The following is a 144,179-nucleotide window of genomic DNA, read 5'->3' as shown; positions in this document are numbered from 1 at the left end:
AGAGGGGAGAATTTCAATGAATTAGACTAGCTGTTTAATTAACAGAGATAATTTGAATAAATTAATTCTTCAGGTTTAATATTCTATTTAACTAATTCAGTAGAGTAGGCATGATTGTATTTCAATATTAATTGAGTGGTTCATTAGTGGTTACATTGATTGAATAAATTAATTAATTGCTAATATATTGTAGGGGTGAGGGTATTTGAATATCAGTTGAGTAACTCAGTAGTGGTTTACAATTGATTGAAAACCTTAATTGTTAATACATGGTAGGGGTGATTGTGCTTGAATATTAATTGAGTAATACATTAGTGGTTTACATTTGATTGAATAGATTAATTAATTGTTCATACATAGGGAGTAATTAATTAGTTAACTGTACCAGAGTAATCAAGAAATCGATTGCACATACAAGTGGTGGGATAATTGATTCATTAATTATACCTGATTGCTTATAGTTTTAAATAATTAATAATACTGAGACATTTGTATCAATAATTGAAGAGGCATGAATCCTGTTGCTGTACTTTGGTAATTCAGCTTGAATAGTGGGGCACAATGGCATTGAGGAAGGGGCAGGGTAATAGAAATGGAAGCAGTTGGCCAAGAAGTGACCAGCGCCTCAGGTGTCACCATCCCAGTCCTCTTTGGATGAGGAGTCATGGCCAATATGGCAGCAGCTCCAGGATAAAATGGCAGCTTTTGAAGCTGTGAGAACAGCAAAAAGAACCCCTCAGCCCAGTGAGGCGCAGCCGCGCCAGTCAGCTAAGGCCTCTAAAAGTCATCCCAGGACTAAGCTTAAGGCTCTGTCGGAGAACCTAATGCATAGGTTTACTGTTTTTGAAGCTGAGCAACAAGCAGGGGGAACAGCCAGGAAGGAAATGAATGAGCCAATGGTAACTGCACTGCAAGTGGGTTCAGATGAAGTGAGGGCAACCCCATTCGTGGCAGCATCCAACACGTTGGCTCTAGGTATCCAGGATGCATTGGAGGAGGCTGGACTGGATACCATGCATGGCAGGGAGGAGACTGTTGCCACTTCTTTGCCTGGGAGTCACCCGTCGCACTGGACATCTCTTCAAAGTTTCCTGCCTGGACCTGGCCAGGCAGTGGATGGACCACGAATTCTGATACCACTCAACCATTCCCAGCCTGGCCTTGGCCAGGCAGTGGACAAACCACTGCACCTGGCACCTCCTCATGGTCTTCTGCGTGGCCTTGGCCAGGCAGTGGGCAATTTAATATTCAGTCCTATGTGGCCTTGTACGAGCACCCAGTTTAGCAGCTGGGCCATGCCATGCCCACAACCTACATTTCCAGCCCCAGTAACTCCAGCTGCTGGTGTAGGTGTCTGGCCATACCCTTCAGTTATAATATTGTCCCATTACAAGCATTGCCATTTGGGGATCATGCAATGCCCCTGGGTGACCACCTCACCTCTGCAAAGAAAGAAAAAATCTGATAAGGTATTTATGTAGATTTATTTGATTTAATGAATAGAAATGTAGAAAAGAAGAACCTGAATAAGGAGGATGAGAAGGATAAAGAGAGACGTAGGAGGAAGAGACCTACAGGAACTGGGCAAATTGGTTATCTGGATTCCTAATATATGCAGGGGTGGCAGTAAGGGCACATCCTTGGCAGGCTCAATCCTTATTTCACTGCTTGGATCTCATCTATAGGGCCTATGTGGACTTTGCAGGGCAGGTCCTATGACAAATCATTCCATATGAGGAGTGCGATTCACCCAAATTTACGCTGGAATGAGCCATTACCGGGTCTCTGGCTGCAGATTATGACTCTGGCCAGGCCCAGTCTAGGTGACAGGACTGAAAGTGGGCACCTGATTAGGAAGACTGCTCTGAATTTGTCTCCCCATGTAAGTGTGGGGCAGGTGGTTCAATCCTGCCTGCTCTGCTGGGAGTACAATTCCAGGGGAGTACAACTCCAAGGAACCCTGCAGATTCAGGCACAAGAGTACAGTGTGCGGGGGGCAGCATCCCAGTACCACATGCTTCCGAGCTGGTGCCAGAAGGCAAAATAAGGGCCCAGGAGTTGGGAGGAAACCCAATGGGGGCGGAGGTAACCCTGGAAAAAGGACCCAGCCCAATTAAGGTTATAGTTTTAGAATCATGGTTGTGCGGTTTTCCCTTTCGGGATGACGCCAATTATTTGCTTGAAGGTTTTAAGGAAAGTTTTAGGATTCCAGCGTTAGGGGAGTGCACAGCATTCTTTGCCCAAAACCTCAGATCGGTACATGGCATGGAGGCAGTGGTTAAAGACAAGATGGCCAAGGAGGTACGGGAAGGGAGAGTGCTGGGTCCATTTGCAATGGCTCCTTTGGAGACCTTACGGGTCTCACCTTTACGAATAGTACCAAAGAAGGCACAAGGGAGCTCGGTTAACGATGCTATCCCTCAGGAACTTTGCACTGTGTGTTATACCTTGTTTGATGAGGTAGTTAACATGGTACGTAGGTGTGCTGTGGAGCACAATTGGCAAAATGTGACATAAAATAAGCATTTCGGATTTTGGCAGTTCACCCGAGCGATTTTGACCTGTTAGGATTATGCTTTCAAGGTTATTTTCATATAGATAGAGCGTTACCTATGGGCTGTTCAGTTTCATGTGCACCATTTGAACGGTTCAGTTCCTAAGTGGAAGCTTAGGAGTAGAGTGGGATGCAAGAGTACGGCCCATTACCTTGATGACTTTCTTTTTTGTGGGGAAAGGAACACTGTGTGGCGTACATTTATAATAGACACCTTCTGTTCCACGGCAGAAAAATTCGGTCTGCCTTTGGTTGAGGAAAAAACGGAAGGGCAGACTACAGCCTTGACGTTTTTGGATATTGAATTAGATACAGTTCAGCAAACGTCTAAGTTGCCAGATGAAAATTTAGCTGACCTAAAGGTCAGGTTAGCTTTGATGCTACAAAAGAAGGTGACCCTGAGGGAGCTACAGGAAATGGTTGGACACCTAAATTTTGCCTGCAGAATGGTGGTACCTGGTTGCACTTTTCTACGTAGGCCTTGTACCACAATGCAGGGGCACAATCATCCTTTTCATAGGACCAGGGTTACCCAAGGCATGAGAGAGAATTTGAAAGTTGGGGGGCAGTTTCTAGCTGAATTCAATGGCATTTCATTTTGGAGAGGAGAGAGGATGCTTAGAGTGGAATTTCAGGTCCAGTCAGACACTGCAGTCTCTTTGGGATTTGGAATATATTTTACAGGCAAATGGTGCACTGGCAAGTGGCCGGAGGAATAGCACCATGCTAGGGTCACCGGATACCTGACATTTTTGGAGTTTTTCCCATAGTTGGTACATTGTGGCTTTAGGCAAGCAAATGGGCCAACTCTGTGGTACATTTCTGGTGCGACAACCAGGCAGTGGTTTATATTGTAAACAACCTGACTTCACACTTGGAAAGGGTCATGACTCTGGTCAGGGCTTTCACACTGTGCACCCTGACATTCAATATTCTGGTGCAGGCCAGGCATGTCCCGGGTGTAGACAATAACTTAGTGGATGCATTATCACACAACAGATCGAGCGGTTCAGAGAGTTAGCTCCAGGAGCCAAGAAGTTCCCGGAGACTCTTCCCCCAGAGGTCTGGCAAATTGGCGTGATGATGCGGAAAGGGCAATAGGCCTGGCCCTGGCACCGAGGAAGCAAAATGGTACTCTGCTGTGAGTACAGTGGGGTCTCGACTTACAAACTTAATCCGTATTGGAAGGCAGTTTGTAAGTCGAAAAGTTTGTAAGTCGAATCAGCATTTCCCATAGGAATGCACTGAAAACCAATTAATCTGTTCCGGCTGTTTTTGGTTCTTAGGTTGAGGGGCATTTCCCATAGGAACTAAGGCAAAGCCGGTTAATCCGTTCCTACCACTAGGGGCAGAATTTCTTTCTTTTTTTCCTTTTAATCTAAGATGACTTAGGTTTAAAAAAAAGGAAAGAAATGAGGGAGAGAAGGAGGGAACAGACACCTTTTCAACAGAACACCCTGAAAAGCACATTTTCAGCAAAGACGAGTACCTTCTGGAAAAAACCAAGCACCTTTCAGACAACAGATCACCTTGAAAAGCACCTTTTAAATCAAGACAAGCCAATACAAGCACCTTTTGGGGAAAGGGGGGGCAGCAAAGGAAGGAGGGAACACCTTTTAAAAATCCAAAAATCAAAAATTAAAAAAGCGCCAAAAAATAAAAATACAGTCCGTACCGCACTGTACCAGGCAATACCAGCAGTACCAGGTAGTACCAGGCAGTCTGAAGACTGTCTCCAAATCCACTCTCAAAACGCTGGGAAGAGCGAGGAAGTAGATAAGCACCCTCTTCACTGGCCAACGGTTAACTGAAAGTTCAAACTTCATGCTTTCCCCACCTCAAACACGGTTTTTTGGTTTGTAACTCGAATCTAAGTGTGCAAGTCGAGTCAATATTTTTCTATCAGAGTGGTTTGTAAGTCGAAATGTTTGTAACTCGAGCCGTTTGTAAGTCGAGGGTTGACTGTATGGAGTTTCAGGAATTTAGAAGCCTGGTGGGCTTGGACCCAACGTGGCCTGCCCCAGTTGAACATCTGGAGCAGTTTATAGTGTATCTAAACAGGAAAGGTTTGGCACCAGGAACTATACAGGGTAGTTTATTGGCCATAGCCTTCTATGCGAAAATCAATGCGTACCAGGACTATTCATCAGACTACCGCCTTAGAAAAATGATCGAAGGCTGGTCTAAGGAAAGGGGCAAAGTAAAGGACACTAGAGCTCCCATATCACCTGAAGTGTTAGAAGGCATTTGTGAGCAGTGGGAGGTTCTCTGTAGGGATGATTACGAAGCTGCTTTATTCAGGGCAGTGTCCTCCTTAACATTCTTTGGAGCCCTCAGAATTAGCAAGGCAGTCACCTCAGAGAAGGGGGACAAAACTAGGGTAGCTTTACAATGGCTGGATGTCAAGGTAATGGATGAGACAGTGCAGATTTGTGTCCGACGATCCAAGGCCGATCAGTGGGGCAAAGGAGCAGGTATCACCCTGTCACGTTGTCACACTGAACCAATTTGGCCAGTGAAGGATATTGAAGGGTACTTGATCTTTAGACGACCAAGCCCAGGATATTTCTTTATACATGAGGATGGTTCCCCTCTGACGAGGTACCAGTTTAGGAAGTTGACCAATTTAGCTCTACATAAGTTAGGAGTTCAAGGACTGAGATTTGGGATGCACTCCTTTAGAATAGGTGTGACGTCTACAGTGGCAGCCCTTGGTTACCGCCCAGAGAATATCAAACAAATAGAATGGTGGGCTTCATCCTCTTATCACAGGTATGTTAGGGGACTTCCTAATGTCTAGGCAGGGGGCTGGTTTTTGTTTATGTCTTACAGGTACCACAGTGATGGCCAGGAAAAGCCACATCATGATCGTGGGCCACAATTATGTTTTTTTGGATAGCGCAGTATGCTGCCATGTCCCCATGGGGGAGTTGTCTTGGACTCGAAGCAAGGGCCCTTATTGAGTGGAGAGGGCAGCAAGATTTGCTGCAGAACCAGATTTGCCGTGTGGCCACCTTCAGTCATCATCCCCCAGAGGTGTTGGTAATACACCGGGGTGGTAATGATTTGACAAGGCACAGTGGAAAGACCCTGATCATTGATGTGATTTGTGATCTCACCTGGTTGAGGGTCATATACCCAGCTATGTGTATTGTTTGGTCAACCATCATCCCTCAGCTGGTACGGAGGGATGCGAGAATTTTTTTGCCCGTAAACAGTGTGCGAAGGACTGTTAACAGGGAAAGCTGCACAGGTGGTTGCAGAGGCCTAGGATCGGTGATTGGTCACCTTAGGATCTGTATGGATAGGCCAGAGTGTTTTTTTTTGGTCAGATGGCGTACATCTATCTGAACGAGGTTTGGATGTTTTCCTGGAAGACATCAAGGGGGGTCTGCTGCTGGAGCTGGGTGGGATCGATGGTGGGCATGAGACTTAGCTTGGCTAGTCCCTATGCAGAGGCGGGTAGTGCAGACTAAACGGGTATTTTGGTGAGTCCAGTAAGAATATCAGGTAATTATAGCTCAGTTGAACTCCCAGCACTACGGATTGTGCGATTACAGTGCTGGGGGGGGGAAGATGCACTGGGGGAGCACCTGGACCAACAGTCAACAGGCAGAGGGTGGCTTGAGGTCCGGGGGTTGGTCCAATTTTGGCTGGCAGGATTTTATCACCATCTTCACGGCTGCGAAAACTTGGGCCAGGGGCTCGCTCAGTTGTTTGTTTGTTAAAGGGTCAGTTTAGACCCTTGTGATCAAACCTGAGTCCACACTTTGGCAGGACTACCCTTTGCCAAAGGATTGGCAACATTGATTGTTTTCAATAAAGTGTGGCCCGTGTTAAATCCATAATTCTGGTCTTGCGTCTTTATTCCAGGGTAAGGGGGCAAAGAGATTGGGTTCTCTTGCTGAAATTTTCTAGGTCTTTTGGAAGGTACCAATATTCAGAATGTGCTTTGCAAGATCGCTTCATTCTTTTGCAACTCAGAGAAGCCTTCCTCAATGTGCTTCCTGAATTTGGAGATGTTGTGTTCTTAATGAAACCTAACTGAATCCTCAACTATTGTGGCCAATGCAGGTGGAAGGCTCTAGGAGTTATAGTTCAGAAATAACTTTTCCAAGCTTTGCCTAACACTTTCCACATATGTTGGACTATAGCTTCTGTCATCCCTATCCAGCAAGTCATAATCCATAACATCTGGAAGGCACCAAAGTACCATGAACCAAGTGATGCTAATTAAACCTGTTGCCCTTCCAGAAGGATGCAGGGTATTCTTCTTATGCTTGGAATTATCAAGTGCCCATACAACAACATAGGGCAAGCCTCCCTATAAGACAAAACTGAGGCTCTCAGGCAGCAGGGTTTAGAGGTGGCAGGACAGTTGTGTGCCATGTAGCCAGCACATTACCTCATAAGATAGACTTGTGTCTTCAGATGTAGCAGAGGATACTTTTCTCTAGTCAGGAAAGATACAATGGTGGATCTAGTAAATTGCTATAGATGCAATGGGAACGGCCACCATTTTGTTCTTTGCCTCAAGCACCAACATCTGTAGGGCCAGCCCAGACACTATCCCTTGTCCTCTACGAGCACTACGACCCATGAAAGAAATAATTTTGGACTTTTAGCAGCTCACAGCCAGTAGCCTGAATGGCTCAGCCTCCTTCTCAGAAGTCAGTCATAGAATTACCACCACCCATCCCGAGGCTTAGCTATTAGGCTGGAGGGACGAACGCTTATGGCTTGTATTTTGCATATTTGCATATGTATAGAACTTCCATCTAACATAAATTTGAATCAATGGTGCAAATGACTGTTGTAAGCAATCACACAAGCCAAAAAGCAAGACAAAATAATGAGAGTGGAAACATTACTAACAACAACCAAAAAACCCCCAAACAAAACCCTGCCATCTGAACAAAATATACTGCCAAAAGATCAGATCTACTTGTAATTAGTGCTAATGTTGAATAATCGACAGAATAAATATTGAAAGAAACAGTGCGGAACATGGCAGAAACAGCAGGACAAATACCCATCTAGTTGCTCCCTTAATAGCTAGCTTTGGTTCCAGTTTACTTTCACATCTCAGAATTCACAGGTGCCTGTATGTTACTTTAATAACATTTTAATCATTTAATAAAGAAGACTTTATTAATAACTTACATATGTATTTATAGAATGAATTCCAAAGCTAAATATAGAGATACATTCTAAGCAGGGATGAGAATAGGGCATACCTACTAGAAATTATTGCATGTTCATTATTTTTAATTATTTTTAAATAGTGACACAAGAGATGGAGGAGAGATATGAGTTCCAGTATCATGGATGTTTTTTAAAAGAGCTTCTTTCTTGCTTTCTCTCTCTCTCTCTCTCTCTCTCTCTCTCTCTCTCTTTTAAAGAATCACTGCAAGAACTGCATTAAGGTTACAGTCCTGTCCACACTTACTGGGAATAAGTTGCAGTTAACTCAGTGGGGCTTACTTTTATGAAGGCACTAGCACTGCACCATTGGTAGATAGGGGTAGAAATGGCAAATATTTTTTCACTGTTTGTGAACGAGATTAGAGAAGTTACTTTTAGGGAGCACAACGTCCCTGGCCATGATAGCTGGAGTATTCTGGGAGTTATGTCTCAAAAAGTAATTTTTCTTTTCAAAGTCTGGTTTTCATAGGTGGTTCTTGGCTAAGAAAATGGCTTGTGAAATATTTGTTCTTAGGTTTTTGGACCATCCTGAGGCAAACAAGAGATATTTTTACAAACAAAAACCTACAGGAACAGCTTTGGGATATTCTATATATTTGGCTTAACTCACTCAGAACATTAAAGGCAACGGCCCAGAAAGGTAAATAAAATAACCTTTTAAAACCTTCACACATAAACAAACTTGGACTGAAGGAAATGCTGTGGTATTTTGTGTGCCCAACCAAAAATGCAATGTATTGGGAAATGTTAAAATATCCTCAATCTAAAGCATACTAAATCTAAAGCACATGCCCCCCCCCCAAATACTCAGAGCCAGAAAAAGAACCACAGCAACACCAAGATGGAGAAGAAGTAAAATGAAATAATCATGGAGCATTAAGTTCTTATATCTCTGATTTTTCCAGTACTTATCTCCCACCAGGGAAGATATTTCAGTTAGCCCCTCCCCACAAGACTGCCTTGTGACACAACCAACATTTCTGTTTCATGTTTTCCTAAAACAAGCCATGGAGCATTTTATTCCTGGTTTCAGACTTACTTTGTTTTAACATAACAAGTGGCTGAAATTTGGGGACAATGTTTAAAAGCAAAAAAATGTGCTGCTTATAAACTGCCCCACAGCACTTAAAGTACGCTCTGGGTAATTTACAATTTAGTTATGCAGCCTACACAACACCTGCAAAATGGACACAACTGAGCCTGAGTACTTAATTTACAGTACTGACCTTGGAAGGACAGAAGGCTGAGTCAACCTTAAACCAGCTCCCCGAGCCCATCAGGATTGAACTCAATTTGTAAGCAGAGTCTTGGCTGCAGTACTGCAGTTTAACCACTGCATCATGAGATTTTTAACGCCCCACTTTTATTTGACCTGCCCCAGTTTATCCCTTGGCCTTGGGTTTTGGCCCAGGAACCAAAGGACATGGAATGCAATTTATGTCGTGTAACACTGAAGCAGTCAGTGCAGGCTGTAGGACAAAGTGCCTGGTATTTATGGAGCACAGGATCCAGCCATCCACCCGCTCCAGCTTTCCTTGCTCAGGCTGCCTGACATTGGCAATACTAAGGAATCCTTAACATTAGAAAAACCTCAGGGAAAATCAAGACAAGCAACTGTTGTAAATCAATTAGTAAAGCAGCAATCTTACATATGGCTTATCTGAGAATAAATCCCATTGACATAAATGGGATTTACTTTTGAGAAGGCTTCTGCAGAATTTCATAGCAATTCTCCTTTGTGTTACTATATATGGAATCCACAAATGTTTTTGCACTGAAGGCAACTTTTGTCACACATATCCTCCTCAGATCATTCAAAGATCTGATGCCTCCCCACTCCCAAACCCCTAGAGATTTGTTCATCAGGAAAGGTCATGAAAAAATTACAATGCACACTTTCATTCTGCCCTAACACAGAACCTTTCACCTAGAAATGCATTTTGACAGGAAGCATGTGGAACGATTCAGCTGAGTCCATTTTCTGTGCACAGCACCATGTGGATAACAGAAGAGCAAAACCTCATGGAAATATTTATTTTCTCTCATGAAAATAAATATATATAACTTAAACAGAATGTTTGGCCCCTAACAACGTTTTTAACTTCTTACCAATCTGAAAACTATTTTCAGAATATATATCCTGTTAGAAGAATAGTGGAAGTATTTTTCACAATCTAAAAAGTGGCAGTTACCTCATTCCATGTTTCGTGGGGCACCCTCTCCTTAATTCTGCCTTATGGGTTTGGGGGTAGGTTTGCTTTCTTGGAGAGCACCCAAGACCCAAAAAACATGTGGCCTGAAAAAATTCAATGATTATTTGTGGCCCACTTTACATGGCCTCTGGCCACTAGATGCCAGCTCCGAGGTCTCTTTATGCTGTCCATGACCATGATTGCATGTTTGGGGGGGGGGGGCAGCAACCATTTTTCCTGCATATGCAACTATTTTAAGGTGAGGTGTAAGATCTCCTGTACTCATCCCACAGTCCATGATATGCAGGAATAATTCTTAAGTTCTGCTTAGGCGTCTGTCTTGGGGGGGGCGCAGTCCCTCCCCCACAGGTCACAAATCAAAAAATGAACCAGCTCATGGTCCGTTTTTCCTGTTGCTTCATGATTTCTGGTTCATAGTTATCACAAACTGCCATTTTTGAGGTCTGTGCCCACAGTGCCTCCTCCAAGTAGAGCGAGCCTGAGTAGCCTTGGAGAAGCTACACATCCCAGGGCACCTCCAGAAGAAGATAATGGTAAACCACTTCTGTGTATTCTGAACTAGAATACTCTGGGAAAGGGTCACCATAAGTCAGAATTGCCTTGATGGCACACAGTTGTATTATTTATACCTTATATTTCAAAGGCAAGAAGAGTTTTCTAACCAGCTTGGTAATATAGTCAGTGAAAGGCTGGGCTTAAGAGGACATCTTATTTGACATGAAAAAACAAAGTTTGTTTTTTGTTTTGTCTGTTCTCCATCCAGAGGACTGGATTCCAAAACAAACAAACAAACAAACAAAAAAAAACGGCAACCTTCACCTTCGAAACCAAATATGAGCCACAAGTGCACCTATGCTCCACTCCAAAAATATAAAATAAAGCTTTCCAAACACAGCCTACCACTTCTGTCATTGAACATGGAGCTCTATTGGGTTAGAAGACAAGCCAAAAGTTTTTTATACAAAGGAAACAAGGAGCAGTTCTTGGTGAGTGAGCCACAGACTGAAGTATGTACAAACTTTTCATAACATACAGTTTTCTTCACTCATATATTTTGCATTTAGTGTGTTTTGTTTTGTGATTGGTTATTGGAAAACTACAGCTTACATATAGCTGAAAATAAATTTATTTCCAGGATAGCAAGTTCAGAATAATGTCTGCCTTCTTACAGAATGAAGAGCCAAAGTCCTTCACAAGCCTAATTGATCAGCGCAAGGCACTCTGGAGTGTACCTGTAGAGAGTCTACGCAGTATATGCATACACTGAGAATACGATGTGCCCATTTTGTGCACACTTCTTCCAAACTGTTAAGAGCTAACCTTTCAGCACAGTTTTAGATTGATGTCATAGTCTAGTGCCCTCACTTCTCAGAAAATTCAAAATATTTCCACTTTCAGGCTGAATGTTATCACTCAATCTAGCAGCAGCAATCACATTATTTCCGCCTCTTTAAGTACAGGCATGAAGCGAATAAGCTATTTTTTCTCTTTCCTGCTGTGAAGGCTGAAACGGCTAAAAGTTTCTAAACAGCCTCAGAGTTATCTACTCTATGGTTAGCTTTGAAGTGCTCATCCATCCTAAAGACAGCATTTTAATGTTGTGATAGGATGAACACTTTCCATGCAAAAATCCTTTAGGAACACATAACATTTTCTTCCTGTGATTCCACTTTGTTGCAGGAGGCAGGAGGGAGGCTATGAATATTTAAATTTATGTGGGGAAATCTTCTGAAATTTGTGAGAGAAAATTGAATGGCCATTTGCTAGCTCATTTCAGGCCTTTAAAAGCAAATAATTTTGGGCTGCTGACTGCAATTCTGGCTCTGTCTTCCAAATACCACAGACCACCGGAAAGGCAAATAAATCAAGACTGAACTCTCAATAGAGCAAAAAAAATATGTGTAAATTGAGACTATTGTACCTTGCACATACAATGAAGATACAGAACTGACCAAAAAAGACAATACTACTGGAAAAAGTGGTGGGTGGAAAGCAGGAAAAGAGCAAGACCTATCATGAGATGGGTTGACTCAGTCAAAAAATCCATAGGTATCAGTTTGCAAAATCTGAGCAGAACATACTGGGAAAGACAATATTGCTAGGAAGAGGGGAGCAGTAGGAAGAGAGAGCAACTTAACATGAGATCCTGTTGGTTAGCAAAATCTGAGCAGAGCTGTTAATGTTAGAACATTTCGTAGGTCATTAACTCATGTAGCCACAACACATCAGAAAAGACTTGATGGCACATAACTTATTTGGCGTTCCTTTTTTTATTTACCAAGCAATTGTACAAGTAACAAGATGGATGGAACTGAGACGATGACAGGATACAGGCACCAAAGCTCTACTAACATCAAGTAAGACCATTCCCACTTACAACGCAAAAACCAAGTGAGAGCACATCTGAAGATCTGTTCTGTATTCTCTGTCGTCCCCTTCTCTTGCCGTCACACTTTCCTAACATCAAGGTCTTTTCCAGGGAGTCCTCTCTTCTCATGAGATGGCCAAAGTAGTGGAGCCTCAGCTTCAGGATCTGTCCTTCCAGTGAGCACTCAGGGTTGATTTCCTTTAGAACTGATAGGTTTGTTCTCCTTGCAGTCCAGGGGACTCTCAATATCCTCCTCCAGCACCACAATTCAAAGGCATCAATTCTTCGGCGGTCTGCTTTCTTTATGGTCCAGCTCTCACTTCCATACATCACAACAGGAAAAACCATAGCTTTGACTATTCGGACTTTTGTTGGCGATGTCTCTGCTTTTTAGGATGCTGTCAAGGTTTGTCGTCGCTTTCCTCCCAAGAAACAGGCATCTTTTAATTTCGTGGCTGCTGTCTCCATCTGCAGTGATCATGGAGCCCAAGATAGTAGAATCTGTCACTGCCTCCATATCTTCCCCTTCTATTTCCCAGGAGGTGATGGGACCAGTGGCCACGATCTTAGTTTTTTTGATGTTGAGTTTCAGGCCATTTTTTGCACTCTCGTCTTTCACCCTCATTTCAAGGTTCTTTAATTCCTCCCCACTTTCTGCCATCAGAGTGGTATCATCTGCATATCGGAGGATGTTGTTATTTCTTCCGGCAATCTTAATTCTGGCTTGGGATTCCTGCAGTCCAGCCTTCCGTATGATGTATTCTGCATATAAGTTAAATAAGCTGGGGGACAATATACAGCCTTGTCATACTCCTTTCCCAACTTTGAACCAATCAGTTGTTCCATATCCAGTTCTAACTGTTGCTTCCTGTTCCACATATAGGTTTCTCAGGAGATAGACAAGGTGGTCAGGCACTCCCATTTCTTTAAGGACTTGCCATAGTTTGCTGTGGTCCACACAGTCTAAGGCTTTTGCATAGTAAATGAAGCAGAAGTAGATATTTTTCTGGAATTCTCTGGCTTTCTCCATAATCCAGCGCATGTTAGCCATTTGGTCTCTAGTTCTTCTGCCCCTTCGGAATCCAGCTTGTACTTCTGGGAGTTCTCGGTCCACATACTGCTGAAGCCTACCTTGTAGGATTTTGAGCATAACCTTGCTAGCGTGTGAAATGAGTATATATAAAATGACAGATAGTGTGTGAAATGAGTATATATTAAATGACAGATATTGAAGATATATATATCTGTCATTTTTAAAAAAAATGATATTCTTTTTGTATCTCCATTTTTATATCAAGACTTGAGATGGGCATGAATGAGAAAAATGATTACAGTATTCATTTTGATTCATAATTTGTCAAGACTGATGAATCACTAATTACAAATTTATGATTTTTTCTGACAAATTCATTTGTCAATTCATTTTTTACTTTAAAACTCTATAAAATGCCCCCCAAGCACCAAAAGCAAAGAGAAGCCTCTATTGACTCTCCTCTACAAACTCTCCAACTTTGGTAAAGATTGGGTTTCAGGCATCCAAGTTATATACCCACAAAATGGGTTCCCCTTTAGCAGCTGGTTTGGGAGAAAGGTGCCTAGGGTTGCTGGTGGCCTCTCTCAATGTGGGAAAATTTCCCCCACCCCACAAGGGCAGTTTTGAGCCCATATTTTCCATTCAGGAGGGAGATATGGGGGTGCTGGAAACACTATTTCTTGGTGGTTGTATTTGGACCCCAAGGGCAGTGGTTCCCAAACTTTATCAACACATTGCTCCCTTGACTTACTGGCTGCTGGTCACATCTCTCTCAATACAAAACTTGGGGTGATGGGGAGGGAAGCTTAGTCTGAACGGTACTTCTATATATTCCATGGCACCCCTGGCTGGGTTTGGTGGCACCCTAGGGCGCCACAGAGCACAGTTGGAGAACCACAGCCTTAGGGATATATGGCTTTCCTCTGATACTCTCCCTCTGCTGTTGATCTAATGAGGTGGTCTTGTGTCTCTGGTCCAGACCAAGCAACCTGTGCAAATGCTAATTCTGTTAAACTGGATATCCTAGGATTCCGTTCAGTAGCCCCTGATGGCTAGACTCAGGTTCTCTAGGCCCCTGACCACTCGTCTAATGTACAGAGCCAGGAACGTAGCCATGCTTCTCAGCCAATCCTGGTCCAGGTGAGCTTGCCACCCTTTTCTGATGCTGTGTCCATGTTGCGTTCAGTCTGCCTCTATTATCTATAACTAACTCATACATCCCCAGCTATGTCATTTATCAGGTTGCTCTCTACTTCATCTTCACTCTTGAGGTAGATCTGAAATACTCAAAGAGGGTCAATCAGCCGTGCTCTTATTGGCCCTGTTTCTGTTTTGTTCTTGTTCTGTTTCTCTCTAGGCCAGGGGTCTCAAACTCAATTTACCTGGGGGCCGCTGGAGGCAGAGTCTGGGTGAGGCTGGGTCACATCAGGTTTTCCGCCAAGCAGAGCAAGAGCCCAAGGAAGCCGCCCAGGAGTTTCCTTTGCCTGGCTGGGGCTCCGAGGAGGGGAAGGAGGAGGGGCGTGTGAGCCCTCATCTCCAGCCACGACCTCCTTCTTCACTACTACCATCACCAGCAGGACGAAGAAGTGGAGAAGGGAGGGAGCGCCAGCGACCGCCTAGCGGGGGGATGGCACGACATAAAATTTAAAAAAAAACTCACAGAATTCGCTTTGCCAAAGGAGAAAAGCCCCCACTGGTACCCGTGAAATTAAACAGAATGGGGTGGGGCCCCCACAGGTGCACGCACGCACACATACACACACAAACACACACGGAGGTCCGGCAACCTTCCTCTGAGGGCCCCCTCAAAAAAAGTGTACTCAGCAGCAGCTACTTCCACCACGATAGAGTAGCAAATTTTTGCGAGGCGAGCCCAGGCAGCATCCATAGCCGAGGCGGCTGAAGCAGAACGAAGAGGAGGAGGAGGAGGAGGAAGCACCGCTGGGCACTGAGGCGGCCGCTGGTTGGGCTGATGCTGGGGGTGCCTAGAGAGAAAGAGAGCCAGAGATCCACCTCCCTGGAAGAGGCAGCGGCAGCTGCTGTTGGCGGCATGGAGGCGCTCTTCGAGGACGGGCTGGGAGCAAGCTCCGTTCTCAGGCATTGCTCAGCGGTGGCTCAGGCACTTGGGGAAAAGGGTCAGCAGCGCACCGCGCTCACCAGTTCTCCCCCAAGGCAGCGCCTCTTGCACCCTCCATCCGGAACTGCAGCTTGCCTGCCAGCAGACAGGAGGGCTGACTGCAGTTCCGGATGGAGGGTGCAAGAGGCACTGTCTTGGGAGAGAGCCAGCAAGTGAGGTGAGGCTCTTTTTTGACTCATGATAGCAGAGGACACATGGGCACTTCAGGGGGACAGGCAAGGCAGGGGCCACAAACTATCATCCGGCGGGCCGCAAATGGCCCCCGGGCCGCATGTTTGAGACCCCTGATGTAAAGCTTGATAAAACCCAGGGAATGAGGTAGGGTGATGCTGTGATAAGAGGCTCATCTGAAACCTCATTCTCCTCATACCCCAAGACTATGCATCATGCAAGGAACCCACTGGATAAATTCTGCCCTGGGTCATACAAAGATTGTGATATAAGAGGTAGGAGTAAGCATGTTTCCAAACAAGACAAATCACTCTTCAAGTCACTTCACATCTGAGGAAGTTGTATCGCTTAGGGAGGGGTCCTCCCCCCTTCCTGGATGATCACAACAGCTGGCAATTCCAGAACTACTCACTTTTCCATTATTAAATACATAAATCCTCAATTCAGTTGACGAGTTCATTCAAATTCCTTCTAAGAACAGGAGCAAGACCAAAATGTTCTTGCTTTTGGGTCCTTGAGAGGAGGAGATGTTGTTAATCATTGCCAACATCCTCCACTCCTCACTGTCTCTTGTTCCAAATGCTTCACTGAACTTTAAAATAAATAAATAATAAATAGCCATTCTTTATAAAGAATATAGAGGATGAAGTTGCTCATTGAGGCCGCTTTCTATCCCATGCTCCTGAAAATGCCATATCTCACTTTGCTTTGTGTGTGTGTGTGTGTGTGTGTGTGTGTGTGTGTGTGTGTGTGTGTGTGTGTGTGTGTGTGTGTGTGTGTGTGTGTGTGTGAGAGAGAGAGAGAGAGAGAGAGAGAGAGAGAGAGAGAGAGAGAGAGAGAGAGAGAGAGAGAGAGAGAGAGAGAGAGATTGGATGAGCTCTAGGCCGTGCATGAAAGGCCTCAGTCATTCACAACTTTAAGCAAACTGATGCTGCTTTCCTTCACACTGGTTCTCAAAACTATCTTTTCCATGCAGCTTCTGATACGACTGTTTCATCTGTGTCCTTTGGGAAAACTAAACATTCACTGAATACACTTAAGGCCACTAGTGTGCTAGTTGAACACTCAATGAATTGTTATGCTTTTCTTGGTCTCCAGATGGAAAGTCAAATCTCAGAGCAAGGGAGACAGTTTGATGTTGTTTTTTGTTTGTTTTTTGAGTGAGGTGGCTTTAAAGCCTGGACATAAAGTCTGGTGAGAATGCTGACAACCACAGCAGCTGCTGGGTGTGAATTAGCTGATTAGTTTTGTTTTACCCACATTTGTGGCCCATTGATGGGATTCTTCTCATATCTATTTCCAGTAGCAAGGACCTACAGGGTAGTTTCACATTTTGGCCTGAAATCTCAGGGAATGGAATACTGCTTACTCGCTAGGTTATGTTTACTCTCCTCCATTTCCTTCACATATTGCCTCCTCACTGGTGAAGTTGAAATGGCAAGCATATCATGATAGTTTTATTGTTGTTGCTTCTCTGCAAAACTTCATGCATATGGAGGATGCTACACAAATAACTGCAAGTACTCTTATTTGGATACTGTCATTAACATGCCTTCCCCATCTTGGTGTCCTCTTGGACTACAACGTAGATCCCTACTAGCCATCATGCTGTGGGATGGTGGAAGATAATGCAACATATCTGGACAAGACTAGGTTGGGAAAGGCTAGGTGGCAGCAGTATGACATGACCAGAATCAGAGATCAGCAGAAAATAAATAAATATAAGATATAAAAAAATGAAAGAAGAAAGTAAATGACAAGGCCATACTGTAGATGCCACTAAATGTGACAGACAAAGACTAGGTGAACAATCAAAAAGACAATGGAGCATATAATTGATGTGACAAATAGAATGATGATCATTGTTTATTTTCAAAAGAAGAGTGTAGCAAGTGGAAGGGAAAAAATGAATTCCTCTGTGGCTGCTGCATACAAAGGCCTTTGATTTTCCTTTTTAAGCATACAGTTGTTTGTACACTAGCCTGGAAAAAAACTTAGTAATTTTTAGTGTATATTGCATTGAATACTGAATTTAATTCATACATTCATAATTCATAAAACAAAATTATTTTCCCTCAAAGGTGGAACATGCTTTGCTTCATGTTGCAGCTAATGGCAAGACAGAGATAAAGTCCAGGAAATGGAAGAATGAAAGTAATTAACTGCTAACTAACCATGAAAATGTCAATAGGAAACTGCTTTCTGGAGATTTCTGTAAATTCCTATTTACAGGCACTAGAGAAAGAGGCTGGGACCTCCAGTTCTAGGACGTAATCTGGTTGGCATGTAAACTAGGCTCAATCTAGACATGGTGGGTCTGGAGAAGGCTGTTCCTTCTCTGCAAACCTCCTTTTTGGAATATGAACAGGTGTAAGGGTGGATTCCTGTGTTATTTCCAGTCAGTGATTAGAGATAACTCAGGGTCCACCATCATGCATCCTTGGCCCTTCAATCACAAAGAGATTCGTAAAGACACTTTTCCTATTTGGAAAAACTGAAATGTTAGACAGGTGAGGATCCCTTCCTTTCAAAAAACATTTGGATGCTTTCTGGTGCATAATAGAGACTTAGAACAACAGGACTTTGAATTTACCCAGCTGATTGTTTAAAAGCAAAATAATGGAGTGACTCCTAGAAGGCTTCACCAGTTGTGTTTATCCTTTTACCTATGCAACTTATATCAATGTATCTAACTTTGTAGTTCAGTAGCACCTGAGTATATTTCTACAGGTTAATTAATATTCTTCCAGGCCATCCCATAATATCCTCCCAACTACAGATGGGGTAATAAGGAGCTGCAACTGCTACTCAATGAGATGTTCAGATACGAGAAATATATCCATTTTTAAAATAAAATTCATACTTGCAATATGAGTTGTGGATCTTTTACATCCCCCTTATTTTCTCCCTCTGCAAAAGTGTGAAATGTGTGATCTTGCAAATATCTCCCCCCCCCCCCCCACTGGACACTGAGATGTGCTTCCCAGATGACCTATTTCCCGGAAAGAGTTTCTTCCATAAAGAGGATAGGAGTTTTATGCCAAAGCACACACACATGATCACAGGCACAAAAGCCATTGTCACAAAGCCAACTTCTGATTAACTGAAAGGGCTTGAAAGACACCCCCTCCATCTTCATTCCTTGTCTTCACTAGAGCAATGCTCAAAAGCACAGGTAGTTGGTGACCAACAGGCCAGGGTTAGGATTGCAGAGAATGGATTGCAGGATACAATCTGAGAACTGCAGAGCTGGAAGGAACGCTTGGGATCATTGAGTCCAGCCTCTGTCAAGGATGCACAGTGGGGAATTGAACTCCCAATGTCTGATACCCCAGCCAAATGCCTAAGCTATTGAGCTATCTATCTAAACCACAAGGCACACACAAGATTAGTAGTACCAACGTTTTCTCTCAAATGTGAGGGAAATGCCCTACAGCTTCAACACATGTGATCTGTGTTTTACAGTAGTAAAACAGTGCTTCCCCCGAAAAACCAACAAGGGTACAGTGAGGCTGCCCTTTCTTCCTGTAAATAGACTGCAAAGACAATCCCCATGATGGTCGGCAGTAGTGGGGAATATTGCTTTTTCACAGTGCTTCATGGGGTACAAGAAAGATGGGAGAGAGAAAGATAAAAAAAGGAAGAAGCAGGCACTAGTTTAGGGTCAAGTACACTTTCCAGCCAGCTGAGTCCCTCAATCTGGACAGCACATAGAGCTGTTGAAAAGACAGAAATGATAGCATAGGAAGCCCAATGAAATCCTACTTGGAGATTTCATTGCAGAAGAAACAACTCCCAGCGTTGAAAGAGTGGGCTCTTTATTTTTCTAAATATAGATAAAAACACATGTTCCTATATGTATCAAATTGATTACGCTGCACACTTCTGCTGCATAAAACAAACTCGTGGCAAGAAAGTGCACCAATCTGAAAACAACAGGTATGATAATGAACCATGACTTTATATACTGAAACAGTTCCATTTGCTCCCATACACACTTTGCTTCTATACACACTATTGAATAACGTTATGAATGAATACTAACTACTCAGTGAGGAACACCAGTGTCATCTGTCAGCCTGATGAGACAACATGAACAGCCTTTTATGAATTAAAAGTAATAGTGCTTTGAGTTAATCAGTGTGACAAGAAAAGACATCTTCAACTCCGCTTTCCTGAGTTGATCCTGTAGCAGAATATTCTGGGTGTCACCTCCCATAATGCTTGTTGAAAATTAGATAATTTTCTCCTGATTTCATTCTCTTTTAAACTAGTGATCACTGTCTTCAGACTCCCCAGTGAGTAAACTTCAGCTGCAAAGCGCTGTGCATCTTAGGGCTGGGTGACTTCTGCTTTTAAGCCATTGTTTAATTCATGATTTCACTGTTACTCGTGTCGATTTACATTTCCTCGGAGCAACCGATTTCATTAATAATGGAAAAATTGCTGGCCCTAATCCACTTCATTTTTATGCAGCATAGTTCCTATGGTTGACATTCTCTGATGTCCTTTACCCAGATTTTTTTATTTGCATATTCTAAGGCAGTGAAGCCTAACATGCAATATTTGCTGGACTTTTTAAAAGGATATCATGAATTTAGAATGCCATCTCAAAGAGGGCATTTTGGCTGGTTCCCTCTACTGCCGAAAACAGGCTTGGACAATCTCATCCTTCCCCGGATCCCGTTCCACACTCTACATTTCCCATTCGTACAGATACCTTTCAAAATGGGTATTTCTTTAGTACTTGGGGAAAGATCCCTACAGGTCGAAAGACTAGGGAATCTGAAAACTGTTCTTTGCTCAACATCCTTTTTATAACATCATGACATAACTGCACATATTTAATGAACAGGACATTACATTTCTAAACGAGCCTCACAGTTACCATTATGACAGGTTACTAATATTTCCATATTACAAGCCAGTATCAGACTCGGAATGGTTGGGTGAATGATAGGCCTACTGGCCCTAAGATAGCTCCATCAAACCAGATACTGATGCTCTTTTTTCTTTCATGCATAGTGTCATGTCCAGTTGAACTGGGGAATGGCAGAATGTGCAACAGATAGCTGGAAAGAAATATCTTAAGTTCAGCACATTTAACTGATCTAGACAAGTAGGGTGTTGACACATATATATTTTTATGTATTTCCTCAGTTCCTTCTTTGTGATCTTTGGTAACCATACCTTCGCTGTCTTGGAGGGCAACTAAGAACCTGCCATTACAGACCAACAGCTGTAAGCCCTCTTTTAATGACATATAACAGTTCTCTGTTGTGAAATTCATTCTACTTTCCAGGAGAAATAAGGCACCTATTCAAGTATATATATTTTTGAAGTAGCTCCAACACATGAGTAGGGCTGTAATGAACAGTTGCATGATTGCCCTACTGCAGACATGTAATGCTGTAAGGTTTCTGGCCAAAGAGTTTTGTGGCACCATAGGAACAAACAAAATCAGACCATTGTTTTATCTAGCTCAGTATCACATAAATTCTTACGAGTGGCACTGATTTTCTTGAGTTTTAACTTGTTGCCTAGTCCTACCTTGAGGTTCCTGATATTCTCTGATAATTTCCCCTATCCCAAAATTGATAATTAATGACCCTTCTTAGTGTCCAATATCAGGCTGGTATGATAGTACTTACTAAAGACTAACACTTTTTGATTGAAGTAAACTTTTGTGAACTGTGATCTTTTTAGGTAGGCTTCTTGTTATAGAAGAAGAAAACATGATCTTAGGTATGTAGAATAGTGAGAGTAGCAACTTTCTTTCTCACCAAACCTGTCTATAAAACAAATCCAAAATACAGTTCTGGAAACATTGGTCAGTCCAATAAAATATTTCACCTGATCTGTAGCTGTATCATGTGTAGTCCATTCGGAAATTAGCTGCTATATGTGTGTCACCTGTAGTTCTTTTGAACACTAGTGAAATCAAGTTGCCAGCCCAACCCCACTTAGCCCCCATCCCCCAAATCTCCACTAGAGATTCTGATCAAATTTCTTGTATATGGTGTCAGGAATAGCTGAGAAATTCTTTAGTAAAACAGAGAAATTATTTCCAAGTAAGAGTGCTGGGGAGTGAACCTGAAATCTCCTGCATGCAGAAATCACATTCTTACTGCCAGCAGTATTATGGCACATTTGGAAGTACAGATGCTCATCCTGGCATTTCCCATAGCCATCTCCCACCCCTTTAGGACAGTCTAAAATGCAGGTTTCCAGATATCAACAAATGAGAAACATGTATTTTGTGAAGTTAATGGCTCTTAATTGCCCATTCAATATGAAACTATCCTCAAATACTTTATACTGTATTACAATAGTGATAGCTATGCTAGGACTCATAATGTTAAAGGTGGCCTAGTAAATACATGGGTCCAAAGCTGTGTGACAACATATTGTTCATGAGAAAATCCATTTCTTTCCCAGCTACTTCGGGGTAAGCTCAGAGAGAAATCAAAATCCTGAAGGAGGGATGGCAGATGATATCATAAAACTAGTTACTCAAAAAGTCCTAGAGCTTCAACCCTCCAGGCCTTGACTCCTCTACACCTGTGCCTACCCCTGAGGTACATAACATGTGAGTGGAGAGCTTATCATTCTGTCACAGAAATGAAATTTTTGGTGGGTATTCTGTGAGAAATGTGCATAGAAAGTTTAGGCAATCTAAGAAAGCACGGTGTCTGCGTGTCTGACTTTTCATTTCCCTCATGTTCTTCTCCACAATTTTGGCAGCTACAACTTCTTAGTTTTAGAGACAAACTGAGTTCATATCAGTAAAACCCAATCTTCTACAACATCTTCTTTGTTTATGATATATGTCAAGAATTCTGAGGCAGAATTAGCTGTGAAATCCATCCCAGTTGTGGAGCTATGTCCAGACTGTTTTTCTTCAAGTCATTCCAATACATGAGTGTGGCGGTAATTATTTGTTCTGCCCACAATTTGGCCAATGTAGTATGATGTCTGCACTGAGGGGGACTTCAGATGTGCAGCTTCGCAACCCTGGAACCCTTTGAAACCTCCCTTGGAGACAGTTAGAAAGCTTTGACTGGTACACATGTGGTGGTCCAAGTACTAACGAGTGCCTCCAGTCATGACTATATGGCACCTATTTTGTACCAATTACATTGTCTGCACATTTTATGTTTTATGGGTTCAAATCAAGGTCGGCTCTACACAGCTTTGGACCCATATATCTACCAGGCCACCTCTACCCATAAGAGCCCTAGCATCAGCTAAGGCCATCCAGAAGAGTCCTTGTAAAGGTGGCAAGTATTAATTGTTAGGCTAGAAAATGTTAGGGGAAAAATATTGTTTCGTGTTTTTGCCCCTATATTTTGGAATTCTCTTCCTGACCTCTTGTGAAGTGTAACTTCCCTACAGGGATATAAAACAGAATTGTTTCTGTGAGTTTTTGGATGTTGTTAAATTGCTGTTCCACCAGTTATGTGGTGAAGCATTATGTCATAATATATACAAGATGAAATGGTGTGGGAGACCTGTTGTTGCGAATTTCTATTTATATGTTTATCATTTATGTGAAGTATTTCATGGTATGATTGTTATGTCTGTTTTATATGCAATGGTTGTTTGAACTGTGATATACACCATTCTGGGTGTCTTTGGGCAGAAGAATGGTATATAAATGAAAACAGTAAATGCAATAATAAAATAGCAAACTGCACTGCGTTCTTGGTTATATATGTATGGCTTTATACACCAAGGACCTTCAGCAGATGTTCATGTAATATGTTAGAGCTTGAAAATAACAGGATTAACATTAATTCCTACCTCCTAATTAATTCAAAATATTAATAGCAATCTTAGGAATCTTACGTTAATAATTCTATAACAACCTTGTTATTGGTTTTATTGACAATTAAAAGTGCATATTATTTTAATTCATTAATCCTTGGAATAATTTGGGGATTGGCCATATTTCAGGGTCTTTTTAAAATATGAAAGTAGCATTATAGAAATAGTGAGTTACAGAAAATGAAAATTAAAACTGTGTTTAGTGTCAAGAACTAAATACCTAAGGCCAGAATACACTGATACTGTAATGATGTTACCAACTGGCACCCCTTTATGTTGAGTGGAGAATGAAGGCTGTGACTTAAATGCCGGAGGCTCCACTCCTTCTCTTTTCCTTGAATACAGAATGACTTGTCCCATCCTAATGATTCCTGCTCTTGGACATGTAGAGATGTCCAAGGAAAGATTGGTGTTTTACAAGAAGGGACATGAACTGTCAGCTAAATGAGTAACAGAAGGATGTACCTAAGAACATCAATTAATAGCTACGTTTCAGGTAGCGGCAATTGTAGAAAATGAAAGCATATTTATCCCAATCCAAAGAACTGTTGCCGATCCATCTATGTACAGTACTCCCCATAAAAATGACTGAAACATCTTCACATACATACTGTACTGTATGTAAACGAAGAATTTGGAAGTAATATTTTGCAAGTGACATAACAAATTCCAGTTAGTTGCTATTTTAATAAACTGCCTGCTTGTGTACTCACCCTCTGAATTTCATATATATCAGGGCAAAAAAAAAAGGGGGGGGAGAAAAAAGGTGTAGCTAATTTTGTTTTCCAAGGGAAATCACTGTGACATTTGCATTCATTTGGAACTGAAGCCCAAATTGAATCCAGTGAGGCATAAATAACTCTGGATCACATAAAGATCTATTAGGAAATCTCAAACTGAACTTCAGATAGGATTGGGGGAATCCTGCACAGCCTTAATACATACTGTCCTCTCAGTAGTCATCACAAAATCTGATGAAACAGACTGAAAGCTCAGGCCACAGAGAGAGAGAGAGAGAGAGAGAGACCCCAACACTTAAAAAAAATCATTCAGCTATTTTCTGTAATTGAATTTGTGGGATGTGGACAATGTCAGTTGCGGTCTGACAGAATCCAGGGCTTTGTAGAAATAATGAAAAGAGGAAGAGATTTCCTTTACTTCACATCGAACGAGGGGGGGGGGAAGGTGGCAATGGGCCATGTGTGCCCAGCAACAGAAGCACAGGAGCAGAAACAGAGGAACCTGGGGGCCCGTCCCTCATCTACAGAGAGAAGCCTATTTCAACATGCAGATCTCTCAAAACTGAATGGGGCCATAGACTTCCAGTGCTTGCCTAATGTTATGCTTTGAATGTATTAACAGGAAGGGCCAGCCCTATCGTTGGACAGCCACTTCAGACTTGCAGGTTGATGGGGAGGGAGCACCAGCAGCTCCCCAAGGTTGTTCTCCTGAGCTTCTGATTCTGCTTTTCTGCCGCCTTGCAGGACAAAGCCACACATGTCATGAAGTCTGTCTCACATGTGGCAAATTAGTCTGCTGCCCTTGCATATGTGGAAGCAAAATATCCCACTGCAAGTGCTACAGTTTACATGGAGAGGAGGAAAGTGCCACCTTGTTCTTTGCTTCAGGAAGCAAAATGTCCTCAGCCAAGTCTTTTAGCAGGTCAGAGCATGCAAAGAGCAATGGATGGAAGTATCCAGCATGGCCTTTCGCAGTATACTTTTCTTTTGGAACCACAGTATTATGTGGCTTTGTTAATTATTTCTTAAAAGGATACAAGTGCTTATGGTTTGAAACGCTAGGGACTAAGCATCGTTCAGCCTATACATTAAAAAGGTAAAGGATCCCCTTGGCATTTTCAGTCCAGTCGTGTCCGACTCTAGGTGGTGGATTCGATCTTACGACTGCTGGTCTTCTGACCTTGCAGCACAGAGGCTTCTGCGGTTTAACCCACAGAGCCATCACGTCCCTTCCTACATTACACTGCAATTAATCTTTTTTTTTTCTTTTTAATCCTCATTATAAAATGAGGGGCCATGCAGGGAGCCTGAACCCATTTTGGCCAGGTCATTTGTAATCTAAATCTGGACCAGACACAGATTTGTATTTCAGCACACTGCTCCATATAAAACATAAATTATATCATGTTCAGCCTAAGTTCAAGGGGCCTAATTGTTCATATGAAGATGTTGTTTCAAAGCATCCTCCGTTTTAAAGACAGCTCAGTCCTAGTCTGGTTTAAAAATAATGACGCAGAGAAAGGGAGAATAGGGCCTTGACTTCTCCCCACTGGCTGCCCCACAAAGAGGGCAGCTCTTCCCTCCTTGCTCCATCCTTTCTCCTGCTACCTCTTTCTTGGCATGTCTTGGAATTCAGTGCCTTCTTTTGCAAGAGAGACAGCCTTTGCAACACAGAAATCCATGCTGTTTGTCTCGCTGGAACCACATAGGTCAGCATCTTTACACTATTTGCTACTACAGACCACAGGCCCCTCCTAGGGAGTGAGAAATATCTATCAGCATGTCCAGTGTGGAATCATACTAAAGACAAGGCTCTTGGCATTAATTTAATGTTATAAATGCAGGATGCAGTGTTTCACATTATTCCAGTGCTCCTGGTGTCAATTATACATAAGGCATGAAACATTTAGCAGCAGTGTTTACAATTTCAAAAGAGTTTCTAATTTAAAGGCATATTTTAGGGAAACAAATTTCTGAAAGTCAATGAAAGTTTGCAGCAGGCCCTGACTGGCAATAAACGAAGATGAAATACAAAACGTGTTTTGGAATTGCAGTTTAAATGTCAGACCTAATTAATGTTATTTTTAAAAGTGAGAGAGTTGTCAGCTTTTAAAAGAATATACTGCCTGTTTGAGGTGCCAATGAATTAGAAAACATTTAATTATCTCATCTGTTTAATCAGAAAAGATGTTGGGTCATTGCACTTCTGGGTCTTGGAACCTTTTATACAAAACACATTTTGCATGAATTTCACAACTCTGAATTGCTAATGATAAGTTAAAAAGAGATAGGCTAACAAAAATGATAAGAGCAGAGGGAGGGCGGACATACATGAGTGAATTAAGTGTTAGGTTCTACAGTTGTTTGCATAGAAACCCAAAGGGAACAAAGAATGTTGAGCTGATAAAGAGCCCAGGAGAGAAAGAGGAGGTGGGACAAGATGACACTGTTCTTGTGGGTTTTCTTCAGAAATCTCAACTGTAGGCATCAGGGTGAAAATACCCGTCTCAGTCTCACAAAGAATTTAGATTCTGTTTTCATCCTTCCGAACTGTCACATTCAAAGAGAAGAGGCTGAGCAATGTGAAGTTCCATTTAATTAAAAAAGTGAATTGGTTGTATAATGAGCTGGGGAAACATTTCTCACCAACATTTGGAGGTAAGGGTTCTTGGACCACTAGCCAACCAGGACTTTTTTATATTTAAAAAGTCTTTCTATAATCTTAGAAGTGCAGAACTGGAGGGGAATCCTATGAATCACTGAGTCCAGCCCTTGTTGAGAAGGCACAGTGAGGAATCAAACAACTTAAAAGGTCTTAAAGGTCATTGGTAGGTGTGAAATGCCACACTGTCAAGAACTTGTGCCCAGGAAACAAACAGTCTCTTTGTTTGGAGGCCATGAACAAATGCATAAATATTGGGACACTGCTGGATCGTTCAGTGGTTTAGGTCTCTGGCTGCAGAGCCCAGAGATTGGCAGTTCAATTCCCCAGTGTGCCTCCTTGACAGGATGAACTCAATGATTTGTATTCATGAAGGCTTTCACAGCCGGGATCTAATGGTTCTTTTGGGTTTTTCGGGCTCTTTGGCTGTGTTCTGAAGGTTGTTCTTCCTAACGTTTCGCCAGTCTCTGTGGCCGGCATCTTCAGAGGACAGCACTCTGTGCTCTGGTGTAGTTGGCTTGGGAGTGCAGTATTTATGGCTGAGAGATAGGCTTTTGTCTTTTTCTGCCATAAGGACAAGGGATCACTACACACAAAAGACCAGCTAATAACACCCATCAACCACAGTGACAAATAATCTCTTCTCCTTACCACAAGACACACTAATCACCCATCTACAGAAAAAGACAAAAGCCTGTCTCTCAGCCATAAATACTGCACTCCCAGGCCAACTACACCAGAGCACAGAGTGCTGTCCTCTGAAGATGTCGGCCACAGGAACTGGTGAAACGTTAGGAAGAACAACCTTCAGAACACGGCCAAAGAGCCCGAAAAACCCACAACAACCAACTCAATGATCCATAGGGTCACTTCCAACTCTGCAGTTCTGAGATGATGATTTTCATGAAGTCCAACTCTTGTGTCTGAGGTAATGAACTTGTCAATGCAAGCTCACATTAAAATATAGTAGTTAGTTTTTAAGGTGCTACCACATTTTAAATTTTTTTTTCTCTTGTTTTTGCCTTTTATAAGCCAGTATACCTTGAATCATGTCCGTAGGCCCAACTGACTATTTGACATTGCTTTGTGCCGGGAGTGGGCAATATACAGTCTTATGTATGTTGTTGGATCGCAACTCTTAGTGTATCATCCTTTACAACTGGCTATGTTCACTAGATCTCAGTCATTGTCCAGAAACATCTGAATAACCACTGCCTTCCCACCAGTTTATGCTATTCTACTTTCATCATGTTTGCTGTGACAGCATGATAATGTTTTACATCAAAGCTAAGGAGGATGTACATTTCAGCCGCCTAGAGTGGTCTTAATCGACTAGATAGGCAGGATATAAATAGAATAAATAAATAAAAATAAATAAATTTAAAAGGATTTACCCACACTGCCATTTGAATAGAAACACAGTCCTCAGGGTGGCTTAGAAGACATTAAAAACAGCGATAGGTTCCTTGTACATGGAATAATTCAGTTTGCTTCATAAAGAACGTAGCTACCCTAATCCTAACCAGAGCTGAAATTTAAGCCTGCTTGTGCATTTATTTCTTCTAACCGTTACCTTTTTCTATTTATCTAATTGCAGGGTATATTCTCAAATGCACAGGAAGAATCAGTGAAAGAGGTGTGAACCAGGACATTCTTTGCAGTCACGTGGCTGCCCTCGTGGTGAATCAGCAAGACCTGGATGAGAATAAAGGCTGCTAGCTCTCTCTGTGTGAGCCTAGACTGAAAGCTGATTCACAGATTACCTTTTAAATGTAGGCATTAAAGAATCATGAATGGTGCACACATATTTGAATAGTGGCAACAACCTGTAAGAAACAAAGGAGGAGGAGTATCAGTCACTGATCAAGAATTGATTCATGCATTACTTGCTGCTAAATGCCAAGTCAGGGAAGGGTGACACAAGGAACATCCAGCAATACTGGATGAACAGGCTGACCTGGTACGCATTACAGAAATATGGTGGAATAAACCAGGGTGGGGTGGGCCTTCCCAGCTTTAGGCTCTCAGTGCATCAGCAAGCAAGCCATGAAGAGGGGGATCAGGGAAGCAGAGGGCTAAAAGACTGCTCCATCATCACCAAACACTCTATCTCATACTGTGCTGGTGTTAGGGGCATATACCTGAAAGTGAGTTCCTGGAACACAGTAGTGACAATGTTGGAGCTTGTCTACACTGGCTGTTTTAGACCAGGCAGGACCTCGCTAGGGGTCGGGTTAAGGTGCGATGCGCTATTTGGTTTGATCCCTGCATCCAAATGGCACATCCCATCTTGGAGCTCAAGCAACCCTACTTGTTCCTGTTCCTATCACTTGTACTACTTGGCCAAAGGATTCTGTCCACTGTGCTTTGCTGTAGATGCCTAGAATCTGGGGAGGGGGAAGATCAGATGGAGAAAGGGATCCCACCCTCTCCTTGCACTGCATCCCCTCCCCCTAAAAATGAACAAAAGGGGCCTCATGCCAAGAGGAGCTCCCCAAAAGGCACAGGGCCATAAATTGTGCCCCTTCTCTCCCCCCTCTTCTTTGGCTGTGGGCATTGGGGTCTGGCTGAATCTCCCCAGTTCTGGGCGAAGCTCCTTCCCCTCCTACAGTTGTGCAGCCTGGTGTATGAACAAGTAGCTTGTATTGAATGGGAAAATGAAACTGTGAAGCCAAAGTCGGTGATTTATTTAAATCTCATTTAGATAAAGTTCAAATATTGTTGTAATCTGACTGGTAAAATATGTTCACTTAAAAAAATCATCTATTCCTTTCTGAAGTCACATCATTGCTTAGAAATCATATTCTCTACAGAATCTCAAAATCAGATATTGTGAATAATATAAGTGTAGCTGTTTCATGGCCCAAACACTCTATGTCCCTGTCATTTACAATTACATATGTATGCATATTAAATATGTAGGGTGATGAGAAATAAGAGTTCTTTGCCAGAGTATACATGTTCCCAAATGTCCCTTTATTTTCTGTTAAATCCTGTGATTTAACTCTTATATGGCTTCTTTCTCTCTAGAATACACACACCATCTGTCGGGTTAGTCTGCTTTCTTGGTATCTTGCCCATTTAAGCCTTCCCAGTTTCTGTCTGCTTTAAGTAAGACACTCATGAAGGACAGTTACAGCTGCTTCATGCAGCTGTACAAGCATCTTCCATTTGCTTGTCTGCCAAACTAACAAGAATATTACCCTTAGTGTAAGAATTAAGTTTCCCTTCCCTTTCAGATTTACCTGCTTTCATCTGTATATGCTATGGAAGGTTAGCAGCCACAAGTGCCTGATTAGATTTTGGAGACAGCAGAGAAAGGAAATGGGAAGAAAGGGATATAAGTATAATTAAATATAATTTCATATCTAAGTAAGAAGATTGTGGGTTAAAAGCCTCCTTCTATGTTTGGAAACCTAGAAGTTACTGAGAACGCATTCATGTGTTTCCCAGATAACATCCCCTTGAAGCACAATATTCCATACCATGTTGCAAACTTATTTTTACATCCTTCGAAATTTCAAAAATGGTATGTAGGATGGCTTGTCAGAGAAGCCATCCCCAACTGGCCATCCTTCAGAGTCATCAGCCTAAAATTTCCATCAAGGAATCATGTGTTACGATCTGTAATCATGATCCCTGGATCTGTAGTCCACTATATGTGGAGGGCTCCAAGTTGGGGCAGGCTGTGGAGGAGAAAACTAAAATAGATGGAGTTGTGATTGTTTGAATCCTAGTCACTGACAGGTAATGCATATACTAATCATAGCTTTCAGGAAGTCACTTTATATTGCTGTGAAAAAAAAGGTGGATTCTGTGCTATAAGCTTTCCAATAATTTGTTTGCAATGTTGTGCTAATTTTATTTTTTAATTCAGCATTCTGTCACATTTCTGTCCATAAAACCTCCAGACTGATTTAGGCAGTGATGACATATGGTATCTTCAAACAGCTTCTCATGAAGAATTCACTCTTTGATATACTATATGTTGATATCACTTGATTGACTTGTTCAGATACTCTACATTATATATTGGAAGTCATGTTACAAGAACCATTTTGGATCTCTAGAGAATGGTAAATGGATCACAACCTAACTGTAACATAATTAATAACATCTCACATGTGTTCGGTGCTTTTAAAATTTAATGGCACATTGAAAGTACAATTAAATGTAATAGTATGTGCATTAATATTTTACATGAATCAAGAGGAAGAAAAGAAAAATAAGCCTGGAGGTGAAAAATGCATCTTTGTAAATCAGGGTTGCCATAATGTTAAAAGATCAAGGGACATGTTAACAGAAACTCGACTTTTTCCTGCCAGGTTCTACTGGCAGCTCTTGGGAGGAAATTGTTAAATGAAGCTTAAAGACAAAAACACCAGCTTTTTGGAAAAAGGAGGAGGGGCTGATAGCTTGAGAGTATTTAATTTACCTATAGAAGGTTGTTGTTTAGTCATGAAGTCGTGTCCAACTCTTTGTGACCCCATGGACCAGGGCACGCCAGGCCCTCCTGTCTTCTACTGCCTTCCAGAGTTGGGTCAAATTCATGTTGGTAGATTCGATGACACTGTCCAACCATCTCATCCTCTGTCGTCCCCTTCTCCTCTTGCCTTCACACTTTCCCAACATCAGGGTATTTTCCAGGGAGTCTTCTCTTCTCATGAGATGGCCAAAGTATTGGAGCCTCAGCTTCAGGATCTGTCCTTCCAGTGAGCACTCAATGTTGATTTCCTTCAGAATGGATAGGTTTGTTCTCCTTGCAGTCCAGGGGACTCTCAAGAGTCTCCTCCAGCACCACAATTCAAAAGTATCAGTTCTTCGGCGGTCAGCCTCTTTATGATCCAGCTCTCACTAATGCACCAAAATATTTTACAGGGTAATGTGTAAAGGTATTATGACTGTTCATATGGAGCTACAGTCAAAAAACCTCTTTGCCTATGCTCTTCCAAAGAACAGTTAATGGGAATGGCCCACCAGATGTCTTAAACGACAGCTCATACAGTCCTTTATCGTTAGCCATGCTAACTGATTGAGGCTGTAGGTCAAAACAGGAGAACAGCCAAAGGTTCTATACACCAACTTAAGGATCCAAGAGATATGTCTCCATAGGAAAACACAGATACATGGTAAGTCTGTATCAGCATCTTTAAACTATTGTTTTCAACACCTGCCTCTTATCTGATGGGTTTCAGAGGAAATGAGGGAAAGCTGCTGTAGATCTAGTTGAAAAGAGACCCTAGATCTGGACACTACAATTACGTTGATAGACCCTAGCACAGAGCTCACTTTTTTGCTGCTGTAGTTCACTGTTGACTCATGTTTAGGTTGTAATGTATTAGATCCCTCTCCATGGGATCAGTATCTGCTGATTCACTTATCTGCTGCCTGAAAATACTAAATAACCTTCCCCCCCGCCCCCAGAAATAGGTATTTATATTATTTCTGGGGTGTGCTTACCAGAACTGGCCACTAGGGGGAGACAGAGACCATTCAATCTATAGGGTTTGATATTTCTGCATTTTTTGGCATCCACAGCAGGGGCTTTGAACCAAGCCCCTGCAGATACTGTGGTCCTACTGTACTGTTTCCAAGGTAGCTTCCATGCATCCTATATTAGTGCATCGGATTTTTCCTGCCTAAGTGCAGCACTTCATATTTTTCCTTGCTGAAACTCTTTTTATTTGTATTGACCTGGTTCTCTAACCTGTTAAGACCACTTTGAATGGACATGCTGGCTTCTGTTTGTACCGGCTACACTCTCACACACAAGTGTTGTGTTATCTGCAAAGTATTTCTTTATTACATTTTTATGCTGCCTTTCTTCCTTTTAAGGGACCCAAGATGACCCCTAAGATTGTTAAAAACTCCAACAAACCAACTAAACCCATTCAATTATAACATTAAAAAAGAATTCAACATATATACTACATATACAGTAGTAAAACAATTAGTTACAACTGTTAAAAACACACATAAAATAGTAATAATATCAGAACACAAGATCAAAACCTGCTCAATTAATTGTTAAAGGGCTGTCTAAAAATATGATCTTCAGCTGTCACAAGACGGCAAAAAAGGTAGAGCCAGCCTAGCCTCCTGAGGAAGGACATTCCACAACCTGGGAGTAGCCACAGAGTTCTTCTATCACATTCCCATCAGATTCTCAAAATTTAATGAGCATCCCCTCTATGCTCTCATACAAGGCATTTATAGAGGTATTGTAACAACACTGAGCCTAGGACAGAACTGTGTTGCACCCCAGTTGTCACTCTCTTCCGGCATGATGATAAGCTACTGGTGATCACTTTTTGGGTACAGCATGTCAAACAACTATAAATCCACCTAATTGTCACCTTTTCTGATGGCTCTCCTTATTCCCCATTCCTCAGCAGTTCTTATCACTTTTCAATGAAAGGCTGCACCCTCTGGAACCAACAAAACCAGTCTCCATTCACCATACCAGTTGCCCCTGTGGGGAACTCCTCTCCTTGACTGCTCCTGTCTCCTTCCACTTCTGGAAGGAAGCTTTCATTTTTTGTAATTTTTCCTAAAAGATATAGGGCATCAGTGCTACCTTGACTCAAAAAACACTTCGGTTTCCCCTTCTGTTCCATGTAGTAGCAGAGGAAGGAGGTTTTGAATTTCCTAATACTGTATCTTTAAGTGGTTAAGCTGTCTAAGCCATGATGATACTGGGAAATTGAAACAGCTGGGAAACGAAAAACAGTAAGTTCTGCTTTGATTTATTCCCAGCAATAGCAGTTATGAAAATGAAACCAAAAAAGAGAGTTGCTCCTGATAAGGACTCAGAAATGTGTGGGTAGGAAACTCCTGGAGGCAGACTAGTTCGCTGTTGTGAATGTGTCATCTGATTGCTGGCAAAAGGAGCAAGCCAGCCAGTCCCTGTAGCAGACAAAACAGCAGGCTAAATGCCAGTGTATGCACCATTGTAGTACCTTTGATTGGAGTTCATATGGTCCTGGAGACTTATGTTCATTTAAGGTAGCGAATGCTCTTGTACCATCTTTGGTAGCAACCATCTCATTTCCTCCTTTGCTTGCATCAGATTGGGCACAATTTTTCTTTCATGAGAAAGCAAAAGTAAAGCAGGAGTTCAACAGTTCTGCCACCCCTTAGCAATCTTCCATTCTATCCACCCAGCAGATCTACAATTTCCTTGTTCCTCCTTTGGCTTTGAATGCAACTGAAAAATCCCTTTATGATATTTGTTTTCAACTCTCTTGCAAATCCGAGTTTATTTTGAGCTATTAGCTTTTCCTAATCTTCGATCTAGAAATATTGGCTACTTCTTTGTACTCTTCCTTGGTGATCTGACTCTCTTCCCAATTCCCATATGTACCTCTTTTAAATTGTAGCTTATCTGATAACTCTTTATGCAGCCATCCCCATTTTTTTTAGATGTCTCCCACATTTCTTCTTCATATGAATTGTTTGTGACTGCCCTTTCAGTATCTCACTCCCATTCATCCTGTACAATAAGTAGCTATCTCATTCACTCATATACAGAGGAACTTTCAGCTTCCTCTTGGTATTTATCATGCAGAATGACTGCATACTCTTGTCACTATTAGGCTAGACAGAAGTGGAGATTTCCAAATACTATATTCGTTCATATTCCATACATTACAAATCCTTGTTATGTTTTAAACAACTGATCAACTATGTTGACACTAAAAAGAACATACTAAATGTTCATTTTTCCTTATGCGCTTACTACAGTACAAATATAAAACTACTGTAAAAGAATGCAGTTCATAATAGAATCATAGAAGAATGGAGTTGGAAAGGGCCTATAAGCTCATTGTCGAAACTTCTGATCAATGCAGGAATTCAAATCAAAGTATATCTGACAGACAGTTGCCTAATTTTCTCTTCAATATCTCCAGCACTGCTCACCACCTCCCAATTACCCTCCCAAGGTAATTGGTTCCATTGTCGTACTGCTCTAACATTTTGGAAGTTTTTCCTGATATTCAACTGAAATCTGGTGTCCTATAACTATAACCCATTATGATGTGTCCTACACTCTGGAGTGATTGAGAACAGATCCTGCCCCTCCTCTGTATGATAATCTTTTAATTGTTTGAAGAATGCTATCATATTTCGCCTCAGCCTTCTTTTCCCAAGGTTACACATGCCCAGTTATTTCAGTCTTTCCTCATTGGGCTTGGTTTCCAGTCTCCCGATCATCCTTGTTGCCCTCCTCTAAACTTGTTCCAGTTTGTCAGCATCCTTCTTAAAGTGTGGTATCCAGAGCTGGACACAGTACTCATGATGAGGCCTAACCAGTGCTGAACAAAGGGGAACTAGTACTTCATGGGATTTAGAGACTTGTTGTTAGGATATGCTGTCAAGTCACATCATAGTGACCTACAAATGCTTTCACTTCGCTTTCTAGAACTGTTGGTTCTTCATCACAGGATTCTTCTTCAAAGGCGTCTACCATCCATTTATCTCTTCTGTATAGATCCTTGGTATAATGTTTCCACCTTCTCTTTCTCCTAGTCAGAAAGGGTGCTTCCCTGTTGGTCATTCAGCATTCCTAATCTAGACATACATTTTCCTTAGCTTTCTTGGATTTTCTGAGAGATCTCATTTTTCCTCTTTGTTGTTCTCCTCCATGTCTTGGCACTAGTTATTTTAATAGCTTTCCTTGTCTCTACATAAAAAGTGCATTCAGTGTTCTAACCCTATTTCTGTCACTTTTTACTTTTGCATCTTGCTTTTCCTTTACAATTATGTTTCATCAGTCATTGATGTAGGTTTTTCTTTTCCTTCCAGGTTAAGAAGGAGCCACTGATAAGCACTCTCTGAGTACAATTCTGTAACCAACTCTGTATCTGCCTGACACTTGTTCTATGTAGCCCACACCTAGTCGGTTTGCAAATCAGAATAACATGGGGCGAGATACATCTACAGCATTCCCATAGTCTACCAGGGAGGTTAATCAAACACAAAGAGACCTGATTAGTCTGGCAGGATTTGTTCTTGACAAACCCACGTTGGCTTCTAGTTATCACCGCATTGTTTTCAAGGGGCTTGCAGTGACCACTGTATAATCTGTTCCAGAATTTTCCATGGGACTGATATCAGGCTGACTGCTCAGCAGCCTGCAGATTCCTTTTTTTCTGTCTTTTTAAAAACAGGGACAATATTAGCTCTCCTTCAATCATCTGGCAGTAGGGTTTATTATTCCTTCAATGTTCTTAGATGAAGTTCATTTGGCCCTGGAGATCCGAACACATTCAAAGTAAAAAGTGATTCCTTGATTACTTATGAATCTCAAGCTGCACTCCTGTCCCCTCCATTTCTACTTCAGTTTCCAGGAAGGTAATAAACGGTCTTTTGGGAAAAGACTGAGCTAAAATAGGAATTGAGTACTTCTGCCTTTTCTTTGTTATTTTTTCATTCCCACTGAGTAGCTGGGCCACTATTTCTTTTCCGTCTTTTGCTACACATGTATCTTCTTTTTCTTTTAGCATCTCTTACTAACCTCAACTCATTCTCAGTTTTTATCTTCTTAAAACCAACCTTACAATTCTTTGCTCTCTGTACTCTTCCTTTGTGGCCTTGCCTTCCTTCCACTTTCTCAGCGTGTCCTTTTTCGTTTTCAGGTCCTCTCTAAGCTTTCTGAGGAAGCCATGTTGGTCTTTTTAACTCTTCTGGCTGTGTCTGTTAAGACTTCATGCCAGCCAGACTAAGTAGATCACAAAACATCCATGCTCTGGCCAGTTTCCAGCACACCAACCCCTTTACTTCCACAAACCACATGGGTAAAAGAAAAAGGTTTATTTTAGAAATGCATCAAAAAGGTCAGAAGCATTCTCACAAAGAAAAGTTCAGGAACATGTTACAAGTGGCCAAGATAAAAAGAACCACAGAAACATGTTAAATAAGTAAAACATTAAAAAAAAATTAGGCATGAGAACATTTAAGAGCACACACAGAATACCCAGCAATATAAAAACAACTCACTACATTTTTAATACAGTACTCACAAACATGGATCTGATTCTTAAGTTACTACATAGCAGAAAAACATGGTCACATAAGAAAAGGTATGGTGTAATCTTTCTGTGTCTTCTTTCCATCCTTGTATCTCATTATCCCCTAATTGATGTTCAAAATCATGAGGCTAGAAATACAGAATATTCTGGACTGCAACTTCCTCCTTGAAAGTAACTTTTCCTCTCAAATTCCTCCAACTCCTCAGATGATTTCACTTAATTAATTAACTATGGGGTGGAGAAACAACTTGTGTCCTTGAATGCTGCATGGGGATGTTTCTTCAGGGAGCTGGTCTCCTTGCTTGAACTATTAACTCTTAGCTCGCACTTTCACAGCCTACCAAGTTCTCATAGCATGACAGTTATCCCTTTAGAATTTCCTTTTTAAAAAATTCTCACCCATCTTGGACTCCTTTCCTGTTTGGATCTCCTGCCATGGAACCTTACCTATCATTGTTCTGAGTTTATTAAAATTAATCCTATTCATTTTTGTTGTTGGAATCTTCCCTCTTTTAAAATCCACTTTCGTTATACAGTAGTTATATTCAGGATAATTTTGTTGACTAAGCACTGCACCAACTAATTCAATATGACAGCTGTCATCTAACACTATGTAGGTCAGATAGGATCTATCATTTCATAAAGAAACAGCACAGAAAGATTCACATTTACTGTATTTTTTCTAGTGTTTACAGTAAAATACTAAAGACTGCATATGTAAACATGGCTCGGTGCTTTCCTTTATATAATGATATTGGTGATGGATTCAAAAATCAAGAGTACAAAAAGATACATAATGAATTTGCTTACATAACATATCTGACAATGGACGGCAACTGATCACACACACAGGCCAAAATCCTGTTGTACTGTGTAGTAAATTGCACTATTGAATCAATGGAACATGAGTTAACTACTCTGTAAGCTCCATTGATTCAAATGGGATTACTCTAACTGTGACTTACTTCACTGAAGTAATTGAGAAGTCCCATTCCAATGGAATTTATGAGGACTTGACTCACCAAATCCACATTAACTCAATGGGCCCATCCTGTTTGGTCCCCCAGAGTTTCTTTTGTTCCCCGATTAATAATAATTATAGGCAAAAAGTCAATTTTGACTTATGGCAACCCTTTTCAGGGTTTTCCTGGTAGAAAATACTCAGAAGTGGTTTACTATTCCCTTCTTCTGGGGGCTCCCCGGGACTGTGCAACTTGCCCAAGGTTACACAGGCTGGCTCTACTCATAGGAAGCACAGTGAAGAATTGAATTACAAACCTTTGGCTCCCCAGAAAGATTCCTAAATCACTGAACAATCCAGCCAGCTGTTGATTAGTTGGTCTCAAAAGATCTTCAAAGCGGTAATAGCTAGAAACACAAACTTTAGATATCTTAACTGAAATTACTTACAGCACCCTCAGAGTCCCTTTAATTTGTTCATTTTGAAAGATCTCAGAAGGGGCAGGAGATAGAAATACAAATTTTTGCACAAAGACTACTGAGGACCCAACCTAAATAACTGGTTTGGTTACACCCTGCAAGCAATTACTTCGGAGCTCCACTTGAAGCCACTGATATGTTTAGTAGCGTCTGTTCATAGATATTTTGTTGGCTTCTCCTTTTAAACGGGCATAAAATGAATACAAAAATGGAGAGAAAGAGACCAGAATGAATTGTAGGGGGTAAAAAGGAGACAGAGGTCACTGGGATAAAGATACAGTATGGGCTTTTAAACCCCCCCCATGAGTAGAAATGGGCCCTGGGACAAATGATATTGGTGGAGAAGACAAATATTTATGAATGTACAGTATCAGGGAAAAAGCTGGGTTGGAGTGAGAAAAGAGAGAAAACATTAAGAGTTGAGGAGGTAGAATGGGATTTTAATTCAGAAGAAGCTGGATACATTTGCTACTAAAGCATAAGGGTGAAAAGGATCCCTGAAAAATACAGCATTCATCTTCCAGGTGCAAGAGTTGGGCAAAAATACACTAGATTTTCCTATCCTGAGCCACTAGCCTGACGTTTTTGATAACAACTCCCATCATCCCTGACCACCAGCCATGCCAGCTCACGTTGAGGGCAGCTGTAGTTTTTTCTGGAGTACTTGAGGTTGGGAAAACTATGGAAGATTTTAGAGTGCTTCTGGAGTTTTCCTTCTTCCACCATCTATCTTTAACTAAAAATCATTTTTTTCAATTGTTCTGCAGTCATAAACTGTACTACAAAGCCTGCAATCCAAATCAAATTCCTCTTCTTATATCAGGTTTACAGCAAGCGAAGCATAAGAAGCTAATATTTTCCCCCTCAAATTAGGTACGTCGGTTGCTTATCTAGTACTATACAGTATTTCTCAGAGCAATTAACATTTTCTAGAATAAATGTAATCAAGACCCTTATTTTTTGCATATACATATAGGAAAGTCTCATCTCCCACTTTATTAAAGGTACTGGAGCCCAGTCTTCCCATTTATGTAGGATTTCCTCTTTCACGCAACTGTTAACCTGTATAGAGAAATCATCTGAAATTCTCGGTAACGCATCTGATGAAAGAGGTTGCACCGCAGAAAGCTCGTTCTATAAAATTAAGCAGCTTTTTAAAGTGCCACGGGACTTGTCGTTTTTTTCTGCTGCAACGGATTAGAATGGCTACTGTTGGAAACTACAGTACTATCCTCGACTAAGCCCAGCTCTGCCCAGACGGATACCAGCCTAGAAGCACACCCTGCCCCACGATGCCGCCAAAAAAGAAGCCCCGCCTTCCTCCCTATTCCCCGCTTTGCTCGAGGTAAGTAGCTGCGCCAGTCCGCTGAGCGGGAAGCGCATGCGCGAGGCAGGCGGGGGTATAAAGGAGGGGATAGCGGCAAGAAGGGGGACGTTGCCTTCGCCTCATAAGCGGTCCTGACTGACTTGAGGCAGCGCGTGAACTGCGGAGGTGCCGGAGACGCTTCTGGACGGAGACGGGCAGGGCTGCTCCGTGACCGCCCGCAGTCCCTCCGATTCTCCTCGTCCTGCGGGAACCTCCCGAACGGCGTCTCCGGACAGACCGGTGGGCGGTTGGCTGGTTCCCATTGTTCCCACTCCTCGCCTCAAGCGGCAGCTTCCCTGCTCGGCCCCGCCCTTCCCGGCCGCTGAGGGAACGAAAGCGCCTGGCCCCTCCTTCGCGCTCTCCTCCGCCTCTTTGTCGCCTCCTCCCGGCCACGCGCGGCCCCAGCAGGGGCGGGGAAGGGGGTGGAGCGAGCCGGAGCAGCATGATGGCGGCGGCCGAGGCTGGAGGCGAAGAGGGCGGCCCGGGGGCACCCGGAGAGCCCGGGGGACAAGGGCCGCCCGCTGCTGCCGCCGCCTCTCCTGCTACCGCCGCCGCCGCCGCCGGCCCCCGGAGTGGAAGCAGCAAGACTGCCATGGCCGCCGCCGCCGCCGTCCTGGTGGGGGGCGCCGGCTCGAACGCCTCCCTGTTGCCGGGCTTCCAGGCGGTGTGTTCCAGGCCTGCCCCTGCGGAGATGGCCAAGGGCCCGCCGCCGCCGCCGCTCCCGCTCCAGCTTCCCGAGGGGGGCAACGGGAGCGCCGCGGGCGCCGGCGGGGGTTTTCCTCCGTTGCCGCCACCTCCGCAGCCGCCGCTTCCTGCCGGAGGTCTGAGCACGGTCGACGAAGGCGACTCGTTGGACGGGCCCGAGTACGAAGAGGAGGAGGTGGCCATCCCGCTGAACGCACCCCCCACCAACCAGTGAGTATGGCCTGCCCTCCCGCTCCTCCCTCCGCCCTCGAAAGAGCTCTCCTTTTTTCATGGGGACCCGACGGATCCCGCCGCAGCGCCTCGGCTTCTCCTCTCCCGCACCGCACCCGGAGGAGGCGGCGGCGGCGGGCGGACGGGAGCGGGGGAAGCCTGCGGATGTGTGTCAAACTCTGGGCAACTCCTGAAAGTTTCTTTGCGCCCGCCTCTTTCTCCTCCTGCATCCCTATGGGGGAAAAAAAGCTTCGTTGTCAGTCGGTAGTCAGCTGCCTACTTGCTTGCTTGGGAGACAAACAGATTTGGGGGCGAGGGCGGGGGAGACAAGCTCGCAGGTCTTTAGCGTCTCACTGTTTAAATGGGAAAAAAGAAAATTTATTTATTTGTTTATCTTGGCAAAAACTTAGGGAGTCTTTTTCAGATCTGTCAAAATGGCCCAACTCATGTTTTCCAAGCTCTCACACCCAATTTCTCGGAGTCCACTAGTCTCCAGTTTGTTTTGGGTTCACGACCTGTCTTCAATCCCAGACAGCAATTGAGGCCTGTTTCCATTTCTTTAATAACTGTGCAAACTTCTTTCTGCTTCTCCCTTGTCTTTTTGCAGCACCGAAACTGTCAAAAATATAGGCTCCCTGGGCAATTTTAGAACATAGAAGTTATCAAACAACTCAGTCTTACGTTAGTCGGGTTTCCTTTCTTTTCAAGGCTTACCAGGAGATCTTGCCATTTTCTATAGAAAGTATGCACCAGAGCGTGAGTTTTGCATGGAGTCAGGCTGAAGAGAGACTCTTAAGCAGATAAGGTGCTAGAACATGGTTTCAACTGCTGCTATTCTTCTAAACAGTGCTGATCAAAATTTTCCTTAGCCATATCTATTAAGAAATAATGCCAAACTATCTTCCTTTGTGTCTAGTTGCTTTTCACCATAAAGAGTTCTCTCCTGAAAAAGCAGTAAAACATACAAATGGCACTGATGTGATTCTTCACAGGTCATGACACAATTTGCTTATTGGTCTTGACCTACCACTTGAAAGTTGATGTTCCCGTCTTTCCATGTGCTTTCCTCTCAAGTCAAAGCCCAGGTGTATTCTAAAATAAATATTTGCCATTTTTGAAAAGTTAGATATGAAGCAGGGTGACATATTAAGAGGAATTCTGTAGTGACATGCTCAGCATAATCTTTCATGAGTTAATATCCTGAGGTACAACTCTTGTAGTTGGTTTCAGGAGAAGAACAATGGAAGAATAGCAGCCAATAGTGTTCTGGTACTTTAAAGACTCATCCGTTTACTATTGTGTAGGTTGTCGCACTGGGGTGAAGGTTGTAAATATTGGGGTAAGGAGGAACTGAAATGCAGATGACATGCATCACAGATGTTACAGACTTATTTTGGCAGCCTACAGGTTTTCAGTAGTATTAGTAAATATTGTACTGTACATAAAACATTTTTGTCACTTGAGTGCTTGTTTATGATAGAAGGAAAGATTCAAGTGTATTTTAGATTGCAGGCCTGCTTGCTTGAATGGAAATCCTGTACTAAGCTTATATTTGATGAAACATGTACAGGTCCAGGCAGTACATGATTGTAAATATGATAACCAGGGAGGGTAAAATTAGTGCAGCCAGAGGAGCTTTTGACTTCTTAGACATAAGATCTTATTTTTTTACACTTTCTTGGCACACAGTGCCTTATCCTAATACAGTACAGTGGGGTCTTGACTTAAGAACGGCTTGAGTTAAGAACATTTTGAATTAAGAACCGCTCTCATAGGAAAATATTGACTTGACTTAAGTACTTAGATTTGAGTTAAGAACTAAAAAAACCCACGTGGGAGGCAGGGAAAGTGCAAAATGTGAACTTTCAGTTAACTGTTGGCCAGTGAAAAGGGTGCCTGTCTGCTTCCTCACTCCTCCCAGCGTTTAGAGAGTGGATTGGGAGACAGTCTTCGGACTGCCTGGTACTGTCCTGCCTGGACTGTATTTTCCCTGCCTTCCCTGAACCTTTCTTGACCTAAGAAAAAAAGAAACAAAATATCCCCCTCTAGTGGTTGAAGGCGGAATAGCAGCTTCCCATTAGTTTCTATGGACGGAAAAGAGCAGATACGGATCAAATGGTTTTCAATGCATTCCTATGGGAAATGCAGATTTGACCTGAGAACTTTTTGACTTGAGAACCGCCTTCCAATACGGATTAAGTTCTCAAGTCAAGACCCCACTGTATTTGATGATCAGAGATTCCATACACTGGATTTTTTTTAAAAAAAATCTATAACTGGATTTTTATTTTTTGGGAAGTAGTCATTATTTGGACCAAACAGGATTCTGTTCATGAACAAAGATCTAATACAGCTTTGATAATGAAAAAATGATAGTTGCCAGATTCCTTTCCATTTTCTTTGTTTCATGGTTTGATGAAAACTCCCCAACAGTAGCCAAGAGAACATCTCCTGTTTCCATCCTTCTTACTTGGTGAGCTGGAGCATTCAGGATGATGCTGAGTGTTTCTTAAAGAAACCACTTGCCACACTTCACTGGCTTGGAGTACAGAAAGGGTGTGGGGTGTATATGTGTAGGAAAATGTTACTAGTTTGACCCTGCCTTTCTCACGTGATTCAGGCATCTTGGCGATGTATTTACCAAATCACTGCTGTTCTTTCTCCCGACTTTGGAACTACAGGGAGTTACTACACCCACATTTTTAGCTTACAAACCTTTCTGTAGGGCAGCATCACGTTCCTCATGGTGCATTATAATTTTAAAGCCTATTCTTAACACTTTCAAAATGAAGGGTGTTTTGTATATCTTTAAGGCAGAGGAAATATTATGTCTAAATTTTTCTGAAGAAGTCATGATGCAGTTGTGTATATATATATATATACTTCATATAGAAAACCTGTGAATCCTAATTTTCAGCTACTTCTGCTCTCTTTATAAAGCATGGAATTCTGAATAGCAACAGTCTACTCATGTTAATTTCTTACTGCATGTTAGATCAGTGGTCCCCAACTTTTTTGACACCAGGGACTGGTTTAGTTGAAGACCATTTTCCTAAGGACCAGTGGTGGGTACTTGTTATGCAGTAGGTTGTTGGAAGATAGCTTTGAATCCAGATCATTACATGTATTGTGCCAGGACAGATGAGCAGTGAGCTGCAATTGAAGCTCTGCCTCCTGTTAGATCAGCAGCAGCATTGGAACCCAATAGGAGCACAGACTCCTATTAGATTCTAATGCCACAGGCACAGCTGATCTAGCAGCAGCAGGAGGGGAGTGGGGAGCGAAGCTCCACCTCCTGTCAGATCATCATCAGCATTAGAACCTAATAGGAGTATGCTGACAGAAGGCGGAGCTTTGCTCATAGCTCACCTGCTGCTCAAGGATCATCTGTCCTCGCAGCCCAGTCCTTCCAAGGCCACAAACCAGGACTGGTCCGTGGATGGGGATCCCTGCACTAGAGAAATTTCAGATTCTTTCCTGCTCTTACAATTCAGTGTACTCCCCAAATAGTAGCAAAATATAGATTTTATGAACAGTCAGATCCTTGTTCTTTGCTTAGGCTGGAACTAGTTTAATTGCATAAATTACCATATTTTTTGCTCCATAAGACGCACCGGACCTTAAGACGCACATAATTTTTAGAGGAGGAAAACGGAAAATATATTCTGAACCAAATAGTGTAATAAAATATTTAATAAACTATAACAGAATAGCATTTGAACCATGTAAAGTGAACAGCAGTCAACAGTGGCATTAAGAACCATTACCACTGTCATTAACAAATGGAGAGACTTAAAGCTTTGTGTACTCTAGTTTATGTACCATAAATTTGTGTACCATAAATTTAATTCAAGTACATATAGACCATTATCAGCCAGTGATAAGACCTATACCACACTACCTATATTTTACATTTCCTTTCATCCTCCTCCTCCCCATGCTTATAGAAATGTCTCAATGACAGATGAGATTGTTGTGCAACTCTGCCCAGCTACAGCTCAAGCCTATATTAAGTTAGAAATGGTTTGTCTGATTTGGCACTGCATTGAGAGGTCCCTTTTAGTTGTGTGGAGGATAAATAGTGGAATTAAACTATTTAACATCTGGTTTTCCTTATTTACTTTAGGTTATGCAAAAGAACAGCAACACAAAGCTTAACCCATTCACCAGCAGTAGCACATGCTCAGCATAAGACCAAATCTCGGGTTTCTGACATAATTGAACATTTATAGCATGCAAGGCATAACAGATTAGGCCAGACAAAGCCAAAAAAAACTGAATACAAACTATAGTAGCTGAAATCAGGAAGCAGGTACCGTAATCCAGTTAGAAGTCACGAGGCACAGTTTGCTTGCTGCAACACCCTTTGGAAATACATTATCTATTAGATGCCGAGAGCTAGTTGAAAAGTTTGCAAGTTGAATCCAAATTTCCCATAGAAATGCATTGAAAATACATTTTTATGGGGGGAAAGGTCAGAAACTTTAAAAAACTTAAAAGAAAGTCACTTACCAGGTACTGTAGACTGAGCCTTACTCTTCACAGTGCCTTGGTAGACCCCAGAACAGTCAAAAAAGAGCCCCAAACAGCTAAAAGGCAGCCGGCAGCCATTTTGTGCTCTTCTCCGCTCCTGCCCCCTCCCCTCTCCCCACCTAACAGCTGATCGGCGCTGGTTTGATATGCTTCCCAGGCAAGCAGGTTTCAACTCAAATGAGCACCTTTTCACCCAAGCAGGATTTAACCCAAAACAAGCAGCTTTTAAAGAATAACAAGCAGATTTTTAAGGCAAGCATGCATGTTTCTACACAAGCAGGTTTCAACTCAAACGGAGCACCTTTTCACCCAAGCACAGTTTAACCCAAAACAAGCAGCTTTTAAATTACATTTTACATTTTAAAACGACAATACCAGGCAGTCCCAGGTCTCTCTCCCAGCAATCTAACTGCTTGGACTAGCAAGGAAGCAGACAAGCAGCCTGTTCACTAACTGAAAGTTTGAATTTCCCCGCTTTCCCTGCCTTTCCCGCATATTAGGTATGCTAATATCTGTGCACTGGAGGATTGTGGGAGGAATACCGAGTAGGTCTCTTGGCCTCTTTTAGGACTGGGGCTGTGCAGCCCTGTTCTGATCAGGAGGTGTAGCCGGGGGGTCACCATGCCTTTGGGGGATAGGGCACAGAAAGGGGAAGAATTTTCAGGGGTCATTCCAACTTATACCTGGCAGGGGAGATACCATTATTATAAAAGTGGTTTTCCCAGGGTAAGGCTCATCTATTGCACTTTGGATGTGCTGACCCCTATGATTTCCCCAAATGTGGGAAAATCAACTGCCTAAGTGGGGAACTGTGTTTGTGGTTTCTCCTGGTTTTTCTAGAATCACTTTTTTTTTTCCTTTTGGTCCTTGCCTATTTTCATTGCCTACTGCTATTGGCCTTGCTGGTTTTCCAGGTAGGCTGCAGGAAGCAGATCCTGGAAAGCCAGCAGTGCAGAATGGTGAGGTCCAAACAACAAGCAGTCTCTGGTGCCAGTTCAGAGGCCTCCCAGCATGGCAGTGGGAAGTTTCTGGGTGGTGGTGGCTGAACCCTTTTTTACTGTATTTACTCCATAAGACGCACATACTTTCTGCCCCACTATTTGGGGGGGGGAAGTGCGTCTTATGGAGCGAAAAATACGGTACATTAGTAAATTGCCGCTGGTTAATATAACACTGCTTGCATCCCCCCAGTGCCTGCCAGTCATGTGAGTTGGTATATGATGAGGGATATGAGCAGCTAGTGGCAATTTGCTGTAGCATAACTAACCAGTAAGCTACCTCTTCTAAAACTGGAGTAGGACTCTATATTTTGGATTTTTTTTTTACCAGTTGTTAATGTGACATGCAGACATAATCAGTAACTATTACTGGGAAAAATGGTCTTTGAAGTATGTACTATAATTCTGTAACACTAGAGGAGCTATAGAATATAACAGATCTTTGTAGATGCATGAGTAAAAGGAAGCCTGTCCTCAGATGCTTTTCCTAGCAGGAGTAGAAACATTGTTACTTTGCTTTTGGTGATTAGAAGGCCCATTAGAGGGGCATGGTGATTATAGATGGTATATCAGAGTGGATTGACTATAAACTTGGAATCAAGAGTTTCTTTAAATGGGTGAGGAATATGAATGCCATGGAGTTGGCATATCTGTTACATTAAAAGAACAGAACAGCAAGACATGGTAAAAGAAAAACCATTCTCCCATCCCAGTCATATTCTGCCTTGCTGATGTGAACCCAGCAGAGTTTTGAATTTCATGATTCCTTTGCCACAGAGATTACCTTTCTTCTCTCATAGTGTTGTATTTGGCTGTCTTTAATAAAGAATATATCCTGTTTAATTGAATAATGCTTAATTCTAAGAAGATAGGTGTTGTATCTGTTGGGACCTTAACTGGGTGATACAGTAAATCTGAAGGCGGCATCAGAAACTCTATCTAGTCAGGTTAAATTGGATTCATTTCAGCTAAGTAGCATGATGCAAAGCCATCACCTCTTGATCCTTGCTCATTTTGGTTCTTAAAATCAGCAAACAACATTGCTGTGGAATGGGCTGTGCATATCATTAATATATTTCTATGTGAAGGCAATTGACCCGCCCATTTAAGGAAGTCCTTATAAGGCCCATTCTAAGAAACCAAATCTAGCAACATAGGATTTTAATAACTAAGCCAGCATTCCATTCTTGGGCAAGTTGATAGAGAGGGAGGTAACCAATCAGCTGCAGTAATTCTTGGAGAAAGTACATCGCCTAGAAAATACATCTGTTTCAGTTGGGGTTCAAACCACACCATGGAATTGAAACGGCATTGGTTGCCCTGCAAGACAATATCCTGAGGGAGACAGACAAAGGAAGTGTAACCCTGCTGGTCCTCCTAGATCAGTGGTGGTGAACCTTTTTGAGCCTGAGTGCCCAAACTGCATCACAAAGCCAAACACAACTATCCTGAAGAGTCCTCTGGCTACACAACCTCCAGTGCCTGCAGAACACTCCCTGCTCCGCCTCTGGCTGCAGTCCTTAAAGGCACAGGTGGCAGGAGCCGAGTGTTTCCATGCCTGGCATTCGAGTATGTGTGTGTGGCTGCTGCAGCAATTGCCATCTTAGCTCTCCTTCCCTTCTCAAGAGTTCTTTCCAAAATTTGGGATAGGAAGGATGGGTAAGTATTTCTTGAGGGTGACTTACAACTCACGTGCCCGCAGAGAGGGTTCTGTATGCCAGCTGTGACGCACATGCCATAGGTTTGCCATTGCTGTCCTAGATCTTTCTGTGGCCTTTGATACAGTTCACTACAGCATTCTTCTGAGATGGCTATAAAGTTTAGGACTGGGTGGTTCCAGTCCTTCCTCGAGGGCTGGTCTCAGATGGTACAACTTTAGGAGGCTATGTCTCCTAAAAATAAGTTTTTTTCATATTACATTGTTGAAAATTAGAGAGCTATTGAGAGATAGAAACTAATGTTCAAGCTTAGAGATGTGAAAGCCTAGAAAAAAACTAGGAAAATTCTGGAAAATACTACTATTTTCCTATAAGACCTATAAAATCTTTAATTTTTGTTGTCAATATTAAATCTACATTGCTCTTCTGTAGTCATTATTTTGTGTTGTAAACTTCAACTGTAATCATGCTTTAGTGGATTCTTGTCCCACCAACATCAGTAGCCACTTAAGCCATTGTTATTTTCCCAGTAGTACGTTATTTGTCCAAATTATTGGACAATTTTCACGTCTGCTCAGTCAACAGCAAAAAGTTCCACCCATAACATAATTGTAGTATAAAATTGTACTGTTTGTAATATGACTGTGCTGTGCACAAAGCATTTTGTGATGCAAGAGCAATAAATAATTTTAGGTCTGATACGAAAATAAGTATTCCGTTTTTTCAGTCTTTCCCAGATTTTTGGTTTTCTCCAGGAAATCCATTATATTTGCTATGTGATCAACATTTCTGGAAATGTTAAATCTCTATTCAAGTTTAGAAATATTTATATTAGGTTCATGTTTGAGTTCAATTTTTCATGTTATGTGTAGATGAAGTAGGGTTTTGTTCTCAGCAGAATAATTCTGCCAGTACCATTTGTGATAACTGTGCTTATGTCGCTCTTGGAACAGCATAGTTTATTGGCCTAACTGCAAATATCACATAAGATAATATAGTTTAACAATATAAACTGGATTGTTGCCGCTGGCTCAGAAGTACTTTCTCAGGTAGACTTCAGAGTTGGGTGAAAAATAGCTGCTAAATACTGAAACAGAATAAAATAGATACCAACAGTTACAGTGGTGCCTCAGCTTATGAACTTAATTCGTTCCGGAAGATGGGCGTAACTCAAAATGATCATAAGTCAAAACACAATTTCCCATTGAAATGCAATTAATCCGTTCTGGCCAAAGGAAAATCTCTCTCTCACACACACACACAAAAAACCCCACTGCGAGACCGATCGGAAACACGATTAATCCCTTCCGGGGGGGGGAGTAAGCAGAGCATGCAAGACACATCGGAAATGGGGAAAAAGCAAAGCAAAAAGCAAGTGGAGAATGCAGGACACATCAGAAATGGGGGTAAAGCAAAGCACCAAAAAACAACCCCCCCAAGACCCATCAAAAACGGGAGAAAAAAACTCCAAAAAGCAAGCAAATTTCCAAAGACCCATCGGAAATGGGGGGAAGCAAGCAAACCCCCCAAGACCCATCACAGTACAGAAACATAACCCCTCCAGCCCAAAACCATGCTGCAAAACCCACCCAGAACAGTTTTTAGAAAGCAGCACCCTACCTTACCAGGCAGTCTGAAGCCTCCTCCGATCCCACATACTGTGCTGGGGCGAAAGAGTTACAAAGAAGCAGCCTCTTTGCCTACCAGAAGTTAGTAATTTGAATTTCCCGCCTTTTTTCCCCTGCAAGTCGAAGCAAAGTTTTGTGGCTGGATCTGGTTGTAACCCGAAGTGGTCGTAAGTCGGGATGTTTGTAAGTCAAGGCACCACTGTATTACTAAGATAGAAATTTAATTTCTGAAATTGAAACATTATGTATTGTGAACTTTGAATAACATGTGGTTAACAGATTTTTTGGCTGAAATGAAATATTTGTACAGGGTAACACTGTGTAGTACAGATCAACTATTGTATCTTTTGTCCTTTCTGATTTTTCTAAAAGTATGAGATCCTGGTTGTGGATTATACTTAGTAAGATAAGTAAGAATTAATATTTCACAATGTTTTAAGTTTTAGATTTCTTCTCCTTTCGTAGTACAATCCCTTAATGTCTTTTAACAACAAACAGCACTTTTTTTGTGAAAAGAATTAAACTGCTGCCAGATCATTACAGGATTGCATTTAATATTTTTTTAGTTTAAATATAACAGCTCTTTCTCTATTTTTGCACAATTAGTGCAACACTGAGAAGAACTGTAGTCTACATAAAAATCATCTCCAGTGTCCCAGTTGTCATTGTTCCTAAGAAAGAACTTTTGATTGGTGCTAATGGCAGCTTCTTGGGAACCAGAGCTGTGTGAAAGAAATGGATTTCCTCCAGGGTTGTGGGGCATTTAACTCCTGAGCAGCTTCCTACCCCATGGGAAAATGTCAATATAATCTTAGCATTAACTCACTGTTGGTTAACGGCTTAGCCTTAACTGGTCTATTGTGCCATAAGCATAAATAAATGCATATTACTATTTTCTGACTACTTTAAATAACCCATGTCTAAGATTACTTCATTTGCTTCTGGTTAATAGTATGTATTTTAGGTGAAATGTGATTATATTCAAGGCAGCCGAGAAATATACTGTCCAGAATGGCCTTGCAGCCAGATGGGCAGTATAAAAGTTGAATCCAATCAGTCAATCAGTCAGTATTGGAAAATAGATTGGCAGTGGTCCTTTGGAGACTCTATGTACCATAATAATACACTATAAATCTTCATGAAGCACATGTGGTGTAATGGAGTCAACAACTCCTGTTTGGATATAAGTGAATAATTAAGAATTGCTTTAAACCAGAAAGTCAGTGAGAGAATTAATGTTTTTCCCTTGCCCACTTACAGTTCCATTCCCCATGTCCAAAACGTATCTGTTTACAAAATATTCAAGAGATGGGAAGGAAGAACAAAGATTTAAGAGTTGTTCATTTCTCTTTCAGTTTCTTTATTTAAATCCCCTTCCTCATCTATCTAGTTCATGTTACTGCTTGCTAACAATCTCAGAGGTGATTTAATGTGGAAGAAATGAAGGCTGCTTGGCAAGAATGGAAGATTCTCAAATACTGTGTATGCTGTTTTTATGGGGAAAATAGCTTAATAGCTACGAATCTTGTTTGAGCTCAATTAAGAACAAGCCTTTAAATCTTGTATATCAAATCATAATGTGTAATTAGTTTTGTTGTTGTTACACAGGAGAAGAGTGTGTTATATGTTAATCTTAGGCATGTGGGCCACATTTGGGAAAAGGTATCCAAACAAGTTCAAGCATGGATTTTTATATGTTACCAGATCAGATACAGGGTAGTTGAGGAAGCCCTCAGTTGTCTTTGGGGTGGTTAGGATGCCCCTATAGACCATGAATGTTGTGCTCCAGCATTTTTTGGGATTAAATATGATGAAATTTGAACTAAAGAGAGGAAACTCTGAAGCAGAAGGAAACTGATGGCTGGAATTCTGGTAAAAGGTTTTCCTGGAAATTTAAGTTTGCTGAGTCTTGGAGAGGGCTCAGATTGACGTCATCAGTTTCTAATAATCCCCCATTTTGTGTCCTGACATGACAGAGAAACGATGGCACATCTCTTATTAGGCTGGATACACTGCCGTTTTTTAAGATAGCTAAACCAAGTTTTCATTACATTTAGCACTGTGTGTGTGAATGTGAGATGAATGAGTGACTCTTGTGCAGGCTTTGATTGGATTGGTCCAAGTAGTACTTGGGACAATCTCCTCTCTCCCTTCCTCCACTGTTCCATACCTTATTCTTTTTTGATGCCTGTTGCTGTCCTTTATTTACAGAACCATTTTTTTCTTGTCATGAGTGCTTGTGTGTATTCCAAAGTGGATGGGTGCCAAAAGTGCAACAGTCTGATTTGGGTTAAGCAGTGAGTCTGCACATTTGGGTAAGTCAGGCTATTGATTAGGAGTTCTAAGGACACATTTTCCACACCTTTAACACAGTTTTCGCTGAGGATGGCTCCATAGGATGGGGGGAGAGGAAGGAAAGAGCCTGCTAGGATTTTTTAAAATTATTTTTTATAAACTGAAGGTCACGTTACCAGAGTGGGTGGTACTGTGACAGAAATGGAAAGCAAATTGGTTCAGGCCACATTCAAATCACCTTTGGCCAGGCTGGTTCCAATTTGTAGGGCAGATGGCTTACAACACACAATATAAAACAAATATATATATACCATAACATATAACATATTTTTCATAAATTAGAAAAAAAAGAAAAGAAAGTTTTTTTTCTCCAAGATGGCAAGAAAACACAGTATGTTATGGGGAGGGGGGGGGAAGGCCTGCCTAAACATCCATGTCTTCAGTTGTTTCTTGAAAATACCCAGCGAGGGAGCCACGCGAATCTCCAGAGGTAAGTTGTTCCAGAGGCAAGGAGCCACTGCCGAGAAGGCCTGGTTTCTTGTTTTTTTCCTTCCGGGACTCCCTCGGCGTCAGGCTCCTCAGCCTCACCACCTGACTTGCGCGAGTGACACGGGTAGAGCTGGGTGGGAGTAAGCATTCCGCCAAGTAACGAGGCCCTAAACCGTTTAGGGCTTTAAACGTGAGCATCAGAACTTTGAAGTCAATGCAGAACCGAATGGGCAGCCAGTGCAACGCAGCCAGAATAAGGGATTTAAATAAAGAAGCTGAAAGAGAAATGAACAACTCTTAAATCTTTTCTTCCCTTATAATTTTCCGAAAACCTATTACAGTGGTGCCTCGCTTAACAATTGCCTCGTTAAACGACGAAACCGCTTGATGATGAAGTTTTGCAATCGCAAAATGATGTTCCTATGGGTAAAAGTCGCTTAACGATGATCGGTTCCCTGCTTCAGTTTAGAAACAGCTGGTTGGCGGTTCTAAAATGGCCTGCCGCTGTGTTTTCAGGACGGATTCCTCACTTTACAGGCAGCAAAAATGGCCGCCCCTATGGAGGATCTTCGCCGAACAGTGAGTTTTCAGCCCATTGGAACGGATTGAACCGGTTTCAATGCATTTCAGTGGGCTTTTTCGTTTCGCAAGACGATATTTTCATAATACCGATTTTCACGGAACGAATTAACATCGTCTTGCGAGGCACCACTGTATTAACAATTTAAATCATGATTTCTTAATGCAAATACTCATTTTTGCTGGTAGTCATACTGTTTAATATTTGAAACCAGAAGAAGATTTCATATTTAGAATAATAACCTGTCAGATTAGTAAAACAGCTGTGGCAGAACTGATTTTAGTTTTAATAGGTTAATCACTCATGTTTGGAGAACTACTTAAATTGTTTTATTTAACTAGAACCATAGCGTTACATAGCATACATATTCTTGTATTTTCTTAAACATCAGTGTTTATTAACTGAAGTGGTTAAACAAAATACCGTATTTTTCGCTCCATAAGAAGCACCAAATTTTTAGAAGAAAACGGGAAAATTAATGTTTTCTTCTCCTAAAAATTTGGTGAGCCTTATGGAGAGGTCCATCTTATGGAACACACCCTAGACCCCTCTGGCCCCGTGGGTGGTGGGGTGGGAGAGCCTCCAAAGGGTCCTAGGGTGTGTTCCAGGACCCTTTGGAGGCTCACCCTGCCCCCCATGCGGCCAGAGGGGGCGAAATCGCCACCTTCTGGGACTCTTCTGAAGCTTCTCAAGCCTCAAAAGAGTCCTAGAAGGTGGCGATTTCGCCCGTGCTGGCCCCGTGGGGGGGTGGGAGGAGCATTGCAAGGGTCCTGGAAGGCTCACTCGGACCCTTGCGGGGCTCCCCCCACCTCCCCACAGCGCCAGTGCAGGTGAAATCGCCAGCTCCCGGGTCCTTTTGTGAGGCTTGAAAGGCTCAGAAAGGATCCTGGAAGCTGGTGATTTCCCCCCTGCTGGCCCCGTGGGTTTGGGGGAGCCCTGCAAGCATCCTGGAAGGCTCACTTGGACCCTTGGGAGGCTCCCCCCCCACGGGGCCAATGGGGGCAAAATCGCCACCTTTGCTCCATAAGACACACAGACTCCCCCCCCCAATTTTTTGGGGGGAAAATATGCATCTTATGGAGCAAAAAATATAATACCTTTAAACAAAAAAAACGTAAACATCATTTGCATCCAAATGAAAAACTTAAAACTGTCTTGAGCAGCTCACTCATCTTCATTTTCATTCTCGTTTGTTGATAACCTGGAAGAGAAAAACAACCTTTCATGCTTTATCGAGTCCCAACCAGTTTCTCAATTTAGAATGAACAAGTCCAAAAGAAGAGAATATTCTTTCGATGCCAGCAGACAAAGCCATTGCAGTTAAATGTCAAATAATTCTCCAATGATTTCTGAATCCCAAGTGCTTAAGTGATTTCCACCAGTTCACTGGTGTGACTTTCTTTAAAACATCAGCAGTAAATACATGTTTCTTGAATGGTTCTCTATTACCTCTGAAGCTTATTATAGTTGGCAGTAGAGATGGATGATTGCTGGATACCCATGTCATAGCTAAATCCTCTTCTTCAGCACTTAAGATTTCACCCTGGTACTAGATATTGACAATGTTTGCACGAAAATGATCAGGAGACAGTGCTTGTCCCATATGTTTTTTAAAAAGCTTGTAATTTAATTCTGTTAGTGTGCGCTTCTGTTTTTAAGTGGTCTCTCAATTCCTTCCGAATTTCAACAGCATCGACAGTAAAACAGCTATTTTTCTGTATTTTGTTTAAAGCTTCAGAAATGGGTTTCAGGATGCTCAGCAGATGTTCAGCATTTCTATTAAGCCTATTGTAGAGGATTTTGGCTGTGACAGTGCCATCTACTTTTTCCCCCGATTTTGCTCACAAACTGTCATCAGAATAGGTCAGTTCTTGATACATTGTTCAAAATGGTCCATTAAGAGTTTCATCTAACATCTTGTGGAAACATTAGCTTGGCTCCACCCATTCTTTTCAGAGCTGCTGCTCCAAAAATAATTGTTATGGAAGAATTTAGCAGTTTCAACAACATTACTCTTTATTTCTAGAACACAGAAGTGTTCTGCTAGCCAGTGCATCAGATGAGCATTGCAACCACATGTTACTAGCTTGGTAGTCCCTTTTGTATTCTTCTAAATTTTGGATACATTTGCAGCATTATCTTTGACCAAACTGCCTACTTGACATTTGAACTTTTTTCACATGTTAGTATAACTTTTGCTGCTACTTCTAAGTATGCTGCGGTGTGTGCATTTCCTGAAGTATCAATTGTTTCTGCAAGGAATACATTCTTCCGTTGTTACACAAGCACATACATTAGGATCATTGCGGACTCTACACATCAAGACTTAGGTTAACAATTTTACTTTCTAGACTTGTTGCACATTGCTAGATTTCTCCATCATATACTGTATCCAGCAATATTTGCTCTACTTGGTAGGCTGTATCCTGGTCTCAATGAATCATATTAATAAAATATGGGTTTTCAAGCAGATGGAAAGAAGAGTTTGTTGCATAAACAAAGAGAGCAGTTTTTTCATCAATTAACTCATTTTTTTAATCTGATGGTTTTTACCACAAACTTATCTATGGTGGTTCCAGATTGTTTCTTTCTTTTAGGTGATATGCTGTGGATATGTGTGAATGATGTTAGTAATGCACTATCCTGGACAGATAAGAAGGTAGTAATGTAGAAGGTGGATAGTTTCCGGAATCTTTTTTGTTGATGGTGGATTCCTCTTTTTTTTAAAAAGGCAATGCTTTTATTTTATTATTTAAGCCATTTATGTTTGTTATGTCTTTCTCATTGTATTCACTTGGTACAGCCTAAAAAGGAATATTTGCTTGTTTCAACTCATTGTTTCTTTTTAGCAACTGTATAAAAACACAGTTCTGTGCAGTAACAATAACGAATATATGTTGTTGCTCCAGCATGACAATACTTCATAGCAGTTTTTTTAAAAAAACTACAATGAAATAAAATTAGTTTACAAACCTGAAGGTCCTGACATGTTCCTTTCATTAAAGCACTTCTCGTGATGCTGCTTCATTTGAGCCACCACACATTATATTTATTTGTTGCATTTTTTGCATTTCGCATGAATACCTGCCTTTCCTGTAGGTAGAGAAATTTCATTAAAATATTCCAAATTGGCTATCTTTTATGGCTTGTTGCCATTTTGCGCTTCAAGGGAGGGAATCGAGAACTTCAAGCTATGTGCACAAAGATCCCAAGATTTGTAAGTTGCTTGGAAGGTTTCACTTTCATTTTTACTGCTTGTCCCTCCCTTCTCACACTTACAACTTGATACAGATGTATTTCCAAACAGTCTTCAAATCTAGCATTTAAGGTAATGTGTTCATTGTTTGTACATAGATTTTCAGAACAACAATGAGATTAAGGTCTTATCCTCTACTTTGTTTATTTTATACTATTTTTCCTGTGAAAAATTGCATGTTATCCTAGCTCGCATAACTTGGATTAATTGAATTAGTTTACCAAAAATGTAAATATTGCATGAATATGCAGCCTGATACTACACTAAGCTCTATTCCATGCTGAATAACCTTTGAACTATAATGTATCTTAAATAGAAAACTATCTTCAGGTAGATTTTTCATCCAAAAGTATTTCATTAAAATAAATTTGATTAAAATTTAAAAATCCAATTTAAATTTTTAAAATCTGTGTTTTTTTTTCTTTTTAAAAAAAATTCAGCTTTTTTAATCCATCCTGGTTTGAATCCCAGCTCAGCCAGTGAAACTCACTGGAGGGTCTGGAACTGGTAAAAATCATTCCTTAAATACTGTATCTCACTTATAACTTGGTTCCATTTAGATGGCACATAATAACAACAGTATAATTCCTATAGTTAGTGCCCAGGTTGAGAACATTTTAGCTAGCTTGCTCTAGCTGTTGGTAAATCATGATCAAACAAGAACCAAAAGCAGCTGGTATCTCAGAAGATGGAAATGAAAAATTTACAGTATTTTTGTTACCTCCTATCAAAATTCTTCCTAAGAAAAAAGAAAATAAAAAGTTCCATTGGTGGCCAGTGTTACTTTTATTGCTCAATTATAGCTGTTTTTGTTCAGGGTTGTCCCTTTCTTACAACTGACAGAGTACCTGTGGAAAATTCTTTAGGAGGGTACATAATAAGTCATATGCTGCCCCTGGATTTTATTCTCGAAAACTTCTTGTTTGCCTGTCATGGTGAATTTGGCAGGTAGATTAGAAAGGTTGCCCCCCCCCAAAAGCACCTGAAATTCTTGTTCGACTGACTCCTGTCCTGGGCCATCAGAGGCAGGTAACAATGAGCCCCGGGGTGTGTTACATTTATTTATTTATTATTTTATTTATTTTATTTATATCCCGCCTATCTGGTCGGGCGAGGACCACTCTAGGCGGCTACATAGCTGTAACAACAAGGTTCTGATTTGAGGGCACATAACAATGTAACATTAAATTCTGAGCCTATAGAATTTCTGCTGGTCCTCCCTGTGTATCTTCTTACACCTTTGTCAAGTAATTTGCTAAATAACACAGCAGGCATTTTCACTTGATGAAAAAATTGCACACAAACCCCTCATGTTCACTATTGTGTGCCTCAGTGGTGCCCGACTTTGGGTCCTCGTATGTTCTTGGACTACAACTCCCAGAAATCCTAGTAAGCCTAACTAGTGGTGATGGCTTCTGGTCCAAGAACATCTGGGGACCTCAGATTGAGAAACACTGGTATACCTAAAAATTGGGCAGCGGTCTGTTCAAATTTATTAGTCTTTCAGATGCCACAGGGTGTTTCATTGTTTTGCTGAAGCAAAGTACTATTGCTACCTTCTTCAGATCTTCTCTACTAAAGATTATCCAGGTGGCTTTCCAGGCTTTTAAAAAAGAAAATATTAGGAAAAGACTGTGTTCCTTAGTATTACACAAATGCAAGAGTGGACAATACAATTTAAATGGACAACACCATTTAAAAAATCTTAGCAAACAAAAATTTTCGAGGATAAAATCCACTTGTTCAGGCTTATGCACCAGTATTTGTGGATAGTTTAGAAAAATTGTAAATAAGCAGGGCTTGAAAAATCCACTCATCTGTGACGAGAGAAAAAACGCTTCTTGACGAGCCACAGCTCCCTCCTTGCCTCCTTACCCTCAATCTGTGTCTCTGATTTTGCAGTCCTCCCCTCCCCCTTTCCATTGCAAAAGGAAAACGGTCCTCTTCTTATGAGAAGATAGTTTGAGTGGCACATAGATATATAACTCTGCAGGAGAAGGTAGCGTAGTCCCATGCTGGAGAATATGGAGATTCTCTGCTCCCAATTTCAGCTGAACAACTGGCTCCTTAAGAGGCCGGGCACTTTTGCTTTCAGTTTTATTTCTGCTGGAGACATTCAAAAGAAAGGCATTCAAAATACAAGCTTCATGACCCCACAGGCACGTAGGTAATAAAGCAACCCAAATCTGAGGGTATATTTATTTTGGGTTTGTACACATTGTTATGTAGAAAGTGCCCAGTTTAAATTTAAGCTTTAAATTTAAACATAAATTGCAAGGATCCTGCAGTGTTTTGATCCCTTCCCCCCTACATCTACTAAGCCACACTTAGATTTCTTAATTTGGGGTTAGAAAAGTGGGGGGCGGGTGGGCGTCTTGTACATGGAGGCATCTTATATACAGAAAAACATGGTATTTCTCAAACTTTCTTAGTGAGTACATGTAAATATATGTTGCACTTGTTCACAGGTCCTCCTCCCCAAAGTCTGCATCCACTAAGTGAACTGTGTGTCATTTTACTATGCATAAAAGGTACAGTGGTGCCTCACTTAGCGATTGCCTCGTGTAACGATGTATTCGCTTAGCGATGAGGTTTTTGGAGCGATTTTGCGCTCCGTTTAGCAATGTTCCCTATGGGGAAATTTTGCATAGCAATGTTCGGGACCTTTCCTCGCTTAGCGATGACAGTTTATGTCCCCCTGTTTCGCTTAATGATGTCCGTTTTCGCTATTTTAAAAGTGTCTTAAAATGTTCAAAAACTGTTTTAAATGCTTGGAATCATTAGTGCACCTTGTAAAACCTTTGCAAACTTAATTTGGCATTGTTCTGACTCTTCGTTAATTTCTGGTGAATTTTTTTCTCCCCCATTGGAATGCATTGAACTGTAGGTTTGACAGCTGTCAGGGTGCACTAATGATTCCAAGCATTTAAAACAGTTTTTGAACATTTTAAGACACTTTAAAAATAGCGAAAATGGACATTGCAAAACCATTGGAATGCATTGAATAGGCTTCAATGCATTCCAATGGGGGAAACTGTTTTGCTTAGCGATGTTTCCTATGGCAATTTTTGCTTAAGGACGGTAATCCGTTCCCATTGGAACGGATTAACCGGTTTTCAATGCATTCCTATGGGAAATGGTGTTTCGCTTAGCGATGTTTTCCCATAGCGATGGTTTTTTGGAACCAATTAACATCGTTAAGCGAGGCACCACTGTACACTGTATTGTCTGGCACAGCTGCTGTGCTATAGATATGATGAAGAGGGGAGGGTTGTGCAAACTGAAGACTACCTCCTTTGCTACATTCTGAAAGTACCTTTTGAACCCAAATTTTTCAGATTACTAAAATCTGATATACTACTGTATTGTGGGGTGATGAAGTATAAATGCTTTCTTAGAGTTGTATGAATTACATTATAGGGCAAATATAATCAAATAAACAGGTTCACAAAGGTGTAGTTTCTGTTAAATAATTTGATAATAATGCATAATGTAAATGAATAATTTGATAATATTGCATAATATAAATAAATTATTTGACAATATTGCTAGAGAAGTAGAAAGCAACAGAAGGTGTAAAGCAAAATGTTTGATGTACGTACTTCTTACATATTCTGCAAAACTACTACAAATTCTTGCTTAAACATGAATACTATTTCAGCCTGAGGGAAGATAGTTTCCGAGTTGGAATTAGAATGTCATTTGTGAGTTAGCATATAATTATGCCCATTCTGCAATCATTAAGGGAGTTTTAGGTCATTAAAATTTCCTCTGCCTTTGAATTTAGAGTTACAATAACTCATTGAAGGCAGTGAATTATCTATTTTGTATTAGGACTGAATTAATTTCTTTGCATTTTTGAAAAGATTGAGAAAGTTGACCCAGCTTCATGATTTTGCTTATGTATAAATGAAGTGAGGTAGGTATGACTGTACAGAACATAACAGTAAGTCTCAAATAGGCTACACCCAATTCATGGAGGAATTTGACCCATCGGATCCCCATTGAGTCAAAGGGCCAATTGTGAGTTACTATGGTAAGCAACAGGATTTTGGTCAGTATGTAAACTTAATGGAGAGTAGTACATTTCACAATGAATAGCATGTTATCTTTCCTAGTCCGGTATCAGTGGAAAGAGAAGGGGCATATTGGAGCTCCCAAATTTTCACTTTGGCTTTTCATTCAGTCATTATTTGATTTTAACATTGGCTCAGACTTTTGCCCAAATTTTCTGGCAGGTGCAGAGAACATGGGAGAAGGGGCCAGTATTATTTTTTTATCTTCATTCTGGGCTTTGCGGGAGTGGAACCAGGTGGTGACCTTGACTGTTCTCTTCACAGTTCAGGATGAACTGAGACATTCATTGTGCTTGTCTTTTTGCACCAGCAGAACTCCTGAAGATACAGTGGTGCCCCGCATAGTGACGTTAATCCGTTCCAGGATTAACGTCGCTATCCGAAAACATCGCTAAACGGAACAAAAAACCCCATAGAAACGCATTAAATCCTGTTTAATGCGTTCCTATGGGGCAAAAACTCACCGTTCAGCGAAAATCCTCCATAGGGGCGGCCATTTTCGCCGCCTCGGTAAGCAAGGAATCCATCCAGAAAACAGTGGCGGCCATTTTGGAACAGCCCATCAGCTGTTAAAAAAGCATTGCTTTACCATGATCAGTTCCCCAAGCAGGGAACCGATCATAGTAAAGCACTGCCAACCAGCCAGCTAGCCAGCCCGGGAGACAAGCGAGGGCTCGGGAGGAGAGCCACCGGAACACCCGGGCCTTGCCCTGCCTCCCCACAGTCCCCGAAGCACCCCTCACCCCAGTCGCCGCCACCGCCGTCGGCAGGAGGAGGGCCGCCGGAACACCCGGGCCTTGCCCTGCCTCCCCGCTGTCCCCGAAGCACCCCTCACCCCAGTCGCCATCGCCGCCGCCGCCGGCGGGAGGAGGGCTGCCAGAACACCCGGGCCTTGCCCTGCCTCCCCGCGGTCCCCGAAGCACCCCCTCATCCCCTCCACTGCCGCCGCCGGTCAGCTGGGGGAAGGTAGGGGGAAGGGATGGCTCCCTTCCACCTCCCCTCCTGAAGCTGACGCTGAAGCCGGCATCTCAGCACAGCTCCGGAGGTGGGGGAATCCCTTCCCCCTCCCCTCCTGAAGCTGACGCTGAAGCCGGCATCTCAGCACAGCTCCGGAGGTGGGGGAATCCCTTCCCCCTCCCCTCCTGAAGCTGACGCTGAAGCCGGCATCTCAGCACAGCTCCGGAGGTGGGGGAATCCCTTCCCCCTCCCCTCCTGAAGCTGACGCTGAAGCCGGCATTTCAGCTCAGCTCCGGAGGATGGGGAGGGCAATCCCTTTCCCCCCATCCGCCGGAAGCCCCACCCATCACCTGCGCGAAAATGGGGCGTAGGGGAAAATCGCAAAGCAATTTTCCCCCACTGAAAACATCGTTATCACCTGCGGTATGCGGATTATTCGTTAAACAGGGCACCCGGTAAGCGAGGCACCACTGTATTCACATTTCTTTACAAGTTTCAGAAAAAAGAGGATGTTGCTCATTTTTCTGAGCTCAGCCTAAAGTGTACAGCAGATGGCTGGCCTTCCTAAGGTTTTCTGCATGTGGTAGAGGAGTTTGGAGGAGACTTTAATCATGTTCAAGTATTATACGTTCTGTCATTACAAACACATTTGAAGGAACCACCTGGTTCTGTTACATTCTTCATGATCTGCACTACATCTGGAGAGAAATTTAATGCCTGATTAGGACTTCCATTTGCTACAGCAAAAATCTCTTCCTGACCCTAAAATTTGTATATCTGAGGTGGGTAGGATGTTGTACTTCTGTGTTAAGCGTCTCTCAACAAGAAAGGTCTGCCTGCCACTAGCAAGCTGGTTATGCTCCTGTATGCAGTGATGTGAGTTTCCAAGAAAGTTTTCTGTAATACTCCTTGCTATCAATAGATTGAGAACTGACTTAGAATACAGTGGTGCCCCGCTTGACAATTACCCCGCTCCACGACAAATTTGCTTTACGATGAGTTTTTTATGTGATTGCTGTTGCGATCGCAAAATGATGTTTAAATGGGGAAAATCCACTTGACGATCGGTTCCCTGCTTCGGGAACTGATTTTTCGCTTAACGATGATCAAAAACAGCTGCTTGTCAGGTTTTCAAAATGGCTCCCCGCTGTGTTCAGGATGGATTCTTCGCTTTACAGGCATCAGAAAAGGGCCACCCTATGGAGGATCTTCGCTGCACAATGAGGTATTTCGCCCATTGGAACGCATTGAACGGTTTTCAATGCATTTCAATGGGTTTTTTACTTTCAGTTGACAACGATTTCGCTTAACAGCGATTTGAATGGAATGGATTATCGTCGTGAAGCGAGGCACCACTGTACTTTGACACAGTCAGAACAGAGAACTGAAATCTACATATCTGAACTGTATACTACAACTAAGGAGACTTGCTTGGCTAAATATGGTTTGATATGCTTGTAATCCACCTGTAACACTGTTTTCTAGTGAAATCGTGAGGTATGAATGAAATAAGTAAATAATAAATAAATTTTAAAAATCATGTTCAAAACTTTACCTGGAAATTATTTCTGCTGAAATGTAGATACCTTTAAACATGACAGTCTGATAGAGCATGCCTTCTTGCATTTGTTTTCGACTTTAAGGGGGGAAATGGAAAAATATAAACATTAGGCATTAATATTCCTGAGGAACTTTGTTTTTAAAGGGATATGCTTTTTCTGGTTTTAGATTTAACTACAGTGAATCCATTCCAGCTACCCAAATTAATGATTTATTTGACAGATATTTAATGAAATTACACATTTTTAATCTCCAGAAAAACCATCACAACAGAAACAATTCTACAGCACATAGTAGAATGGAATTGTGGTTTTTTTGCACTTGTATAAAATTAGAGTAGCTCTGTAAGATATATTTCTAACTATCTGTACTTAGATTCATGTTGTTACTTAATGGTCTGGTATAGACTTGCGTGGAAGTTGATTAAAGTACTATTTAAGACATCAAGATCTGCTTCCAGCTGTTTAGGGTTAAAAGTATAAGTTCATTCAACATAATTGTGGTTTGCAATTTAGAGTGTTATAGGGTAATTTTTGTCAAGAATAAAGTTGCTAGTTGATTCCTCAACACTAAATAAAATTTAAGAACTTTTTTTTACCACAAGGTTCTTTCAGAGAGTGGCATTTCAGTGTATATCCTGTTTTCTAGAGCCGTATTATCTACAGGGGGTTTCCTTGGAATATTTGCTAGAATAGTTTACTCCAGTCTTTGCAAGTGTGACCTACTTCCTTGGTCTGTTTCATTTTTCCAGTAAAAATTTAGCCGGAATTATTCCACAGTATAATATTTTAAATAAATAAATAATAAATACATATTACCAACCCACCATCAAACAATTGGTTCCACTTCCTGCATAATGGGTTTAGAAAAATAAACAACCCTGGTACATTTTTCCTTGTCAGAATGTTTATTCATACTGTCACTTACCATTATTGACACTCAAAGAAAGCCACGGTCTTTCTCTTTCAGAGATAACTAAAATTAAGAGAGAATGCAGTGGCCCAGAAACAGTAACTGCAGTTTTGTAACCTTTTCCTTCGTATCCCACTCCTCAAGAGAGAATATATGTCTTATATTTCTTGTTATATCATTTATAAGTTCTGAAGAATGTCAACAAAACCTTTCCAGAAATTGTAATATGCTTTTAGGAGAGTTTTTCTACAACTAGATTTGTTTTTAGGGGGCTGGGGGCATGCTAAAACAAATGCTGGTGTACTTCTCCCAGCTTTCAGGCATCTACCAGTAGAGCCTCTGCATGTCTCAGGCCTCCAGTAATGTCAGCATGGTGCTTGATAGCCTCATTCTGTGATCACTAAGCACCTCTTCAGTATTGATGAAAGATTCCTGTATTGTGTTGCAGACCATGTAGTTATCAAACTCACCCATGTTGTTTAAAGATATATATATTTTTCTATCAGAGCATATGGTACAAACAAAAGAGGTCCAGTTTCATTAGCAGTAGAAGAAATGCTTGAGTGGCTAGCAATTATAGCAGTTTTTCCTCACCTGAGGTTCGTGACCACCAAGGAGCCTGCAAAGCGTTTTCCGGGGGGGGGGGGTGTATCATGGGTCACCTTATATGTGTTGCAGCCCTTTTTAAATAAAATAAAATTATAAAAGGGGTCCGTGATTTGAAAAAGGCTGGGAACCACTGATCTATTGCATGGGAGAAAATCATTACCACAACATTCAAAAGTGCATTTCATTCCGATTGTAATTGCAGCACTACTAAGTGTGAAGGAGAGAACGCTAGTGTGTCATCCTCCATGGAACAGATTCCAGAGGGAAGTCGTGGCTGCGTGGAAGGCATATTGGTAGAGATAAACCAGGAGAGGGAGGAATGGAAAGGGTCACTGGAGGTGTGTCTGGCTGATGAGAAGGGGGAGGAGCTGGACCTGTTTGTCTGGGAGGATGTTATAAAAGAGGGAGAAAATGTGCGAAGTTTTAGAATTGTAACGGGCGGAGAGCAGCCTGAGAGAGACCAGGCTGTACAAACTGAGCTAAGCTATGGGCAGGAGGAATTACATGGATTAATGAAGGACTTTCCGAACCTCCAGCTGGGAGGAGGTCTGTTGCAGGATCCAAAAGATTACCGTGCAAGGGGAGAAGAGCTAGAATCTATAGAATGGACTGTGGTTGTGTACCTACGCAATCAGTGTGGGGGGAGGAGGGTGATCCGTCCCAGTCACTCTTTACTCTGTCCACCGCACAAGGGGGACTGGGCAAGACACCCATGCTGTGGGACGGTCTGTGCCGTGAGGAGCACCTCGCTGATGCCAATGACAGATCAAGAGCGGTTTGGTCCGGCCCCTCTATAAGGAGTGATCTGAGGACCCCTGATGTTAAAGTAAGAAGTTACAGAATCTTACCAGAATTAAGTTTAATGGACCTGTTCGAGCCTGTTGAGTTGAACTTGTTTAAAAATAAAAAGAGTAATGTTAAAAATTCTGAACTGCCTCCGACTATCTTCCCGCGCAAACCCAGGGGATGGGTTCAGCAGAAGATGAACCCAATCACACTAACTGAATTTATTTAAATCTTTATTGCTACAAAGAAGGTATAATAATCTGGCAGCTCTTAGATTTGTTCCTGTATTTTAAAAAAGAATGAACGATCAACATATACATAGACAAAGTTATGTACAGTGGTGCCTTGCTTAACGAGCGCATCGTTTAACGTTGAATCCGCGTAGCGACGCGTTTTTTGCGATTGCTAATGCGATCGCATTGTGATGTTTAGATAGGCTAAACATCGCATTGCGATGATCGGTAAGCGTTTCGCTTACCGATCTTCGCATTGCAATGTTTAGAAAACAGCTGATCGGCGGTTCCAAAATGGCCGCTGGGTGCAGAAAATGGCCGCCCGCAGCGTTTTCGCGCCCTGCCCTCGCTTACCGGGCAGCGAAAATGGCAGCCGGATGGGGGAATCTTCGCTTACCGGTGAGTTTTTCTCCAATAGGAATGCATTAAACGGAGTTTAATGCGTTCCTATGGGTTTTTCCCCCCGCATAGCGACGAATCAGGATAGCGACGTTAATCCTGGAACAGATTGACGTCGCTATGCGGGGCACCACTGTATTTTGAACACATTCTTTCCAGCAAATCAGATGATCTGTTGCCAGAATAGAAAATTGATAGCACACTCCAAAAAGAAAAAAAAAGTGGCCCCTGATTCTGAAGTAGGCACAAAGCATTTGAAGCTGTGTCATGCAGAGGCCTTGCTGTTACATTGTGGGAGGGATATGTCTGAGAATTCCGGGTAACTGTCTTAACATTTCTATTGAGGGTAGTGGCATCTTTGCAGTCTCATCATTTTAGAACTGCAGAACTGTAAGAGACTGTTAGAGAATATTTTGCATTTGTATTTAAGGCCCAGTGTTTTCAAGTATTAGAGGACAGGATGGATTTATTTAAGTAAAAAATAAAGACTTTTTTTACCATTTAAATTTTTAAAAATCCATTTAAATTGTGATTTAAATCAATTTGATATCAGTTTGATTTTAAAAAAATCATTGATTTTTGTTGACTTTGATGGGGGCTTCCCCACTTCCCTAGGGAAAAATCTGTGAGCATGTGCTCTTAGGAGATTATCCTGATAAACTTTTGGAACTGAAGATGATACTCTTCATGCACCACAGCCTCAAGCATGGAGGAGTTGTGTTTTAAGTTTCTGTTACATTTTCAGACCTTTTGTCTTAAAGGTTTCACACTATGTTAGAAACCTATCTTGTGGGACAATGGAGGAAGTCTGTTCTGTGGCTATTTATTGATATTACTTTTGCTAGATCCTGTAGATGTTAAAAGTTGTTTTGTGCTTCTTGTTACTTGGAGTCTGAAGTGAAACTGAATGTGATTATGAAAGTACAGAACATTATTCCATATAGTTGTACAAACAAACATAGAATGTTCTGGGGAAAATCATATAAATTTCTTTGTTACTAAATTTCACAATTTGCTTAAAATTCTAGCCCTGTTCATACATCACAGAGCCTTGTTAATATATCACAGGGTCCTTACAGGAGGGAACTGTGTGATTAAAGGCTAATAGAGCTGAGACATAGGCCCGATTTCTAAAGTCATCATGTTCCGAGAAGAAGCCTGAAGATGCTTCCATCATGTTGTTACGAGTCTCTTTCTAATTGCACGGGGCTCACAGTTTCATGAAAGCGGCACACTGCCCCTTTAGACCCCTCTCAAAATAGGGACAGTGAGGTGTCAGCAGAGTTTTGGATTTAAATTACAATGTAATTTTTTTTAAAAAATGAATTTGACAATTTAAATCAAAAAATGTTTTTATATATTTAAATTATTAATTTTTCCACCCTGTGTTAAGCAGATTAGGAAGGATGATAATTGTGTGGAGCCCCTTCCACAGAATGGTGCTGTTGCATAGTATTGAGGTGTCTCAACAGATGGGATTTATGTGAAGTGAAATGTTCTTCTTCGTGGTTTCTGTGAATCCACATGAATGGGTTAAATTGCCCCTGCGCAGGACTCTTCAGAATTTTCTAGAGCTGAAAATGACAAGTGTAATGTCTCCCTGCATCGTGCATGCTCCACCCGCTGGTACCTCAGTTCTTTTTTGCCGCTATCGCTATTGGACTACTTTGTATTGCTTGACTACTTATTTTATCCAAATCTTCTGGTATTGATTACGGACTGTTCTCCAACTATGATTATTCTCTGGCTTACTGACCCGGACTGTCTTAACCTACGATCCTCTCTGATTTGGACTTTGTTACGTGATCATCTGGCTTTGAACTCAGACCGCTCATCATGTTGTCTCGGATTACGATCTGGACTTAATTTATCTGATTACTTGATTCTATCTATTGGACTATTATCACGGCTTCACTAGTACTGCAGTCGATCTATTCTTTACGTCTCCCGTGAGGTATCTCGATTATTTATACTTTCTTTCAAATTCCTGCCAGGTTTTATGGCCTCTTCAGGCCCATTTAAAAGGTGTGTGTTGTGTGCAAACAAGATCCCTTTCACGGACGGCCACGATCGCTGCCTTTTTTGTTTAGGGGAAAGACACCAGTCCAGATCCTGTTGACATTGTAATAAGTTGACCAAGCCAGCCTTAAAACAACATCTGCAACGACTTCACTCCCACCTATGGGAAACATCATTGAGATCATTGGACCCTGCTACTATGGAGCTTACCTTGTCATCTGCTCCTCCGACTCCTCGCCCCAACCCCGCAGCTTTGCCGGCCCCAACTACCATGTCATCTCGAGCTTCTTCAAAAATTTCCAGGCCGAAAAAATCTTCAGCACTGAGCTTGACGTCAATACTGAAAGCCACTATCAAGGACCCTAAAAAGAAAAAAGTTGTTAAACAAAAAAAGTCAAAACATCCTAAGGCTGTTCATTGTACTAAACCCTCTCTGGTTCGAGCAACATTACCATCACCTATATTAGAGGAGCCTGTCATGGATATGCAAGACTCAACTTTGGATGAAGACTGTCGTCGACCACGGACACAACCACAGGTATCGGTCCCAAGCCTGTCCCCGACACAAGGCCATTCTGAGGCTGAGATTATATCCATCCAGGCCTTGGCCCATTCCAGCCCTATATCCATCGGGCGGGCACAAGTTGTCGGAGCCAGAGGGATTGCTGCAGCAATCCCCTCCGAGGAAACATCTATCTAAACGCAGGCACATATCTCCTAACCGACCTCGACATCGAGAGGTGATTGTTCACCCTAATCAGTCTCAACGTCATAGGGTGACTGAATATGAGGAGCCTGTCTGTTGAGATGGATCTGCGTGCCAGTCAACATCAATATCAAAGAACTGCCCTTTGACAGTTGCTGGATTATTTAACAAGAAAACAGAGGGAAATTATGGAATATTTGCACAAAATTAAGTAAATAGCTAGATCATATTATCTTCAACAACCTAAGTTTTAATGGCAGCAATGGCGCAGATCATTCACCCATCAATCATACCAACAATCATTCCAACAACCATACCAGCAAACCTACCGTTTGTATAAACCTCAGCAGGAAAGATCAGTTTTTTCCCCCACAGTGTGCTACCACGTCCTTCCAGCCACAACCATCTAATCAGCGTTGCCAAAATTTCCATTGCCCTGCAAGAAGAGTTCTCGTCTACTGATTCATCCTTCCAATCCATCTTTTCTTCCCCAGCTAGCCCCATTTTTCAACAAGTGGAACAACATCACCACAAACACTTGGGTGTTCGACATAATACATTTTGGTTAGCTGCTAGAGTTCTTAGATCTTCCTCCTCTTGGTCATCTCCAGACCACTTCTTACCTGCTCTAGAGGAGCAGATGAGCCCCTGTCCTTCAGAAGCACGCCATTCAATGTGTTTCTTCTCAGGAAGCACTGGATGGCTTCTACTCCTGATATTTCATGGTCCCCAAGAAGAATGGAGTTCTACGGCCTATCTTGGATCTCAGGTGCCTCAACACTTACCTGCATCACCGAAGGTTCCGTATGGTCACAATAGAGTCCATCGTGCCTCTTCTGGCTCCAGGTGACTGGTTCATCTTGATAAGACTTGCAGGGCGCTTACTTTCACATCACTATCCATGAGCATCACCACAAATAACTCAGATTTATGTTCAGTGAATCAGTGTACCAATTCTGCGCCCTCCCATTCGGCCTTGCCACCGCTCCAAAGATTTTCACGAAGTGCCTAGTTCCAGTAGCAGCCTACCTTTGTCTCAACAACATCATGGTTTTTCCATATACAGTGGACCCTCGACTTACAGACGGCTCGACTTACAGACTTTTCGAGTTACAGACTTCTCTGGCTGCAAAATTTAGATTCGACTTGCAGCCGGAGAATCGACTTACAGACCAGAAAAAACCCAAAATGGAACAAAAATAGAATAAAAACCGCCGGTTATGGGATTAATCGGTTTTCAATGCATTGTAGGTCAATGGAGATTCGACCTACAGACTTTTCGACTTGCAGCCACCATTCCAATACGGATTAATTCCTTAAGTAGAGGGTCCACTGTATAGACAATTGGTTGATCGTAGCTGGCTCTTATGCCAAGACACAAGAGGACATAACTTTTGCACTGCAACCACTGGCAGATCTAGGATTTCAAGTCAATATAATAAAATCTCATCTTACACCATATCAGACCATGGACTAGAAAGGCTCCACAAATTAAATCATGCTATCCGTCCCTTTTGACTAGGCGCCAGAGTGATAGCACATCAAACTCAACACCTCCTGGGTCTGATGGCTTCCACCACCTCTGCACTTCCACATGTGCAACTGAAGATGCGCTCATTACAGGCATGGTACCTCGCCCAGTTTCATCCCTTGCTGGACAACCCTGCCAAGCATCTTCAAGTCACCCCAGAGTTGGTAAGTAAACTTATGTGGCGGACTTTCCCACCTCACCTGCTGATTGGTTGACCATTCAAGCCTCTCCAATTGACTGTGCAAGTTACAACCAATGCCGCTACGATAGGATGAGGTGCCCACTGTGGTGTTCAGAAGATCCATGCCAAGTGGCCCAGCTCGGAGAGACTACTACATATCAATCATTTGGAAATGTTAGCAGTCATCAAGGCCTTCCGAGCTTTTTGTCCACTACTGACCGGTCAAGGAGTTACAAGTGGTCACAGACAACATGACCACTTTGTACTACATAAACAAGCAGGGAGACACTCATTCTTTGTCCCTTCTGTACCTGTTGATCCACCTATGGGAGTGGTTTCAGGACCATCACATATTCCCAATTGCCATCCATGTGGCGACAGAAGACAACTACGTAGCAGATCAGCTGAGCCACCTGACTACTCAGACACATGAATGGGCTCTTGACAACTCGGTGTTCAGTCATATCTGCAACAGGTAGGGCACACTGACCATCAACATCTTCGCCATGCAATCCAACGCAAAGTGCAAACTTCATTGTTTCCAAGCGGGCAAGGGTGTGAGATCCTTAGGAGACGCATTTATGGTGCACTGGGACATGGTGCTTCTCTACCTTTTCCCATCCATTCCACTGATTCAACAGACAGTAATCAAAATTCAGCAGTTCAGAACAGATGCCATCCTAGTGGCACCATGGTAGCCTCGGCATTACAACAGAGTACCTGAGATTGCCTCCTCAACCAGCTCTCCTGACAGGACGGAGGCAATGTCTGCCACCCCGATGTTGAGTCTACATCTCACAGTGTGGAGGATTCTCCCATCATAAAAGAAGTACTCGACAAGGCCAGAAAACCATCTACCAAATTGTTATATTCCCATAAATGGTTTGCCTTTACCAAATTTGCTGAACTAAGAGGCTTTGTTACCATTCCGATTTCTCTGAGGACTCTCCTTACCTTCTTCCACTACTTATTTGATTGATTGATTGATTAAATTTATACCTCGCCCATCTAGACTGAAGTCTACACTCAAAGTTTATATTTCAGCCATTGTATCATATCAACTAGTGAGCTTGGAATCTTCTCATTTGTTTTCTCACCCTATGTTAAGTTCCTTCGAGGTCTGCAGAATATTCATCCTCCTGTTGAACCTCCAACGCCTCAATGGTCCCTTCAGATTATCCTGAAGGTCCTCATACGTTCTCCGTTTGAGCCAATGGCTACATCTTCTTTGAAGTTATTGTCTTTAAAAACTTTGTTCTTGGTGGCCATCATATCTGCACGAAGGGCAAGTGAATTAGCTGCACTACGGTCTGATGAGCCTTATATCCAGTTCTACCCAGAGAAAGTTGTTCTCTGTCCTGATGTTTCATTCCTCCCTAAAGTGATTTCAGAATTTCATGTTAATCAGCCCTTGATTCTCCCAACATTGTTTCCCAATCCTTTGTCAGATGTTGAGCGACTGCTCCACTCTCTTGATGTTCGTTGGGCTCTTGCCTTTTGTATCTCAAGAACTAAGGACTTCTGTAAATCAACAAGGCTATTTCTATGGTTTCATTGGCCTCAAAAAGGTCTTCTAACTTCTTCCCAATCCATTCCAGATGGTTGGTCTCTGCCATCGCTTTAGCCTATGACCTGGTTGGCAAAACTCCACCAGAGGTGATCATGGCACATTCCACCAGAGCCATGGCTACTTCCACTGCATGGCTACGTGGCATTGAACTCTTTGACATCTGTAAATCAGTGACTTGGTCTACACCACTGACCTTTACTATGCATTACAAACTGGATGTCAGAGCAAAGAAAGAAACAAGTTTCAGAAGGGCTGTGCTGACTTCGGTTCTGCTATGACAGCCCTCCTTCTGGTAAGTGAGCTTGCTAGTCACCCATTCGTGTGCATTCACAGAGATCACAAAGAAGAAAAAGAGGTTACTTACCTATAACCGTTGCTCTTCTAGTGGTACTCTGTGAATCCACACGTCCCCCCCTACCTCCCCACTGTCCGTCACAACATCTTCTGGCATTTAATTTTTCATAGTCATTGCAATGGCGGATATTCAGAACTGAGGTACTGGCAGGTGGAGCATGTGTGATACAGGGAGACATTACACTCGTCATTTTTAGCTCTAGAGTATTCTGAAGAGTCCTGTGCAGGTGCAGTTTAACCAGTTCGTGTGGATTCACAAAGTACCACTAGAAGAACAACGGTTACAGGTAAGTAACCTCTCTATTTCTGCTCACATCGTTTTTTAGTGGTGTAGGTGCATGGTTCACATATTACAAAATCAAATTGACAGAGTTAGCGGAATTTTACCAGGTTTTTCCCAGGTGGTGATAACCGGCAGAGTTCCCAGTGAAGTGCAGACACAGGTACCAAACACTCTTGTTGCAGAAATACTCGGTTTATATGCAGAATATTTACAGATATATACAGCTTCAGTCCTTGTTCTTTACACGGCAGTTTCACAGTCACAGAGCCTTAAATCAGTGTCACAGTCCAGTAAATATACGTTTCACTGCTTTTTCATATACCTTGAGCCTTTTCCGAGAATATATCCTGCCCAGACTTACATTTGTCTTTATATTTCACAGGCTCTTCTATATTCAAACAATGAAATGTTTCAGGTTTGTACCTCTCAGGTTGTCTGCGTTCCCTTGCAGACCTCCTCGGTAGCACTCTCTCCTCCTCAGGAGTTTCCTTTTTCACTGGTGTAGATGGGGCTTCACTATCTGACTGCAACTCAACAGGTTCTATCTCATCTTTTATTCCCTGTTCTGGGTGTGAGCTCTCCTCCTCACTGTCTTCACTCTCTTGCATGTCATGTGTGTGGATGATTGTTTCAGGTGGCAAACTTACTTTATCCCAGTAGGCATGCTCATTAAATGTTGCACTACTGCTAATTACAACTTTATTTGTGTTGGGTACAGCAAACCTAAATGCTTTCCTGTTCTGCTGGTACCCTAGAAAGTACATTAGTTTTGCCTTCCTCTCACCCTTCCTCCTGGTCTCCTTGGGTATGTGCACCCATGCAGGTGACCCAAACACATGCAGGAATTTTAAATTTGGCTTTCTTCCCGTCCAGATAGTGTAAGGTATGTCTTTAATGCCATTATGCCAAAGTATATTTAAATAAAAGTTTGCACATAGGATCGCTTCATCCCAGTAATGGTCTGGTAACTTACTCCCTCTCATCATGGCCTCTGCCATATTTTGGAGTGTTTGACCTCTCCTTTCTATGAAGGCATTCTGTGTAGGAGTGTAAGGTGCAGATTTCCTGTGACGTATACCATGCTCTTTCAATATTGACTGAAATTTAGCATTGGTGAATTCCGTACCATTGTCAGTTTGAATCTGCTTCACCTTCTTGCCTGTTTTTCTCTCCACAAATTTTAACCATCTTTCAAACTCTATATATGTTTGCCCCTTGTCCTTCATTAAATAACAGAATCCAAACCTTGACTTTTGGTCCTGAATTGAGAGAATGTATTTTGCTCCTCCCAAAGATGCTCTTTGGGGGCCTATAACATCCATTGACACTAAGTCTAGAATGTTGCCAACTTCTATGTTACTATGCTTCTTTACAGGAGCACATTTACTTTTTGCTTCTTGACAGGCTTGGCAATTAATGTATTTCTCACATTGCCTTAAATTCACTCCATTTGCATTTTCAGTTGTTTTTCTTACTGCCTTATAATTTGCATGTCCCAACCTTAAATGCCACAAATGTATGCATTCATTATGAGGTTTTACATTCTCAAACACATTGTTTGCCTTAGCACTACTTAGCCTATATAAATTGTTTCTTACATAACACGTTAGCTTCTCATTCTTTTCACCATTTATAACACACTTGTTTCTATAGAATGTGCTAACATAACCCTCTTTTGCTAATTGGCTAACTGACAATAAATTTTGTTTTAACTTTGGTACATATAACACCTCTATTGGCATCTTTAAACATGGTAATTTTTACTTTACCTTTACCCATGATTTTTGCACTCACTCCATCAGCCAACTTTACTTGCTGATCAAACACAGCCTTAAAATTGGATATCTGCCTTTTATCTCTGCACATGTTAGCTGTTGCCCCTGAGTCTACTACCCATTTAGCTTCATGGTGGTTGTTGTAAATAGTCTCTGTTAGGTTTGTTGCTACTTTCACACGTCGTGGTTGTTTTCTTTCCTTCTTTTTAAATTTGCATTCTTTGATAAGATGCCGTCTGGACCCACAGGAAAAACATCTCCCAGGCTGGATATTTGCAGCTGTGACCTCCTCCTCCCCAACCACACTTGGCTTGTTTCTCACAGAAGTTTTGGAATCACGCAGTTCCTGGTTGTCTTTCTTTTTCTGTTCCTCCTCCAGAAGTCTACTGGTCACATTTAGCACTGTTAGTTCAGCTTGTGGTAGTACCTCCATGTTCACTACAAGCTGGTCATATGACTCATCAAGTGAAGAGAGAATTATAAATGCTTCCTGAATTTCAGTAAATGTGATATTTTTCTCTCTCAAGTCCATAAGCATAGACTTCATGTGCTCTAAATGTTGCAGCATGCTCCCACCAGGTTGCAATCTGGTACGGAATAGCCTTCTTGCAATTTGTATCTGGCTACCCACGCTGACTCATACAAAGAGTCCCCTCAGGTCCTCCCATGCCTTTCTTGCTGAAGTCTGGCCTCTTACATGGACTAGGAGACGATCTTCTAGAGTCAGACCGATGATTGCAAGTGCTTTGTCATTCTTTACCTTCTCTTCATCATCTAGCACAGCTGGTGCATTCACTACAATGTCCCATAGTGCTTCCTTCTGGAGTAATAACTGGACTCTCTGCTGCCAGGTGGAGTAGTTATCTCCATTCAGCTTACTGATAGACAGTCCTGACATTAGCAGCTCACTTGCCATTTTTCACACACAGTGCAGGACAAAGCTGTTCTACTCACTTTCTGCTACTTGGACACCTCTGGGCACTTCCTTCTGGATATTTCTGGTCAGCAAACTCACTGGTATCTTCCTGGGTGTGTCCCTTGGCTGGGCCCATAACCATTGACAGAGTTAGCAGAATTTTACCAGGTTTTTCCTAGGTGGTGATAACTGGCAGAGTTCCCAGTGAAGTGCAGACACAGGTACCAAACACTCTTGTAGCAGAAATACTCGGTTTATATGCAGAATATTTACAGATATATACAGCTTCAGTCCTTGTTCTTTACACAGCAGTTTCACAGTCACAGAGCCTTAAATCAGTGTCACAGTTCAGTAAATAGTCATATACCATATATCAGTCCGTTCTGCCAGAGTTCCACTCTTCAAGCACGTCGGTACGGCTTCCTCTGAACTCTCAGGCTTGGCTACAGCACTTCACGACGACACAGCAACAACCCAACAGCAACCCACACTGTTGTATTCTAGGTCTCCCAGTTATATACCAATCCTGGTATGTTCTGGTAAATTCTTACACAGCTTTTCATGCTTTCTGCTTAGCTTCTCTCTAGCTCTGGTCCTTACAAATACTTACTGCTGGTACAAACTGCAATTAACAATTTCAGGTTTAACCAAACCCTGTCAATTATTCTACATGCATAGTGGAATTAGAAGCCTCCCTTGCACGCACTCAAACTCTTTGAAGAGCTAGGATGTTTATGTTTTACTGAGCTATCATCTTAGACCTGCAGAGCTGCAAGGAACATGATGGGTCATTATATCCAGCCCCTTCAAAGAGACATATGTAGTGGGAAAGTCAAGCTCCCAACCTCTAGCTCTGCAGCCAGATACCTAAGCCACTAAGTTATACAAGCATATACAATTACAGTAAAGTGCATGATTTTTCAGTAGAGTTTTTCCATCTTGAATGGATACACTACCCTCATATTAGCTTGCATTTGGTGAGAAAATTGTTAATGCATGTTCATTCCCGGTATAGACATAATTTTTTGCTCACTGATGGGTGTGGTGATTGTATATGAGAAGAATTCTAAGACAGTGGTCCCAGTAGTTGATACCAAAGTGAGATAATTTTCCACAGCACACATTTGGATCTCAGATGTAGATTTAATATCCACTGTCTGTGTTTTTTTGGTTTGATGCTTGCTGTAGGCTTTGCTTATCTTTGACATAATGCCTAAAGAGAAACAAAAAGCTCTGTATTTTTTCACAGGATGATCCTAATGAATGCAGCCATCATTTATCGAGTAAAGCGAAAAATATGGTATTGATTTATATGTAGATATAGTAAAATCAAAAACTACATTTTATGGAATTTGTGTCTTTCTGTAGTAGTTTGGACAGGTTGCTGCAGCTTTAGTCGTAGCTGCCAAAAAGAACATCACAACTCATTAGCAGGTTGGCTTAATGTGATGATGGACATCACAGGCCTTTTCTTAAAACCTTCATCTGAGCTGCCTTGTTTCTGTAAATGCTTTTGTGACTATGCTGCAATACAGTGGTGCCTCGCATAGCGAGGTTAATCCGTTCCGGATTAACCTTCGCTATGCTGAAGCATCGTTGAACGGGGCAGGCAATTCCATTGGAACGCATGAAACATGGTTTAATGCGTTCCAAATGGGCCGAATACTCACCGTTCAGCGATGCTTCTTAATGGCCGGCAGCCATTTTCGCGCCCTCCCCTCGCTTAACGAGGGTGCGAAAACGCTGCACGCGGCCATTTTGGGCCATTTCCGGGCTTCCGGCGGCCATTTTGGCCGCCTAACAGCTGATCGTCGGGCTTCATTTTGTGAAGATGGGTAAGCGAAACGCTTACCGGTCTTCGCAAAGCGAATTTTGCCCTATTAAAAAAACGTTGAGCGATCGCATTAGCGATCCGAAAAAATGGATCACTATGCAATTTCGTCGTTATACGGTGCGCTCGTTAAGCGAGGCACCACTGTATTTTATGTTTGCAAGTGATTTCAATGTGGATTCCTATTCATTATTTGATTAATATATCCAATAATTTTTTTTCCAGATGGTATCATGGAAAACTTGACAGAACAATCGCAGAAGAACGCCTTAGGCAAGCAGGAAAACCAGGAAGTTACCTTATTCGAGAAAGTGATAGAAGGCCCGGATCATTTGTCCTTTCATTCCTTAGTAAAACCAGTGTTGTTAATCACTTCAGGTTGGTGCTTCATTTCCACGATTTGAAAAAGTTGCTTTTACATATTGATACAGGTTCATAGAATTTCAAGATTAGCAAGTTCTGTCTAAGAGTTCATGCAGGACATTTTTGTTTTCTCATTCATGACTTCAAAAAAGCAGTGGGAAAGGACAGGTATAAAAGGAGACAGTGTGTTTCATATGCTAGGGTTATGCCTGCTTTTGCCAGTGCACCTTACTTTTTTTTTTTACTTCCACCCTCATCTTTGATCTTTTACAGAAGTGGAGATGGAAAGGGACCATGAGGTGAAATATTGTTGAGTCACTTCATTTCATATAGGAGCTGTATCGTGTGCTCTTCAACCATTCCTTTGCTCTATCTAGTGCTCTGTCTAGAGAGAGCTAAGTAAATATACCTGAGCAGCACACAGTGCATCTGATCAAAGACGTCACCTTTCTTAGCATTCCCAGCTTTCTAGTTTTCTGTGTTATTTCACCTTCATGAGGTGTGGTTTTCTAGAATTGGTTTGTAAGAGACAACTAGATATGACTGCCCCTGCTGTTTGGAGATTGCCTAGGCACTTAACCACATGTTTGATACTTTTCACATCTTTCTATCTTAAACGTTGCTTTGTTTAACATACCTATGTGTTGAATATTGATCTGAGAGCTGTTCGTTCCCCACCTCACAGAGGACGAAAAGTTTCATCTGAAACTTTTTAGCTTTCCCGTAGCTTTTTCCGGTTAGAAGAGAAGATAGGGACTGACATGGTTTCCTGCAGTTCTTATCACAGGTGGTTAGCAGTGATCATAAGCCTGCCACAGCTACCACTCCCCTGCATCTGCAGATCCTGGGGAAGGATCAGTAGTGCTAGATTCGGGGAAATACTTCAGCAAAAATAGTTGTGCTTTTATTCCTTAGTAAAGCCTTAGTAATCAATGTACAGAATCTTTTAGCAATTTTACTCTAAAGCAGATAAAATTAAAATTATAGAAGACACAGTAGCAAATTTCAGCTTAACACAGTGCTTAGTTGTATTGCCAGCATCTTGTTAATTATTTGCAGTTTGCTGCTGCAGCTCAATAATTTGCTGCTGCCGCTCACACACTTCCATTTATTCCGGAGCAAAACCCTACTGGGATTCTAACCAATTCATGGTAAAATCCACATTAAAAAAACACAGTTTGAAGCCTTTAGTAATCGTTACTTCATTAACATCTGCAACTGCTGTAGGGGAAAGTCAGTGCTGATGGGAAAGTGTTGTAGGCAGCACACTTGGAAAGGCACATCCTGTGTTGCCTGCTGAAGCAGTTGTTGCATGCCTCAGATAAATAGGTAAATCACAAACTGCTTTAGATGCGATGATCTAGGTTCTTGGATTGTATCTTACCAAGCAGGGAGATGGAGAACTTCCCAGTGAGTGGCCAACATTTTAGGAAGGATTTCATTTCTTCTGAGATGCTACACTGGGCATTTATTTTAAATGTGCTTGAAAGATGCTAACACACATAGTTACAGTTACATCTTTACTTTCTGTTAGAAATGGTTATGTGGCCTTTAATAGTGTTCTATGATAATTGCTGTATTTTGCATAAACACTAATGCACATGTTAACTTTTTGAAAGCCTAGCTAACATTAGATTTATTTATTTTTTTGATGGGCTTTGTTTTTCTTTTTTCGCTCTCAATGCTCTCTGGAAATTTGGGATGCAATGAGGTCTGAATCTCTGTCCTCAAAGGGGGGAGGGTTTGGGGTGTTTTTTTCTCTTCCTTCATTTTGTCTTCATTTTTTTTCTTATCTTATTTTATATTGTATTTTATATTGCATATGTGTTTGTAGTAGTAGTTGTTGTTGTTGTTGTTGTTGATGATGATGATGATGATGATGATGATGATGATGATAATAATAATAATAATGTTTCTGCTGGGGAAAAAACATTAGATTTATATTTTAAAGCAATCTTCCTAAATATGTATTGTAGAATGTTTTCCAGTGGCCAAGGATCATGGGAGTTGTAGTCAAAACATGGCCTGCAAAAGACTGTTCTCACCTTTTTAAAAGATAGTACACAACAAAGAGTGAACTAATACTGATGTGCACATTTATGAATCTGTTTACAGTTTACTAATGTTGGTTATTATCTTTCCTAACAGAATTATTGCAATGTGTGGTGACTATTATATTGGTGGACGGCGGTTTTCTTCACTGTCTGACCTAATAGGTTATTACAGCCATGTGTCTTGTTTGCTTAAAGGGGAAAAATTGTTGTTTCCTGTAGCACCTCCAGAGGTAATCGGATTTTTAAAAAACAATGGTTTAAATTAAAATATTTAGAAATTACTATCATCTGAAAATGTGCAGTGATTTTGTGCATGTATAAGTGGGTCACTTAGAAATCTTTGTTAGTATTCTAGGATTAAAATGACAGCTTTTGAAAAATTCTATGTGTTACAGTGCTAGATAAATCATCAGGCACTATCAGATGTACTATTTGGTAAAGAAAATGAATTTCAATCCTGGATTCAGAAACAAATTTACTTCTCTTCTGGTTGTTGTGGGTTTTTCGGGCTCTTTGGCCGTGTTCTGAAGGTTGTTCTTCCTAACGTTTCGCCATCTCAGTGGCCGGCATCTTCAGAGGACAGCACAAATGACAGAGTGCTGTCCTCTGAAGATGTCGGCCACAGAGGCTGGCGAAACGTTAGGAAGAATAGCCTTCAGAACACGGCCAAAGAGCCCGAAAAACCCACAACAACCATTAGATTCCTGCTGTGAAAGCCTTCGCGATTACTTCTCTTCCTTCATGGATTATGGTAGAAACCAGAAGTGGGCTTCATTATGCTAGATCCTAAGCAGCGTTGGAGATCACTTCTCTGCCTGACTTTTTCCATGAGATAACCTTTAAGTTCCAACATGATTGTTGCCTTTTTCTTTTCTTGCTGCTTCCTTCCATTCTTTTAGCAAAGTATAGGACCGAAAGAGTAGAAAGTCTCATGATGCTGATCTGAGCTGGATGGGTGACACATATGGTACCAAAGTTTGTTTACTCTTGTTTCTGGTAGCTTTGGAACACATTTAACCACAAGTGAAATATAGCTAAATTTTCACAGTAGATGTCATTTATCTTTCTTGTAGTTCTTAAACTTCATATTATTGCTACTTCTCTGGATCTGTAGTTTACAAACAAACAAAAAAGACAAAAGAATGTGTTAAGTTTCAAAGAGGCTAACTGCTGTACATTTTGCTTATTTTGTAGGACATAAAAATTGACTGTAAAAGTAGCGCTTATGCTGTCCAGCAGTTAAAAACACATGACACTAATTCACATGAATCTCTACCACAAATAATGCCAATATTTCATAGCAGACTTAATCCACAAAGCTGCTTATCGTGTCCAAAAACTAAAACAAATTCCACTTTTATTATTTTTCTGAATTAAAGAGACGGCTATTTAGTTCTGAATGCTGAATAAGCAATTACTCAGTGCTGTGCCAGCAAGAACATGAGACTTCTTCATTATCCTCTTTTTCCTATAGCCTCTGTTGTTTTGTGCTATGTGAAAATCTGTCTGGGATGGGGTCCCAATGCTGTACAGTAGGTTTTGAGGGCATCATTTTGTTGAACTTTCCTGTTGGGGAAATTGTAATTAGATCCTGGTCAGAGCTTTCCTATTTTATTTATTCATTTATTCCTGTTTTGTACTGTTTTTCTTCTGCTTAGGGGATTCAAGGTGGCTCACAGATCATTGAAAGCAACTTTCAATACTAAAAGCATTGAAATGGTTAAACATGGATATATTAAAATTATATGAAACCAGATTAAAAAGTATAAAAACATTTAAATGCATTAAAAAGGATATACTGGTAATAAGAGCAGGACAATTAGCTATGTTAACATTATTAACTATTAAAACTTCTGCTAGAACAAGAATGCTTTTAGTTGTCACTGAAAGTCAGGAAAATTATTGTTCTTGACTTCAACAAAATATAGGGACTTAAACCTTATTGGTGCTTATCCACAAGAAGTGTTACTACAGAAATGGGCCAGTTGAAAAGTCCACATAAAACAAAGGATGGTAGATCTAATTAATGTATTAGATGTTCTGTCTTCAGCCCGTATTGTTTGCATTGGAGTTTAGATCTGAAGTCCCACATTGTAACAGAACACATTTTCTATTTTTGTAGCCAGTAGAGGACCGCAGGAGAGTCAGAGCCATTCTGCCATACACTAAAGTGCCAGAAACAGATGAAATAAGGTATGATTTATATGGATTATTTAAAAATACATCTAGTACCATGTTTCCCTGAAAATAAGACCTAACTTGAAAATAAGCCCTAGTGTGATTTTTTTAGGATGCTCGTAATATAAGCCCTAACCCAAAAATGAGCCCCAGTTCAGTGAAACCCTGTCCTTCACCATTGTTCAGCATTGTACAGCAACCAGAAGAAGATTACATGGCTGTACTTGAATAAATATAGATAGTTGTATATGAAAAAAAAATCCCTTGAAAATAAGTCCTAATGCATTTTTGGAGCAAAAATTAATATGAGACATTGTCTTATTTTCGGGGGAAACACGGTAGTACTGATTGAAACAGTGAACTAAACATTGGTTTTTAAATTAAAACTGTGTTACATTATCATGTAAATGTATATATGTGTTTACAAAACAAAATAGTTTAAAATATACTTGCTAATATTTATAGGTTGTGAAGGTTATGAACTTTGTTCTCAGAATCTGTTTTAAAACGGGTTTAGTTAAACTTTAAAATATTTTTTATTTTGCAAAGTCTGACATTTGGTTGCACAGTTATGCAAAAGACTTGACTTTTAGAGGGAAAAGTCAAGTAATGGGTCTTAGTGTTCTAAAACAGGAGGTAAAATTGCAGCCCTCCAGTTATTATTGGACTGCAACTCCCATCAGCCATAGCCAGCATAGACAGAACTACTTTGATAGTACCTGAGGATTGAACATTGCCCATGTCTACTACAAAATATTCAGAGAAATTCTTCACAGTTTTACAGAGAGATTTTTCTAAAGTGTATGGGGTTTTATTAAATCAAATTGAAATTTCAATTTAAATAAAAAATATAATGAAGATGTAATGTAGTAGGCGTTTTTATCTATAAAAATTCTTGATGCAAAATTTCTTGATGAAATTCCCTGTGTTGCCAGTAAAACTGAGCAATAGCCAGTATAATTGACTGCTGTTAGGGTCAGAAAAGAAAACTAAATGATATGGACTCTTGAGATGTGGTGGTATCCCTCTACCAGTTAATATATCACTTTAAAGGGTTCAGACTGATTGATAGAGGATTGGCATATAAAGGATTTATAGCCAGAACAATTAAATGAGATCATAAAAATGACTTTATTGACTCCTCCTTGTGTATTAGATACAAAAGACAAATAAAATAGCTATCACCTCCATGCTTTGTTTCTATCTTTTTATTGATAGCATTTTAAACAGTCGAAGAACCAGAAGTCTCTTTTTTGCTCAATTGCTTATAATGGTTGAAGTATTTTTTGACATAGCTCTTTTTATCTTTTAGATTATCCATCCTTTCTTGGCAGCTTAAAGTAAATAGAATATCTATTTTAAAATACAAATTGTATTTTGAACAACAAATAACAGGTCACCAGACTTCCCTCAGAGCAACTGGTAGTAGATGTGCTGAACTGGAGGGAGGACTTTAAAAGGTGCATTGGATATGTACAGCAGGTATAAGAGGTTCATTAGCTTGTTGACAGTATAGCTACACATACTACACTCTTGGTTTAACTAGAATCTGTTCCACAATTATCCGTAGCTTCCTTAAAGGAGACATGTTTATTGTCCACAATGAATTAGAAGATGGATGGATGTGGGTTACAAACCTACGTACAGATGAACAAGGTCTTATAGTAGAGGACCTAGTGGAAGAAGTGGTAAGTTGCTTTATGTAAGAACTAGATGAATACACGATTTAAAATATAACAGTAAAAGTAAAAATAATGTAGCTTTTAATACATTTTAAAAGTATTAAACAAATACATCTGCTTTCCAGTTGTGAATAAGATTATATAGATTGTGTCTTGATTTCTAAGTATGGGGATGTGTCTGAAATTGACATCAAATGATGGATCCAAATCCTTTCTTTTCCTTGCACTCTGCCTTTCAGCTGTGCACCTGGCAGATTATTTACGTTTGGTGTGCAAGCTGAAAATTGATCCCAGTTTAGAGAAAAAGTGAAAATCATAGTTTTGGGTTTCAGGTATAATAGGAAATTAGTTTGTTGCTACTTTGTTACTGGGAAGTAACTAAGGAGATTGTATAAAAAAAGAAAGCATGTGAGCACAAGGCTCATTCTTGTAGTTCCAGATTGTAACTTGACTTTGAATGTGAACTGACTTAAATAACTGGAGGAATATTACCAAAATATTAGCTATAATTTCAACTGTCTGCTTAATTTTTGTACGGTAGTGTTGTGTTCAAGTGCAGCTCTGAGGCAAAAATCCTGAGAATTTGACATTATTTTGTCAGATATTTTCTTCTAGAAAATATTGACAAGTCCTTGAAGGAGAAAGGTGGAGTAAAAAATATTTTAAACAAAAATATTAAATACATTTTGTATGCCATAAATAAGTGATCTTAAAAGCCCTTCAGTATAGGTGCTCATTAGTGGCTCTAGGATTGCAATAGAAAGTGAAGCTCTATAGTTAAACCTTCCAGAAGGGAATAACTTCTTAAAACTTTTAAAAAGACATATGGAAGAATTGCTTGGATGGAGTGAAGAGATTGATGAACATTTTAAAAAGAGTTTGTTAATCTTTATAGCTGAGTTCCTTGAAATTCATTTTGCATCACAAGAGTGTTAATGCTTATCATACTCCATACCACTAAGGTTTGACATGATGCTGTTACTGGATCTATACGACAGGCATTAGTTTTTTGTGCCTATTGCTATCTCTAGAAGTCAACAGCAAGTATCTCTTAGGTTGCATTGTTAGTTTCCTGTGGCAGAACTAAAAATATTTGAATGTCTTAGGCTATACTCCTTTGCATATTTTTCCTAGCAATAAGTCCAAATGAATGCAGTGAGCTTAATTTGGAATGTACATGCATAGGATTGCACTGAAAGTTCAAATACTTGAATTGTTTTAATTCTGGTTAACTAACTTGCAAGATGGCATAATGGTTTCCTTTGCAGTTAATTGATTCAGTTTTATTTTATTTATAATTCTGGGGGATATGTTTTCAACAGGGACGAGAAGAAGATCCACATGAAGGAAAAATGTAAGTGTGTTTTCTTAAATAAGTCTATGACATAAGTGTCTGATGTAGTGGTCATTTAGAACTCCATGGTTTTCAAAATTGTAAGGAATTCCAATATTAATAAATTACATGTTATGTATCACAAGAATTATACTATAAAGCTTCTTCATAGAGAACCACTGCTTTTTAGGGTGCACAGATTGGAATTATTTCAGCTCTTTGCCTTAATGGTTCTTCTTATCTGGATTACATTGTCAATGACATGACTTGGGCCAAGTTTAACTGAAGGATTGTCTCTCCCTATGTGAGCTTTCCTTGATCCTTAGAAAAACCTTTACAGAATCTCTGTGCCTCTGACCCTCTCAGTCATGTTTGCAAGAGGGAAACCCCCATGTCATAGGTTCCCAGTGTGGTCTATATGGACCCCCAAGGGTCAATTTCAACCCGCAGGGGGTCCACATCAGAGAGAGAAAAAACTGGGGGTGCACAAGATGTAAAGGAGGGTCTACATGAGGAGATCCCATTAGGCAGATCATAATAAATATTTAGGCAATCCATAATTACACCAAACACAGATTCTGTGTACATACTATTTCATAATATTTTAATTAGGTACTATGTACTATCTGTATTGTGATGTGCTACGTTCATGTGTAAGTTTGTAAAATTACTGGTAAAATTTTATGGTAAATGCCGGTGTGTTGTAAATGGGATTGATGACATTTTGTCATTTCTCATTACTGAGCTATACGGGCACACACATCACGCATGTACGTACTTGTTTAAACTTGTATCAAAGCTTTGCACTGACTTGTTTGATTCATAATTGATAAATAGTGTTAGAGACGTTCATTTGCTTTCTGAGTTTTGAGAGAAAAGAGGCTTAAAAATACGTTCAAAAATATAGATAGAAAATAGGTAAAAGTCAAGTGAATCAAAATCATCTTTAGGAGTGCCTAAGAAAAGTAAGTACAAAATTTTATACATAGTTTGTAGTTGTTACGAGTGCATAGGGGGTCTACGGAAAACAAATAAGTCGGCAAGTGGTCTACGGGGCAAAAAAGTTTGGGAACCTATGCCCCATGTGATGGCTTCTCTCAGACTCTCAAACTGTTGCATTTTGGGAAAGCTAGGGTGGCCTCTTTTTATTATTTTTTATTTTTTAGCTCCTTCCATTGGCAGGTGAAGAGATTTTTATTTAAACAGGACATTCCTACTGATCTGGATCTTTTCATTACAAAATATTAGTGGTAAATATTAGACAATTCATTCAAAATGGATGTTGACAGATTGAAAGGATTTGTAGCAGTGGTGGATATGGTAAAATGGATGGAAACGCCAAACCATCGATGATATAGGAACATTAATTTGGATTACAAAAAACAGGAATGTACATACAGTGGTGCCTCGCATTGTGATGTTAATTCATTTCAGCGAAATCGCTGTAGAACGAAAACATTGTAAAGTGATTTCTAAAAGCCCATAGAAACGCATTAAAACCCGATTAATGCGTTCCTATGGGCTTGAAACTCACCGTCCAGCGAAGATCCTCCATAGTGCGACCATTTTCACTGCCTGTGCAGCGAGGAATCCGTCCCAGAAAACAGCGGGCGGCCATTTTTTTTAACCAGGCGGGCATTTTGAAACCGCTGATCAGCTGTGCGAAAATTGTCGTTTTGTAATAATCGGTTAGCGAAGCAGGGAACCAATCATCGCAAAGCGAAAAAACCCCATAGGAAACAAAAATTTCGTCGCTATACGATTTCGTCGTAAAATGAAGCGCTCATCTTGCGAGGCACCACTCTATTCCTGTCATATTAAAATATCTCCTGAAGTACCACCAGGTGAGAGAGCATGCAGGAAGGAGTGACAACCTTTGAATTATTGTCTGATAGATTTTGCTGAGATACAATCCAGCAAGTGTAAAGGAAAACATTTATTTTTATGGAGAATCACTTATAAATAATTACCATACAAATAAAGTCTAAATATTTTTTATAATGCAAAATAATGATCTTATACAAAATAATGCCTAAACATTATTTTATATAAGGTCTGTGATTTCTTTATTTTGTTTCATGTTGACCTTTAGAGATACTTGCTCATTACAAGATGATCCTGCATACTGTAAACTAAAAAAAAGTATATATTCATAATATTTAACAATATCTCCTGTTCTTTAAGATGGTTCCATGGGAAGATCTCTAAACAGGAAGCTTACAGTTTGCTAATGACAGGTAAATTATTTGTGTAAATGAAACTAATAGGTTATTTCTGTTTCTACCGTACCCCTACATTGAATGTGCTATTTACAGTGAAGGAAAAGGGCCTGCCTTACTTTCACTGGTGTAATAGATCCAGGCCTTGCAGGGTCAAAGCCCTGGAACTTGCTGAGTAGTTGGATTACGATATCTGCCCCCTGCTTAGTCTTTCCTTAGCAGCAGTTGGGAGATAAGTGGATTTTCTAAGATTAGTACATTATTGCATGTGTTCTCTGATTTAATGCATAATATTTGAGATGGTTTCATTTTGAATAGGCATTTAAGAAGAGATAGTCCTATACAGAAGAGATATTCCTCATTTGTTGATATTGTCTGATAGATTGGCCTGGATTTTTGGATTTTCTTGTTGGATAGGGATTCTGTGGGAATTATGATGAGCACCTGAAGTTTTAAATTAACTACCACATTATTGCTTATAATGGAGCATAAAGAAATAGACAGCTGCCTGCTGCAATTAAAAAAGTTATATGGTTTGGTATTTGTACAGATTATTTGCTGTGTTGTGTCAGAAATTTTGTTTCTGTTTTAAATACGTCAGTTTTGGGGGGTCAATTGTAACATAGCATAGATCATATTAACACAGAGAATGTTGGTCATTGGCAAGGAACTGATAACATTTTCTTTTTTTGAATTTAGTGGGTCAGGTATCAAGTTTTCTAGTGAGACCATCTGACAATACACCTGGAGATTACTCTCTCTACTTCCGAACCAGTGAAAATATACAGCGGTTTAAAATATGTCCAACACCAAACAACCAGTTTATGATGGGGGGCAGGTACTATAACAGGTATGTTGAAAAGAGGCATTTCTATTTGTTTGCTATTACGCATGATGCCACCTTTTCTTGGCTTAATGTAGCGATATTTAATGGAGCATTGGAGCATTTTATTTATATCCCGCCTATCTAATCAATTAAGATTACTCTAGGCGGCTTGTCTTTCCATTGTAATGCAAACACTGGATTATATCTGATTCTTAATCAGGAGTTCAAGAGATTTGGCATTCAGCATGTATGGAATAGATGAAATATGAACTGTTTATATAAATTAAACATAAAGCTGTGTGTTCTTTGTGAGATTCTGAGGATCAAAAGTCAAAATGAAAAATAATAGTGCCATATTTCCTTAAAACATTGATATTTTCTATTGGAAAGCATATATATTTGGTTGTATAACTTAATTGTTATTGGAAGAAGATATTTAAGATAGTGTTTTTAGTGATGTATGCATACCTATTTTTTAAAAAATACTATTTTCAGATTTGAAAAGAGACAACAATCTAGATATTAATGTGTTTCAATGGCTCTTCCTAGTAGTGATGAGTGTAGCTCCCTTTTCCAAACGATATGGGTGATACCCTAATCAACAGATGATGGGTTTTGCCACACTTTGAACCAGGGAATCAATATCCATCCCAATTGAGAATCTCGCTTCCAGCTTGGCTTCTGAGTGGTTAGAGATGGTGCAGCTGGTGTGACTGAGAAAGTTTCATGTTCTCCTAGCTGAGAAGTTGATTGGACTGTCATAGGACCTCAAGTGGAAGATATGAGGCTAAGCAGTTGGATCCCCTTGCATATCCCCAATACAAGCTGCTTATTTACCTTCATTAAATCTGTCTGGCCTCCAGACAGCCTCATTGAAAATCCAGCTAGCAGCCGTTTCAGCCTTTGTGAAGGTAAACTATATTTTGCCCGTTTTCTAGTTTATGAGGGGCAGAAGGCAGAAAGCTCTCATTTGAAAAGCTTGATATATGGAACAATTGTGGGACTGACAGTTCAGGCCTGATTTTTATTCCCTTCCACTGGTAGCTTAGGTATCATAATGTTTGCTCAATGTGGTTTTTCCTGTGAAGAAGTTAATTCAGAAGGCATGTCACCAGAGAAGTAGGATCATGGAATTCAGTCAAATTATGTCAGTTGTCAAGATGTAGGGGACAAAGGAGTCAAAATCAGATGTCCCGAATGGGAGAAAGTAATGAAATTGATATTCCCTGGCTCTAGGGTTTTTGGAGTGCAACTGGCTAGAATACAAATGTGAAAAGGACACAGCAAAGTATCTGAGGGCTAAATTAAAGACTTGTAGCAGCCTCGGATTTGAGCTTGTGTATCTATCAGAGCCCTGTGTCACAAAGTCAATTCCTTTAAAAAAAAGTAGTACTGTGCATAGTTATATCTCATTGTGCAGAGACAAACTCTTGGGCACATCTGAAGTTGCTTTGTAATTCTAACCCCACATTTCTTTTGCCTACTAATCATTTGGCTTGCAAGTGAAGATACATTCCTGTTCACTCTTAGAATCATTTTCATTTGTTATTGCTGAGATTACCGTATTTTTCGCACCATAAGACGCACTTTCCCCCCACAAAACAGGAGGGTGGAAAGTCTGTGCGTCTTATGGAGTGAAGAAAACAGATTATATTTTCCTGTTTACTTCTCCTAAAAAATTGGTGCGTCTTATGGAAAGGTGCGTCTTATGGAGCGAAAAATACGGTAATACTACTTTCTTATTGGTCTAATACACAGTGAGTCTTCATGAAACCTTTGTTGAAACTTCAAGATCTATTTCCAAACGTCCTTATTAATGTGGAATTGAACAACATTTCCAAAGTGCTTCTGCTAATAATTCAGTTAATAATTCTGAAACTTTTCTCATGCCATTATCTCTTCCTTATTAGTCAGTGTGAGTAGTTTTCTTTGTTTGCCAGGAGCAAATATTCATGATCTCATCATTTTATTTATTTGTTATTTATTTTATTAGATTTCTACCCTGCCTATCTAAACCAAAGGTCTACTCTGTAAGATTGCTGTTAAAAAACCACAGAAATATCTTTGTGAGCTACATTTTACGATCTTGCACAATTTTATAAATTATCTGAGAATTAGTACTGGCCAGGAGGATATAGGTAACACAGTTTTAGTTCCAGTGTGTCCTACCAAATTAGAATGCTTTTCATGAAATTCAGATCTTTAGAAAACACAAGGACATTTATTCTGGTATAGGAAAATGCGTTGAACTCTGTATACAATTTTATTAATTAAATACAGCATATGATTTATTAAAATGTATGAAAGCATATAATCGAATCGAATACTTTATTACGGTCAAAGACCAGTAAAACCAAATCAGTATAAAATAGATACATATAATTATAGTTTGGTAAAATCAGTCAGGGTAATAAAATTCCATTAAAACATGATAAAACAATTCCTTCTTTCCAGTTAATAACATCATGTATCCTTGATATAAGAAAACCTCAGACAGAGTTATATTAAAAACATATCCATCTAAAATCACTTACCCAAACATTTGTTTACGAATAACAGCCTTATAGATTTCAAATCTGCTTTTGACCTCATTCCAAGGGAACGTCTGTGGTCAAAATTTGAGTCCACAAATATCGATAAACGGCTTCTCCTATTGATGTGGCAACTTCATGAAAATATGCACTTGCGGGTTCTTTGTAACACCGCGGGGATCTTATCCAACCAAGTCCCTGTAACTTAATGGAGTGAGACAAGGAGTCATACTAGCCCCCACCTTGTTCAACTTCTATATCAATGGCTTAGTTGGGAATTTAAGTAACCCCAATTTTCATCAACCTAAACTTGCCTCTCACCCAATTGCAATCTTACTGTATGCTGATGATGCTGTTTTACTGTCAACAACATGTGTAGGATTTAGAAGACTCCTGAGATCCTTCTCCTCCTACTGTAATAAAGAACAACTAATAATTAATTATGCTAAAACCAAGATTATGGTTGTGAGTAGAAGGAGAATAAAGCATATAAGTGTTGTGCCTCTTATGAGGAGAACCAACCCATGTAGCCTTGGCAAGCTGCACAGTCCCAGTATGCCCCTAGAAGAAGAAAATGATATACCACTTATGAGTATTCTCTACTTGGAAAACCCTGAAGATCGTCATAAGTTAAATTCACTTGACAGCACATGATTATTAAATTAGGATCAGAGCTTGTATTTATTACTTGCAACAAAAAAGAAAAAATCACAGTTGTCACCAGCTTGTCAAAGTAAGGTTTCCAAAATAACAGGTCATTTTTATTTGTTGTGTTAAAATCCTGTTGTCTATATCATTGTCTGAACGCTTGAAAACCTTGTTCTCCCTACCTAAAGTAAGAGTAACATTATTTTCAATGTTATTAACTAATCTTGTATAAGAATTATATCCAAAGGGGCCACATTTTTGTTTGTTTGTTTGTTTGTTTGTTTGTTTGTTTGTTTGTTTGTTTGTTTGTTTGTTGTGTTTATACCCCACCTATCTAGTCGAACGACCACTCTAGGCGGCTTTTTACTTGATCAATGTTGTGCAGATGTAAATTATAATTCCTTTCATCTTTATTTTTCTGTGCATTTTATGTTTCTACTGCATAAAAATCTCAGAGATTTTTTTTCATTGAGATGTTCCCCTGCCCACCCCTATGTATAACTGTTTGCTTCAAAGACGTGTAGAATTCTTCTGGTCTTGTGAGGCAAAGTGTACAGTTTCTTTATGAAATAAAGTATCCAGTAACATAATTAAAAGAAACCTTTTAAAACTAATACAGTGGTGCCCCGCATAGCGACGATAATCCATTCCGAAAAAATCTTCGCTATACGGATTCGTCGCTATGCGGGGCAAAAAAGCCCATAGGAATGCATTAAAACACGTTTAATCTGTTAATATGGGGGAAAAACTCACCTTTAAGCGAAAATCCTCCATCCGGCCGCCATTTTCGGTGCCCGGTAAGCGAGGAAAAGGCGCGAAAACACTGCGGGCGCCCATTTTATTTACATGGCGGCCATTTTGGAACAGCTGATCAGCTGTGCGAAAATGGGGCGTCGCAAACACCCCGTTTTCGCCCAGGTGATCGGCGGGGCTTTGGGATGATCAGGGGGGAAGCGGTTCCCTGCGATCATCCCAAAGCCCCGCCAATCAGCTGGGCAAAAATGGGGCGTATGGGGAAAAATCGCAAAGCGATTTTTCCCCATAGGAAACATGGCAATGCGATTGCAAAAGCGATCACAAAATCTTCATTGCTATGCAGATTTGTCGTTAAACGGGGCACCTGTTAAGCGAGGCACCAGAAGATGAACGTAACTCGAAATGGTTGTAAGTTGAAGCACCATTTCCCATTGAAATGCATTGGAACATGATTACCGTATTTGCCGGCGTATAAGGTGACTGGGCGTATAAGACGACCCCCCAACATTTCCACTCAAAATGTAGAGTTGGTTATATACTTGCTGTATAAGACTACCCCCTCTTCCGCAGGCATGATTCTGCTTTGGCTGCATCATAGGGAGAGTTCGTTTTGCTGATTTTGGTTCCTTTCGCTGGGTGAGAGCAAAGGTTTGCTGGAAGAAGGAACAGCAGAGAGGCAGCAGCCATTTTGGAGAGGCAGCAGCCATGTGATCATCTCAAAATGGCTGCTGCCTCTCTGCTGGTTCCCGACAGTCAGCTGTTCGGCGCTAGAGTCAGGCTGTTCCCAGGCTACCAAGGAGGGGCGGGCTAGGTCTACTCCGTCTTACTACCAGGTTAGTGACTTCGCTGGGAGAGAGGGAGGTTTTGCTGGAAGTGCATCCAGCGTATAAGATGACTCCCCCCCCCCACTTGGAGGCATGTTTTTCAGGGCCAAAATGTCATCTTGTATGCCGGCAAATACGGTAATCCGTTCCAGCCAAAACACAACAATGACAGCAACAAAGCACACAGCAGCCCTGTCAGAAGGCGCTGGGGCTTTAAAAAAACAAACAAACAAAACAAGCACACAGCAGCCCAATCAGGAGGCACTGGGGCTTAAAAAAAAAATAAAAATAAAGCACACAGCAGCCCTGTTGGAAGGTGCTGGGGCTTTAAAAAAAATAAACATAGCAAGCCCCATCAGAAGGCTCTGGGGCTGAAAAAATAAGCACACTAAAACACAAAAAAATCACAGCACAGAAACAGCTACAGCTGCCTGCACTGTCGCTCTTCCTTCCATACACACATCCTGGCATTCAGAGCAGCACCAGGTGGCAAATATGGATCCAACCTTACAAAATTTTTTTCTGCATCAGTCTCCTATATACAGTGGTGCCCCGCATAGCGAGGTTAATCTGTTCCGGATTAACCTTTGCTATGGGAAAACATCGTAAAACGGATCCAAAAAACCCATTGGAACTCATTAAACAAAGTTTAATGCGTTCCAAATGGGCCCAAAACTCACCATTCTCCGATGTTTTCCCTTGTTCCGGCAGCCATCTTGGGTGTACCGGCGGCCATTTTGGGTGTACCGGCGGCCATTTTTTGTGTTCCGGCGGCCATCTTGGGTGTACCAGTGGCCATTTTTTGTGTTCTGGCGGCCATCTTGCTTGTACCGGCGGCCATTTTGAGAGTCCCGGCGGCCATCTTGGGTGTACCAGCACCCATTTTTGGTGTTCCGGCGGCCATTTTGGAACCGCTGAACAGCTGTTCCCCCATCGTAACTCAAGCATGCCCTCGCATTAGCGATGGGGAAATCCGCATCGCAATGCGGATTCATCATTCAACGGTGCACTCGTTATACGAGGCACCACTGTACTTAAAATGATTAAGTTGCTAGAAATTAGCATTCAACAAGTGATGCTACTCTATTAGGAGATCTTTTTAGAGGTACTGGTTAAAAAGAAGTATTTGAACTAAACTCTTTATTTGCTAGAGTATTATTGTTAAGTACCAAACCTTTGAAAGCGTGTTTTGAGCCAAAAGTCTTACATTACATGTCTTTTTGACCAAATCTCATATTTTATTAGTGTACTTAATATCATAAAACTATGTACCTCTGCCTTTTGTTACATGTTTAGGTTAACATTGATAATACATTGTCTACATTGAGTGTATCCATTAGTTTTGTTCACATGAACAAGGAACAATATATTAAATGTCAGATTTCTTCCATAACTCCTTCAATTCTGTGTCTTTCAAAGTCTGACTTTTGTCTGTTTTGGTATGGTAATTAGGTTTTCCTGTAAAATGTTTCCACTAATAATTTAACATAAAAGCTTAATGATTTCAAAATACAATCCATATAATTTTTGTTGAGATCCTTCACAGTCCCACTTTTCTAGAAATAGATTGATTTCCTCACTGAAGTGATTCCCATTCTTCTTTTCTAGTTAAAAGCAAATTGTTATATAAAATTGCAGTGTTTTATTTCTCTAGTTAAAATAATGGAAACATTGGTCAGCGTCCAGGAGAATTATTCTACTGAAACAATTGTTTCAATCAGCAGAACTAAGAGAGAGTGATTTTATATACAAACACGCATACAGGAATATATTCGCCATCTCTGCATTAGTGGCTGGGCAGTAGTGGGATGTCTGGATTAAATTTGCTGTAGGTCAGGATTGATATCAGTCTAGCAATTCTCAAAATACTTAAATGAGTGAACTCTGTTGAAACCAGACTTATTCCCACCTAGGCATAACTATTAAAAATCAACAGAATGTGTTAGTGTTAAGCAGCATATCCGATTGATTCCAGCAGTAGTACTATGAATATGACTAAATCTGAATTATACTTTACATCTCAATTTATGCAGCCTTAATCCAACATAGAATTAGTGATGTTTAAACTCATTCATAAAATGGTTAGTATTTTGTTTGATTTGATTCTATGTTGCTTATTAGTGATGGTTTTGGGAATTGGTGTTTTATGACTGAATTTTGGCTATACAAAAACAAATATGCCTATTGGAACATAATGTTTTCTTACAGTGGGGCAAAAATAAACTAAGTATTTAGCTTATATCTTGAAAATAGATTTTCTTAGAAAAAAGTTGGCAGTAATATTAGGCAGAATCATATTAATTTAATTGTGTGTAAGTTAAATTATGTAATTCATGGTGGTGAATTGATGCTGACTGATGACATTTTGAGGCATACACCAGACTGTGCAACAGGCACATGACTAGTTATTCTACCAGTGTTTTGTTAATTAACAGCAGATCACCGTGGTGAGTTAAACAATTTAATTTATGTGTGCTTAAATCAGGAACAGGATTCTGACCAATATATTTGTAATTAAGCAAATTTCTTAATATCTTTGGGGTTACAACTACCATTTCATGATTAGTTTTATAAAACAGCATTAATTTATTCAGATTCTCATTCTTGCTTTGTGTTTTTCAACAGTATTGCTGATATCATTGATCACTATAGAAAAGAACAAATTGTTGAAGGCTACTATCTGAAAGATCCTGTTCCAATGCAGGTGAGTCATGCATGCAGCCTGGTCTTCCCATAAATCATGTTTAACTGAGGGAGATTGGCAGTTACAGAGAAAAGACAGTAACTGCATTTAGATGTTATGATAAGCCAGAAATCAATAGAATGCTACTTTGTCAAGAATGGTTTGTGCTGATTAATTGTTTTTACTAAGGCAGAAGTGGCTAAGCAAACCACAAAACCTGCATGGATTTACATCAGTAGAAACAGGTTATGAAGTAGAGTTTAGTGGTTTGTTTGTCTGGTTCAGCTACAAGCAGGATCTGTAGGGTGGTGTCTCATGACATAAGAATTCGGCCAATATTAGAAGGATTTACCATTGATTTATATCCACAAGCTGTTTTGATCTCACTATTGACCAAATGTGGTTCACCTCACTGTTTGTGTATTGACTGAAATCAGATTGATGAAAGCTGCTTTCCTCATAAACCATAACCTCTTGGAGGGCTTTCATACCTGCTCTACACAACAATGTCTTTTTTTATTTACTTATGTGTTCTTGTTGTACTTTTCCTCCCTGAAGTGTAATTCAAAGATCAAAAGATTAAAACACTGGTGATCAGAATTCTGTTGGTAGTCCTGAATAGAGTGGTGTCAATGAATCAGTTGTGGAATGGTGAATCAATAAATCCCATTGATTTAATAAGTCCCTAGTTGGGACCACTGATATCACCAGTGTACTAAACTATTGAACAATGAAGCAAATTATCATTGAGCTTCTCGTGTATGTTTATTGCTGCATATACCAAAATACTATCTTTTCTCTAGAAGGATTTATCAGCAGGGAACCAAGGTGTTAGAGAACACAAAAATAAATCACAGCAGTGAAAAGTACACAATGAGGGAGGTCCGATAAGTGGCTCACAAACTTAAATAGGAACAATTCACAATACAGTGTTTTGTTGCTGTTTCTACATGCAAAAGTAGTAAAGAGAAAATCAAACCCAGTGAAAAGCATCATAAAATACCTAGAATATCTACAGGTAGGGGAGTAAGTTACAGAAGATCTTCAGTTAGCACTTCAAATGTAACAATATGACTACAGTATTAGATGAGTCTCAAAAGACCAATGCTATTTCTGGAAATTCTCTATCCTAGGTCATTATCTGTCTAACTCTGACTTTGGAAGATCCCATTGGATCTCAATATGGGAACACGCTGGAGGGTGGGAGCATTCTGTATTTGGTTTAGTTCTATTTGGGCCTATTACTGTTTTCATACTGCTTTTAATTTGATGAGTGTTTTGGTGTGGGTGACTGCAGGTTTAGTAAAATGAATGCATGTATTTCTACAGCCATTGTAGATCTGTCATTTTGTTCCAGTTCTTGTTTATTCTTTCCTCGTCGCATGCATTCCCTTTTCAAAAGGTGCACTAGGAGCTGTCATGTGTAATAACTGCAACAGAGATTGTGTAGTATCTCAAGCCATGTAAAGGGGCTGTCATAAAACTATTATGTTTATTGGTAGTGATGGTTTTCAGCAATAGAATGTTCAAGTTTCAAATGGGGAAAGTACTGTTTGTTTTCTTTCCTAGCACCAAGGGCAAGTTCTCAATGACACAGTGGATGGAAAAGAAATCTACAATACAATTCGTCGTAAAACAAAGGATGCATTTTATAAAAACATTGTTAAAAAAGGATACCTTCTGAAAAAAAGTGAGTGTGGTGCACAAGTGTGTTTGCTAGGAATGTCTGTGTTTTTGAACCATCTCAGTAGATTGTGCTAGCCTTAAGGCCTTGTAGTCAAGAGGTCTAGTAACAGTGAGCAAGTCTAGTCATTATACAGTGCCCCCACTTGCTTACATACATACATCTCTCCATGAATGTATGTACAAATTTTGCCTGCCAGTTTCTTAAGTCAGTTCGTGCATCCTTTGTTCTTTATTGAAGCATAGATACAGCAACCTTGCTCATATTCCCAAGTATATGAGCTAGAATTCCAGAAAGCTGTTGAAGTCCACTTAAAAAGGAGTTTTCACTTGTGACAAAACAGTGTTTGAAACTGACTGAATGTTAGTATTCACAGTGCATTTGAATATACAGTGGTGCCTCGCATAGCGAGGTTAATCCGTTCCGGATTAACCCTCGCTATGTAAAAACATCGCTGAACGGGACGGGGAAAGCCATTGGAACGCATGCATTCCAATAGGCTCCAAAACTCACCTTTCAGCGTTTTCCTATAGCCGGCAGCCATTTTCGCGCCCTTGGTAAGCGAGGGGAGGGCGCGAAAACGCTGCGCGCGGCCATTTCGGGGCTTCCGGTGGCCATTTTGGAGCCGCTGAACAGCTGATCCGCGGCTTCGTTTTGCGAAGATCGGTAAGCGAAACACTTACCGATCTTCGCAAAGCGATTTTCGGCCATAGGGGCCATCGGTATGCGATCGCATTTGCGATCGCTAGAACGTCCTCGCTATGCGGATTCGTCGTTCTACGGTGCGCTCATTAAGCGAGGCACCACTGTACTGTTTAAATTGTTTTTCATATTCTTTTCATATTAGTCTAACCTAAACAGATTGGGGCAGGATTGTTATTAATAATATGAACACACGTTGACATATTCATTTTTACCATATTTTCTGTGTACAGTTGTGTTCAAAATTATTCAACCCCCAATGCTATAAAGGGGTTTAGGGACTATAGTGTACATTTGGAATTGTATTCAGAATGAAATCCTACAAGGACATTTTAAAGAACCAAATGCAACTAAAATAACATCAGTTGTTTATGTAATACAGTAGTAAATGTTTCTTTTGTGGTTTCTTCATTGCCACAATTATTCAACCCCTTAAAGACTACCACTCTGAAGAAGAGAGGTTCATTCAGGTGTTTTCGATCAGGTATTGAAAACACCTGTGGATGTCACCGAGCACCAATCAAGCATAATAAGCACCAATTAGGCAGCTTTAAAATGACTGTGATACTCAGCTCCTAGACATTTACTGGTGTGGTTACAAACATGGTGAAGTCAAGAGAATGGTCCAGGAAGACAAGAGAAGAGGTGATTTGTCTTCACAGGAAGGGCAATGGCTATAAGAAGATTGCAAAGAAGTTAAACATACCAAGAGACACCATAGGAAGCATCATTCGCAAATTCAAGGCAAAGGGCACTGTTGAAATGCTACCTGGTCGTGGAAGAAAGAAGATGCTGACTTCGACTGCTGTGCGCTACCTAAAGCGTAGAGTGGTGAAAAGTCCCCGTGTGACTGCTGAGGAACTGAAAAAAGATTTGTCAGATGTGGGTATAGAAATTTCAGCTCAGACAATAAGGTGCACACTGCGTAATGAAGGTCTCCATGCCAGAACCCCCAGGCACACCCCCTTGCTATCTCCCAAGAATAAGAAGAGTCGACTGCAGTATGCCAAAAGTCATGTGGGCAAACCACAAAAGTTGTGGGATAGTGTTCTGTGGACTGATGAAACAAAATTAGAACTGTTTGGGCCCATGGATCAACGCTATGTTTGGAGGAGGAAGAACAAGGCATATGACGAAAAGAACACCTTGCCTACTGTGAAGCATGGCGGAGGGTCAATGATGCTTTGGGGCTGTTTTGCTTCTGCAGGTACAGGGAAGCTTCAGCGTGTACAAGGTACCATGAATTCTCTTCAGTACCAGGAGATATTGGATGAAAATGTGATGCAGTCCGTCACACACCTGAGGCTTGGGAGACAATGATCCCAAGCATACCTCCAAGTCCACTAGAGCATGGTTGCAGAGGAAAGGCTGGAACATTTTGGAGTGGCCATCGCAGTCACCAGACTTAAATCCGATTGAGAACCTCTGGTGGGACTTAAAGAAAGCAGTTGCAGTGCGCAAGCCTAAGAATTTGACTGAACTGGAGGCTTTTGCCCATGAAGAATGGGCGAAGATACCCGTAGATCGCTGCAAGACACTTGTGTCAAGCTATGCTTCACGTTTAAAAGCTGTTATAACTGTAAAAGGATGTTGTACTAAGTACTAAGATTGAATGTCACTTGGGGTTGGGGGTTGAATAAAAACTAATAATGATGTGAGCACAGAAATGACATTTGTGGTTATTTCATTATAAATTTAAGGTTATATTTCTCTGACCTACAAGTGCCTCTTTCATGTAAATGTAAGCAAGATGACTGAATGATCAAAATCAATGTCAAAATGGCCAAAACATTCAATTTCAGTGGGGGTTGAATAATTTTGAACACAACTGTATAAGACACTACTTTTTCCTAAAATCATTACACTAAAAATTGAGGGGTGTCTTTTACCTGGAAGTAAGCTGAGATAGCTGAGGAGAAAACAAAATGGCACATACCGCCTAGAGTGGTCTTTTAGGCCAGATGGGCGGGGTATAAATCAAATAAATAAATAAAGTCAGGAGACTTAGCTTCTTCCAATCACAAGCCTTATGGAACTGAAGTTAGCAGATGTTGAACAAACCAATTGGAACACAGCTCGTTGGAGGTGGAGCCTGCAGGCTCAGACATAATGTCTGACGTTCTGAGCCCAGAGGCTGACTACTCAAAGCTAAGTTTCCTTAATTTGGGGGTTAGAAATGTAAGTGTGTGTGTGTGTGTGTGTGTGTGTGTGTGTGTGTGTGTGTGTGTGTGTGTGTGTGTGTGAGAGAGAGAGAGAGAGAGAGAGAGAGAGAGAGAGAGAGAGAGAGAGAGAGAGAGAGAAACAAGGGCAGGTTATAAACAGAATAAAAATACGGTATTTAGGATCACAAAGTCAGTGCATGCCAAAAAAACCTGAATAAAATATATCGGCTTCAAGAAACCTGGCCAGCAACTAGGGATGTAAAATAATACATTTTTTTGTCTTTCACAATATCTGTTTGCAGGTAAAGGAAAGAGGTGGAAGAACTTGTACTTTATTTTAGAAGGAAACGATGCTCAACTTATTTATTTTGAAAGTGAAAAGCGAGCCACTAAACCAAAAGGACTGATAGATCTTAGTGTATGTTCTGTTTATGGTGTCCATGATAGTCTGTTTGGCAGGCAAGTTACTGTTTTTACTAATTAATATATTGCATCATATTTACAAGTTAAGTGATAACTGTAAAAAGTTTGAAACGCTGTCACATGATGGAGGAGGTTTGTTTTCTGTTGTTTCACAAGATATAACTTGAAAAAATGGCCAAAATTCAATCCAGAATCCCAGGAATGGAACTAGAACCTTGCTAGGTACATTTTTGTCACAGTGACTATCGTATTTACCGGTGTATAAGGCGACTGGGCATATAAGACCACCCCCCAACATTCCCACACAGAATGTAGAGTTTTATACTTGCTGTATATGCATAATTCTGCTTTGGCTGCATCATGGGGAGAGTTCCTTTTGCCCCTTTTGGTTCCTTTTTGGAGAGAGCCAGGGTTTGCTGGAAGAAGGAACAGCAGAGAGGCAGCAGCCTTGTGGTCGCATCTCAAAATGGCTCCGCCTCTCTGCTGTTCCCGACAGATAGCTGTTCGGCGCTAGAGTCAGGCTGTTCCCAGGCTAGGAGCGGGGCTCTACTCGGTCTTACTACCAGGTAAGTGACTTCGCTGGGAGAGAGGGAGGGTTTGCTGGACATGCGCCCGGCGTACAAGATGACCCCCCCCCACTTGGAGGCATGTTTTTTAGGGCCAAATGTCTTTTAAGCCGGCAAATACGGTAAGCAATATCATTTACATAAGCATAAATCACCAGCTGTATTCTACTCAGTGAAGTTGCATTGCAAAAAGAAGAATTTGAACTAAAGATTAAGAGCGGTGACAGTACAAGTTGTTTGATAGTGGGAAAGACTATCCCGGAAGTCCACTGGGATGCTGTAGAACACCAGTATTTTCCATATTGGCTTTAGATTGAACCTGACAATCTTTGAGGTCTTGTGCAGCTCTGATTAATGTTTCTTATGCCACACTTTTAAAGAGGGTTTTTCCCCAAGACATGCCTGTCATCTTAATTGGAGGGTTCACAGATTTGTGTGTGTGAAATATAGTTTGCTTTCATTTATAGGCATAACAAGGAAGGGACGAGATCACACCAGAACCAACTTTATAGCCTAGCTTAGGCTAGCCTAACCTAACCAAACCAACTGTAGGTGGAGTTAATATGTAAAGTGGTTGTTTGCTATACAGTAGTGCCTCGCATTGCGACGTTAATTCATTCTGCAAAAATTGCTGTTGAACGAAAACGTCACTATGCAATATTAAAAAGCCCATAGAAACGCATTAAAACCTGATTAATGCGTTTCTAGGGGCTTAAAACTTACTGTTCAGCGAACATCCTCCATAGCGCGGCCATTTTCAGTGCCTTTTAAGCGAGGAATCCATCCCAGAAAACAGCAGGTGGCCATTTTGTTTACCCGGCAGCCATTTTGAAACTGCCAATCAGCTGTGCGAAAATGGTCACTTTGCAGTGATCGGTTCCCGAAGCAGGGAACTGATCATCGCAAAGCGAAATTCCCCCATAGGGAACATCGCAAAGCGATCGCTTTTGCGATCGCAAAAAGTTCATCGCAAAGCGATTTCATCACTCAACGGAGCGCTCGCTAAGCGAGGCACCACTGTATTTAGCTAGTTCTTCTTCATGGCCTCCATGAATCACACTATGGGTGATCCGCACTTTGCGGAGCCTCTTTGGAATATTCTAAAGCTTCTGCACTAGCAAAAAACACATTAGAATAGACCCCTCCCCCTTGGTATAAGCACCTTGGTGCCAGGACTCTCTCTTCAGTTTCTTTCAACTGCCGCATTGAAGAGCCTTGTACGTTTTATATGATTCTGAAAGTGAAACAAGTCCTTTCTACTGCTGAACTTAATTGATTTCCTCTTTATTATTAATCAAAGATACATATATGAACTGTTTTTAGTTTTCTTCTCCATACCTTGGCCTCCGGCCATTGCAACCCCCCTCACTACGGCTTTTCTTTTTCTTCTCTTTATTATTGATGGGCCCGTTCAAGCACTGCGTGATTTGTGATGACAAGATCCCACTATTGGTTGGTCACACAAAGTGCCTTTTTTGTTTAGGCGCGGCACATCAAACCTCCTCATGCCCTCATTGTAAAAATTTCAAACGAGGAGTACTCCATTCTCACCTATCTCAACTCAAACTCCGCCTCTGGGAACAGTCTTTGGAACCAGCAAAATCTATGGCTCAAACTACGTGTAAAACCACCTCACAAGCTAAAGCCATAGAATAAGCCATTGCAGAACCATCGAAACATTGTTCCTCCACTACTCCATCTCACTCTGATGCGCCTTCCACTTCATCAAAAACTTCTAAGACGCACAGATCTAAATAGCCAACATCAAAAACTACGCTATCCAGCCTTCTGGATAGCGACAGCCTCCTCCTGATCCGGTTCCTGGTCCCCCGCAATCAAAAAGATCTAAACAAACCAAATCAAAGACCTCGGCAGTCCCTTCACAGCAGGTTTCCGAACCCGGTGATTTAATTTCTGTAGGTTCAACCTCTGATGATGAAGGACTTCCATCTCATCAACTGGCTTCTCAGTCACCGACATGGGACGAGTGAGTAGAACATCTTACTTTTTCTTCTAATAGTCCCCAGCATTTTATCTCTCCTAATCCGTCCACTGATGCCTCCCCAGAGAGAGATGAACCTGAGCCTCAGCCGGACTCAATGCTCTATTCTATGCCATTGGGCTGGCCTCTACAGCCACCAGTGCGCTATCAGGTGCATTCAGCACAAGGCAATTCCACAAGCGTGTGTCAATCAACCCCGTACATAGCACACTCATCAGGTAGACATTTGCCCCGATCAGTGCTTCTCTAACCTGCCGGCTACGGATGCTCAAATGGCTGCCTCCTCCAGTCCGGTATTAGCCTCATGCAAAAAACCTCCATCTCAACAACCTTCTGTGTCGAAGAGGCCTTATCACTGAGGCACGCAGCCATCATATGACTCTTCATCAACCACTGGCGAAAATCAGGGCAGTCGAGAAACATGCTTCCACCTGCAAAGCATTTGCAGCCCCTGTGACTACATATTTTCCAGCTCAAAATGATGGAAATCACTCCTCTCGCCAGACATCCCCAGCCCCAATTACAGATATACCTATGTGTCCACTGAATCGGCCTCAGCCACCTTTTTGACACAGTAGAGACACTGGTTTCGATATCGACGACCCTTGGTATCCATCCTGGTCCATGGACGCCCTACTTCATTCTTTCTCAATTGCTAGCCCTCAACAACAGCACCAACCTAGACATGCAGTCCATCAGACACAGACTTCGACACCAAGATCCCATCTGGTTTATCTCCATCCATGGATGTACCTTCGACATCGATACTGGTCGACAACTCTCGACGTCGACAAATGTCCATGGACATGCCACACTCCTCAGTGGCAGGCCACCATCAACATTACTATGACCAACATCCTCTCAACACCGACGTCGATCAACGTTCTATCGATTCCAGGCTTGATCTCAAGCTCTCAGAACATAGTTATCGACCATAAACTCCATCTGTGCTTCTCACATCGCCAGATTCCAACCTAGCATGTGTGCGTCCTCCATCCCAATCAGAGAATTTCCAAACCTACACTCAACTCATGATCCGTATTGGATTTTCAAATCCATCGCCCCACAAACGAACCGGCAGATCACCTTTATGATCCTATTTCTAAGGACACAACTAACCCAGTCCATATTTCCATGCTACCATCTCTTCTTACCACTGTTTAGCGATCTGGGACTAAAACAGTCTCCTCTCACTCAGTCTTGAAAAGAATCAATAATCTCTATTGGATACACGACCCTGGAGCACTTTTTCTCCAGAAGCAGCTGGTCCCAAGTTCGATATTTGTCGAGGCCTCACAGTTGCTATCTTGATACCGACAGTCCCTTATCCCACCTAACAAAGACAAAAAGTCAACTCTATGGGCAGGTGGCTTTACTCATCAGCGGCTTTTACTATGAGGGTAGATAACTACCAAGGAGCTATGGGGGCATATCAGTGCTTTCTTTGGGATAACATGGCCACTTTTCTGGACTCATTACCAGAAGACAAAAAATATTAGCACAAACCTTCCAACAGGAGGGTCTCTCTGTCACCAAACAGCAAAGTTTCTCTGCTAAACACACGGTAGACACCACGGATAAATCTGTGGCTACCTCTGTTGCGCTCAGACATTTCTCCTGACTAAGAACAGCCAACTTTGCAGAAGATGCCCGACCATGTATTGAAGACCTCCCATTTGATGGCACCGGTCTGTTTAATGCTGAAACTGATGACATCTTAGAAAACGTTCAGAAGAAACGTTCCGCTGCCAAAAGATGGGGTATCTATCCCACTTATCAACAGCGCCCCCAATGCAATCAATGGAAGCGACCTTACAATTCCTACCAGAGGTTCCAACACAAACCCCAACGTCAGAACATCTACACACCATACTTTAAACAACAATACAAACAAAAACCACACCGGCAACCTATCCAAAGGTGCAATGACCGGAAACCCAAACATCATGTTTGATGTTTTCCCGGCTGAGATCGCAAATCAACCCTTTCCTCTGGAAACACTTACCTGCCTGGCAATCCATCACCATTGACACCTTGGTTCTTTTCATTGTCCAAAACTGATACCTCATCCATTTCCATCAACTCCCTCCAGTGGGAGGGTCCCAAGCCTACCAATTCAAAAGACTTCCTTTCGGACTTGCAACAGCTCCCAGAGTCTTCACCAAGTGTATGACCCCAGTGGCTGCCTTTCTCAGACTTCAAAAGATCCTTATCTTCCCATACATAGACGACTGGCTCCTTGTAGCTCATTCCCGCCACAAAGCTCGCCGAGACACCTTTTCTTCTTATCCCTCCTTTGCGATCTCGGTCTCATAGTCAACATGCAAAAATCCAAAATGAGCCCTACAAGGATTATTCATTATATTGGGGCTTCCCCTCCTCCCACCATTACTGCTCCTCCACAGAGTAATTGTCCAAATACAACAGGACAAACACAACACCATCCTCATTGCTCCTTGGTGGCCAAGACAGCCCTGGTTCCCAGTGCTATACCACCTGTCCTCCGACATTTATCAGCTCCCCTGCCTACCACACCTCTTCATGCAGAACAACTCCCGGATCCTTCATCCCAACTTACCTGCTCTGCACCTGGCAGCGTGGAGGAGTCTTCCTCCTTGATGAATATTCTCCGTCAAGCAAAGAAACCCTCAACTAGAAAAGCTTACCTGTATAAATGAAAAAAAATTCAATCTTTTACTACAGCTCTTTCCCTTCCTGACATCAACCCGTCTCTCTCCACGGTTCTCCGATATTTGCTCCATCTCTAATCTTCTGTTCTTTCTGTCTCATCTATTAGCCTATCTCTTGGCAATCGTCTCATACCAACCACTGACCTCTCCAGCGGCTCAATTTTTCAGACATCCCACGTTCAAGCGCTTCCTTAAGGAATTGTCACATGCTTACCCAGATGTTCACCTGCTCTCCCTACAATGATCCTTGATCTTAGTCTTATGGCAACTCACTAAACCTCGAACTGCTAGCCTCAGCGGATCTCCGTCTACTTTCCTTCAAAATGGCCTTTCTCGTTGCAATTCCTTCAGCTTGCCGAGCAAACGACCTTGCAGCCCGACGCCATGATTGCCCTTATATACAATTCTATCCTGATAAAGTAAAGCTGTTCCTCGATGTCTCCTTCCTCCCTAAAGCGGTGTCTCAGTTTCATTTCTCTCAACCACTGATCCTCCCATCTTTCTTTCCATCACCATCCACAACCCATGAACACTTTCTTCATACTTTGGACGTCAGGAGGGCCCTCTCCTTTTATTTGTCGCATATGCAACCCTTTTGACATTTATTATTTATTTATTTATTGGATTTCTATCCCGCCCATCCCGTTCCCCATGCCTTTTTGTCAGTCATCAACTTCCTAACAAAGGCCTACAAGTCACCTCCCAGATGATTTCTTGCTGGGTTGCCTCTACTATTCAGCTTGCATACCAGCTTGCTCGACAGCCCCTCAAGCTATTTGACCTCATTCCACCAGGGCGTTGGCGGCCTCTACAATATTCCTACGTGGTTTGCCACTTCCCAACATCTGTGCCTTGGCTACGTGGGTACAATCATCTACCTTCGTCCAACATTTTAGACTAGATGTTCGACGGAAATCTGATGCGGCATTCGGATGTGCTGTTTTGGCTTCTGCCTTGGCGTGACACCCTGCCTCCGCTTAAGACAGCTTGCAGGTCACCCACAGTGTGATTCACAGAGGCCACGAAGAAGAACGGGAGGTTACTCACATGTAACTGTAGTTCTTTGAGTGGGCCTCTGTGATTCACACATCCCACCCAACCTCCCCTCTGTCATGCCATACAATATTCTGTTCCTTGCAGCAGTTGACACAATTGAAGGAAGAGTCCTGGCGCCAAGGTACTTATACCAAGGGGGAGGGGTCTATTCTAATGTGTTTTTTTGCTACCGCAGAAACTCTAGAATATTCTGAAGAGGCTCCACGCAGGCGTGGATCAGCCACAGTGTGAATCACAGAGGTCCACTCAAAGAACTACAATAACAGGTGAGTAACCTGCTGTTCTCACATTCCCTGTAATTTGAACACTTCCATGAAAACCCAATAAACCATTTAGGATTTTTCAAATGTGATCTACCAGTCATTACACTGGCTTTTAAAAACTTAATTCCTTAATTCATTTGCTGGATAGTATTATTTACATTTGCTGGTCACTGAATTCAAAGAAACTTGAATGTATTGACATCAATAGAAACAGATTACAGTACAGTATAGTACAGTTGCCAAAGTCAAACTCTAAAGTGCACAGTGAAAATCCAGTTACATTTTATGAACAATTCAGTCTGCTGCGTGCCTTTCTTTTCTATCACTCTGAACTGAATTAGTTTCCATACATGAAATATAAATGTGTAGATTTTAGATCTGATATTAAGTGATACTATGGTGGTATCCCAGTCAGCTCTCTACAAAGCATTTTGATGGCAGAACATTGTGAAGAAACACATCATAAATGTAGATTTAATGCTGTCAATGTTCTAGCAGCATTCTCTATAATATGCAAGCAGTGAGGTTACAATGATACAAGCATTGGTGAGTTAAATACTAGTATGCATGGCTATCACCAACTGAACACTATGCATGCACTTGAATGCTAAATATATTCTGCCTGGACAATGTTCAAAACTTGGAAGCAGGAGTGGATAGTCTTTGTCTGCTAGAGGTGATTGGACTCTGTACGCATCATGCCTGAGCAGAGGATATGGTGGCTGGGGCAGATGTAAGTTAAGAATATAACATCTTGGGGTTTCTTAAAGGTTACTTATACTGCTGAAGAAATTGCATGTATTAACCTGTCAGTGTTCCTAGTTTCTCAAACATGGAATAAGTTGGTTGGGCAGTTCACATTGACAGTATGCAAAACCTCTTGCCAGTTGTGTCCATTTTTATTCCTGTGAAATCTGGTATATTTGCATAAAGGATGGCTTTGTGCACATTCCCCATTCATGAGAATCTTGGTGAAAAATGCACATATCTGGAGAAAATAGTTCAGTAATTAGCTGATAATTCCAAGTTCATCATTTCTGCTGGGAAGCACTTCTTTTAACATTATTTTTAAAACACAAGCTGGTCCAATTCAGTGGCTGAAGTCTTGTTTTTTAACATAGTAAGTCTTATTGGAGTAGGCCCATTGAATGGCAGTTTGGCGAGTGTATTCCTCTGTAAGTTCCATTGTTTCAAATGGGCCTGCTCAAATTGTGACTCACAGCTAAAATAGGCCAGTTTGAATCAGTGGAACATATGCAGGAGTTGACTCACCAAATAGCCACTAACTCAGTGGGCCTGCTGTACTGCAACTAAACAACTGGATTTCAGCCACTGTATGTTTCATTGGAAGCATTATTTCCAAAGTGGTGCTTTCTTTCAAGGATTGCATGTATTGCTGAACATAAACAAATTTAGAACAAGACCGCTGCATGTTGCAAGAGTGAGATTTATCATTTTGTATTCATATTCCATTCTTGTTTTTCTTCTTTCCTTTGAATAGGCCAAACTGTTTTCAGATAGTAGTTCAGCACTTTAGTGAGGAGCATTACATCTTTTACTTTGCAGGAGAAACTCCAGAACAAGCACAGGTGATGCACATTTTTCCTATTTTAATTAGTTCAGTTTAAGATGTCAGCATATGTTGTATTGAAGAGTGTGATAGTTTACTTTTCATGTACTATAACGAAATATCCAGTCTAAATTTTATTCATTGTTATTTGGGCACTAGATTGTCATATGCATGCACTTGAATGCTAAATATATTCTGCCGCCTGGACAATGGATAACACATTATCTGTGACCAAATGTATGTTTGTGATATACAGCTTTCCCATCTCCATTGCTCTATTGCAGCCCTCTAGTCTGTCCTGAAACTGCACAAAAGGGCATCAAAAAAGGGAAGCTGCTAAACCTGAGGGATCCCTCCTTTAGCACCTGCACCTCTGCTTGTCTTGGGAGCTATAGGATATGTAGTCTTTTATTAATAGGAGGAGGTAGGCAGCAGGGGGCAAGAGCCATGCCCGCTGCTTCTAAGCAAGCTGAAAAGCAGTAGGCTTGGCTCCTGGAAAGGAAATCGAGCCTGCTGCTTGCTTCTGAGGACAGCAGTGGAGGTGCCAAAAGCCAGACCCACGGCTTCTGAGCATGTACAGACACAGGGGCTGGTCCAGGAAGGGAAGGCAGGCCTTCTACCTGTTCCCTCTTGGCCTCCGTCCAAACTTTGAGACTCAGACTCAAGGTCTGGGCCTTGGTACCAAAGACTTGGACTCGGACTTGAGACTCTGGTCTCAAGACCTACGACTATCCCTGTTCATAGCCTCCTGATGAAATGGTACTTCTAAAAACTAAGTTTTATTTCTAAAATGTACAGCTTGTTTGCACACTCATTTTAATTGACTGTCAAGTATGTAATATAACTAGGGCACTAAGGCTTTTCCTTTCCATTCTGTTGGATTTTTCATGTTGCACTCAGGAAACCTGTACCAGAGCTGGAGGTGGGGGAGGAGATAGAGATCCACGGTTCCAAACTCATGTGTATACAGACATTTAAATTGTAGCCATTAGGTATTGCTTACTATGTTACCACATGGGTGGATATTTTTAAATGAAAGCTTCTTCGTGGTCTCTGTGAATGCATACTAATGGGTTAATCTGCGCAGAGCAGCCTCAGAATCTTCTAGAGCTCAAGCACATGGTGCCAGGACCTCCCACATATTACCTATAACTCCACCCTGGCACTGAGTGCCTCAGTTCTGCTGCAGCTTCTTGAATCGGAGCTACCGCGTTCACACTTTCTTCTTATTACTTCTTGGACCTCCCAGTATTTGACTTTGAACTGTTCTGAAATTGCCTTCGGATTTTTGATTCAAACAAAAAGCAAAGAACTGTGTTATTTCTCTTGTTTTCTTAAGTGGGTTTATGGCCGCTTCAGGCCCTTTCAAGTGTTGCTCTTCGTGCTTGAATAAAGTCCCCTTGTTGGACAGCCATTCCCAGTTCCTGTTTTGCCTGGGGGAAAAGCATCAGCCAGCCTTGTGTGCTGTCTGCAAGAGCTTTACGAAGCCGGCACTAAAACAAAAGTTCCAACACCTTTGTTCTGTCGAGGCCCTTCCATTGCCACTGCCTTTGGCCTATGCCAGACTTGAAGCTGTATGCTTCAGCGTACCATCAGGAGATGAGGATATTCCTTGCCCAAGGCCGATGGTTGCACCATCACCTCGCTTAATTTTTCCCCCAGATTGGGCAGTCACCTTTGTGGAGGTGCAGCTCGTGACGCAGGCCAGCCGCACCGCCATCTCCACCCGCCTCGTTAGTGGCTGAGTTGCCAAGAAAGAAGAAACAGGGAGCCTGCGGGCAAGCCCGAAGGGTATCGGTGTCAACTAGATACCCCTCGGGTAGCTAGTTGACACCTCAGGTATAAAACCTATTGGGATTATCCACGGCTTCGCTGGGAAGGCCACCGAGATTACTGCGAGCCCGGTGGCTTCAATCTTGACGGCCCTTGATACCGAGCTCCTTACAGGCCTGAATTCTGTTTTCAGTGCTGTTGGTGGTCACATTATTATGGGCAATATTCATCTTCGCCCACAACCTCTCAGTATCGCAAATATCAGGGTGACTACCGTCACCTGGAGAATGACTTTTTGCATGAGCCGCCGTTGTGTAGGGGAGTTAAGCAGTCGGGTCCAGAGGAGCCAGTACCAACTGTGCGTCTAAGGGCCCATTGTCTGCCTCCAACCACGTCTCTTTGACCTCAGCCACCTATGGCTCCTGCCCCTCCAAGATCACTGGAGAGACCTCCACCAGAGCACAAAGGAGAAACGGGGGGGGGGGAAATCACAACCTCCATCAAGACCCTTACCAGCCAGTTTGGGCGACATCCGGTCTCCCAGTCTCCGGACCAGGATGATGATTTTGAGTCGGGCTCAGTCTCAGACGAAGTCATTGGAAAGAATTCTTTGCCTAACGTTCCCACACCAGGATCAGACATGGTGGAGAGCCATCCTCCATCTCCTGAGGACTATTCAGCATATTCACACCTGATTCACAGGATTGCGAAAGTAATGGACTTGGCTGTCGTGCAGCCTGCAGTGGAGGAGGTGGACAAGATTTACAAGGACATTACACAGGACCAGTCCCCTCTTCTGCACCTTGCCTTCATCTCCTCACTCCTTAAACTGGTGAAGGAGGCCTGGAATAAACTCTCTACATAACACAAAATCCCTAGGAGGGTGGAAAACCTTTACAAAACACATGGCAACAACACAGACTTTCTGCCCAAGCATCCCCTGCCCAATTCCTTTGTTGTGGATGCAACACAAAATAGGGCCAGAAATAGATCATCAACTACACCCAATAATAAGGAGAGTAGGAAATTAGACATTCTTGGATGGAGAGTCTAATCTTTGGTGTTTTTTGTCTTTAGAGTAGCAAATTATTCTGCTGCGATGGGAGTGTACCACGGCCATCTTACAGTATAATACCATCTTAGCAGCATTACAGGCTGCCCCGGAGGAGCTTAAACTTCAGGCCTCGCTTGCCACCAAGAGGTCATGACCCTAGCAAGGCAGGAAAGGATCGCTGTAAGGCACATAGTGGATGCAGTGTCCAAACAGATTACTACAGCAGTAACTCTTCGCCGCTGTGCTTGGCTGCACTCAGCCGGAATCTCTGAGGATGCGAGGTCCAGGATCGAGGACCTACCTTTCAATGGGGTAGACTTGTTCGATGAAAAGACTGATGAGATCCTGGTCAACCTCCTCAAGTTTTAAAAAACGGACAGATCCTACAACAATGAACAAAGCCATCCAAGAAGTTCCTGGCAGAGGCCTTTTTGCTTATCCTGACCATCAGAGGTCGCAGGCCTCCAGCTTTCCACCAGGTCCGTCTTGTCAACAGACGGGCAGGCAGTGGCCTCACCAGCAGGCCCACCGCCCTGACCGAAAGCCCAGGCAGGGTCTTTAGCTCCATCGATCCACCAGCAACACTTTACACTTTGGTTCGTTTGGCCCCCTTCCTTTCTGCCTGACTATCCATCACCTCTGGATTCTTGGGTGCTCACCATCATAGCCAGAGGATATGCTACTGAATTTGACTCCCCACCTTCCACGGATTGCTCAGGGACACCACCCCCTCACCTCCATTAAAAGAGGAGGTCGCCTCCCTTCTTCAAAAGGATGCCATTGTCCAAGTTCACAAGCTGGGTATTGCACTTAGCTTTTTCCCCCGTTACTTCACTATCCTAAAGAAGGACGGGAGACTTCTTCCCATATTTGACCTCCGGCCCTTGAATTCTTGTATCACACCCCTGCGCTTCAGGATGATTTCCCTTGATGACACCATCCAAATGTTGAGACGTGGAGACTGGTTCAGTTATAGACCTCAAGGGTGCCTATTTCCATATCAGCATTTGTCCATAGCATCAACATTACTTGAGGTTTTCCCTCAAGGGGATGATCTATGAATCCAAGGCACTCGCCTTTGAGCTGTCCATGGTTCCATGGATGTTCACTAAGTGTTTAGCCCTGGTGTCCGCTTATCTTCACTTGCACAGTATTATGGTGTTCCCATACCTGGTGGCACTGTCTCGTGCTCATTCGGACAAAGCCAAGCTGGGGAACTGGCAGCCCTATGGGTCGACCCAACCTTCCTCCAGTTTCACCCAGATAAAGTGGCTCTCTACACGGACCTCTCTTTCATTCCAAAGGTTGCCATTTATTTTCACCTAAACCAGCCAATAGTTCTTCCGACCTTTTTCCCTGTTCCAACATTACATCTGGAATGGTCTCTCCACTCCTTGGATGTTAAAAGAGCCCTCTCTTCTTATATCTCCTGATCTGCGTTCTTCCACTCATCACACCACCTATTTGTCTCCTTCCAAGGTCAATCTAAGGCAGGTGCCGGTCCCTGGACTGGACTGGACTGGGCCGCAGAGACAGATCTCCCACCCACTCCCCTGGACGCACTTCCCCTGCACAGACCCTTCGCGCATGTGTGTGTGTGTGTGTGTGTGTGTGTGTGTGTGTGTGTGTGTGTGTGTGTGCATGTGCGTGAGTGTCCCGCAACCCTTCAGCATTAATGCAAGTGCCCCCAAGCGCCCCCTGCCCTTCATACATGTGCGTGTGTGCATGCACCCATGTGAACGCACCCACATGAACGCCCCCACTCCTTCACGCATACATGTGAGCGCAGGTGATGCCCTGCCTTCCGTAACCGCTACACGGTGTTAAAAAGGTTGGGGACCACTGATCTAATGGATCCCCAGTTATTTCACAGAGAATTTCCTGTTGGATAATTTCCACTATCCGCCTAGCATATGAGCTGGCCAACATGCTTCTGCCATGCACTATAAGGGCACATTCAACCGAGCTGTTGCATCTTCCACAGCTTTCCTCAGAGGAGTTGACCTGGTGGACATCTGTAGATCAGCTATGTGGGCCACACCATCCACCTTTGTGGCCCACTATTGCTTGGATGTCAGGGCCAAAGCAGAGGCTGCTGTGGGCCGTGCTGTCTTGGCATTTGTGCTCTCATGACATCCCTCCATCTCGTAAGTCAGTTTGCTAGTCACCCATTAGTGTGCATTCACAGAGACCACGAAGAAGAAAAAGAGGTTGATTATCTGTAACTCTGGTTCTTTGAGTTGTCATCTGGGAATTCACACTTTCCACCCTTCCTCCCTCCTGTCCGTCACGTGGACCTTGTGGCATGCTGCGCAGCGGCACAGTTCCACGGAACTGAGGCGCTCAGTGCCGGGGTGGAGTTATAGGTAGCATGTGGGAGGTCCCAGCACCATGTGCTTGAGCTCTAGAAGATTCCGAGGCTGCTCTGCGCAAGTGCAAATTCACAATTGACTACTCGAAGAACCAGAGTTACAGGAAGCAACCTCTTTTTCTTATGTCCATTCTGGAAGACTGCTGAAGAATTCTCAGCCATACGAGTCACCATTTGTATTATTTATCTCTTAATATGCGGAATACTTTGCACTCTAAGTCAGAATGTATAAAATAGTTTTTTCCCATTAACTTGAATGTTCATCTTAATGACGCAGACATCAGAATAAGCCTGGGTGTCAGAAAATCCAAATTTAGCAGGATTAAGCAAAGGTGATGGAACCAGCTGCCTCCTCTCTCATGCTTGGTTTCTCCTCCCAACAGGAGTGATCTTAAGTATAGAGAATGTCCAAACTAAGAACACGGTTAATCTCTACAAGCCAAAATTGTAAGCCATAGTTTGTTATTGGCTTATGCCTTCGGCATGTTTGTGAAGAAGAAAAAACCAGAATCTTTATTTGGGCTTCATTGATAAATATCCTTTACAAGGAGGCACTATGGTTCGTCTATCTCCTGTTGTTTGCTGGAAGAGCCAGGTGGCCAATTTAAATCATAACGCTATACAAACTCAAGGACATACATAAAGCTAGAAAGGAGGCTAACTTGTTTAGTGACAAAATATGTGTGCTTCAGAATTTGTCTTACTCTTTATTGTAAGCCAGAAATATGCTAATCATGGATGTAGAGCTAAAGAGAGATACAGAAGCAGCAGAAGAAAAAGATATTTAAGCAGAACAAAAATATAAGTAGATTTAGAAGCTGTTAAACCAGTCTTTCCCAAACTGCTGTTCTGCAGATTTTTTAAATTTCCAGCTCTCACTATTCCTAACTCTTGGCTATGCTGGTTGCGGCTGATAGGACTTAATGTTAAAAACACCTAAAGGACACCTGGTTCTGGAAAATGATTGTTAAACAATTGGGCTATTCAATAAATGCAGTTTGGGGTGGCAGTGCTTCACATTCTTCCTGTAACTAAATAATCCAGAATTCGGTAAGGCTTTTTTATGAGTAGTTGTGATGCCAGTTACTGAAAATTTCTGTTATTTTTTAGGACTGGATGAAAGCCTTGCAGACATTTTGCAATTTAAGGAAAACTAGTCCCGGAACATCAAATAAACGTCTACGTCAGGTAATGGCTACAAATCAATAAAATTCTGGTTTTTTGTTTTGTTTTTAATTTTTGAGTCGGTAGAGATACTGTAGTACTTTGTATATTTTTTAAAATCCTATGAACTTATATATAGCTCTTTCAGCATTAAATTTATCATAACAGTTTTTTAAAAATGAAAGATTAGTCGTAATATTAGGTACAGTTAATAAGACTGTGTCCTTAGACAAGTGTGTGTGTAGCCACAGCATTAATTTTCCATTTCAAATCATGTCTTATCCTTGCTAACATATGAGAGAGATGTGCAATTGCAGAAAAACCTAAGAAGTTTCACTGGGACATCTCTTAGACCATCTTTTAAATGTGACACAATTATCAAAGCAGAGATGTGCAATTTATGCCATTGAATGTAGGAAATGAAAGGTACACTGATGCCTCGCTAGACGATTGCCTCGTGGGATGAAAAACCCGCAAGATGATGGGTTTTTGCGATCACTATAGTGCCTCGCAAGACGTCTTTTTCTATGACCGTGCTTCGCAAGACTTTTTTTTTTTTTAGACCAGTGCTTTGCAAGACTTTTTTTTAGACCGATGCATAGGGAACCTCGCAAGACGATTTTTTCACAAGACGAGAATTATCGCAGAACAAATTAAAATCATCTTGCGAGGCACCGCTGTATAATAATGAGTCCATTTCATTAATACACTTACTGGGCACCATAAAATGCTGCTTTAATAGGTAACCAAGAAGAACAAACTAAGAAGTTCTACCATTTGAATATTAACCAAAGCTGTAACATTGTATTTAAAAAATTAATTGTTGATGTTTCAGAATAATCTGTTCACACATTAAAAGTACAAGTCATCATTCTTTTAACAAAATGTAACAAGAATTTAGAGTAATAATTTGATCTTGATTGAGAGGTTAGATTGTTTTGTTATTTTTGCATATGGTAGCAACCATTCATTCATTCATTCATTCATTCATTCATTCATTCATTCATTCATTCATTCATTCATTTATTTATTTATTTATTTATTTATTTATTTATTTATTTATTTATTTATTTATTTATGTGCATTGTTGAGTACTGCATGAGTATATATGGACCCAAGCTGCATAGGGTTTTATAGGGCATAATCGGCACTTTGAATTGGGCCTGGAAATGGTCTGGCAGTTGGTGGATTTACTGTAAAGAGAATTATGTGATTCCTGTAACTGGCTTCAGTCAGTAGACTGGCTGCCACATTTTTTAACCAACTGAAGTTTCAGAGCCATCTTCAAAGGCAGTCCCATGTAGAGTGCATTACAGTAATCCAGATGAGATGCAAGTAAAACTTGTGTCACTGTAGCCAAGGGAGACATTTCCAAGAATAGGCACACTTAGCACACCAACTTTAACTGTGTAAATACACTCCTAATTTTAACTATGCAGATACACTCTGCCAAAACCTGTGCCTCCAGATTCAGAGATGAATCCATGAGTACGCCCAAGCTGTGAACTGAGTTTTCAGGGGATGGATTCCATCCAACATAGGATGGATTCCCCCTCCTTGATTTGCCTTATGACAGATGAAGAACACCTTTGTCTTGCCAGGATTAATCTTCAGTACATTTGCCTTCAGTCAGTCCATTACAAATACCAGGCACTGATTTTGAACCAAGACAGCTTGATTGGGGTTAGATGACTAGGAGAGCTAGTTGGATGTCATCGGCATACTGGAAGATTGGTGTCATTGTACGGAGGTGGTGTTTTCTTCTCCCATTCTATACCGTATAAAGACCCATCTTTGCTGTGGAGTTTTTCTTCACATTTATCTGTGGTGCTGTGGGTGTCATTCAAAAAGCTGTTATATTTTGCTGTCAAGTACAGATCCATATGTTGATTACACAGGTGACCAATCAAATATTATTTTGCTTTCCTTACAGCTATAGTAAAGAAACAGACTGTAAAAGACAGTCTGTTTTAGCTAAATGATCTGTATGCTTTTTCTGTCCCCTTCTCTTTTTAGTTTATAATGTCTGCTTCATTAGTGAGTTTAACTTTGTTTCACATGTATGTAATTTATCTGAACCCAAGCTTTTAATTGTTGTAGTTTTATTTTTAAAAATTGGGTGTTCATCTGTGTAAGCACATCACAAAACACACATAAGAACCACAAACAAACTTGCAGCGCTTTAAAATCTGTTATATTTCAATATGAGCTTTTATGGGTCAAGTTAGGAAGTAGACTTGATCTATGAAAGCTCATACTGAACTATAGCAGTTAGCCTTTAATATGCCACACATTTTTGTGTCTTTTTACTTTGTTTTTGTCTTTTTTTAAAAAAATTCCATATGATATTTACATAAGAGAGTCAAACATCTTTACATTTTGCAGATGGAGTCCTAGTGTATAAAATAAAGTTTAAAGTATTTTGTTTTATTTATCTAGGTCAGCAGTCTTATACTACACGTTGAAGAAGCCCACACACTTCCAGCGAAGCATTTTACTAATCCTTACTGTAACATCTACCTAAACAGTGTACAGGTAGCAAAGACACCTGTACGAGAAGGACAGAACCCAGTATGGTCAGAAGAATTTGTATTTGAGTAAGTCTTTTGTTGTAACATTTAAACCTAAATGTTTTGTTCAGTGATATCTATCTGACTTCAGAACAGAAACCACTACCCAAATGGATTCTCCCTCCATCCTTGCAGCTCTCTGAGTAGCTCCCAAGCCTGCCACAGAAGTTTCAACACTGCAGATTTGGGAAGGGCATGAGAGGATAGAAAAGTCCTTTTTATGATACCTTATTCCATCAGATACTTGATTCTATGATGTTGAATCTAACAGTAAGAATATAGATCTAATTTATGTGATTATTTTCAGTTTTTTGTACTTCCCCATCAGTAAATGAAAGTTTTAGAAGATTTGCTTTTTCATAATTGTTTAATTATACAATCTGAGTACCTTTTATTTGTGGCTTTATTAAACTCAATTTAAAAGATATCCCAAGCAGCATTATTTTAATATGCAGTTTTAACAGAAGGAATGGAAATGTGAAACAGATTTTTGTTTGTATTTTTCCTAGTGATCTTTCATCCGATATCAATAGATTTGAAATAAGTCTTAGCAATAAAACAAAGAAGAGTAAAGATCCAGATATATGTAAGTTGATTTTTTAGAAGAAATATACTGTGAAAATTGTAGCAGCAACAGTTGTAGCCTTATTGTTTATGGATTTACTGTAGATAAAAATTGATTATTATTTTTAAAGTGGCTTTTTTATCTGTTAAAATGTTTATATTTAATTGTGTATTTAAACTATTTGTATCCCACCATTTTCCTAAAAAGGAATCAGTGTTTCAAAATTACATTTGATCAGACTTTGTGAAATATAGGCTAAATCTAGTTGGTAATTCCTACTAAAACAGCCCCATTAAATCTATCAATAAATCAATACCTGTGTAACTCCTGCTAATTCAGCAGGATCTATTTTAGCCCTTCATGTAATTGTGAATTGTACAAAAGGCAGCATTGTGCATCTAACTATCTAGTGTGGTGTAGTGGATGGAGTGATGAACTAGGAGTCTGGAGAACACGGTTCACATCCCTGCTTAGCCATGGAAACTCACTGGGAGAATTAGAATGGTAAAACCACTCCTTAAATATCTCACTTCCCTTGAAAAACCATATTAGGGTTGCTATAATTTGGTTCTGACTTGACAGTACATAACTAACACCTAATTAAAGGACAGAAATTGTTTTATTGTCACTGTTCTGCCAGAAGATTAACTTGTCTCTGAACCTTTTTATTTCAAGTGTTCATGCGATGCCAGCTGAGCCGGCTTCAGAAAGGACAGGCAACGGATGAATGGTTTCAGCTTAGTTCACATGTACCTCTGAAAGGTATAGAACCAGGCTCTTTACGTGTCCGAGCAAGGTATTCTATGGAAAAAATAATGCCAGAGGAAGAATACAGTGAATTTAAAGAGGTACTATATTTTAAAATGTATTTTGAAAGGGACTTTAAATAATATTACGACTTGGAAGTTGCTTGCCAGCATGAAGCTTAAATCTGAAACCACCTGTGCTTTTGAAAAGCTCGTTTTAATTTAACTGAGAATTATATAGGCAGTTTTCAAAGTGTTGTCTGTCAAAGAAATTGCATAGCTTTCACAAAAGAAACCCTAGATATTTCAGAGCTGTGGAATGTTCTTTGAGAAATTGCTTAATTATTTCAATTTAGGGCTTTGCCATCTGTTTTTCAGTTGGTACTGCAAAAAGAGCTCCATGTCGTGTATGCCTTATCACGTGTGTGTGGTCAGGATCGAACACTGCTGGCTAGTATTTTACTGAAGATTTTTCTTCATGAAAAAATGGAAGCATTATTGTTGCGAACACTAAATGACAGAGAAATATGTGTGGAAGGTACAGTACAAATATCCCTGTGCATATGTATGTTTGCTCTTCAAAGATCATTTCCACTATTAGTTGCCTTTAAATGTAAGAGTTGCAAACTTAATTTTCTCATTTCATTTATGAATTACATATTTGCTTGTTTTGTTCAGATGAAGCCACTACCTTATTCCGTGCCACCACACTGTCAAGTACGCTTATGGAACAGTATATGAAAGCTACAGCTACACGTTTTGTTCACCATGCTCTAAAGGATTCTATTTTAAAAATAATGGAGAGCAAGCAGTCTTGTGAGGTAAGAAACTAAATACAATAATTTTATTTTCAAACTGGGAATTAAGGCTGTCATTTTGTTATATGAAATTCTAAAGGGTTTGATCTAGGATTTTAATCAGTTTTTAACATCCGAAAATAGTTTTGTATTTTGCTTCTTTGCAGACTTAGTACCCAGTCTGCAGCAAAAATATGACTTTGAATTGGGCTTTTAGACTATAATTTAAAATGAAATGCAATATATTCTGAATTAGTAAAAGCAAAATTTGTAATTGGGTGAATCTGTTAGTGTGGCCAGCCAACAGGCCAGAACAACAGTGTTCTATTTCTAGAATTAGTCAGGCCTAGGTAGTACGTCAGTAGACAAGAGATGGGGGAAGAACTGGACTAGTAGGACTTTGCCATTTGGTGTTCTATTCTGTATTGTTTAATATGCATGAAACCTCAGGAAGAGATCATTCAAGGCTTTGGAATGAGGTGAATCCTTGGGTACCAGAGGTGGTCAGAGGTGCTCTTGCACAATTCTGCTTAGTGCACTTTCCCTGAGTTGACCTAAGTAATCCATGCCTTAGTTACATCATGTCTTAATTATTGTGTTGTGCTCTTTGTGAATCTTCAGTCTGTGAAGTATGCAATAGCTGGACTGCTAACTGGTGCTTGCTTGGTATTGATAATTTGACCCCAATACTAAGAGAGTGACACACACGGTCAGTTGCTTGCTAGGCCTAATTCAAGCTGCTGATTTTAACCTTCAAATCACTAAACAACTTGGAGTTTAGCTGTCTTTGATTGCCTATCTAGTTGTGAACCTGACTGGATTTTAGGAACTTCAAAAGAAGAACTCTTCAGAACAGCTGAAGAAGACGTTCTCCTTTGTAGTCCCAGATTGCAGTGACTTTTCTCAGAGCTGCAATCAGTTTCTACTTTCATTGCTTTTAGGAAGGATATGAAGACAAATGCATAATATTGTTCAATTTATTTTTATTGTTAGTTTTTAATATAGATTTTAATAGGTGTTTGTTGACTTTCATTTAGCTTACTTGCTCTTATTTGTTCTATGTTGATAGTAAGCTACCTTGTGTACTACTTGGCAATATAAAAACAAGAGTAGAAATGTAATAAAATAGTAGGCTAGACACTTTGGTCACAACGTCTGGCTTATATGGCATTTTAGTTTGTCCTGATAAACATATTGCCTAGCTCTGGATTTTATTTGTACTCAGGTACTCTTTGTATTCTGTTCATTTCTTGCACAATCTGTTGATTTAATTGAACCTTAGCCCTAATGGGAAGGTGGCATCTTGTTTTGAGACTTTATTAGATTCTTACTTCCCAGCCCACATTAAGAGCTGTTGGCAAGGTCAGAATCATTGATAGCATAGAATTTCTGAAATCCATAAGCTGGTTGCTGATGTCAAGAGTGCAGTGTGCTGCCAAATAGTGTCATCTCCGAAGAGGGTTCCCCCCCCCCATTATGATTAAATGTGACTGATTTGCATATGGAATATTCATTCATTCAGCTTTACTGATCATTCTTTCTTCCAGTTAAATCCTTCAAAGTTAGAAAAAAATGAAGATGTAAATACTAATTTAACACACCTGCTGAACATCCTTTCAGAACTGGTAGAGAAAATATTCATGGCAGCAGAAATACTACCTCCGTAAGTTCATCACTTATTATTTATTTATTTATTTATTTATTCAATTTATATGCCGCCCAAACTACCCAGAGGTCTCTGGGCGGCTTACAATAATTAAAATTCAATACAGTAAAAGATAAAATAATTAAAATACAATTAAAACACAATTAAAATTGCCATCAGACCCACAGCTAATATTATTTCAATTAAAAGCCTTCTGGAACAGGAAGGTTTTGACCTGGCGCCGAAATGTCATCAGCGTCGGCGCCAGACGAATCTCAGTCGGGAGGGCATTCCATAGTCTGGGGGCAGCTGCCGAAAAGGCCCTTTGTCTACAAGCCGTCCCTCTTACCTCCTTAAGGGACGGCTCTTCCAAAAGGGCCCCCTGGCTAGATCTTAACTGCCGGGTAGGTTCATATGGAAGGAGGCGGTCCTTCAGGTATCCAGGGCCCAAGCCGTTTAGGGCTTTATATGTCAAAACAAGCACTTTGAATTGGGCCCGGGCAGCAACTGGTAGCCAATGTAACTTATACAGAATCGGCTTGATATGTTCCGTGGCAGCTGCACCTCTCACCAGCCGCGCAGCTCGATTCTGGACCAGTTGCAATCGCCAGACCGTCTTCAAAGGCAGCCCCACGTAAAGCGCATTGCAGTAATCTATGCGGGATGTTACCAGTGCATGTGTGACTGTCATGAGACTCCGCTCGTCCAGGTAGGGCCGTAGCTGGTATAATTTCCGCAGCTGAAGGAAGGCGCCCCTGGCCACCGATTCCACCTGGGCTTCCAGTGTTAGACTGGGGTCCAGGAGCACCCCCAAGCTGCGGACCCTGTCCCTTAGGGGGAGTGTAACCCCATTCAGGGCGGGGAAATGGCCCTCCAGCCTGTCCGGTGAAGCACCCACTAACAGCACTTCCGTCTTGTCTGGATTGAGTTTCAATTTATTAACCCTCATCCAGTCCATTATCAGGTCCAGACACGAGTTCAGCACAGAAACTGCCTCACCTGGATTGGTGGAAAACGAGAGGTAGAGCTGAGTATCGTCAGCATATTGCTGACTCCTCAGCCCAAACCTCCTGATGACCTCTCCCAGCGGTTTCATGTAGATGTTGAACAGCATGGGGGACAGTATTGAGCCGTGAGGAACCCCATGACATAACTGCCATGGGGCAGAGCAACTGTCCCCCAGCACCACCCTCCGGACACGGTCAGCCAGGAAGGAGCGGAACCACTGTAAAACAGTGCCCCCAACTCCCAACCCAGCCAGCCTATCCAGAAGGACACCATGGTCGATGGTGTCGAAAGCCGCTGAGAGGTCCAGGAGTATCAACAGGGTCACACTCCCCCTGTCTCTCTCCTGGCAAAGGTCATCGTACAGGGCGACCAAGGCAGTCTCTGTACCAAAACCCGGCCTGAAACCCGATTGAAATGGATCCAGAAAATCCGAAGTCTATAGAATCTTGTGCTTGTTCCTGGTTCATTTTTGGAAATATGTCGTTCGTTCATCCTTTGTTCTCCTAAAATTACTTACTTTTTTATAATTTGGCCCAAATCTTCACAGTATCCCGGATCACACAGTATGGTAAATGTGTCTAAGTATAACAACCATGTGGTGCAGAATCCAGTGTTTTATTACACTTTAAATTCAGTTCTGCTTACTACCAGAAGGGAATAGTGAGAAACATATTTTTTGCTCCACAAGACGCATCGGACCTTAAGACGCACATAATTTTTAGAGGAGGAAAACAGGGAAAATATATTCTGAACCAAATACAGTGGTGCCTCGCTTAGCGATTGCCTCGTTTAACGATGTATTCGCTTAGCGATGAGGTTTTTGGAGCAATTTTGCGCTCCGTTTAGCGATGTTCCCTATGGGGAAATTTCACATAGCGATGTTCTGGACCTTGCCTCACTTAGCGATGACATTTTAGGTCCCCTGTTTTGCTTAGCGATGTTCCGTTTTCGCTATTTTTGTCAATGCACCCTGTCAAACCTACAGTTCAATGCATTCCAATGGTGGGGGAATTCACCAAAAATTAACGAAGAGTCAGAACAAAGCCAAATTAAATTTGCAAAGGTTTTACAAGGTGCATTAACTATTCTAAGCATTTAAAACAGTTTTTGAACATTTTAAGACACTTTAAAAATAGCGAAAACGGACATCGCAAAACCATTGGAATGCATTGAATAGGCTTCAATGCATTCCAATGGGGGAAACATTGTTTCGCTTAGTGATGTTTCCTATGGCGATTTTCGCTTAAGGACGGTAATCCGTTCCCATTGGAACGGATTAACTGGTTTTCAATGCATTCCTATGGGAAATGGTGTTTCACTTAGCAATGTTTTCCCATAGCGATGTTTTTTTGGGAACCAGTTAACATCGTTAAGCGAGGCACCACTGTAGTGTAATAAAATATTTAATAAACTATAACAGAATAACATTTGAACCATGTAAAGTGAACAGCAGTCAACAGTGGCATTAAGAACCATTACCACTGTCATTAACAAATGGAGAGACTTAAAGCTTTGTGTACTCTAGTTTATGTACCATAAATTTAATTCAAGTACATATAGATCATTATCAGCCAGTGATAAGACCTATACCACACTACCTATATTTTACATTTCCTTTCATCCACTTCCTCCCTATGCTTATAGAAATGTCTCAATGACAGGTGAGATTGTTGTGCAACTCTGCCCAGCTACAGCTCAAGCCTATATTAAGTTAGAAATGGTTTGTGTGATTTGGCACTGCATTGAGAGTTCCCTTTTAATTGTGTGGAGGATAAATAGTGGAATTAAACTATTTAACAGCTGGTTTTCCTTATTTACTTTAGGTTATGCAAAAGAACAGCAACACAAAGCTTAACCTATTCACCAGCAGTAGCACATGCTCAGCATAAGACCAAATCTCGGGTTTCTGACCTAATTGAACATTTATAGCATGCAAGGCACAACAGCCATGAACAATGTTCTTGACAAGCCAAAAAACTGAATACAAACTATAGTAGCTGAAATCAGGAAGCAGGTACTGTAATCCAGTTAAAAGTCACAAGGCACAGTTAGTTTCCTATACATTCTCTATTAGATGCCCAGAACTAGTTGAAAAGTTTGCAAGTCAAATCCAAATTTCTCATAAGAATGCATTGAAAATTAATTAATGCATTTTTATGGGGAAAAAAGGTCAGACACTTTTAAAAAATTAAAAGAAAGTCACCAGGTACTGTAGACTGAGCCCAGCTCTTCACAGTGCCTTGGTAGACCCCAGATCAGTCAAAAAAAAAAAAGCCCCAAACAGCTAAAAGGTAGCCGGCAGCCATTTTGTGCTCTTCTCCGCTCCTGCCCCCTCCCCTCTCCCCACCTAACAGCTGATCGGCGCTGGTTTGATATGCTTCCCAGGCAAGCAGGTTTCAACTCAAATGAGCACCTTTTCACCCAAGCAGGATTTAACCCAAAACAAGCAGCTTTTAAAGAATAACAAGCAGATTTTTAAGGCAAGCATGCACGTTTCTACACAAGCAGGTTTCAACTCAAACGGAGCACCTTTTCACCCAAGCACAGTTTAACCCAAAACAAGCAGCTTTTAAACTACATTTTACATTTTAAAATGACAATACCAGGCAGTCTCTTCACTAACTGAAAGTTTGAATTTTCCCGCTTTCCCTGCCTTCCCTGCATATTAGGTATGCTAATATCTGTGCACTGGAGGATTGTGGGAGGAACATTCCAGCCCCTGATGGGGGTCCTGTGGGGCACCCCAAAACACTGAGTAGGTCTCTTGGCCTCTTTCAGGACTGGGGCTATGCAGCCCTGCTCTGATCAGGAGGTGCAGCCGGGGTGTCACCATGCCTTTTGGGGGATAGGGCACAGAAAGGGGAAGAATTTTCAGGGGCCATTCCAACTTATACCTGGCAGGGGAAATACCATTATTATAAAAGTGGTTTTCCCAGGGTATTGCACTTTGGATGAGCTGACCCCTGTGATTTCCCCAAATGTGGGAAAATCAACTGCCTAAGTGGGGGACTGTGTTTATGGTTTCTCCTGGTCTTTCTAAAATCACCCTTTCCCCTTTGGTCCTTGGCTGTTTTCACTGCCTGCTGCCATAGGCCTGTTGGCCTTGCTGGTTTTCCAGGTGGGCTGCAGGAAGCAGATCCTGGAAAGCTAGCAGTGCAGAATGGTGAGGTCCAAACAGCAAGCAGTCTCTGGTGCCAGTTCAGAGGCCTCCCAGCATGGCAGTGGGAGGCTTCTGGGTGGTGGTGGCTGAACCCTTTTTTACTGTATTTACTCCATAAGATGCACATACTTTCTCCCCCTCTATTTGGGGGGGAGTGCGTCTTATGGAGCGAAAAATACGGTAACTTCTTCCCTGTTTTTCTAGCAGTAGCTTCTGCTACTGTTACAGAGGATTTCCAGGCCTGTGTAGCAGATCTTCAGTATATGTAAGGGACTTTCAGTGGATGTAAGAGGATGGGAAGATTAGTGAAAAGTGCCTTCTCTTGAACTGCTCCCAGTGCATTCTAACAGCTTTCTTTTAGAGATTTACTTTGTGACACACAAAAGCCAGGATTCACTGGTGCATTTCTGCTGGATACTCTGCTTTGACCAGAACTGATGATCCCTCCTGCAGCCTCTTATGCACCATGAAAACCTTTGTGAAAAGTCTGGGAAATCCTTTGGAGCAAGCTTATGGTGTCACAGAGGGCTTTAGGACAGAAGGCAAGAAAATCCTGATATTCCTGGCTTTGGATATAGATGTACACCATTGTGTTTTAGTGAATGTGATGCTCCAGCTCATGAATAAGTTGTTCCGGAATATAGTATGCTTAAGAAATAGGACCCACTTCACTATAGATATCGTCAACTAAAAACAGCAGGAAATAAAAACTTGTTTTAAGCAAAGATACCTGTACTTGGGTGAACAGTAGAATTTCTATGATGGGAAAACATCAAATCTAGTTTTGTTAGCTCTTAATTTTACTCACATCTCACGCAGCTTGTGGTCCAAGCAGTGAGATGCGTCATCTTGCTAGTTTTAGGATGTGCATCCCCTTCCTCTGGCCCCTGCCTTCCTATTACTTTAACATCTGAAGAGAACTGCAATATTTGTTTTGGGGGTACTGCACCCAACCAACTTGTTATATCAACAAGTTGGTTGATATAAGCAGATGAGAACTTGCATGAATTTTAGTGCAGTAACATGAAATATTTGTGTCATATCTGCTTTACAATACAGTATTTGCCAAACATTTGGACTTGAGGGCACCTTTCTTTGCTATTCCTACACTAATATACACTAATTTTTATGCTAAGTTTCTGAATCTGTTTTTGATAGGACATTGAGGTATATATATGGGTGTTTACAAAAATCTGTCCAGAATAAATGGCCGGCTAATACAACTATGAGAACGAGAGTGGTTAGGTAAGATGTTCTTGCTTCTTGATTCTTTTGGACTTTCTACCTCAAAATGTTTAGAATGGTGAAAAAAATTCAAAGCTGATATTAACCATTGAATTCTCATGGTTTAGGCTACGCAGCTTTCATAATGAACCACATGCAGATGTATACGTGTGTATCTTATTCAATAAATTTGTCGTAGCAGGATTCAAAATTAAAATGAAACACTTCACAAGTAAATAATATAAAATACTAGAACACAAAAATACAAGAAAAACAATAATACAGTCTTTCCTCAAAAGGGAATTTGAAGAGGTGTGGCTGTAGTGTCTTGACTAATTTATCTTCTGTAAAACATAAAAGTCCCTAAAATATAAAACTGCTGGCTGGGTAGCTCAATGAGCTAGTTAGAGGTTGTGAGTTCAATTCCCCACTGTGCCTCCAGGGAGAAGAGCCAGTCTGTGTGGCCTTGGATAAGTTGCACAGTTCCAGGATGCCCCCAGAAGGAGGGAATGGTAAACCACTTCTACTATCCACCTAGACGACCCTAGGAAGAGTTACCATAAGTCAGAATTGACTTGACAGCACATGTTTATTATTTATTATTAAAACATAAAACTAAGAACAGGACATCATAGAAGTCTGAAAGTGCTAGGGCAGCGGATACAGGAAATTACTAAAACTGATCATTTCTTTCTGTTATCTTTGTTAAGTGGTAAATTGCTGCAGTTTCTGTGTAAAATACACAGTAAATTGGTACTCTGTATCCACCCAGATAGTGTAATAATTTATATATGATAATAAGATAAATGCTATTATGGCAAAGTGAAAGATTTCTTTACTTCTTTGGGAGTTTCTTCAAAATGGTAAGGGGAATTATTCTACAATTCAGGAACACATATGTGTGGAATGGTCATCTGTATTTGTCATATTCTGCAAAGGAAAATGATACAAAATATAATAAGTGAAGATTGTCTTAAGATGTTTATGGAGAGAGTTCTTATTAATCATTGCTCTACTAAACAGATGTTTTAAACAGCATTTTTCTTGTACTAGTTCCCATATTGACTTATTATGTATTTTTTCCAGTGGTTTTGTTTTTCTTCGGCTCATTTGTCCAGCCATTCTGAATCCACGGATGTTTAATATCATCTCAGGTAAGTACTTTAGGTGATGATGGTTGTTTATTAAGATAACAAGTATCTGTGCTTAATTTTTAGTATATTCCTGAGACTAAATTCTGACTGAATAGTACATAAGGAAGTGTCCACTGCTAATATGGCATACTATGATTAATATATCATTACCCACATTGGATGGATGGGTGGAGAAGTATAATGGGGTTGCATAGGCTTAGGGCAGTTGTTCCCAACTTCCTTTCACTTCTGTACCCTTTGGCAGCCCATTTCCATATATTGTACCCTTCATATTAGCAAAATGTCTGTAATTAATATGGTTGCTGGACTCACTGGACAGAGGTGCCTGCTTATATATACAGTGGTGCCTCGCTTTACGAGCGCTCCGTTTGACGACGAAATTGCTTGATGTTGAAGATTTTGCAATCGCAGAAGCGATTACAAAACAATGTTCCCTATGGGGGAATTTCGCTTTGCGATGATCGGTTCCCTGCTTTGGTAACCGATCATCGCAAAGCGATGATTTTCGCACAGCTGATCAGTGGTTTAAAAATGGCTGCCGGGTAAAAAAATGGCCGCCCGCTGTTTTCTGGGACGGATTCCTCGCTGCACAGGCAGCAAAAATGGCCGCGCTATGGAGGATCTTCGCTGGACGGTGAGTTTGAAGCCCATAAGAACGCATTAATTGGGTTTAATGCGTTTCTATGGTTTTTTAATATCACATTACGTTTTCGTTCAACAGCAATTTTGCTGGAACACTGTACACTGGTACTGGCATGTTCAAATGTTCATGAAGTGGAGGAGACTAAAAGCTGAATCTGTGAGGGGTGTGCCACTAAGCATGTGTACTATAGTGGTATGTTCACAACACATTGTTTCAGGAGGGACTCCCCACCATGTACCAGAATAACAGAGTAAGGGAATGGGGTTTTTCTTGAGATTATATAACAAAGAAGACCCACTCCACCACTTGTCATAATATTCAATTGATTTTACAAATTCTGACTTGTATCTTGTCTTACACTGTTGGCGTTTGTGCCTTTTCCCACCATTATTCTTGTGTGTGTGCATGTACCCCTAAATGTTCTAGTTTGTAACCATTGGGGTACATGTACCCCAGGATGGGAATCACTGGCTTAGGTCATTGTTTGCTGTCTGTTCCATATTGCCCTCTTCCCTCTCTCTCTCTCTTTTTTTTTTTGGGGGGGGGGAGGAAGTATTCTAGTAAAGAGATTCCCTTTCAGTCAGCTATGAGTGTACTACTTAAAGCCAGCTTAACCACTTACATTCTGCCTTTAAGAGAAGGAAGCAATCTTTCATGTTTACACTAATTATCTGACCTAAAGGTAGCTTCCAGCACACTCTGGTGATCCATCACTATGTTACATTGTTACATCATCAGTTGTAAATTATAAACTTTTTGATCTCAGATTCTCCCTCGCCTACTGCTGCAAGAACATTGACGCTGGTCGCCAAATCTGTGCAGAACCTGGCAAATCTAGTTGAATTTGGAGCAAAGGTAGATATGAAACTTTAAATATAAGTGATCTTTTTTGTATATTTTAAAGTTAGAACTAATTTGCATACTCTGTTCTCAATGGACAGATAACATGTAATCAAGTCCCTCTATTCCTTTAATAGCTGCTCGAGTGAGGCAAGTAAACCTAAGTAGTAAGCCACGTGCATTTGACTTGGAAAGTGTCTTCCAGTTGGAGAAGACCATTTTGGGCTAAGGAGACTGTTGTCTGACTGTGTATGAAACAGATTCATGTATTTGTACACATTGGGTTCCCTTTGAATGATAGTCATGCCATTGTAGGCAATGACATTTGGAAGACACTTAAGTCTTTGTGTTAAGTCTTGAGTCCTGTCTTCGTATTCCCAGCTCCTTTTGAGCTCGTGCATTGCATTTCTAGCATAGGGATTAAGAGAATGTATTGCTAGTTTAAAGTACTAGTTGGTATCCTTGTTCTGTCTGGAAGTGATTGCTCTTTGTCTTCTTGACTGATTGAAGGAGAGCCATAACCACCAGTTTTAAAAAAAAAACTATCTGTCCAACATTGCATATCAGCATACTTTGAAATGGTGGTTGACAAAGTGTACTATTTTGAAGCATTGTTTTGAAAATTTTCATCTTGGAGTTAAAAAACATAGTTTTAAAAATAACACACAGTTATTCTGGGGTTACAGAAATAAAATGCAGAAAGACAGAACAATTATTCCATAGTCTCCACACTTGATTTCTGCACTGGGTTCTACATAGCATTTTGCTTGAAGATGACTTCATAGTGTCAGCTTATGTAGGATATCCCCTGTTAATGACAGTTGGGCAGCAAGCTTATAATAAGCATGTTTTGTGTCAGCAGCATTGGTTGCCACTTTGTTTCTATGCCTAATTCAAACTATTGGCTTAAATTTTTAAAAAATACTGTTGTCTAGCACCCTTCCCCTTACCTCTCCACAGTGACCTACTTACCCATTGTAAGCTCGTGCATTGCATTTCTAGCATAGGGATTAAGAGAATGTATTGCTTGCTGTCTGTTTCTGATTGACAAAATGAATAGGAAGCCAAATGGCAGACTGTTCTGTCATCTCAAACATTTGGAATTTCCTCTCAGAATATAAGTTAGGAAGGCATCAGCATTGTTGCCCTTTAGGAAAAAAATGTAAAAACTTTCCTGTCCACCAAGTCCTTTTGTGAGGATTTAATCTAGTTTGGCATCTATAGCTTCAAAAATGTTCATATAATTTAAAAATTGTTGTTACATTTATGTTTTAGCATGAGCATTGTGAGAGACATAAAATGTGTTATGAACAGTAGGCATACGTAATATGCACATCAAAACTGAGAACCATCACATGCTTCTCTAAATACTTGTGAGATGAATAAGAATAATATCAATGAAGTAATTTTAATTTTAGGAGCCCTATATGGAAGGTGTAAATCCTTTTATCAAGAATAACAAACATCGGATGATCATGTTTTTAGATGAACTTGGGGTAAGACCATTGATTTCTACCATCTGTCTTAGTCTTCTAAATAAATGTCTTAGACATCTACTTAAGAAATTACATGAAGTGGTAAAAATAAGGGCTCTTCTAGCTTTTTCTGTTAGGTTAGGCATCCTTCAGTCTCGAAAAACTATGGTAATGTGCACTGTATGGACCCTGCTAAGGTGATGGATACAATTATTGCCTCTTGTAGGGCTTCCACAAGCCACATGCATGGGATTTCATGGCAGCTTTCCAAAGATGTGCAGCAGGAAAAGGATGTTTGGCAGTTAGATAATCACTTCCCTCAATGTTAGCCTTTTTATAGACGGAGCAGATAGAGGCATCAGGATTGGTATGCTAAATAGACAATTTGTGGCTCTTTTTTTGTTACCGCACGGTAGGGAAGGGAAGTTGCTGAACTCTCACCCTGATGCCAAACAATTCCTTGGATGCTGGACCTTGTTATCTTCCCATGGTTTGTAGTTATCCTTTTTGGGACCTTCTCAAAGATTGGTTTTGTTGAAACTTCTGTCAAGAAAAGTTGTATTCCTCCTGGGCATAACTTCTGTGCAGAGTCCTGGAACTGAATTCCTTATCAGTTCATTCATTGTACTTTTTTTCCCTAGAGTAGTGGTTGTACAGTGGTTGTACAGTCTCCCTCCCTTGATAACAGTGGCTTTAGTAAATATTTTTCTTCAGGATGGTCTCCTCCGCTATATATAAAAAAGGAATTCTGGTAACTCACCATGAGATTTTCATTTTGTATAGAGGGAAGAGGACAGCAAGCACCCTTGCCCTTGAAAAATGATCAGAGGAGGTCATGCTAGCATTGTGTTTAAGGAGCACCTATCTAGATTGTTTTGCTTTCTTGTTCTTATGTTCCATGTTTCTTCGGTGGAGACAAGGTTGGTGAGTCAGGGTTTTCCTCCCACTCTAGAGAGAACTCTGGACCAGTTTGATTGGTTTAAAATGCATGCTGTCCAGGAGAATTAGGTGGACAATCTTTTTTTCAGAATGTCCTCCTTCCACTATACAGTACAAAATTAACATCTCATGATTCGTGCCAGTGTTTCTATATTCCCCATTATAAGGCTGTTCCACTGTTGTCATGTGGCCTCCAGTCTCATTACTCAGACCTCATTATATGCACTCTGGAAAAGTCCAAATGCTGAAGTTAGTCCACCTTCTTTATGCCTCTTGAAAATATCTCTGTCAAAATCAGGCTTTTAAAAAAGCTCTGTTACCACCAACAGAGATTTTTTAAAAGCTTTAATATATTGTGTTGAGGTTAGGAGCGATCAACTGCTGGTTGGAGTTAAGAGATGGGGATAAGTCCTTGAAGAGTTGGTAGGACTTTGCTGTATCGGTAGGCCATAACTGCTCTGTGAGCTGGAGGTTCCCCACTGGTACTCTAAAGTGTAGCCATTGTTTTAAAATGTAATTTCATGTTGCTATGTTTTGTTAGAATCTGTGCTTATCTTAGTGATTTGTTCTAACTTTGTGAGACAGTCTCCATGTGTTGTGTGTATAGTTCTTGTCTGCTAAGTCCTGTCTTTGTATTCCCAGTTCCTTTTGAGCTCGTACATTGCATTTTTCTTATGTGGATAATGGTTCAAAGCACATAAACAAGAGAGGTTACTGTAATGATCATCCTCTACTTGCGTTTACTGAGGAAAGCTAAAAACCCAGTTTAAACCATGTACATTGGAAAAGTAGAGCATCCTGATTGGAGGCATGGCACAATGTCATTTCTGTGAAGTGCTGTCTAGTAAGAAATTCTGTGTATCAGCAGCTTGTGGAGCTCTCATGATCCTACAATCTTTGTTGTCCTTCATAGTTCAGCTGAGAATATTTTCACCCTTGTGCTGTTTCATGTTTAAAAGAAGCACTTCCAATTAGGCTTTTCGTTCCTTTGGGGAAACAGACAGAGTTTCTGTACTCTTTGGTGTGAGACAGGTGGCAAGAGTGGTAGCTCTCCCACTGGTGTGCCATCCCTTTCTCTTACCGCTGAGAAAGAGATAGACCTTGCCAGCCTCGTATCCCAAGAGAACAGAGCAGTGAGGGACAGATACACAGGAAATAGAAGGAGAAATACAAAAGTGAACTGCTGAAGGAACTTAGGGGAAAATGGTGGGAATAGAGTGGAAGAAGAGGGTGGAGATAGAGGTGGGAACGGCAGATATAAAGAAGAGGAAAGACCAGTTACCACCAGGTTGGGAGTGGGTCTGGATGGAGGATCCCTGGACTGGTGCATGGGAAAGGCTGAGGGTCCCAAAGGAGGAGGCGGACTATAGAAAAGAGAGAAATCCCTCTGGGACCCTCTTATTGGGGAGAAGCAGAAGCCAGAGAGTAGAGGAGAAAGCTAAGAGAAGAAAAAGAAAGTAGCAAGAGAAAGGAAGGAGGCTGGAATGGAGGGTGAGCGAAATGAGGATGAAGGGGTATAGGGAGGACCCTGGAAGTCACACACAGCTGTTGGATGTTCTGTGTGGGTGGATGGCCGGGACGACGACACCGTGCCCCTGCTGGAAGGTGAAGCGGGACAGGCAGTGAACCCGAATTTATGTATAGATTGGCCGGGTGCATGGAGCTTGGGTGAAGGGAACCCATTCCTAGATGAAGAATGGAAGCCCCTGGCTGACCCGTTGTCAGAAGGAGAAAAACGTTGGAATAATTGTTGACGCCAGTTATTTGTTGAACACACCAATAAACATCACCTGTTTCTAAATTACAAAAATCTCCTGATTTATTTGAATGAAGAAAGGAGCCTGAAGCTGAACCCTCACATATGAGTGGATTGTGGAAGTGATGGGAGGAAATAGGAAATGTTTGCTAAGCTGGTGATAATAAACATGGTATGCATTGGGTTTCTTACTGTTCTGTAAAAAAATGGTTCTAAATGATTTTTAATGCTCTTTTGTTCAAGAATGTTCCTGAACTTCCAGACACTACAGAGCCCTCTAGGACTGATCTGTCACGTGATCTAGCAGCTCTCCATGAAATTTGTGTGGCACATTCTGATGAGCTTCGAACACTGAGTAATGAGCGCGGAGCAATGCAGGTAGAAGCTATTACAGAAACTGGCTTTTCTTTACATAGTTTAACTATCATTTGCAGACATAAAAATTATTTATGAAGCTATTGGGAAAGAAAATGCACTCATTTGATTGAGTTGTAAATATGCCATAACTTTAGGATGTGGAGATGCACTACAGTAGAACAGTAAAACAAAATGGATAAAACTATGTGTGCAATGAATTTGTACCTCTGATGCATCTTCATTTTGATGTGGGTCTCTATAAAATATGAAATAAGAATCATCTAATTCTTCTTGTGAAAATTTGCTCTTCAGGCTTTTTAATTATTCTACATAGGTTCTGTCCTGTCCTTTGCACATGGCAGATATCAAAGCAATGTGATTTATTCAGTCCTTTAACATTAAGACACATTTTGCCATATAGAAGCATTAACATCAAATAGAAGTTCCAACAGTTATCAAGAGTTGCCAGACATGTTACCTTAACTCATTACAGTGGTGCCTCGCATAGCGAGGTTAATCCGTTCCGGATTAACCTTCGCTATGTGAAAACATCGCTGTACGGATCAAAAAAAGCCATTGGAATCATTGGAATCATTGGATCAAAAAAAGCCATTAAACATCGTTTAATGCGTTCCAAATTGGCAGAAAACTCACCGTACAGCGATGTTTTCCAGGTCCGGCAGCCATTTTCGCACCCGTAGTAAGCGAGGGGAGGGCGCAAAAACGCTGCGCGCGGCCATTTCGGCCGCAGCGAGACCGCGGATCAGCTGTTCGGCGGGTCCAAAAATGGCCGCCGGAACACCCGAAATGGCGTTTTCGCACAGCGTTTTCGCACCCTCCCCTCGCTTACCAAGGGCACGAAAATGCTGCCCGCGGCCATTTCAGGTGTTCCGGCGGCCATTTTGGACCCGCTGAACAGCTGATCCGCGGGTCGCAAAGCGAAGGTCGGTAAGCGAAATGCTTACCGATCTTCGCTATGCGAATTTCGCCCATTGGGGCCGACGCGATGCCTTCGCATTAGCGATCCCGGAAAAGGGATCGCTATGCGAATTCATCGCTGTACGGGGCGCTCGTTAAGCGAGGCACCACTGTATTTATCTAGGTTTGTAAGGGAGTTTATTTCTTTGAGGCTGTGTTTTGAATTTTTATATGCACAAGTTTATTATGGATAAAGTGATTGTACATCTTCAGTATGGAATTTAACATTAATATACTATATGTAGACTTTATATTTCCCTTATATGTGAAGCAGTGTATAGACTGACTATAAGTTGAATATAGCAAGTCAGGTAGATATTCAAGGACCGTTGTAAAATAATAGTTGTAGTGTTGTGCACTGGATCTAGACATGCACAAAAGAGAACTTGGCTAAGTCAGCATTCCTGTGGGTGAAAGTGAGATGTGTTTTATCCATTCTACCTCCTCCTGGATTCCTTAAAGTCTGAGAGGACCTTGAAAAGAGTGGTAGGGGCAGTAGGGCTGAAGAGGAAATTGGCAGAATTTGTTACTCCTTATACCAGTAGTTTCTTCTCACTCCAGCTTGCTTCCATAAAATAGACAATTCTGTTTAAGGCAGCAGGTCTGGATACAGCCAACCATGTTTGAAGTCTAGATGCATCCTTTATGTGCAGGTTGCATTGCTAGACCTATGTTATAAAATAGAATTGCAAATAATAACTTGCTTTAAATTTGTTGGGAGTATTAATACCAATTGCATTCAGATAAATGTTAAGGCACTCATATTAGTTAGGGAAATTTTAGTTTTAATTTCCATAGTCAACATTTAAAAGCAATCTAATGACATAAAGAATCAAATTAAACTTATTTTCTTTAAAATGGGCAGAGAATCTTTGGCCCTCCAAATTATGTTGAACTGTGACCCCTACCTTGTTTCCCCAAAAAGAAGACCTAACCTGAAAATAAGCTCTATTATGATTTTTCAGGATGCTCGTAATATAAGCCCTATCCCAAAAATAAGCCCTAGTTACTGTATTTTTTGCTCCATAAGATGCACTTCCCCCCCCAAAAAAAGGTGGGGGGGAGCCTTTGTGTCTTATGGAGCAAAGGTGGCAATTTTGCCCCCACTGGCCCTGTGGGGGGTGCCTCCCAAGGGTCTGAGTGAGCCTTCCAGGACCCTTGCGACACTCCCCCACCCCCACGGGGCCAGAGTCTCTAAAGGGTCCTGGAACACACCCTAGGACCCTTTGGAGGCTCAGCCAGCCCCCCCTCGGAGGCCAGAGGGGGCAAAATCGCCACCTTCTGGGACTCTTGAGGCTTGGGAAGCTTCAGAAGAGTCCCTGAAGGTGGCAATTTCATCCCCTCTGGCCTCCGGGAGGGCTGGCTGAGCCTCCAAAGGGTCCTAGGGTGTGTTCCATAAGACAGACCTCTCCATAAGGCTCACCAAATTTTTAGGAGAAGAAAACTTTTTTTTCTTGTTTTCTTCTAAAAATTTGGTGCGTCTTATGGAGAGGTGCATCTTATGGAGCAAAAAATACGGTAAGTCAAACTTCGCCGTCCACCATTGTGCAGCAACCAGAAGAAGATGACATGGCTATATTTGAATAAATGTAGATTGTTGTACATTAAAAAATATATATCCCCTGAAAATAAGCCCTAATGCAGGGGTATCCAACCTTTCACCTTCCCTGGGCCACGTTAGATGAAAATTTGGTTTGGGCCACACATAAATTTGGTTTGGGCCGCATGGGGGGCAGCCCTGGCCATCCTCCGAAGCCCCGCTCCAAGCGCACTTACTGGCTGCTGCGATCTCAGACAGCAGAGGCTGCCAGCTTCAACTCCAGTGGCTTTATGGGGCCGGGAGGGGTCCACCTATTGACAGGGATGGCACAGTGCAGTCACGCAGCTCCCCTCCCCTCCCGCTCCTTCCTTCCTTCCCTCTCTCCCCCCTACCGTTATGAAGTGCCCCGGCCGCATTCCAGCCGCAAGCGCCGGCAGTGTAACTTGAAACTTTGGAATTTCTTTAAAAATAAAAAAAATGCACTGGGCCGCATTATGAGCTGACCTGGGCTGCATGCGGCCCTTGGGCCGCAGGTTGGACAAGCCTGCCCTAATGCATTTTTGGAGCAAAAAATAATATAAGACCCTGTCTTATTTTTGGGGAAACACAGTATCATTTCTAGCTAATTGTGATAATTATCAGAGTTACAATGGAGGGTTACACACAGTCCAACTCTGTTTAAAAGCTTCAAGAAAAGCTGTAGATCAAAAGAACAAGATGTTTTAAAATGTAATAAAAATGTTGCTCATGCCCTAATTATCATGTTGTTTGTTTGTTTTGTAGCATGTATTGAAGAAATTGCTGGCAATTACAGAACTGCTGCAACAAAAGCAAAACCAGTATTCAGTGTCTAACAACATCAGGTAGCAGTTTTCTGTGTGATCCAGCATGTCCTATATGACAATTTTCACCAGAATCACTTCCTTTTCGCTCTTGCCAAAAATAGCACACACATTCACAGTTCCAGTGATGTGTGAACTATGCAAAACAAAAAACAAAACAAAAAACCCAATCTGTTGGTGACGGACTGTACCAGCAGCTTTAAGCTATCTGTGCAGGACACTTGCACTTTCTTCCACTTGGAACAAATCTTCACAACCTCTGAGCCTTGGTGTACAGATCACCTCCCACAGGAAAAAAAAATACTGTGACTGTCTCTCTGAACTTTAAGGTTATTTCAACACCTTCAGTTGCCAAAGTCTTGCTGTCTCTTAGAAAACCTGTTGTCAACTGCCAAGGAAAAGTTTTGATAGCAGATTATAACTGGATATAACACATTTTACTGTAATTTGACTGGTTGCAACTATGAGAACTGTTGAACCACTTTAATCTGTATTTACAGCTTCCAGAGTTTGATAGGAAATCTTTGCTGTACACTTTTTATACCATTTGATTTATCTTGTTTGGAATTGTGCTGAAAGAATATGCAGACTGGGTTTTGTCAGCTTTGGGGTTTTTTTGTGGGGGGATGTCACTTATTGTTTGAATAATTTTTCCATCAAGGACTGTATATCCAGATAAATCACAGTGCTTTTTTGTAAAATGTTTACAATAGTAAATAATAAGAATTCATTAAGTTTATTGATTATTGTATCAGGCATGCATGCATTCATTAAAACCATTTTATAGCAATACATATCACTGCTTTTCTACCTAATGCCTCAGTTTAATTATTTGGGGGTTGGGTGACCTGTAATGCTTCTATATATAACTACTGAAAAAGGATCTACAAATTCTTTTGCATTTTTTGGATGATGATTCACACTAGGTGCTTTGTTTGTATGGCCAACAAACAACACCTGTCTTCCTTCCCTATCTGCTCCTGCCCTAACAGTTGAAACAAGCTTTTCCAGCAATTAAAACTTCATGGTTATAGTGAGAAACCGTCTCAAGTCTGAGACCTGCAGTTTACAAAAAATTGCCTGAGCCCAAACTGCAGTGCATTTGTAGCAGTTCTCACAGAGGGGTTCAAGGATGACCAGGTGGCTACCTTAAGGTCCTTTTTGCTGTATTCTCTATATGAGAAGCATCCCATCACAGGAAATGTGTATATTTGGCCATCTTGTCAGCCTTAGTAATACATTGTGAGCCATTGCATATTGTGAGCCTGAAACACTTTACAATCATCCACTAGAGCAGTGACAGAGAACCTTTTTGGGCTTGAGTGCTCAAACTGGAGGTCAACAACAAAACTAAAAACAACCCAGTGCGTGGTAGCGGAAGTGGTGGCGGCGGAAGCAGGAATCCTGGGCACGGAGGTGCCTCAAGACCCCCCCTCCAGATCTGCTGCCAACACAAGGTCGACAGAAAACCCACCCACACAGACAGGTACCTACAGAAAAATTCCAACCACTACCCACAGTAAAAAAGAGGCATAATCAAAACACTGGTAGACCGTGGAAATTGGAACTGTGAAGCTCAATTTCTCAGCACCGAACTCAAACATCTGAAATGGGCCCTACAGGCAAATGGCTACCCCAAAATGACATCACTAGAGCCATCAAACCAAGAAAACACCACCAAACTGAAGAAGAAAAACAGCCACCCACAAATAAAGTATTTCTGCCATACATCAAAGGGGTCAGGGACCACATGGGGAAACTTTTGAAAAAACACAACCTACAAACAGTATTCAGACCCACAACAAATGTTAGTCAGCAAAGGACAGAAGGGACCCCCTCACCACTGCAGGAGTATACCGGATGCCTTGCAGTTATGGCCAGGTATATATTGGAACCACAAAACAAAGCATCCACACCAGAATCAAAAGAACATGAGAGACACTGCAGACTAAAACAACTGGAAAAATCGGCAGTAGCTGAACATACCCTAAAACAGGGGTCTCAAACATGCGGCCCGGGGGCCATTTGCGGCCCACCGGACAAGTTTGCGGGCCCCGCCTTGCCTGCCCCCCTGAAGCGCCCATGCGTCCTCTGCTGTCAAGAGTCAAAGTAAGCCTCACCTTGCTCGCCGGCTCTCCCAAGACAGCCTGTCTACCGACTGGCAGTCTGCAGTTCCAGATGGAGGGTGCAAGAGGCACTGTCTTGGGGGAGAGCTGGTGAGTGAGGCACGCTGCCAGCCCTTTTCCCTGAGCTGCCGCCATGCGATGCCTGAGAACGGAGTTTGCTCCCAGCCCGCCCTCGAAGAGCACCTCCAATAGTGCCGCCAACAGCAACTGCCGCCGCCGCCTCTTCTAGGGAAGCGGTTGGCTCTCTCTCTCTCGGCACCTCCAGCACCAGACTGGCCAGCAGCCACCTCAGCACCCAGCGTTGCTTCCTCTTTGTCCTGCTTCAGCTGCCTCGGCTCTGGAGGCTCTCTGGGCTCGCCTTACAAAGTTTGCTCCTCTATCTTGCTGGGGGTAGCTGATGCTGCTGAGTGTGCCTTTTTTGAGGGGGGCCCTCAGAGGAAGGTTGCCGGACCTCCGTGTGCATGTTTGTGTGTGTGTGTGTGTGTGTGCATGTGTGCATGCACCTGTGGGGGTCCCCGCCCCATTCTGTTTAATTTCACTGGTACCGATGGGGGCTTTTCTCCTTTGGCAAGGCGATTCTGTGAGGGTTTAAAAAAAAATAAGTCGTGCCCTCCTCCCCCCCCGGGCTAGGCGGTCACCGGCGCTCCCTCCCTTCTCCGCTTCTTTTTCCTGCTGCTGATGGTGGTGGTTGTGGTGAAGAAGGAGCTGGAGGGGGTCATGGCCAGCAACAAGGGCCGCCCCAGCCAGACTAAGGAAACACTTGGGTGGCTTCCTCAGGCTATTGCTCCACTTGGCGGAAAATCTGATGCGGCCCAGCCTCACCCAGACTCTGCCTCCAGGTAAATTGAGTTTGAGACCCCTGCCCTAAAACAAGCTGGACATGAAATTCTATTTGAAAATACTGAAATTTTGGACACCAGCAATCATTACGTTAGACAGCAAAGGGAAGCCATTGAAATCCAGAAACACCAGCAGAGCTTCAACAAAAAAGAAGAAAGTTTAAAACTCAACAAAGCTTGGCTCTCAGCACTGAAAAATACAGCGTGCAAAAGGTCAACGAACTCTACCCAGCCACAAGGACCGGTTTTCACTACACACAAAAGACCAACTAACGACACTCATCAATCACAGTGACAGATAATCTCTCCTTATCACAACAATACACCAACAACAAAAACACACTGATCACCATAATCACCCATCTCCTGAAAAGGACAAAAGCTGATCCCACAACTCCCAAACAAACTGCACCAGAGCACAGAGTGCTACTACTGTCCTCTGAAGATGCCGGCCACAGAGACTGGCAAAATGTAAGAAAGAAGAACAACCTTCAGAACATGGCCAAAGCGCCCAAAAAACCCACAACAACCATTAGATCCTGGCCATGAAAGCCTTCACAAATCTATTCAAGAACTTTCATACTCACGGTTAGCTGTTTATTCAGTTTGAAGGAGGGAAGGTGCTGCTGGAAATAGGTAAGATTATTTCCATTTGCTCCATTTATACTCTTACTGTCCATACACTGCAAGTTTGTAGTCCAAACTAAATACAGAAATAAAATAAGCAGAATAATGGGCAGCAAGTGGAGAAGAAAATGACCACTCACAAGTACTGGTGCTTTGACAGTAGCTGGTGTGGGGGAGTGGAGGCAGCTGGGCTTTGTGAAGGAGACAGAGGCACTGGGAATGGGGCTACTGCCCTCGAACCAACTGTGCAATCCATTTATTTTTAGATAGTAACCTTATCACTTGCCCATATGCTTCCATCAAATAAGGATTTTCAGCGCACACTGAAAATACTAGTCTGGGGATCCTTCCTAAATTTACTGGGATTGCAGAGAAGGGGGAATTCCACCCCAGTTTATCAAAAATACTTATTTAATGCTTCTGATTAAACAGTTCAATGGATCTTCACCATAGGAAGCATCATTCACAAATACAATACACTTTTCTTGGAGATGGGGAAGAAGAGAACTGTCCTGTAGAGCTGGTTCTCACAGATGACACTGCTACGTAAGATGCTGATCAAGGCTGGTGAAACGATCGCAAATCAGGAAAAACTTGCCTTTTCTAAATTACATAAGTGTACAGTGGTACCTTAAGTTATGAACTTAATCTGTATTGGAACGGTGTTCGTATGTCGAGACGTTCGTAAGTCGAGGCAAGATTTCCCATAGGAATGCATTGAAAACCATGTAATCCATTCAGGCTGTTTTCTGTTCGTATGTCGAGGTGCTGTTGGTAAGTAGAGGCATTAGTTCCCATAGGAACTAATGCAAAGCCAGTTAATCCGTATTCTACCACTAGGGGGAGAATTTTTTTCTTCTTTTGACCCAAGATGAACTTAGGTCAAAAAAGGGCAGAAAAAGTTTTTTTTCCGTTAGTAAGTCGAGGCTCCGTTCACAAGTCGAAGCAACATTTTGCGAATGGAGCCATTCGTAACTCAAAACATTCGCAAGTGGAGACATTTGTAAGTCGAGGTACCACTGTGTATCTATCTTGCTGCTACAAAGTGGCAAGCTCCATGTGAGTGCACTGCAGAACATAAATGGTTGTAAAAGCACCCAATTACAGTGGGGCCCCACATAGCAAGGTTAATCCGTTCTGGACTAACCTTCGCTATGGGGAAACATCGCTATACGGAATGGAAAAGCCCACTGGAACGCACTAAACGAAGTTTAATGCGTTCCAAATGGGCCCAAAACTCACCATTCTGCGATGTTTCCCCACAGCGGCAGCCATTTTCGCGCCCTCAGTAAGCGCGGGCAGGACGCGAAAACGCGGCGCACGGCCATTTTGGGTCTTCCAGCGGCCATTTTGGAACCGCCGATCAGCTGATTTTAAAAAAACGCTATGTGAAGATCGGTAAGCGAAACACTTACCGATCGTCGCTAAGCGATTTTTGCCCATTGGAAACGTCGGTATGCCTTTGCATTAGCGATCCCAAAAAACGGATCGCTATGCAAATTCATCATACGGTGCGCTCGTTAAGTGAGGCACCACTGTATTTGTCCTGCTTAAAAACAAAAGCCAAAGGATACGTTTGTTAAAAGCTGCATCTATAGTTAACAAAATAGGTGGATGAAAAATACGTATTAAATACTACAGCAGCATATTGATTTCAGGTTTTGTTTATCTCTTTTTTGTTGTTTTTGCTTATTCCAGCTATTTGTTTCCCTTTATTTATGCTACAGTTGTGTTCAAAATTATTCAACCCCCAATGCTGTAAAGGGGTTTAGGGACTATAGTGTACATTTGGAATTGTATTCAGAATGAAATCCTACAAGGACGTTTTAAAGAACCAAATGCAACTAAAATAACATCAATTGTTTATGTAATACAGTAGTAAATGTTTCTTTTGTGGTTTCTTCATTGCCACAATTATTCAACCCCTTAAAGACTACCACTCTGAAGAAGAGAGGTTCATTCAGGTGTTTTCGATCAGGTATTGAAAACACCTGTGGATGTCACCGAGCACCAATCAAGCATAATAAGCACCAATTAGGCAGCTTTAAAATGACTGTGATACTCAGCTCCTTCTAGACATTTACTGGTGTGGTTACAAACATGGTGAAGTCAAGAGAATGGTCCAGGAAGACAAGAGAAGAGGTGATTTGTCTTCACAGGAAGGGCAATGGCTATAAGAAGATTGCAAAGAAGTTAAACATACCAAGAGACACCATAGGAAGCATCATTCACAAATTCAAGGCAAAGGGCACTGTTGAAATGCTACCTGGTCGTGGAAGAAAGAAGATGCTGACTTCGACTGCTGTGCGCTACCTAAAGCGTAGAGTGGTGAAAAGTCCCCGTGTGACTGCTGAGGAACTGAAAAAAGATTTGTCAGATGTGGGTATAGAAGTTTCAGCTCAGACAATAAGGCGCACACTGCGTAATGAAGGTCTCCATGCCAGAACCCCTTGCTGTCTCCCAAGAATAAGAAGAGTCGACTGCAGTATGCCAAAAGTCATGTGGGCAAACCACAAAAGTTGTGGGATAGTGTTCTGTGGACTGATGAAACAAAATTAAAACTGTTTGGGCCCATGGATCAACGCTATGTTTGGAGGAGGAAGAACAAGGCATATGACGAAAAGAACACCTTGCCTACTGTGAAGCATGGCGGAGGGTCAATAATGCTTTGGGGCTGGTTTTGCTTCTGCAGGTACAGGGAAGCTTCAGCGTGTACAAGGTACCATGAATTCTCTTCAGTACCAGGAGATATTGGATGAAAATGTGATGCAGTCCGTCACACACCTGAGGCTTGGGAGACGTTGGACCTTTCAACAGGACAATGATCCCAAGCATACCTCCAAGTCCACTAGAGCATGGTCGCAGAGGAAAGGCTGGAACATTTTGGAGTGGCCATCGCAGCCACCAGACTTAAATCCGATTGAGAACCTCTGGTGGGACTTAAAGAAAGCAGTTGCAGTGCGCAAGCCTAAGAATTTGACTGAACTGGAGGCTTTTGCCCATGAAGAATGGGCGAAGATACCCGTAGATCGCTGCAAGACACTTGTGTCAAGCTATGCTTCACGTTTAAAAGCTGTTATAACTGTAAAAGGATGTTGTACTAAGTACTAAGATTGAATGTCACTTGGGGGTTGAATAAAAACTAATAATGATGTGAGCACAGAAAAGACATTTGTGGTTATTTCATTATAAACTTAAGGTTATATTTCTCTGACCTACAAGTGCCTCTTTCATGTAAATGTAAGCAAGATGACTGAATGATCAAAATCAATGTCAAAATGGCCAAAACATTCAATTTCAGTGGGGGTTGAATAATTTTGAACACAACTGTAAATCTGCACTGGATGAAACCTATACTCCCTCCCCTCCAAGTCTAACTTTGTAGCAACTGTTACGAAAATCACTGGATTCATTTACCCTGAATAAATTTGTAGACATACATATTTATGTTGTGTAATCATGATGGTGGGGAGGTTGGAAAAATAGTTTTCAGGGCAATGCCACTGAAAGACCTTTACAAAACATTGCTTTTTATAGGCACACACAAGCATCTTGAAAAGTCAAACATTTAGAGATCTACCTGATTCTAGGAAACTTCCAGTTTAACTCTGATCACAAGGTTAATTTCCTGGCCAGTGGAGGAACAGACTTGAAAGGATTGATTCTTCTTGTTGCAATCAATGAACCAATCAATCTACTTCCACCCTTGGCTTTACCTTCAAATGAGCAGCAGGTTTATTTACACTACTCTGAGATAGTGGACCATAGCAGTTGATTAAAATAAGCTGTATTATTATTACCTTCTCCTAACATACATGTGATTATTTTTTGGAATTTAGTTCCCTGGGACACTGATAGCCATAACAGTGCTCTTCCACTGCGGAGATTTTGTCACCATGTACTTCAGACCTGGTACCCTGTATAGTTCATGCCCCTAGCTGAATTTGCCACTGCTGCCTTCTTGGGAAGGGGAA

At 41.4% G+C, this 144,179-nt stretch overlaps 1 protein-coding gene and 2 pseudogenes across 2 annotated transcripts; all 3 read left to right on the top strand.

Annotated features, from left to right (window-relative positions):
• The first annotated feature begins 39,921 nt into the window (after positions 1-39,921).
• RASA1 (RAS p21 protein activator 1) lies at positions 39,922-137,423 on the top strand. Of its 2 annotated transcripts, XM_072992578.2 has the most exons (26): positions 39,922-40,662; positions 72,658-72,690; positions 77,023-77,175; positions 79,309-79,444; positions 81,337-81,407; positions 82,963-83,080; positions 84,397-84,428; positions 86,592-86,644; positions 87,326-87,476; positions 94,837-94,915; positions 96,464-96,584; positions 99,745-99,901; positions 107,944-108,031; positions 114,321-114,398; positions 116,814-116,971; positions 117,454-117,530; positions 118,185-118,357; positions 118,634-118,793; positions 118,934-119,076; positions 120,600-120,715; positions 126,024-126,110; positions 127,176-127,243; positions 128,653-128,741; positions 130,145-130,222; positions 133,140-133,274; positions 136,555-137,423. In XM_072992578.2, the coding sequence occupies exons 1-26, from the start codon at positions 40,190-40,192 to the stop codon at positions 136,636-136,638; spliced, it is 3,111 nt and encodes a 1,036-aa protein (XP_072848679.2). In that variant the 5' UTR covers positions 39,922-40,189; the 3' UTR covers positions 136,639-137,423. The 2 variants fall into 2 exon arrangements, with proteins under 2 accessions (XP_072848679.2, XP_072848680.2); XM_072992579.2 differs by lacking the exon at positions 72,658-72,690 and having other exon boundaries at positions 40,101-40,662.
• Positions 45,871-46,025, top strand: LOC140705099 (U1 spliceosomal RNA; annotated as a pseudogene).
• On the top strand, positions 124,592-124,735 carry LOC140705229 (U1 spliceosomal RNA; annotated as a pseudogene).
• Positions 137,424-144,179: the final 6,756 nt, after the last annotated feature.

Source organism: Pogona vitticeps, chromosome 2, assembly GCF_051106095.1.
Source record: "Pogona vitticeps strain Pit_001003342236 chromosome 2, PviZW2.1, whole genome shotgun sequence".
In the NCBI taxonomy this organism is placed as follows: Eukaryota; Metazoa; Chordata; class Lepidosauria; order Squamata; family Agamidae; genus Pogona; species Pogona vitticeps.
This window is presented reverse-complemented; position numbering and strand designations above follow the sequence as displayed.

What these genes read in the sequence shown, in the direction of transcription:
- RASA1 (XM_072992578.2), top strand. Translation starts at nt 40,190, where the DNA reads ATGATGGCGGCGGCCGAGGCTGGAGGCGAAGAGGGCGGCCCGGGGGCA. An exon ending in AACGCACCCCCCACCAACCA is followed by an intron (nt 40,663 to 72,657) that starts GTGAGTATGGCC and finishes TATATTTCACAG; the next exon opens with GCTCTTCTATATTCAAACAA. An exon ending in GCAGCAGAAATACTACCTCC is followed by an intron (nt 120,716 to 126,023) that starts GTAAGTTCATCA and finishes TGTTTTTGATAG; the next exon opens with GACATTGAGGTATATATATG.